The sequence below is a fragment of the Heloderma suspectum genome, chromosome 15 (assembly GCF_057233095.1).
Source record: "Heloderma suspectum isolate Gila_16-S chromosome 15, 16-S_ref, whole genome shotgun sequence".
Lineage (NCBI taxonomy): Eukaryota > Metazoa > Chordata > Lepidosauria > Squamata > Helodermatidae > Heloderma > Heloderma suspectum.
The window spans coordinates 1,940,477-2,082,888 of NC_139472.1; the positions used below are offsets into that span (position 1 = coordinate 1,940,477).

General features: G+C 49.3%; 1 protein-coding gene across 1 annotated transcript; it reads left to right on the forward strand.

The window, feature by feature from the left end:
• Positions 1-12,266: 12,266 nt before the first annotated feature.
• Positions 12,267-121,602, forward strand: ARHGEF10L (Rho guanine nucleotide exchange factor 10 like). The gene is made up of 28 exons (XM_084822337.1): positions 12,267-12,522; positions 24,572-24,668; positions 28,336-28,617; positions 29,661-29,688; positions 36,867-36,958; positions 37,232-37,315; positions 39,339-39,508; positions 40,639-40,755; positions 42,238-42,340; positions 53,737-53,843; positions 56,586-56,663; positions 58,439-58,618; positions 59,823-59,939; positions 60,719-60,811; positions 61,570-61,743; positions 64,824-64,969; positions 67,229-67,413; positions 68,237-68,352; positions 69,117-69,244; positions 69,743-69,843; positions 75,222-75,343; positions 79,437-79,523; positions 82,654-82,874; positions 83,837-83,991; positions 92,623-92,768; positions 106,029-106,203; positions 118,396-118,518; positions 120,463-121,602. The coding sequence occupies exons 2-28, from the start codon at positions 24,632-24,634 to the stop codon at positions 120,993-120,995; spliced, it is 3,900 nt and encodes a 1,299-aa protein (XP_084678463.1). The 5' UTR covers positions 12,267-12,522; positions 24,572-24,631; the 3' UTR covers positions 120,996-121,602.
• Positions 121,603-142,412: the final 20,810 nt, after the last annotated feature.

A 142,412-nucleotide genomic window follows, 5' to 3' on the forward strand; every position in this document is an offset into this window, starting at 1 on the left:
CTTATTCTTTTTTCTTGGTCAGTTGGCTCTCTAGATGTTGTTGGACTACAAATCCCATCACCCTTGACCATTGTCCTGGCTGGCTGGGGCTGATAGGAGCTGGAGTCGACAAGATGGTTGAGCCTCTTTTGCCAGGATATCTAAAAAGACCCTCCATGTTCAGATGCTGTCTACTTCTGTGCACCAGTTGCTGGATGCCCACAGCAGTGGAGGCCACCATTTCTCAGCTGTGGGGTCTGCACAGAAGCATTTTGCTGTCCGCTGTGGGAAGCAAGACGCTGTAAAAGATGGACCTTTGGTCTGATCCGGTGGAATCTCACAACACAGCTTTATTACATTTTCTATGTTTATTCTGCACACCATTCCTGAGTATTTATATAAGACTTAAAAGTACTTAACGTTCCTGGAATCTCCAGCTAAAAAGATCTCAGCAACACTGGGCTAGGCCAGCGTCAAGAGTCGGCATGGTGGGGCGCCTGCCAAGGGCCTGCACCCCAGCAGCGGCCCACTGACCAGAGCCCCCTGGAGTTGCTCCTCCTCTTCTCTGTTGCAACCGGCTTGTTCACCTGCCTCTTGCTCTGGCCCAGGCAACGGTGAGGGGGAGGAGGAGGAGATGCCATGGCCTCCTTGCTCCCTGGCTCTCTGCCTGCCAAGCAAGCAAGTGGGAGCAAGGATGAGAAAGAGGATGAGGAGCAATTGCAGCTGGTGACTGTGGTGGTGAGAAGGTGGGTCACTGAGAGAGGGGGCCCGTTGAGGGCGCCTTGCCCAAAGTCCCTCGAAAACCTAAACCCAACACTGTTAATTGCCATTCTTCCTTGGCTGCAATCCTCTTAAGGGTGGACAAATCCATCCATTTCAGTTTCTAGGCATAGAGATGAAAGCTGCCGCTGGGTAGTGTCTGCAGATTGAGCTGCTGCTAAAGGCACAGGCACACAGCTTGGTAAAATGAAGTTGACAATGCGAGATTTCCCAGCCTCTTTAAGAAGGTTCTTGTTGCACTCTCCACCTTACACTTCACCCTGGAAACTCCTTATTTATGAACACCTGGTGCGACAGAGGGGTGTGTGTGTGTCCTAATAAATGACAGAATCTGGGTACTGTTGTTATCTTACATAATGCGGGAGGGAAACTTCTATGGGGTGTTGGTTTAAAAGGGTGTGAAGCTTGCTTTTCTGAGTTCTACAATGGACTTTCCCCCCCTTTTCTTTATGTTTTTCTTGGGGGCAGGGGGTTGAGCAAAAGAATTCTGTGCTGATTTATACTCTCAAGTGGTCTCCTTTTGCTTTTAAACCGAGCATGTGGTATTTCTATATTTATTAACATTTATATAACCCCTTATCTGCTGAAAAGCCATCAAGGCAGTGTACACCAAATTAAAACAATGAAACCTTGCTAGGACTTTGAATTAGGCAGCACAGCCAATAAAGCAGGGGTGTGGAACTTCTTTCAGCCTGATGGCCAAATTCCAGTTTGGACAAACTTTTTTTGTGGGGGGCACATTCCAGTGGTGGATGGGCCTGAAGGAAAAGGGGGTGAGGCTGAAGGCAAAAGGGCAGGGCTGAAACACCAAAAACACCAGCATATTTGAGCTTAACATGCTTCCTGGCAGTAACTAAGCCCAAGGAGTGGCATTTCAGCATTTTAGAGTTCCCATAAACCTGGGAACTACAGACCAGTCAGTCTGACATCAATCCCTGGGAAAATTCTGGAGCAGATCATAAAGCAATCCATCTGGAAGCACCTTGACAACAATGCCGTGATTACTCGAAGCCAACATGGATTTGTCAAAAACAAGTCCTGCCAGACAAATCTGATCTCATTTTTTGATCAAGTCACCTCCCTTGTAGACCGTGGGAATGCTGTAGACATCATATACCTCGACTTCAGCAAAGCTTTCGACAAAGTGCCCCATGATATCCTGATGAGCAAACTAGCTCGAAGTGGGCTAGATGAAACAACGATCCGGTGGATCCACAGTTGGCTACAGAATCGGACTCAAAGAGTGCTTATCAATGGGACCTTCTCAAGCTGGGGAGAGGTAACGAGTGGGGTACCGCAGGGCTCAGTCCTGGGCCCAGTGCTCTTCAACATTTTTATTAATGACTTGGAGGAGGAGGTGCAGGGAATGCTGATCAAATTTGCAGATGACACAAAATTGGGAGGGATAGCTAATACTTTGGAAGACAGAAACAGAATTCAAAGTGATCTGGATAGACTGGAGTGCTGGGCAGAAAACAACAGAATGGCATTTAATAGGGACAAATGCCAAGTTCTGCACCTAGGAAAAAGAAACCAAATGCACAGTTACAAGATGGGGGATACGTGGCTCAACCACACTACGAGCGAGAAGGATCTTGGAATTGTCGTCGATCACAAGCTGAATATGAGCCAACAATGTGATGTGGCTGCAAAAAAGGCAAATGCTGTTTTGGGCTGCATTCATAGAAGCATCGCTTCCAAATCCCGGGAAGTACTAGTTCCCCTCTACTCAGCACTGGTTAGGCCTCATCTGGAGTACTGTGTCCAGTTCTGGGCACCACACTTTAAGAAGGATGCAGACAAGCTGGAGAGGGTTCAAAGGAGGGCAACAAAGATGATCAGGGGACTGGAAACAAAGCCCTATGAAGAGAGACTGAAAGAACTGGGCATGTTTAGCCTTGAGAAGAGAAGACTGAGGGGAGATATGATAGCACTCTTCAAGTACTTGAAAGGTTGTCACAGAGAAGAAGGCCAGGATCTCTTCTTGATCATCCCAGAGTGCAGGACACGGAATAATGGGCTCAAGTTACAGGAAGCCAGATTCCGACTGAACATCAAGAAAAACTTCCTGAGTGTCAGAGCAATACGGCAATGGAACCAATTACCTGGGGAGGTGGTGGGCTCTCCCACACTGGAGGCCTTCAAGACGAGGCTGGACAGCCATTTGTCAGGGATGCTCTGACTTGGATTCCTGCATTGAGCAGGGGGTTGGACTCGATGGCCTTGTAGGCCCCTTCCAACCCTACTATTCTATGATTCTATGATTCTAGAGTGTGGAAAAAACTGCTCCAAAGCCAGGAATCCACCAAATCATCGGTAGGAAGGGGGTGGGACCAGGGGAATGGGGTGTGCCCATCTGGAGAACCCCAGGGGGCCAAATTTGGCCTTCATAAGGGTCAGATTTGACCTGTGGGCTTAAGGTTCTCCACTAATGCATTAAAGCAACCTGTATGTTGTAGGCTTGTAAGGAGTCACTTAATCATAGAATCATAGAATAGTAGGGTTGGAAGGGGCCTATAAGGCCCTCGAGACCAACCCCCTGCTCAGTGCAGGAATCCAAGTCAGAGCATCCCTGGCAGATGGCTGTCCAGCCTCGTCTTGAATGCCTCCAGTGTGGGAGAGCCCACCACCTCCCCAGGTAATTGGTTCCATTGTTGTATTGCTTTGACAGTCAGGAAGTTTCTCCTGATGTTCAGCCGGAATCTGGCTTCCTGTCACTTGAGCCCATGATTCCGTGTCCTGCACTCTGGGATGATGGAGAAGAGATCCTGGCCTTCACCCTAATCCATCACCCAGGGTGTCTGGTACTGGGAGTCACTTCCCAGGTAAGGAAGCTTTTCTAGGCTGCAAGTGATGAGCTCAGGTAGAAATTCGAGCCATGGGGCTAGTCTTTTTATTCTTTTATTCTTTTTTGCAGAAGTCCTGTTTTGTGGACTTCTCTGCAAATGCTTGTCCTGTGCACAGGCATGAATCGTGGGCATGCACCCAGCGAGGCCTTCCCTTGCATTTACTCCTGCTGTTTGATGTTTTAATGTCGCAGTGACCTTTTGGTGAGGCAATAACCCAGCTCGATTGACCACATGCTGGAAAAAGTCTCAGCGTTCATTTGAGAAAAACAAAAGGCAGAAACAAACCAGAAGTTTCTGGACCTTACGGCTACAAAGACAGGCTTGAGGATATGTATGCCGGGGTGGGGAACTTCTTGAATTCCCTTTTGGAGAAGCTCTCGGGGCCACATTCCAGTGGTGGGTGTGGCCAATGGCAAAAGGGGCGGAGACAGAAATACCAGCATATTGTAGCTTCAAACTCTTCCTGCGGGTAACTCTGGCTTAGGAGGGGAATTTCAACCTTTTAGAAGGGGTGGGGGGAAACGCTTCACAAAAGCTGGGAAAACACAAAACAGTTGGGGGCAGAGACAATATTCAGGGCCAAAGAAGAAGTCAGAACCAAAGGATGCTGAAACACTGCTCAAGAAGATCTTGTCACTCCGGCAGGAAGTCCTTTTATACTCCTTCCTGGAGGAGGATCCAATAGCCAGCCTGAGTGGGCAGAGCCAGTCCAGGCTGCTGAAAAGACAGCCGCCTGCAGTTTAGTGGTTCGCTTCATGGGGCAGCCACACATAGATCAAGCAGCTCCTGACACACAGCTAGGGCTGGCGCCAGGGTTTGGCATGGCTGGGCAATTGCCAAGGGCCCACATCCCAGCAGGGGCCCCTTGACCTGTGCCTCCTCTTCCCTATTGCAACCTGCTGGTTCACCTGCCTCTGGCCTAGACAATGGTGGTAGTGAGAAGGAGGAGCAGCAGATGCCGTGGCCTCTTTGCTCCCTGGCTCTTTGCCTGTGCAGGGAACAAGTGGTAACCAGGAGGAGGAAAAGGAGGAGTAGCAAGCGCAGCTGTTGACACTGGTGGCGAGAAGGGAGATTCACTGAAGCCCCTGGAGGGGGTCTTGCCCAAGGACCCTCCAAAACCTGGAGCCAGCACTGCTCCTCGACTGCTAATGTAGATGCCTTGCAAGGGGGATCTGAGCAATTCCTAGAGGAAGGGAATTCTGTTAACAGCGATCAGCGCTAGTAGCTAAATGGAGCCTCCACCTATAGTTGCAATGTATCTCTGAGTTCCAGTCGCTGGGTGGTGGAATAATGACAGTGAAGGGTTGTTTCTTTCCTGTATTACTTAAGGCTTTCTGGAGGCATCTGGCTAGAGCAAGCCTCTGCAATCTGGCATGCTTCAGATGTGTTGGAATGCAACTCCCATCATCCCCAGGGGATTGATGGGGGTTGTAGCCCAACACATCTGGAAGATGCTGAGGTGGGGAAGGCAGGTTTAGAGCCACATACGAACCCGACTGCATGGAAAATATCTGGGAGCCTTGGGCTTGCTCTTGGACCTGACGAGAAAGCGAGTTCAACGTGAGTTCAAGGAAAGTCCCTTTCGACTCTTCTTTCGAGCACAGGAGCGCCGACCGGTTAGAACCAGGCGTGTTGCTGCAAACGCCAACCATCCCCGAGGTCCCTCCGTGATCTGGAAGGGGCTGTTGGTCCCGCTCACCCGGTTCCTTCCTCCTCCCTAACCTGTTGATGGTGAAATCACTTATAGCTGTTGACAGTCTAGTGCTGTGGAATTTTTAAAGAGCTGATTGTGATGAGCCTCTCGGTGGAGCCTTTGGTGTTGTCCCTGTAAAGGGGGGGAAGGAGAAAAGAAAGGTGTGCCGCTGAGATTTCATAGGGCGGGTGGGTGAGAACATAAGCAGCGATGGCCCACTGATTAGTATCATAGAACCAAAGAGGTAGAAGAGACCTTGGAGATCATCTCGCTCAAGGCACTGCAGGGTGCAGCTGGAGCGTCCCTCACAGGTGGCCGTCCGGCCTTTGCTTAGGTAACACCAGCGAAGGAGAACCTGCCACCTCCCAAGGCCCAGTCTGTTGCACTGCTGAACAGCCCTCCCTGTTAGGACGTTTCTCCTAATGTTTACTGAAATCTGCTTCCCTGCAGTTTCCACCTGTTGGCTCTAGTCTTGCCCTCGGGAGCGCGTTCTGCATGGCAGCCTTTTGGGTATCAGAAGACGGCTGTTACCTCCCCCCTTAATCCTCTCAGCTTTTTCAGCCATTCCTCATAGGACTTTTTTCCAGACCCCCTCACTATCCTGGGCGCTCTTCTCTGGATGCACTCCAGCTTGTCAATGAGTTTTTCTACATTCAGCTTTTAACCTGCACCTGTATCTAGGCTTCTGCTTCCACATTCTTTGCAGGATTAAGCTTGGCTCCTTTACACGTTTTCCCCCCCAAGGGTTTTTTTTTCTCTGCCTTTCTATAAGGTCCATTCTACAACCACTAGGTGGAGCTGTGGTAGAGTGGAATTATGCAATTACACGAGATTTATATGGCGTTATAGAGGCCATTCAGAAAAAATACCATACTTTCCTTGTTAAGACCTCCCCTCCCCGTGCAATAATGGTTGCAAAGCATGGGAGAAGCCCTTGGAGGATGATGACAACGTGTAAAGGACCTGCAAACTACTGTAAGCAATCATGAGCGCACAATAAAAGCCTTGTGTAGAAAGGCTCAATGTCCTCCTTAAAATGGGGCTCCCAGAATGGGACACAGTACTCCAAATGTGGCCTAACACAGAACAGAGGGGAATTATTACTTCCCATGACCTGGACATGATGCTTCTGTTAATACAGTCCAAGACTGCATTTGCTTTCTTAGCTGCCACATCTCTGCATTAGCTCCTTGTAGTGTTGTCGGAAACCCAAGTCCACCACCTCAATCTTCTCTGTGCTTCTGCGTCCCAATGACATGGTTTCCATATTCTTATTCTCCCCCACTTTTCTTCCAATTGGATAGCCATGTAAGTTTGTTGCAGGAAAAACAATAAAGAGTCTTCTGTGCAGAAAAAACCCAGAGTCTTCTGTAGCACTGTAAAATCCAACAGGTGTTCTTTTTTTGTGGGGGGAATAGCAAGCTGCCTTATGCTGTCAGACCATGCTGGCTAGGGATACTAGGAGGTGTAGTCCCAACACATCCAGAGGGTGTCAGGTTGGAGAAAGCTGATCTACCTCTTGCTAAGACCTCTGCAGTGAAAAAGCCTGCTCTGTTCACACAGAGTGTTTTGATGTGGTTGAGCCAAGATGACTTTTGTGGCATGGCGACCTCTCCAGTTCTGGAAAATTCTTATGGGCATATCTTCAATGCAGCATCCTTTTTCTTCATAGTGAGCATTGTCACAATTTTGCCATTCTAAAACAGTTCTTGCATCAATTGGTGGGGAATAAATGAGTAAAAATCAAAATGGTGAGGCTTATTTTATTTATTGATTTGATTTGGACCCCACCTTTCTACCCACAAAAATGGCACTTAAAAGCACAAATATCTATCTATCTATCTATCTATCTATCTATCTATCTATCTATCTATCTATCTATCTATCTATCATCTATCGATCGTATGGCACATTTACATCGCATTACAATAAAAACATAGAGCATAATAAATATGAAATGTAAAATATAAAATATAGACAGGAATATTACAAACGTATGCCTAGGTTACAGATATAGTTTTTTACTTCAGTTGTCACAGCCAGGAAATCAGCAGTCTCCACTGTAGGCTCGGTTTGGACACTCTGTCACTATATGTTGGATAGTTTGTTTTTCAGCCCCACAATCACAATCTGATGATGTTGTTTTGCCGCATTTATAAAGGGAATCTGCACATCTGCCATGACCTGTGCGAATTTGGTTCAAGGTTGTCCATATCGCATGGGGCTGGTCAAATCCAGGTGGTTTTTCCAAGATGCAGGGCAAGCTTTGGCATTGTGGAGGGCAATTTCCTAGCCAATGTTGTTTCCATGTGTTGTGGATATTGAAATCATCTTCTAGAAGAGCTTTAGCAGTAGAAATGGCTGGATGTCTCGATCTTAACCTGTTTCGCTCCAAGTAGGTTACGTCATTTAATATTGGTAGCTGGAGATTGTCAATAATCTTCCGGTATTCTTGGGAGAATTATCAACAACCTCTGATATGCAGACGACACCACCCTAATGGCAGAAAGCGAAGAGGATCTCAAGAGCCTCTTGTTGAGGGTCAAAGAAGAGAGTGCAAAAGCTGGTTTGAAACTCAACATTAAAAAAACTAAGATCATGGCATCTGGCCCCATCACTTCCTGGCATATAGAAGGGGAAGAAATGGAAGCAGTGGCAGATTTTACTTTCTTGGGCTCCAAGATCACCACAGATGGTGACTGTGGCCATGAAATTAAAAGAAGCTTGCTCCTTGGGAGGAAAGCTATGGCAAACCTAGACAGTATAGTAAGAAGCAGAGACATCACCTTGCCGACAAAGGTCCGTCTAATCAAAGCTATGGTTTTCCCAGTAGTAATCTATGACTGTGAGAGCTGGACTATAAGGAAGGCTGAGCGCCGAAGAATTGATGCTTTCGAACTGTGGTGCTGGAGAAGACTCTTACGAGTCCCCTGGACGGCAAGGAGGTCAAATCAGTCCATCCTAAAGGAAATCAACCCTGAGTGCTCATTGGAAGGACAGATCCTGAAGTTGAAGCTCAAATATTTTGGCCACCTAATGCGAAGAGAAAACTCTCTGGAAAAGACCCTGATGCTGGGAAAGACTGAAGGCAAAAGGAGAAGGGGACGGCAGAGGATGAGATGGCTAGATAGCATCACTGATGCAACGAATATGAACTTGAGCATGCTCCGGGAGAGAGCGCAGGACAGGAAGGCCTGGCGTGCTATGGTCCATGGGGTCACGAAGAGTCGGACATGACTGAACGACTGAACAACAACAACAGTTCTTGAAGAAGGGCACTCTTTCGTCTTGCATCCGGAGGCGGTATATGGCTCAAAACAGGCAGCCAGTATGTGGGAGCAGATCGTATTGTCCCACTATAACTTGATAAACACAGTAATAAAACAAATACATTAAATTACAATTAAAAACACAACAATAACAGAGAAAACCAGCATCCAACCCAGCAGACTCGCTTAGACAGCAAAGCTCTGCTTGAATAAAAACGTTTTTGCCTGCTGGCAGAAGAGCAGCACAGAGGGAGCCAATCTATCCTCTCCTCACAGGGAGTTCCACAGCCAGGGAGCAGCCACTGAGAAGGCCCTCTCTGTGGTCACCACCAAACGTGCCTCTGAAGATGGCGGTCTTGAATGAAGGGCCTCACTCAAAGATCTTAAGAACTTTTCTTAAGGGCCTTTTCTGTGGTGGCCCCCACTCTGTGGAACTCCCTTCCTAGGGAACTCCGTCATGCCCCCTCTTTAATGAGCTTCCGTCGTGCATTAAAAACGTTGTTGTTCAGGCAGGCATTTGGGGTGGGTTAGGGTATTTTAGAAAATGTTTTTATTGTTTTAAACTGTTTTTATTGTATGTTGTACATCGCCCAGAGTGGCTGGGTGACCAGCCAGATGGGCGATTAATAAATTTAATAAAAAATAAAACAAATAAATAAACTGGGCAGGCTCGTATGGGAGAATGTGGTCTTTCAGGTTGCCTGGTCTCAAACCAGCACTTTGAATTCTGCTTAAATGCATACAGGGACAGGGAGTAGCTAGGTAATTTTAGACTCCAGACTTAATGGTCTTATGGGGTTCCCCTTTAAATGCCCGTTTATTACTTGAGTTGTGAAGCACACAACTCACATTTCTCTCCTCCCCCGACCACCATCCCATGTTTTACGACTGCTTCTACATTCCCGATATGTTAGAACAGCAACAACTAAACGGCGTGCCAAGGTGGATTTTACAAATAATGATGATACTTTGGGCATGTGCAGTTTTGCATTTTAAACTCACCTGAATCACAGCACCATCATGGCTACAGGAATTAAGTGGACTTTGCTTCTACTGCCCTCCCCACCTGCCACTTTCTGGGCAGTTATTTGGCCACCCCCCAGGGCTGCAGGGCCCGGGACTTTGGGCCAAGATCTGATGCCAGCTGCCCCACAGCGCGCGTGTGTCGGAGAAGAGATTCTGACTTTTATCAGCCTAAACTCTCTTGGATAACCCCTTTTACTTCTCCCTTAACTACCCCCGCTGTCACCTAAAAGGGACACCAAAGCCATTTGTGCTTATTCCATTAAAAAAAAAATCCTCCCCATCCACAACACTTTGACATTCTCAATTGCTGAACCCAAACTTTCAGTAATGTGTAATCCACTTCTTGGTTGCCCAGGTCTGCTATCTCCTAAAAGAAGCCTCTCAAATCCCCATTGATCCCCCAGTCAACAGATTATAAGCAAAATCAAATCAAATCAAATCAATATATATATATATATATCACAGCCCTCTTGATGTTAGTACTCAGGATGCAGGATGGCAGCTTTTATAGATAATCTGATCACACCTGCTTTTAAAGATGATATGACATGAGAAGGAAGGAAACAGTTTCAGTTTGTCAAGAGAAGCTTAAGATGGTACTTGGTGGTGCTGAAAGATAAGGGAAGGAAGCAATTGATTGGTGGTGGTGGGGGAATCAGAGAGGGGCTGTGTCTGTCAAAGAGATTTCTCCCGCCTTCCGACTGTACCGAAATGACTGTCAAGGGTATTCTCAAACACTTTCTTCTTGGAATTAGTCCTGGATAATCCAGCTCCTAGCCCCACAGGTTCTCTTGCCCCCCCCCCCCCGTCCCCTGCACCACACATGTACGCAGGAATGCTAGCTCTCAATTGTTTGATAGCCCAAGGGTCTGACGCAGTAAGGGAGCGTCCTGTGTTCCTATTTAAATCAGCCCTATAGTCAGAACCATGAGGACTAGAAATGGCTTCCTGTCGTGTCCCTTTATGGCAGGTCCTAGGTTCCTACAATATATTGTGTGGAACCATTTCAACTGGGAGCTGTAGGACCTTTTCTCTCTAACGATGCATAAGATTGCACCCCCAGAGAAAAGTTAAACACCCCGCCTGGCTTTTAAATCTGCACAGGCCAGGCTTTGGCTGAATAAATTAATGACAGCCTGCCGCAGAAGAGACTAAAACCATGTTTGATTGGCGAGGAGGTGGCGGTGCGGAAAGCGATGTGAACAGGGGTATAATTATATTCCAAGCATGGGCCGTTTTTAATCTGCAGAACATTGGATGTGATGAGATCGGGGTGCACTGGACAACACACTGCCAGGGAGCTCTGGCTATTGGGTGGTATAGAAATGTAATCAATCAATCAATCAATCAATCAGACTTGCAGCTTCGTTTTATGAAACTGCAAACTCTCACACACTTAGGAGCAAATGCCCCCTTTGTCTGGGACCCTCCCCCAACATTTTGTGAGAATTTGCACTATGCTTTTCTTTCTTTCTTTCTTTCTTTCCAGATCATATTAATTTGTCGCTTTAAAAGCCAGGCATTTAATTTATTTATTTTAGAAGATTTATATACTGCTTCCAATTTTAAATCCTGGAGAGCTTCACAACATATTACAAAACAATACATCATTAAAACTATAACAGCATTTAGATCAGTTGATCGTTGGGAAAAACCAGAGTATAGCAGTAGTTTTTTAGCAATCGTTGAAAGTACACTATTGTCGGTGAAATAAATCCATTTTTCCCCCCAGCACTTATTCCCTGCTCTTCAGCCAAGCAAAGGCTTCTGGAGCAGTTTACAAAGATCAGTCATGAGACAGTCCCTGCCCACGGGCTTTCCAACGAAAAGACACGACGCAAGAGGAAAAGGGATTGGGAGGGAGGAGGAAAAAAGCAGCAGCAAAAACTCGGGCACCAGTTCCTGGTTGCAGAGTTCTCACAGGTGTTGTTCCCGGCGGGGAAGGGCGAAACAAGCCCCCTGCAGTGGTGCCTTCTTTGGCCAACTGGCTGGTCTCCCCTTTCCTACGACGTTCTTCCCGGGAGACGGGGGGGGGGGGTGTCGCTTCGTAGAGGCCCTGGCTGCTCAGGCGCATGGGTGAGGCTGGAGTCCGCCGTTCCAGGGAGCGGCCGGTGGGGTCTGTGCGATCCTTCTGGCAGGAAGGGGTGCGCGGGCTCCCTGCAGCCCCTTCCTTCCTTCCTCGCAGATCCGAGCCATTCGCCACGTGAAAGGCCAGGCTCTGAACAGGCCGCCCGAGCTATTCACGCGCCAAGCGCGGCGGGCGCAGGTCTCCCGTCGGCGCGCGGCCGGCTCGGCCCGGCATGCCGACTCGCCTCGAAGCCGGGCCGACCGAGGGTGGCGGCGCCCGGGCTGCCGGGGCACCGTGATTTCCCCGCCCTGCTGCGGCCGATGGGGCCGCAGGGCGGCCCAGTTCTTCGGGAAGGCGGCGAGCGCGGGCGGAGGGAGGCCGGGGCTGGGCAGACCTCTCCGCCGCTTGGCCTGCGACGCGCGCGGGCGCTGCTCGGCGCGGCCCCGCTCCCTCCTCCTGCATATTCATGCCGGCGGGGGCGCGGCTGCCATTGGGTGCCTGCGAGGCCCGGGGCGCCACGGCCAGCTGTGCGCGCCGGCTGCTCCGGCCGACCGAGGCGGGGCGGATGGGAGGAGGCGGCGAGCAGCGCCCGGGGCCGCGCCGCGCCGCTCTCTGCGCCCGGCGAGCGAGGAGCCCGAGGGGCGCTCGGCGCAGCGCCAGCAGGCCTGGGGCCTGCCCGCGGACCATGGGAGGCAGGCCGGGCGCGGGAGGACAGGCGTAACGGGGCGCTCCCCGCGCGCGCGAGGGCGGCGAGCGGGGGGAGGCGCCGGGCTTCTGAGCCGGCCGGGGAGCCGCCTGCCGGGTCGCTGCCTGCTCCTTTGTAGCGCCACGACGAAGGCCCGAGCGGCGAGGCGGAGGGTAAGCGGACCGGCGCCCCCCGCCCCGCCGAACTCCTTTCGGGGCTCGCCCGGGGTGGGGCCACGTCACGGCGGAGGCGCGCCTGCCCGAGAATTTGCCCGGCTGGCGCGCCCCCCCGCCCCCCGCTCCCCCCCCAGCGCGCCTCAGCAATAATCCCCGGTTCTGGGGCGGGGGGCACGAGGACGGCCGAAAGGCGTTCTGCGCGTGGAAGAGGATCTGCACGTAGGGCGTGCTGACACGATGGCACGGTGTCCTAAGGTTCTAGGGCTCGTTTGGGTATACGATAGCATAAAAAGTGAATGCCAGAAACAACAACAACAACAACAAATGCCAGCTCAGGAGAGCCCTTTTTCTGTATGCGCAAGAGACCGGAGCGCAGCTGTGCACTGCATAATGCCCCCCAGAAAGCCAGCTGGAAGTGGGTGACCTTAAAGAGGGCAGCAGACGTGACAGGGAGGCTGTTTATATATAACCACCCTGGGGTGTAAATAAATCCCATCTTGGAATCGTGGGGGAAGGGAAGAGGAAAAGGAGGAACGAAGGGGGGGAGGAAAAGTGCACCGATTCGTTGGCAGGGGGGTGATGCTAGTGCCCCAGGCACAATTTGTTTGGTGTCTGTAGATGTGGAGAGGAGGGCTTTTTTGGGGGGCTGGGGGAGAGCGAGAATACTGAAGGCAAAATAAGAAGACACCTGTAACAACATTCAGAGCAGGAGCTGTGATAATGTGTTGCAGCAGAAGCAACAAAGAATCTTTAATAAGTTTGTTATGAAATAAGGCTTTCAGGATTAGAGTCCACTTCATCAGATTCGTGAAGTGTTATTCTCAGCTTGTATACACGCAGATGGTATTTTTGCATTTGCTTTGCTATTTGACCCCATTGTTTATATTCTTTTTTTCTCTACCTCTGTGTGCGTGTGTAAACACCCCCCCCCCCCCGGAAGAAAGAATGTAAGCGATGAGGTTAAAATGGCAAGAAAATGCAAAAAGTACCATCTGTGACAATCCAATTAGTGGTTACATGTATGCAAAATAAGAAAAGTGACCCTTCACAACAGAACTAATTGGTGATAACATAATCATCACAGCGTTGCTAAATATATGAACAGCTGTAGTAGGACAGGAAACCACTGTCTCTATTCAAGCCCTAAAGGATAGAATCAAACTTTCTCCTTGGTTCCAATTCAGCTATTTCATGCTGGACTACCCCTTGGAAATTCGTCAGCAGGGCACCTTTTATTTGTTGTGGCAGAAGCTTCTGTGGACTAGATTATTTCATGAGAGGCATGAAGTTGTACCTTCAGTTGGCACATAGCTATAAGGGGAAAAATGTAAAACAGTGGGGCCAGATGGCTGTGAAATGCAAACAGTACTTTGGGGATGCTCTCCCAAATACACCTTTCTAGAAATATTCCTGAAAGGGATCTGATTCCCTTTCTTGCTCCTGCAATCTGTAAAAGGGCTGCAGTCCTAGACACACTTACCTGGAAGTAAGTCTCATTGAACTCAGCGGGACCTACTTCTCAGCAGACATGCATGGGTTTGCACTGGTACATCAATTCATGGAAACCCATGAAACTAGCTGAAACTACCACTTCCAGAGTGGGACAAGCTCCCATCCAAGAGCTCAACTGACTTGTCCCATTCTAGAAGCGGTAGTTCCAGTTCCACCAACGGATCGGATACTGCCCTTTGTGATGCTACAGTTGTTTTAATTCTACAGGACTGCACTTCTTCCTTGGGGTCTCTAGAAGCTAAATCCCTGTGAGTTGGGGCAGCGGCTGCATCTTGGCTTTAATGCAGCTGTGTAAATAAGCCCACAAATTTACTAGCCTGTAATTTTTTTTTACCATCCTGTTGGGGAATCACAGAGGAGGGGCTGAGAGGTCCATCCTTCATGCTGTATTTCTGTGGTGGGCCCGGCGAAGGGGGCTTCCTTCCTTTAACAGCCTGCTATGCTGGGCTCAGAGGAAAGAAGGAGTGCTCTGTCTGTCCTTCCTTCCCGAGCCCACTCACTCACCTGCATGCAGTTCCTGGCCGCCTGTGGCGATCAGGTGAGTGTTTTAAGTACAGATCTGCTTTAAGAAGCATGTATGTAAGTATGTGCATATGAACACATGACAGTGGGCTTTCTAGTGATTCCCCCCCCTCCAGTTCTGGAATCCTCTTCCAAGGGAAGCTTACCTGGTGCCTACAATACTATCTTTTTTGGTGCCAGGCTAAGACTTCCCTGTTCTTCCAGCCTATTAAAGTCTCTTAGGCTGCAATCCTATGTACACTAAGCTGGGAGGAAGCCCCATTGATCATAGCGGGACTTACCTCTGAGTAATAAGAGATATATACAATTATTGCTGTTGCTGCTGTTAACATTGTTGCTGGCTTTATTGTTGGCTTTTATTGTTGTTTTTTATTGTTTTTATGTTTTTATCACTTTTAATATTTCAACGGTTTTTATGTATTTTATTGCTGTGAGCCCCCTTGGGAGGGCTTCTGTCTGGAAAGGCGGCCAATAAATATTCTAAATAAATGAATAAGGCGTAGGATTGTGCTGTCCATGGTTTTAAAAGCCTTTTAGGGTGCAAAGCTATGCATGTTTAGACAAAACAATGGTCCTACAACTCCCAGCATTCCCCGGGCAGCGCGATGCCCTTAAAGTCTTTTGGGGAGCAATTCTGTCAAGATCGATGGGCACCTCCAACCCCGGGGGTGACTACCTATCCAGTGCAGGGTGGGAAGAGTGGTGAGGAGCGGATCTCCTCCTTGCGCCCCCCTCACTTTTGCGGAAAGACAGCTGATTTTAGCTGTCTAGCCACAGGACCTCGGAGCGTGGGAAGCAGCAGCTGGACGACACAGGGGATGTGTTATACTGGATTTCCAACTTCCCTGCCCCGGCCTGCGCCCGGGAACACCCCATTTTTGCTGCTCCGCACTGCTTTTATGATTGTGTAGCGTGGGGCCAATCTGTGCTGCCTATGAGGCGGCGCGGGGGTGGGGTGGGGGTTGGTTCTCTGGGAACCGACCATGGAGCGCGGGCTCTGAGGTTGGTTCCCGGGAACTGACCTATCCTATGGCCATCTAGCCGCTGACTAGCGGCCACAGGATTGCATCCTTGAAGTCGTTGTCTTTTAAAATCTTTTAGCATTTTTCTGTTTTATAATTTTATAAAGTAATAATAGCTGAAAATAATAATAATGCCTGATAGCTTATTCCTGATATTGAATTTTTTCTGTGTTGACCTGTTTATTTTTTTAATTTTGTGGATTTTATTGTGATTTTATTTATATTATTATGATAGTTTAAATTGCAAAACACCTGGAGAATTTTATTTATTAATTAAATGTAATAAGTAAACAAACAGACAAACTCTGGGGAATCTGCTCTTTCACACCCCTGCTGCCATGGAGGTATGTTTTGAACTGTTGATTACAGACTGTTTTGTCAAGCAGAACTTTAGCCAAAAGAACCATCACACCCTTTGCTTGAAATCTGTGAAGGAAATGCAGTTGTGGAGTAAACACAGGCATATAGTACATGGAAGGTAGCCTTCAGCAGTGTAATCGTGGCTTGGAAACTGGGGTGGTGTTGAGGTGTAATAACTAGAGACGTATGGATTTTTTGAAATCCCTTTTGTCTGTGTTTGGCGGATTGTCAGACATCTTTCATTTCATTGTCCACTCATTGATGGGATGAGATTTTTTTAAAACCAGAATTTGTTCGACTTGTCCTAAGGTGCATTAGCGCAAGTGTGCATCAACTCAAGTGTGCAATAGGACTAATGCATACTTGTGCTAATGCACATTGGTGCTAATGTAAACTAGCAAAACTCCTTCCCAAAGTGAAAAACCAGTATGCAAGTCTGTGGAACTGATGTAACTCAGAAAAAGCCGGTCCACTTTGAAATCCACAGGCTGGATTCATAGAAATGCAAGCGCATTTGAAATCATTGCATTTTTCTTTGGCATCCCTAGTTACTAGCATGCATGCCTTTTCATCTGTGAACGCTGGAGGTTATGCAAAGGCCACAATCCCATCCATACTTCTTGGGAGAAAGCACCTCTTAAGCTTGCACAGAACTGGGCTGCATGCTCCATTGAATAAGTGAGAAACTGAGTGACCAACTCAAGGTCACAGAGTCAGTCCACAGAAAAGGGGATTTCAACACTCATTACTGGGTGGGTGGGGAATGCACTTTGCATATACTCAGAAGCGCTGTACTGCTCATTTTAGAAAACAAGTGGAGCTCAGCAGCTTGGTTTGATCTTTGAGACATGTGTAAAGCGACTTAATAGAGCAACTTCCATGCCTGAGGGATGGTCTTTGGGGAACGAGGATAGTCAATGTACATGCAAAGGGAGCAATTTCCATGACGAGAGACCCAGTGCAGTAAGGCCCCCAAGGCCCACTGTTCGCTGTCCTCTGAGACTGGAGATCAGAGCAGGGATCCTCCGGCAGGCCACTCTCCTTCCCACGGGGATGGTGCCCACTGGGTCGCTTTGCCTGCGAAGTGTGAAGCCAAGGACTTGGCCAGCCCTGGAAGGAATAGGGAAATGATGTTGGTGGCTGTGGCCACACCCATTGATGTCATCTGGCCCACTGATGCCATCCAGCTGCCCACCCAAATATATTCCTGAACTCCTGGCTTATGTACCACTTGTGGGTTTCCTATAGGGGCATCTGGTTGGCCACTGTGGGAACAGAAAGCTGGACTGGATAAGCCTTTTGATCTCATCTTATGGCTCTTGGGTGAGGGATTCAGGAAGGGGCCGTAGCTCAGTGGTAGAGCCCCTGCAGGTTCAATCCCCAGCATCTCCAGGTATCAAGAGGCAGGATCACCGCCTTAACTGATTGGCTATGCTCTTAGGGGAGAGGCTGTAGCTCAGTGGTAGAACACATGTTTTACATTAAAAAGGTCCCAGGTTTGATCCCTGGTTCTTTAGGTCAGACTGGGAAAACTCCCGCCTGAAACCCAGAGAGCCGCTGCCGGTCCATGTTGACAATACTGGGCTACGTGAACCGTCCAAAAAGAGGAAAGGCATCACCAAGAAAGAGGACATGTATTTGCATAAAACTTGCTGGAGCGACAGCCTAGCTCAGTATAAGGCAGCTTCCTTTGGAGTTACCTTCTCCTTGAACGTTTTTCCGTATGGGCAAAATGCACTTTGTGGAGGCACAGCATGAAAAAATTAAGAAATATATATATTATAAAAATGCCAGCAGCAGGGACAAAAGAGAGGAAGAGGAAGACAGGGCTTCTGAGGTTAGCTATCTGTGGAGGGCGGGAAGGTCTGACAGGATCACTAATTTGTCAGAGCTTGCCCAGGGAAAGAGCTTGCACATCTGGGGATCTGTTGGAAAGACAAATGACCTTCCGTTTCTGTTTAACCTTTGCAACCAGAAACGCTTGTGTGTGCGCAGTTCTGATGCTGAGGATTAAAACTGTCCAGGAAATGTATCCCCCCGCCGGGCCACACACACTTTCTGGCCTGTAAGTGAAACTTGTAATCCTAGACCTGCGGGAGTGAGCTGTCCTTAACAGCCAGAGTGGCAGATTGAGATCCATACATGCTCAGAGGCATTCTTTGCCTCTTTGATGATGCTGTGATTCAGCCCAGACTTCAGCTTTGGGCTGGGTTACCCTTTTCTCCTTCCGATCAGAGGTCCGCATCATAATGGTTTCACTGAACGACTTCCCGTAATGATGCTCATGCAGTGGAGAGTAGAAGAAGCCGGCGTGTCAGGGCTGTGCATTTTCGAGCTGTGACATCTGTGGGAGAAAGAGGAGGTGATGAAAAAGCTTATTCAGTGGTTTGTGCAGAGGTGGTTCGGGAAAGCCCCAGGGCTGGAAGGCAAGCAGAGCTTTTGCCAGAACAGCCTGGAGTCATATGGACGTAAGAAGAGGCCTGCCAGATCACACCAAAGTTCGATCTAGTCCAGGCATGCTGTTCTCACAGTGGCCAACCAGATGCCCTTGAGTGCAATGGTGCTCTCCTGTTTTCCTTCCCTGTCTTCTGGAAAGCAGGGGTACGCTTCTCTGAACACAGAAGTTCTACCTAGCTGTCTTTTGTGTGTCTTTTTTAAAAAAGTAAAGCATTTTCAACCCTGCTCTTCAGCCAAAAAAGGCTCCAGGGCAGCTTACCAAGATTAAGGAAAAGACAGACCCTGCCCTCAAGCTTGTACTCGAAAAGACACAACACCATCTGAAAGATATGACACAAGAGGAAAAGGGACTGGGAGGGAGGAGGAAAAACACCCAGCAGCAGCATACTTTGTCACTAATTCCTAAATATAAAGTTCTTATAAGCAGGGAGGGCCACCCCAAGACATTTGGACCATGTGGTGTAGTGCTGGGAGTGTTGGACTGGGAGCCAGGAGATCCGGGTTCTAGTCCCCACTCGGCCATGGAAGCTCACTGGGTGACTCTGGGCCAGTCACAGACTCTCAGCCCAACCTGCCTCACAGGGTTGTTGTTGTTGTGAGGATAAAATGGATAGGAGGAGGATAATGTAAACTGCCTTGGGTTTCTTGCAAGAGGAAAAAAGGCGGGATATAAATGCAAGAAAATAAACAAACAAACAAATTTGGTTGCCTGAGCGAGAGCAGCAAATCCCCCCCCCTTCCCCATCAAACAAGGTGCATTGACTGGCCAAGTTATTTTGGCAGCTGAAGGAGAAAATCCCACCAGTGCCTCCCTCCCTCCCTGGCAGTAAGTAAGTAAATAAGTGAGTGAGTAAGGAAGTAAATCAAATCACTATCAATTACTCCCTGCACCTGCTCCTTCTCTGGCTCATGGATGGGCCCACGTTGGTCTCCCCCTCGCCAAGACCTCCTTCCTGGGAAGCAGGTAGGAGCATTTAGAAATGGAAGAACTGCTTTGCCGAGTCAGAGCAATGAAGGTCCTTCTAGTCCCAGCATCCTGCTTCTGACAGTGGACAGCCAGAGTCCTCCGAGAAGCCTGCGAGCAGCGCTTACAAGCCACAGCCTTGCCCATTGCCTCTCCCCAGCACCTGCTACCCAAAGAGAGACTACCTCTGAAAGGTTCCACTCTGAATTATCACACAGTTGTTACTTGTTATGGCTTGATGGGCTTCCTGGAGGCATTTCACCACCCCTGTGACAAACAGGATGTTGAATGAAAAGGTCTGATCCAGCAGGGCTCTCCGTATATCCTTAAATTTCAGTCCAACTTCCTCATTTCGTTTTCCAGTCTGTTTGGGTGAGGATGACATAATCCTAAGGATTGAGCCATTTTGGACTCGGCTCTCCAGGAAAATAACTTTCAAATTTGAGAAAGGATTGGTCACGGACATTCCTGGCTCCCACATGTGTTTGGTTTTTCAGCTCCTCCTGTAGCAACAATTTGGATGCAGTCCGAAGTTTCTTTGGGAGGGTTCTCTGTGGCCCCTGATGATCCAAGCCACACCCCAAATGAAAGGGGCGTCTCTCCATCCAGATTGCTGTAGCACAGGCAAAACAGGACATGCTAGAGATCGGGACTTCATGGTATTGGACCTCAAAGTTCGGCCCCTCCCCTTCTGTAACTGTACATGCGTTTTTGTGCGCCATTTTGCCTAAAATGCACATTTTTTTTTGCAAGCCATCTCCTGAATATAATGCATTTTGAACATTATATTTGCTCATTCCCTCCCCAACATACAGATTTTTATATGCATTTTTTGACTGGAGAACTCCATTGCAAAGTTTGGCGAAGTGCGAATTTAGCAGAAGAACTGAGTTTTGGTTCAGGCATAGGTTCGAAAGTTCAAAACTAGATAAGTTCGTATTCAAATGCGAACCAACTGCTCTCCGATCCACATTTTGTAGCCTGGGCTATTTCTAACAGAGGATTAATTGGAGGGACAGGAGGGGGCATTTGAAGCTATTCTGACTCACTTGCTGGCTGATCCCAGGCAATCTTTTAAAAGATTTTTGCACAACGGTCTTGTGTTTGGAAGCAGAAATGCTTTCCCAGTTGTTCCCAACTCCCTCCTTCTGCTCTTCAAAAGCAGTGGAGGTCCTTCCGAGGGTGTCTCATCTCAGTCACTAAAATTATTACAGGAAATGGACAGGAAACCCCCTTGCATTCTTTTTAGATAGCTTCTCACCAATTACTTTGGTTTCACATTAGCTGATGGAACACAGTTTTCTGACCGACTCCAGGGTTTTATAAGGCGTAACCTTGAACGTTTGACTCAGAATTATAGGTAACCTTACATAGTCAGGCCACTGGTGCCTCTAACGCAGGATGCCGGAGATCGAATCTGGGACCTAATGCCTGCAAACCACTGAGTTACGTCCCCTCCAAAATATTTAAGTGCTGGATGTGTTGGAGAAGTCAATTGGGAACCTAAAAAGTTGACTCATCCTGAGTCTTATACTTGCATTTAGCCCAGTATTGTCGATGCTGACTGGCAGCAGTGTCTCTCCAGGGTTTCAGGCTGGAGTTTTCCCAGCCTTACCTGGAGATGCTGCCAAGGACTGAACTCCTGCATGCAAAGAAGGTGCTATACCACTGAGCTGCAACCCTTCCCCTAAAAATAAAGGGGTGACTTAATAAATAATTCCCCTCATGAATAAAGGGGTGACTTAAATAGGAACACAGGAAGCTGACTTACACCAGCTTAGGGTGACCCTGTGCCCTGCTTTACAGAGGGTAGTCCTCTATTCAAAGGGTTGTCAGTCCTCTCTTTGAAGGGCTGTCCAGTCCAAGTCTGGTATAAAGAGAAACAACCATTGAACGGAATTGCTAAAGGGCCTTGAAGTTGCTCTTAGCAGTTTAGCACCGGGACAGCCCGGCTGAGCAAGGCACACAGGTCAGCTGGTCACCATCTGCCTTACAATGGTTAGATGTATTGTATTTCTATCTAAATTATGTTAATTATTGCTAAATCCACATCTCTCTCTCTCTCTAGCATATGCAGATTTTATGCAAATGCATGCCCTCTTTGTGGGCAATGCATTTCCTTCTTCTGGGTGGTCTTTTGAGCCCAGTATTGTCGACACCGACTGGCAGCCATGGCCCTACAGGGTTTCAGGTAGGATTTTTTCCAGCCCTATCTAGAGATGCTGCCGGGGATCGAACCCGAGACCTTCTGCATGCCAGGCATGTGGATTACTCTTGAGTGATGGCTTCTGCCCCATTTAGCTTGTTTGATGCTAAATGAAGAACATAAGAGCCTTGCTGGATCAGACCAAGGGTCCATCTATTATAGCATTCGGTTCACACAGTGGCCAACCAGCTGTCGACCAGGAACCCGCAAACAGGCATAAGTGCAACAGCACCCTTCCACCCATGTTCCCCAGCAACTGGTGTACACAGGCATCTGCCTCTGATGCTGGAGGTAAAAGGTGGGTGAACATTAAACAGATTACTGCTGAATCAGCAACTGTACTTTACTTATGGTCTGGTAGCATGGAATAATCCGGCGTGAGCATTTTCAAATGTAAAATGCTACACATGTATAGCATTTGCACCTCCATCATAACAGCGCGCCACAGTTGAATGTGCTGTCAACCCAAGGACAATAATTCGAGCTAAATCCTGCAACCAGCCTCTCCTAGTCATTGGCTGACCCTCTTTGTGATGTCAGGGCATGTTCACGGATGTTGTAATGACTCAGGAAGAGGGAGGACTCCCAGTGACAGAACGTAGACAATTACACTCTGTCTGGAGTGAAAAGGCTCTTTGGCTGGAAGAAAAACCTCACACAGGTCCTAGAGTTTCCAGGGCAAGCCATGTCATTTTGCCGCAAACGGAGGCAATGCATACGTTGGAATCAGTTGCTGACTCTGCTGTTGGATGTCCCGCAGCTATGAAAGCTTGGAAGCCCACGTAGTCCTTGACAGCCACCATATGGTTGCCACCTGACCAGTTTTCTCTGGAGCTACTTAACGTGTTTTTTTCCTCCCTTTAACCACCATCTGGCCTCTGAAAATCATGGAAGAAAATTAGCCTGACTAAATCCCCTCCCCTGGCTTTCAAAAATAAATGGTGGAAATTGCTAATTGCGCTAGAATTTTTTAATTTTATTTTAAAGAGCGAGAGAAAGATCTGCTTGTCGCTTCGGGGCAAATGAGTTAATACTGTTACAAACTCTGATAGCTGTATGAGAATACCGCTTCTTTATGCGTTGGCTGGACTATGCCATGTGCCGGCACCGGGGAGCTTGGGGAAAGGGATTTCTTCTCCATTCCCCCAATGTTCATGTGATAGGGCTAACAGAAGAAAGAGGGTGAGGCTCGCGGGTCAGGATTAACCACATTTTTAAAATTGTCTGCATCAATCTCCATGGGCATCTCTACACCAGCCTAAAATCCTGCATTTAAAATGGGGCTTTCTGCTTCCATTTTAAATGCAAGATCACAACGACTCCCTTTTTCACGTGCTTCCTTTCCCCCTCCTTCTCCCCATATCTGAGTCTTCCATTCTCTTTCATTCATCTCGCTCCTCTTCTTGCCACTTTTCCTCATTTCATGGAGGGAACTCAAGTGGAGCACAACGGGGTGATTTGGTAGCTCATTATCTGCGATCTATTTAAAAACAGAACAAAGGGCATTTAGTGCAGGAGACGCCCTGGAGGGTCACAGCATCATCTGAAGAGCCCGCAAACATCCATGAAGGAGCAATCCACAATCTCAGTTGCAGGATAAAAGCTCCATGTGAAGAAAGCCCATGACTAAGATTTATGTAGAAACCTCCTGTTGCCTTTACATCCAACTAGGAACTGCGGATCAGAAGATGGCTTCAACTTGCCATAGGCCATCTAGTGAGTTAATGGCTGAATTAGAGGCTTCCCAGCTCACAGTTTATTTGGTAAACACCTTGCTAGCCTTTTCTGGCCCATTAGAGAGCCTTTCCTACTTCTTCCTCTGGGGCAATCCGGACCTGCCTCAATGAGGGATAGAATGCTGGCCAAGTTGATACATCTGACAGTTTGGTGGGTGAGTCTTGCTCAGGGGTGTAATTGGTTGGTGCTGTGGACAATATTCTTTTCTTTTTAGATTTCAGGGGCTTTACAGAAACCTATCAAGGGGTGATGGACAGGTTCTGGGGTCTTCTATGACAGTGATCCTCCACTGGTGGTGCATGTACCAGTGGTGGGACACAGAAGGTGTCGAGATGGGAGACGGGGTTTTCATAACAATTACTAAGAATTTGCGCTCTCTCAGTTCTCACATCCACCTGCAAGTATGGTGTGCTGACCCTGCCCGCCATGGATTATTCATCTGTAACCTTATGGCATGCTAGTAGTAACCTTTTAAGCTACTAATGGAATTATTTTTGTTTGATTGTGCTTTAGGGATAGCGATAAACTTTATTCCCAATAATCCTACTGCCATTTTTTATTTATTATCTTCATATTTTATGGATATCGTAGCAGTAAAATTCATACTCAACAGTCTTGTTTCAATTTTCAGCTACTAATGGAATTATTTTTGTTTGTGTTTTGAAGCCATAGCAATAAAATTTACTCCCAACAGTACTACTGCAATTTTGTAATGTCCTTAACACTTAACATAAATGATGAATATAAGGACAGAATGCCTGTAAACATATACATGTCCTCAGAAAAGGTGGGATATTTTTTCTGCCATGGTGGGACCTAGGTTCTTTGATAGAGTGATTGGTGGGTTATAAGATACAGAAGGATGTTCTATGACATATCCAAGCACTGCTGTAGGAAGACAGGATGGGGTTTTTCTCTATTTCCTAGTTTTTGTTTGAAAGGTGAGGTAAGTTGCTAGCCCTCATGACCAGAGAGAAAAATGGAAAAGGGCTAGAAGGCCTTGCACTGTCTGAATGTGTTCTGTAGCTATGTTTGGAATGCGGCTGGAAATTACATAGATCAAGCCAGCTAATTCAGCACGCGCATTTGGCATAATTCCTTGAAGTGCGGCTTTGGACACAATGCAGAATTCGGGCCCTGGAATTAGGTGTGGGCTCTGAGGATGGTACTAGATGGAGAAAGCATTAGGGGAAAGATCCCAGGGGGAATTGCTTCCTGGAAAACCATCATCCCTCCTGAACAAATTTCATCTCCCTTTCTCCTTAGGAAAACAGCTGAGAAGGAGCCAGGAGAGAAATAACAGAACAGTGTGTGTGAGAGAAAACGATGGCCTCTTCCCAACCACCCCCAGGTTCTTCACTAGGTACCATCTCCCTGCCTAATACAGACAGCTTCTTTCCTTCTTCTTTCTCTTTTTTTTAAATCAGGGAAGCAGAAGTTTATTTTTATTTATTTATTTATATATTTATATTTATACAATATTTATATACTGCTCCACATCAGAAGATTTCGGAGCGGTGAACAACACGGTAAAGAATAAAGCAGCAGGTTAAAGGAGTTAAAACATTGTTTCAGTTGGCTAGGTATCATCACAAGGTCCCGAACCTTCCTCACAACGCCAAATATACCTGGTTGTTTCTGCAAGAGTTTCAAGAAACTCAGCTTTCATATAAATATAGAACACGTTTCTAGACCACATTGTTGCTGCCGAAAAAATTTGAATTTAGAATGGGTTTGAGTGCATTTTTTAAGAATCGGCACAGGGCCCCAAATGTGTCTTTGGACTGCTGTAGCCTTCTCCGTAGAATTCTGAGAAAAATCAGCTTTCTTGTAAATATCAAGCAACTTTCTGAGTCCTCATCAGTGCCGAGGGAAAAAAAAAGTACTTGCAAGTTTTGCTGAAACTTTAGAATGTAGAGGGGGTGGGGTTTGGATGAGTCTACCAGGGCAAAGGATGTTTTCATTCAGCATATTTCTGTATCCCTCAGCTTCTGTGTCTATGGCCTTTCACTCTGTTTCTCCATGACTTAATGATCAATTTCTAAAAAGAGCCTGGAGCTGGAGTTTTGACTTGGGTCTCAACCCCCTCATACCAGAAGGCATGCAATTCCGGGCACGCTCAGTGGTCTTTATTTCCTCTTCATGTGTCCCAGGACTGAGATGTCATTCCAGTTATCTTTTACCCAAGCACTCCCTAAACATAACGGAATGCATAATACAACATTTTGCAAACTCTGAGGTGGGTGGAGGAGACAGCTGAGGGCTTATCCTTGCAAGAAAGCTTTGTAAGTTGGCCACGATCAGCTTTGCAAAGGTCACCATTCCCCTCTCTTGCCTTCCTTGGATCTCCGCTTTGAGCTGCCATCCATTCTGCTTGACAAAGTGTCCTGTGAGACCCGAAAGCTTGCATGCATGCACACCAAGGGTGTTGAACCTCTTTCAGCCGGAGGGCCGAATTCCATTATGGAAAAGCTCTTGGGGGCTGCATTCCAGTGGTGGGCGGGGCCAAAGGCAAATGAGCAGGGCCAAATATGAGAGCCAGTATGGTGTAGTGGTTAGACCGTTGGACTGGGACTAGAGAGATACGAGTTCTAGTCCCCAATTGGCCATGAAGCTCACTGGGTGACTTTGGGCCAGACAGCCTGGCCTACTTTACAGGGTTGTTTTGAGGATAAAATGGAGAGGAGGAGAATTATGTATGCCACCTTGGGTTTTAAGGAGGAAAAAAGGCGGGATATAAATGTAATAAATAAATAAGCCCCAAACACCAGCATATTTGAGCTTAAACCCCTTTCTACCAGTAGCTAAGCTTTAGGAGAGGCATTTAATGGGGGGAAAAATTGTACAAAAGCTAGGAAACAACCAAACAATCCGGGGAAAAGGGGAGGGGCCAGGGGAAGGGGGCATCGCCATTTGGGGAACCCCAAAAGGCTGGATGGGAAACCCAGGAGTGCCAGATTTGGTTCTGCAGTCCTGATCTGTACCAACTGCAATGGCTCCAATGAAAGAGTGGCTTGATTGCTGCACTGAGCAGGGGGTTGGACTCGATGGCCTTGCAGGCCCCTTCCAACCCCACTATTCTACGAGTCTATGATTGCCTCTTTTTTGGGCTAATATTGTGACAACTCTCAGAAAGTTGTTTTTCCTCCACAACGTTTAATCCAGATGACCGATTTTGCCTCTTTGGGGCGATTAGCAGGCCCACGGAGAGCCACCTTTTCCAATGCCACGTTGTCATTAGCCTGCAGGTGGCTCTTATGTTTATGCCACAGGATCAACCCCCGGCTTTTTTTGGCAGCTGGTCACAGCAAGGCATGGAGGGCGTGCTAAACCGGGAGCAGGCAGAAACTAGATACTGTGTGGCCGAGGTTCGTAGCCGCCCGTGTTCCAAACTGACCTGGAGAGAGGAACTGGGCAGGCAGGCTGGGGATCATAGCTACGCCTGTGTGCGCTGTGCTTTCGGAGCGGCCAGCCTTTTTCTTCCAGTCTTGCTCCTGCGTGTTTAACAACACCTAACCCAAAAGTCAACAATAGCACCCTGGAATAAACACACCCACACCCACCAACACACCCGTACCACACAAAATTAGAAATAGAAGAACATAAGGTATTATTATAATCGTCGCTATTATTAGTAGTATTATTTAGATTTCTTAGATGCCTTTCTCAAGACAGTCAAGGCAATTTGCAACAAAATTAAACATACAAAATTTAAAGCAGCTTAGGGTGCAATCCTATGCATGTTTAGACAGAAAAAAGTCCTAAAACTACCAGCATGCACCAGCCAGTGCTGGCTAATGCATGCTGGAAGTGGTAGGCCTTTTTTTCTGTCTAAATATGCATAGGATTGCACCCTTAAAGGATTATCCACTAAAATACAACCACCCTATAAAACAACTAAAACATCAGACAACCATTAACAATTCAACTGCATTAAATAGCTCGAACGTTGGCAGAAAGTAGATCTCTAGATGTTTTGGACTTCAGCTGTCAGCATTCCTGACCTTTGGCCATGCTGGCAGAGGCTTCTGGGAGGTGAAGTCTCAAAACATTTGGAGATCTACCTTCTGCCCACCCCTGAAATATGCCACCAAATGCCTGGGAATAATTTCTCGAGTCTGACCAAAATTCCTTCGTCTCTCTCTTTCTTTTCTTGTATTTATTTTTACTCCCCTACCCAGCCTTTTTGCACTAGAAGCCTGGTTCAGCTAACAATGAAAGGGTGGAATTACAATAAAATGCAGTCTAATAAAAGCCTTGAAAAGGAGGCGCAGGAGATGCCACAGCCTTCCTGCTCCCTGGCTCTCTGCCTGTCAAGCAAGCAAGTGGGAGCAATCAAGGACAGCGTCAAGGGTAGGCATGGCTGGGCACTGGCTAAGAGCCCACACCCCAGCAGGGGCCCTCTGACAAGAGCCCCTTGGACTGCCTTCTCCGCCTCTCCCCCATTGCAACCGGCTTGCTCACCTGCCTCTCACTCTGGCCCAGGCGGTGGTGGTGGTGGTGGTGGTGGTGGTGAGGAGGAGCAGGAGATGCTGCGGCCTCCTTGCTCCCTGGCTCTGTGCCTGCCAAGCAAGCGGGAGCGAGGAGGAGGAAGAGCAGCTGGTGACCATAAGAAGGGAGACTCACTGAGGGAGGGGGCCCAGGGAGGGTGTCTTGCCCAAGGGCCTTCCAAAACCTGGAGCCCACATTGTCTCCATTTAAAAGGGTGTCAAACGGCAGGTGATGGGACTGAGACCCTGGAGAGGGCTGCTGCCGCCAATCCATGTTGCCAGTACTAGGCTAGATGGACCAAAGGTCTCACTCACTGTAAGCCGGCGAGCTTCTTAGGTTCAAGAGTTGTTCTGCAGCCGTCCCCAAACTGACGCCCTCCAGATGTTTCACACAGCTACTCCCAGCATTCCTGACTCTTGGCTGTGCCAGCTGGGGCTGCTGGGAATTGAACTCCCAAACATCTGGCTGGGAAGGCTGCCGCGGCAGTGAATTCCTGTCCCGCCGCCGTGACTCGCCGCCGTCTTCTCGCCTCCGTGCAGGAGATGAGGCCGCGCCGGGCGCTCAGGAGACCTCGACGGATGGGGATGACGATCCAGGGGAAGCCTTTGATTTCGAAGACAGCGAGGAAGAGGGTGGAGGCGGGCTGGTGGTGAGCCACGCCCGGATGGAGCTCGGCACCAGGGGGGCGCTGCAAGATCCTCTTCCGAGACGGCGGTCCAGCGTCAGCGAGGACCTGGAGCCCTTGGATGACTGGGAGGCTGAAGAGGCGCTGCTCGAGGGGCGGGTCCCGCTGACCCAATCCGACTCCAGCACGACTCTTGGTAAGAGCAGCCCGCTCGCGTGTCTACATGAGATGCTTAAACCAGCTTCACACCTGTTCCAATCACGATCAGCTTTTTCCGCGATTCTCCTCTTTCCTTTCCTCCAGGCTGTTACTAAGCCTGAATGCTTTCAGTGGATCAGTACATCTAGAATTATGCTCGAGCTCCAGCCTTCCCCAACCTGATGGGATAGACCTCAACTCCCATAACTGTATTTTACTTTATTTTATTGATTGATTGCATTTGTAATGCATCCAATAACTCATGTTCTCTGGGTGGATCACAAACTGTTAAAAAACTAACATCCCATAGAACAGTTAAAAAAACAAAATACAACACAAATATTTTCAAAGAACAGAATACAATATAATGTAAATGGTTTTGTAAATAGTTTTGTACTTTCTGTAATGAATTTTTAATTGTGCTGAACTGCCCAGAGAGCTTTGGGCATGGGGTGGCATAGAAATATAATAAATGAAATGAAATTATGCAAAACAACGAAGCACAGGAATGGATAAAACAGCCATAATAACCCAGAACAAAGTCTCTAAATGTCTGGGAGAAAAGAAAGGTTTTTGCCTGGTGCCAATAAGATAACAATGGAGGTGCCAGGAGAACCTCTTTGGGGAGTTTATTCCGTACGTGTGGTGCCACCACTGAGAAGGCTCTCTCTCTCTGGTAGCCCCCTGCCCAGCATCCTTTGGTAGGGTTATCTGGAGGAGGGCCTCTGAAGATGACCTGAGCAAGTACATGCTGGAGGAGACATGCCTGTAGCTTCTTTATTTACTACATTTCTGAACTGCCTGATAGTCAAAGCTCTTCTTCGCAAATGTTTAAACCCCCAAACACAACATGATAAAACTGCTGGAATGGGTTTGTTGACATGGATCAACACCACTGCCTGCATTTCTTGACCCTCCTTGGGACTGTGGCTCTGGGGAACTGTCAGGATGAGTGCCTGCACTTTGAAATTGACCACTCTGCCATGGATGGATGGGGTTGTCAGTTGCCAGCTGACCGGCTTCTTCTTTTTTCCCCGGCAGATCACCTTGGCCTGCAGACCCAGTCAGAGTAAGTGTCTCTAGGGTTTCCTTTAATGCATGCCATACTGATCCTTAAAATGAGGAAAAGGGAGCTGAAGTTGAGGGCTGGTGGTGGGAGAAACACTCACCCTCCCTTTGCCCTGCCTCCTTTGCTTTACAGGGTGTGTGGAAGTGGAAGCCACGCCCGATCCGTGGCTGAATGGGTGTGACTGCATATTAGTTCTGCCCCTTTGGTTTCTTTGAGTTGTGTTTTCTCCCTCCCTCCCATAACTGGTGTAAGGTCTGCTTCATGGTGGAGCGAGCAGACTTGAACCCAAGTTTTGCTAGGCTGGTGCTCCAACTACTCCAGAGTCATTTTTTGCCTTGGATGTGATTTATTCCTTTGGTTTGATTTCTCTCCCACCCTTCTGTCAAAAGAAAAGAAAATCCAGATTAAAAATGACATCCCAATGGAAACATAGCAATAAAAACAAATAAATTAAAAACATAATTCAAGACACAATAATTGCAAGACAGAAGGCAGAGGCTACAGTGGCTGTTCTCTGAGTGCAGGGATGTAATTTTAGACCCTGGACTTCGGGTGCAGTCCTATGCACGTTTAGACAGTAAAAAGTCCTGCAGTTCCCAGCATGCCATGCTGGATGGGGGATCTTGGAGCTGCTGGACTTTTTCTGTCTAAACAAGCATAGGATTGTACCCTAATTGGCCTTATGAAGATCCCTTTTATGGTTTTACATAGATCCCTTTTAGATGGCCGTAGCTGTTGCATCAGTTGTGAATCGCACAATTAGCATTTCTCTCCCCACACCACCTTCCAATCGCCCTCCAATGCCTTAAAACTGCTTCTGCACTCCCAATATGTTAGAACAACAGAACAGAACTGCTTGCCAGTCTTGATTTTTTTAAAATAAAATTTCCGAGCATACGGAAATGCAGCTTTGCATTTTGAACTCGCTCCAATCGTAGCACCATCACGGCTGCGGGAATTAAACAGGGTTTGCTTCTGCACCTGCCACTCCCCGGGGAGTCATTGGGGCCCCCCAGGCTGTAGTGCCTGGGACGTCAGCCCCGAGGTCCGACCCTACCTGCACCACTGCATGTGTGTGGCTGAGGAGAGACTTTGGCTTTTCCAAAAAATGAAACTGTCTGGGATAAACCCTTTTAGTTCTCCAGGAATGACACCAGCTGCCACCTATAGAAGGTGCAGCAAAGAGTTTTCAGCCATTTGCACTTACTTCATTTACAGGTCCAGCTGTAGCTGCACCACTGGCTATTTTATTTATTACATTTCTGTTCCACCCAAGAGCCGAAGCTCTCCGGGCTGTTCTCTCCCAACATTTCTGTGTTGTTCTAGCAAGCGGCCACTGGAGGGTTAACCAGCAGGTAGCTGCCGCAGCCTCCCCCTCCCCCTCCCCCTCCCGCTCCTCTTCTCCCCTTCTGGGTGTAAGCAGCTGTCCCCCCCCCCCAGATGATAAGTAAGGGAGCTTTTGGGAGGCAGCCAGAGAAGCAGCCGGTCTTGAATGCAGAGTGCCCCCCCCCACGTTTGTATGGACTGGTCTGGCAGCTTAGCTTACAGGTGCTCAAACATTGTTTTCCTCTCCAGGTAAGGGCGGGATGGGCTTGTTAGTAGGTTGAGCCCTTCCCTGCCTCTGTCTAGGAAACCTAGCAATGTCCACCCCTCTGTTGCTGTTTTTTTTTTTAACAATGCAGCAGCAGAGCTTTCTTTTTTTAGTGCTGATTTTCTTTGTGGTTGCAAAATCCTTTGCTTCAGGATATAGGGCGATATCTTTAGGGTGGCTAAAGCAGGCTTCCCACAGCTGGTGCCCTCTGGGTGGGTTGGACTGCAGGTCTCATCATCCCCAGCTGACAGGGCCACTGGCCGTCTCCAGTGGCCATGCCAGCTGGGGATGATGGGAGTTGTAGTACAACCTATCTGGAAGACCCCAGCCTGGGGAATGCCGGGCTAAAGCCATCCCTGAAAATAATTATCTGGGGTGCACCTCAGGCCTTGTGTGACTAAGGGTATGATCCTATGCAGGTTTAGATGGAGAAGAGTCCAACAGCCCCCAGCATGGGGAATGCTGTGAGTTGTAGGACTTTTCTCTATCTAAACCTGCATAGGATCGCACCCTAAGTTGTTCTTTGTTTTTTGCTGTTTTAATCTACTGACTGCTTACTATCAGCCTCTCTGCCTAACTACAGCTCAGTGGCTGTCATGCCCGGCTGGAGAAATCCTCTGAGGAGGAGCTAAAGATCCCAGACAGCACCATGGAGCCACCCATGTCAGGAGACATGGGGGAGCCTGGGCCCTCGGGGAGATCACCGCTACTCCAAGAGCATTGCCACCTCAAGAAGCAGGCCAACAGAGCTCCTCTGAGAAGCTCGATTACAAAGGACTCCTCAGGAGCAAGGCCCTCCTCCTGAGTAGGGCTTTTGCTAGAGGGCCTGTAATGCACTGCAGCTGAGCTCTGGGTGAGGCTCAGGAAGCTCTGGCTATATAAGCCTTCAGTCTGAGCCTAGCCAGTGCTGGAATAACATCATTCTGTCAGCTCCTGTGCCCTGTTTTCTGGACTTTGCCTTGGAATTGAATGCCTGTGCTACTCAGTCTTGGACTCCTGTTTGACTCTTCTTCTGGACTGTGTATGGTTGCTGCTTAACTGTGCTTTGACCTTTGCTTGTTTCTGGCCCCCTCCTGCCTTTGCCTGGTCCCATCCTGGCCTGGAAATTTCGTGCATGACCATTTGTCTGCTTTCTTGCTTTGCCTTCTGGGTTGCCCCATAATTTGCTCGAATGCTGAGTCTGATTTGGCCATAGCAGGACCGTGGCTGCTTGAGCACGTGTGATTTTTTTGTATGCAAACAGTCCCCTGTTCAGTCTCTCTAGAAATGTAAAGGCCTGGGGAAAATGTGAAAAATGGGGTGGGGGGGAGGAGAGAAAAAAAATCCCCCTGATTTTCCAAATATTGCTGGGGGGGAAAACTTTTATTTCATTTTTTGGATGACTTTCCCCCCACTTCCCCCCTGCACTTTCACATCCCTAAGGGTGCAATCCTGTACATGTAGGACTTTTTAATCTAAACAACTCCCAGCATCCCCTAGCAAGCTCAGTAAGTAGAAAAAAAGTCCTACAACTCCCAGCATTGCCCAGCCAGCATGCTGGGAGTTGTAGGACTTTTTTTTCTGTCTAAACAGGCATAGGATTGCACCCTAAATCTCTCTGGTTAAAAAGACTGAGTGGGGCTGAAAGAGATCTCCATCCCAAGATGCTGGAGAATCTGTTCTAGTCCGCACTAGGTTAGATGAGTTTGATCCAGTATAACAGAAGAGAGCTTTTCCCAGGGAAGGCTGATAGTTGATGTGTAACTGCGACAGCCACACGTTCTTCCCCTGCATACTCTCCTACCTCCGTTTCCTTTCCTTGACAGTTCTCTGTCTCCAGATTGTAAGGACTTTGGGGCAGGGACTTCTATTCTGGTTCTTCATAAAAGGCCATTTACAGAATGGCACATGTACATGAATAAGAACAATACTGGGGCCTCCCCCCACCCCAAATCAGTCAATCCCTGAGTACACTTGATCTTCATGGGGCTCTTTTGGGGTTCCCCCAAGATTATTTTCTGCAAACTCTCACCTGTGGGTGGTGCTGTTTTGTCTACGTAGGCAATGCTGCACTGCCCTGAAGATTGGAAGTAGTATATATACTAGCCTTCCCTAACCTGGGCCCCTCCGGATGTGTTGGACCACAACTCCCATCAATCCCACCCAGCATGACCATTGGCTGATGGGAGTTGTAGTCCAACACATCTGGAGAGCCCCAGGTAATATACAATAAAGCTCAGGAGGTGGAGCACAGCGTCCACATTCAGAAGATCCCAGGATTGAAACATTGGTATCTGCAGGACCTCAGTGAGGCCAGGGCTGGGAGAGACCGCCTCCTCTGCCAGAGACCCTGAGGGGAGCCTGTCCCAGTTGGTGTGGACAGCAGTGGGGCTAGTCCAGGGCTGTTGAACTCCTTTCAGCCTGAGGGCCAAATCCCACTTCTGAGAAGCTCTCAGGGCCTCATGCCAGTTGTGGGTGGAGCCAAAGGCAAAAGGGGCCTCATGTACTGTATCTTAACCAAGGAGGCCACAGGGAGATGGCAGAATCAGAATACCTGCCCCCCCCCCCCGGTAATTTTCCTCACTCCTTTACCGTGTCCTCCCCACTTGGCTCACGTCCTTAATCCGCCAGGAGTGTTGGGGATGTTTAGCCACAAGCTGCTGTGTTTGGCTTGCAAACATTGTCAGGGTACAGATGCCAATTAAACTTTTCCACAGAAATATAAATTTTCCCCTTGACGTGGTTTCAACTGTTTTGAAGCCCAAGTTATTGTGCAGATCTGGAGTAGGGCTAAGCCACCTCTGCCCTTTCTGCAGATTTTTAGGAAAAGTTGCAAAACATTGGGGTTTGGGGGAAAATATAAACTTTCTAGTTGTTTAATCAGTATGTTATTTAGATACTTCCACGTTGACTCCACTTAAGGTTGTCTTTGCCATTTCTCTTCTGTGACTGTTGTAGTTTTATGGTGTTTGGGTTCCGGACTGGTTTTCAGCCTAAATATTTACAGAATTGTTGCATATATGGGCTGAAACAGACACGATGTGGAGTCAGTGATCAGATCTTCTGGTGTGTGTGTGTCTGTGTGTGTGATTTTGTGCTTCAAAACAGCTGCCTGGGTGTGGGGTGGCAAATTGGGGTGGGGCAGAAACCCAGGAGGGCTGGGTATTATTTAACTCAGTCTTCCCCTGGTGTTCTCCAGACGATGACAGCGCCCAGCATTCCTGGCCATTGGCTATGCTGGCTGATGCATGCTGAATTCCTCCTGCGATTTTCCCAATTTAAATTCTCCCCTCTCTGTCTTGAAAGCTACCGTTGGCCCCACATGGGGAAACAAACCCAGACACTACAGAGATGCCTGTCTTTTCTCCACCGTGGGATTAATAGTAGGGGCTATTTAGAACAGGGAAACCTCACAGGGTGAGTGAGTGGGGGGTTAAGCTTGTCCCAAAGCCCGGCGCTTAATCCTGCAGCCCTTACTACTGTTGTTCATTGCTTATTGAAAAGTTCTTCGAGATCAGCCCTGTATTCACGAGGACTGGAATCCTACTTTATTTTCGGGGCTACAGCTCGGTGGTAGAGCACACATTTTGCCCGCAGAAGGTTCCAGGTTCAGTCCCCAGTATCTCCAGGTAGGGCTGGGAAAGAATCCTGCCTGCAACCCTGGAGAGCCGCTGCTGCGGGTCAGCGTCGACAATGCTGGGCGGGGTGGGCCAAGGGGAGTCTGGCTGCGGCTTCCGACGTTGCAGATCCGGGAGACAAAAAACGAGCTCCGGCATCGGGGCGGGCGCTTCCAGGAGAGGGGAGGATCCCCCGTGGGAATGCTGGGAGGGGAAAGGGAGGAAAAGCCCCCCCGCCCCAGCCCCAGCCCCAGCCCCAGCGTGTACCGGGGAGACGGACCGAGTACCGCGACGGGATGGGGATGGCGATGGCGATGACGGCAGCCCAAGGCTGCCCCTCAGCGGCGGCCGGAGGCCAAACACGCTGGGCGGCTCCGCGCGACGGCTGTGGCCGCGGTGACTTCGTTCGGCGCGGCAGGCGGGGAGGCGCCGTGGGGCTGCGCCGCCCGTCGTCCCTGGCCTGCAGCGGGCTGGCGGGGCGGCCGGGCGCCCCCCGCGGCATGCGCCGGCCTCCTGTCCCCCCAGCACTGCTCGCCCTTCCCTCTGGCAGGGGGAGGCTCTCCTCGAGCCTTCCCCGGAGCGCGCCAGGACGGCGGGGCGGGGGCGGCAGGAGCATCGGTCGCGCCCCCGCCGGCGCCCTCTTGCCCCGGGGGCGCGAGGCGCTGGGGACGCTCCTGGCCGGTGCGGGTGCGCCGGCGCCGGCCTAGGTTTGGGGGCCCGCGGGCACGGCCCCCTCCCGGCCGCCGCCCGGCCGCCGCCCAGCCAGGCCCGCGCTCCTGCGCCGAAGTCGCGCGCCGCGCCTCCCGCGGGCTGCAGCGACCGCGCCGGCCGTGCCGCGAGGCGGCCCTGAGCTGCGTCTCCTTGTCCTCGCCCGCCGCGGCCGCAGTTCCGTGTGAGTCCGGTGGAAAGGCGCTCTGGACGCGAACGGACCACGGGGGGGGGGGGGCTGGGCCGCCCGTGTTTCAGTTAAATCATGCAGCCCCCCGCTTTGCAGAAGGCCCCGGCCGCATCTCCAGCAGCATCTCGAGCTAGGGCTGGGTGGGAGCCCTGCCTGGCACCCTGGGCAGCGCTGCTGCCAGTCGGCGCCATCCAGCCCCGCAGCCTGGGCCCTCTGGGTGTGTTGGATGACAGCTCCCGTCGTTCCCAGCCAGCCTGGCCAATGGGCAGCAATGCTGGGAGTTGTAGTCCAAAAGATATCTGGACGCTGCACCAGGTTGGGAAGGGCTGGCATAGACTCAGGGGTGGGTGGAAGGTAGATCCCCAGCTGTTTTAGACTTCAGCTCCCAGGTGCCCCTGCCAGCATGGCCAATGGTCAGGAATGCTGGGTGCTGGAAGTCCCAAACATCTGGGGATCTATTTTCTGCCCACTCTTGGTGTAGACAATATGAGCTAGGTAAACCAAGGGTCTGGAGCGGTAGGAGGCGTCTTCCTATGTTCCTGTTTGAGTCAGCCCTTTATTCAGAACCATGAGGACTAGAAACTTATTTTGACTTTTAGAGGAAGGGCTGGGAAGGGCCCCCTCTATGAAACCCTGGAGAGCCACTGCTGCTCAGACAATACTGAGCTAGAGAGGCCAGCAGTAGGCAGCTTCCTGTGTTTGTAGTTTAAGAAACACAATTTCAGTGAAATGACTATAAGGGCCCATGTGTCAATCATCCCCATGCCTTTGTGTTCATTAGCCAGAAAGCTGGAGGGAGGGAGCAGCTTTCCTTTTTTGCTCTGCACTGTCTGTCTGCCTCTGTTAGGAGGTGCTAGAAAGTGGGTTCCTTCCAGGTACAAAGTTCATGAAGTCCCACTTTTGCACCAAGCAATGCATGAAGGGGCAAAAGGGTAAGGGGTTTGGGGTGGGGGCAGATAACTCACAGCCATGGACATAAATGGATGCTCTTTTGTGGGCTGTGTTTGAATCTCCTTTTGGAGAGCAGGATACCTGGGGAGGGGAAACAGGCTGGGGAACTGGCGCATTTTCATGGCTGCTCTCCTGCTTTCAGGTTACTGGGAGTTGTCAGCAATGGCGACGTGGTGGGGACCTCACAGCCTGGGACACGGATTTACAGTTGGAAAAGGAAGAGTTTCCGGCGAGGTATGGTGTTGAGACACGCCCTGTCTGTTGGGACTTGGTTGGCAGGGGAGGGATACTTTGCTCTGGATCGTTTTCCATAAAGGGGTGTGTGTGTATGTGTGTGTGCGTGCGCGCGTTCCAACAAGCCAAGGTTCTAGTCCTCATGGTGGCTTTGCTGTAGTTCATCAGCCAACCAAGGTGATTCTTGGCCACTTCAGGTGGTGGAATTCGTCCTGGTTTCCTCCCGTTCATCTCAAATTCAGCTCCCTCCCCCTTGTGTTGCTTTTGTTCCAGGTGGTCAATGTAATGCTCCCGCTGCAGAGGAGGATGTGATCTATGATGATGTCCCTTATGAAAATGTGGAACTGGATCAGCGTGGTACGGCACCTCCCACAATGCCTCTCTCATGATGCTAGGTGTTACCTCTTGTTATCGGGGTCCTCTTTACTCAAGTCTCTCCTTTATCATAGTCTCTCCTTTATCATAGTCTCTCTTTCCTTTTCATTGTCCTTTCCTATCCTTCGGCATTCTCCCCTTTTTACCACAGCTGTCATGGTAACATTCCCCCAGTCCAAAATGCTCCCGTCTTTTAAATTTGCAAACAGAAAGTCATATAATAAATTGGTACAGGTAGAGATGGGTGACCAGAAACCTTAATATTTTGAAGAAGACACACCTTCCTCAACCTAGTGCTCTCAAGGTGTGTTCGACTACAACTCCCATCATGGGGACAATGGGATTTGTAGTCCGACACCTCTGGATGGCATGAGGTGGGGGAAGCCATTTATATGTCCTCCTTACTGAGTCAAGTTTGTAGAACATAATTGGCTCTGGTTACACTTTGGTAGCTATTACGGAGTGGAACAGGTTTTGATGTGCTCCATCCAATCAACTCTAAACTCTAATTTGAAAAATCAGTAAATAAAGACAGAAAAATAGGTTAATTTCATAATTTTAAGAGGTGATGGAGAGCCATATCTGAATCCCAGGGGCTTGGTTATCAATAGTTAACCAATGATAATAAACAGATTCTTTTTTTTCTTTGGCCATAACTGCTGATCTGTGGTCCATTCCCAGATCATTATTTTTTAGGTCCAAGTTGTGTGAACAGAAATGAAAGTGAGTAGTACTTACACCCACAGACAGAGAGATTGATATAGTCATAGACCCCTGACACAATACAACTGGGATTTGAGACCCCAGTTAGCAGAAAATATATCAGCTGGTTCTTACACTCACAATGGTATGGAATGGCACTCTGAATATGAATCAGATGACTTTTATCTGTTTTGTTTTTCTGGCAATGTGCAGCAATGAAAGGGCTTTCGGATTGCATTGGGGGCATGCCAACAACCAGAACTGACCTGTGTGTTGAAATGGTGCCAGTCGTTTTTCTTTTCCCTCACAAGCAACGCCAGGGCTGAAAGGATGGCTCAAACCTCCCTCAGGGTGCTCCCACAAACTAGCCATTTTCTCTGCAGTTTCTGTCTTTTGTTTGCTCCGCTTTCATGGAAAATAGGATGATGTTGCTAGATCATTGCATTCCAGCCATTCTCTCTGTTGTCTTACTGTGTTTTTCAGACCTGATTTGTGGCTTTTTCTTTCCTTTCTTTTCTAGCAGTAAAATGCAATCACAATGCTACCCTGTCCAATGTGGACTGGCAAACTACGTTTGAGGATTTTAAGGGCTACTGTACCTTTAATCAAAGGAGTCCTGTTTGCAGGTTCAGTCTGTTTTGTTGCTTCCTGTTCAGAGTTGCTGCTGCTGCTGCTGGGATTAGTGTTGCATTACCCCCTAGTTTTAGTTGACTGTTTTCCACATGGGGAGTGGAGATGGGGCTTTAAATCACTGGTTTCCTGAAGAGGAATCATTACAGAAAGATCTTAGCCATGGGAATAATATGGCACTGAATTATGCTTTGTGGAACCTGTTTTAATTCAGTTCCAGCTAACGATGGCAAAACAAATAGCTACATCGGGGCTGTTGAACCTCTTTCAACTTGAGGACTGAATTCCATTTTGGATAAGCTTACCCATTTTGGATAAGTGTTCTGGTAGTGGGTGGGGCTGAAGGCTGAATTTGCCCCCCCCCCCCGGGCTGAGCTTATGCACCCCTGTGCTAAAGAGCTCTCTTGCAGAAGTAACCATGTACAATTATCTGCATTTTCCTGCCCTAATTCTACCTCATTTTCCATTCATTCTGTGTCGTCTTTCCTCCTCCTTTAGGGGCTAGCTTCCTATTTCTTTGCAGTCTCTTACCATATTCTAGTACTGAATGTTTCCTTTCCCCTTCCCTCTTGGAATGCTCTCATTTAGAGCACCGAAATCCAGCCATCTCCATCATTTTGCATTTGCCGATCCTTCGCTAAGCACCGCCGTCTCCTTCTCTCCATTCTTCTAGATTCGGAGCAAAGCCTGATTTACGAAGACGTCCATCGCGACAAGGAACCACCAGAGGCCGAGGATTTAGGCTGGAGCTCCAGTGAGTTTGAAAGCTACAGCGAGGACTCGGCGGGAGAGAACAAGCCGGAGACGGAACCTGCAAAGCCGAAAGTTTCCTTCCAGCCAAAGGTAACAGGAAAGACAGAGAAGTCAGTAGCCTGTAGATGACATGGTCCAGAAGGGGCAAAAGTTAAGCTGTGAAGCATGGTGTAGGTATCCTCAAGTCATGGAGTGATTAGGAGACCTTTACGTTATCTCTGGTCCTGGGGTCTCCAGTGTGGTGCACAGAGGGGCCAATGTGTCTGCGGACGCCTCTCTCAGAGTTCGCCAGACTCCCTGCCCCTCCTGATTTTTATATTTAGAGATTTTTAAGATTATGTTTTCAAAAAATTGAGTGGCCTGCTGCAAAGAGTCGTTCTGCCCACTAGCCCCATCTTTATTTGGGTTCAGGGGAGTGTTTTTGGAGGTCAGTTCCCACCTTGGCCTTCTACCTGGGTTGTTCCGTGAGTGACATTTCTTTTAGCCTCACCAGTTTGCCTTCTGGGAAATGGGCATTTTGTGACTGGCCATGCCCACTGTGGCAGCCATTTTATGAATGGGCAAGCCCCACCCCATGGCAGCCATTTTGTGAGAGCACCCATGATGCTCTCTCAAAATTCCTTATGTGCCCACCAACTCAAAAAGAATTGGGACCCATGATATTGAGAGGTGCAAATGTAGCAGAAATTGCTATAACTTAAATGGTATTTGCATTTCAATGTGAATGGCCTAGCTCCCCCATGGCAGCCATTTTGTGAGAACACCCATGACACTCTCAAAATTCCAAATATGCCAAAGGTTCGGGACCCCTGCTCTACACCCTTGAGGGCTAGAAGAAGGAGAGAGAAAATGGGTGAGTCATGGGGTGTCCACTGCATTTAGCAATATGAAGTCGAATATCTGCCTCTATTTTTCTTGGCTGTACTTTGATCCTAACTCAGATAAGGGTCAGGGGGTGGGAGCTGTTAAGACCAGGAGACCGGTCTAAATCCTCCCCTTTTTGGGACCCCAAAAGGCTGCGACAGGGATGCTTCCGGCTAGCACCTGTTCTAACACCACTGCTAACCCGTGCGGGATTTGCTGGTGCATTGGGTCTTGCCTCCGCCCGGGCCTTCGCTTGGATTGTCTGCTGCTTACCTAGATCTCTCTGCCTCTCCCCTCCTCAACCTCCTCCCGCTTCTTCCTCTCTCTTATGTTGGCGCCGGCTTTGGGGGTGGAAGCTTTCTCCCGACCTTCATAGGCTAAAGGAGAGATACACCAGGACTAAGAGGGACATTCTGGCTTTGAAAGTCGGGGGGAGAGAGATGCAGGAGCTGAAGCAAAGATACGATTGTAAGGTACCGTCCTCCTTCCTCCTCCAGACCTTGGGTGTTTATATCCCTTCTGCTGCTGTCTGTTTCCAGGTCGCAAAATCTGCTCTCCATTTCAGCCAGTTTTTTTGCCTGCTGCTTGGTATTCTCTGCTTTGCGGGAGTTAACCCAGTGTAAAAAATAACCATGATGGCATACCTTCAACCTTGCAGTTTGCTGTAGTTGCACCTGTTATTTTTCCTCCTTTCGCACGAGGGGAGGGTCGTTGAGTAATGTGGGAAGCAGGCAGGGATTGAAACTGTTCCTGTTTCCCTCCCACCCCCAACCACCATGAAGGATATGGTAGCATTGGAGAAGGCACGGAAATGGGAGATTAAAATGATGTATAGAAAAGAAGGTTGGAGTGTCTTTCTTACAGGCAGCAGGAGGCAATTCTCCAATAAAGTAAGGGTGTTGAATCTCCGGCCCATGGGCCAAATCTGGCCCACCCGTGGCCGAATCCTGCCTTTCAGCATCCTCCAAATGGCCCCAGCCCCTTTCTCTTGGCCACTGATAGTTTAGTGGCTTCCTGACTTTTACGCAGTTCTTTTTTCCATTCCAAGAGGTTGACATGCCTGTCCTTGGTTACTGGCGGTAAGAGTGTTGAGCTGAAACCGGTTTGCGTTTTTGCTTTTTGGCGCCACCCCCTTTTGTCTTCAGCTCTGCCCACCACTGGAATGCAGCCCCCCAAAGCTTGTCTGAAATGGAATTTAGCCCTTGGGCAGAAAGAGATTCAACACCCCTGCGGTCAAGTTAATGCTTTACAAATACTTGACCAATATTTGGCCAATCCGTCAACTGAATTTTGTAGGCTGGCCAAATGTCCACCTCTGTTGTGGGCTGAGCTTAGAACCAACGTATCTGTGGGACTGTGGTTTTTCCAGGTGGTGAGGGCCTTTTTTGTGATGGGGCCCCTCCGTGGTATATTCTCTTCCAGGCAATTTGCTATAATTTTGGTGCCAGACAACAATCTTTTTTATCTCCCAGGCATTTTAGCATTGCTTACATTTAATGTCTTTAATGCATTCTTTTAAACCGCATTGAGGTTTTTATGGGTTGCGGTTTTTACCCCATGCTGTTGTTTTGTTTGTGTTTGTGTAACTTTTTCATTTTGTAAGTCTCCCTGGGAGGCTATTGAAGGGCGGGGAATACGTTTTAGCTATCATAAACCAATTGGAACGTTTGAGGACACATGTCCGCGTAAAGAGACAAGACAGCTATTTTTATGAGGACCTCACCAGGGGATCTTCCTTCTGCACAGCTCTTATTGAACTGAACTTCCTTGGCCTCAGACGCTAGCCTTTCCCAAAATGTTTTCTCCAAGTGTAAAAGGTGGGAGCATTTGTCATTAAAAGAGAATGGTTTCCTTGACCGCTCCCTTAATGCTATGGCAGCAAGAGTTTGCGAGGAGGTACAGATCTGCTGATTTCTTCCCTTTCCCCACCTCGGTGCCTTCCTGATTCCACGCAGATGACACAGCTGATGAAGGCGGCCAAGAGCGGCACGAAAGATGGCTTGGAGAAAACCAAGATTGCCGTCATGCGGACATTTTTGCATAAGAAAGAAGTCCCAGGTAACATCCTTTATTGGGCATTGTGTTCCTGATGTGCTGGGTGCATGTTGTCCATGGCTACAGAAGAATGGATGACTGGCATAGGTCACAGGTTTTTCTTTTCCAGACATGAAAAGCCTTAACTGAGATCTGGGCCTCAACTGGAGGTAGCCCAGCACCCTTTTAAGGGGTGCTGGAGAAATCTGTAGCAGATTCGAATCAGTTTAGATTTCTATGAATCCGACTACGGCTTTTTCTGAGTCACATGGATTCTGCGGATGTGCAGACTGGCTTTTCACTTTGGGGTTGGATTTGCGCTAATTCACATGAACTGATATGTATTGGCACATGCGTGCATTAGTGGCACTGTGAATTAGTGCAAGTGGGATGCCATTGTGGTAAAAAAAAATTGGATTCAGTTAATGAGTAGATGACGAAAGGAATGAAGCCTGACAAACGCAGATGGAATACATTTAACAAAATACATACATCTCTACCTACAGTGTCCTACTAGATGCCCCCAGGTAGCCCACAAGCAGAGCACGAAGTCAATAGTTGGTGCTTGTTGCCTGGCCCCCAGCAAGTGGTGTTCAGAGGTAGACTGACTCTGGTCTACTTAGCTGTCATAACCAGTGTGGTGTTGTGGTTAGAGTACTGGATTAGGACTGGAGAGGTCTGGGTTTGAGTCCCTCCTCGGCCATGAAGCTCACTTGGGTGACTTTGGGCCAGTTACTGACTTTGAGCCTCACCTACCCCACAGGCTTGCCGTGAGGATAAAACAGGGAGAAGGACGACCACGTATGCCGCTTGGGCTCCTCAGAGGAAACGTGGGATATAAATGTCACAAAGAAATAAACAAATGAATAAATAATGTTTCCTTTCTGTAGATCTTTTCTGTAACCCCCCCCCCCCAACTCTCTTAGCTAGTGACGATGGCCCCATCTTGGGGTGGCACGCCACCATAAATTAATTCGGCGCTGTGTATAGAAGGATGTTCTCTCCCCAACCCTGTCCTGAACTGATGGCCCATCCATTTCAGTTAAGAAATGCTGTTGCTCCCAGAATGGGCTAGCTAGCCCTCCAAGTGGGCTTCTTCTCTCTGATCCCTGGGCCCTTTCTGTAGTGGCTGGCTCCGAAACTCCTCCGTTGAGTCACTAGTTAAAATGTCATCATGACAGCTTTGCTTATGTCATTGGCGAAACTCTGATGAATAGCCGGGGCAGACGAGGACTTTGTTTCCAAATGACTAAGTTTCGTTTTTGGCTCCCTCTGGGTATTATGCATTTTGCAATCCATGGTGTGGCTGTTTCCACATTGATCTCCAGCACATCAAAATATGCTGCCCCGATGAGGGATGTATGGATTTTATAAAATCTGTTCTGTTTGCGTTTCACGGATTGTCAGGTGCTTTTTCTTCCGTCGTCCGCTCATTGACAGAATCAGATTTTTTTCCAGTTTCCCAAATTTGCACTTGCAAAAATGCACCCCCCCCATGCTTATGGGGGCTTTATTTAGATTTCACCAGAGGGAAAGCCAGCACAATTAATTTCTCATCCACATCATCTCAAATCAAATAAATTCTTCAGTTAATTTGCACCAGATCCAGATTGTCCCAAACCAATGGGAAAAGCCCTCCCCCCCAAGTTGCAGCCCCCCTTGAAAATTGCCCCCTGTATGTCAATTAAGCTGAGGGGAAAAAAACTTCCACTGGCACCAATGGGCACTCGGGGCTCTGGGGAATAGACTCGAGGCCCTGGGAAGCAGATTCAGGGCATGGCCCCAGGTGCCCCGGCATAGCAATGCCCCAGGCTGCAGTTACAAAGGCATTTTTAGGTTGACTTCCTAAATGTCTTGGGGTAATATCTGATGTTAACCTATGTAGAGTAGACCTGTTGAAATGAATGAGACTTAAGCTAGTCACGATTAACTTAAGGTCCCATTCATTTTGATGGGCTTACTCTATGTAGGACTGACATTGGATGCTACTCTTAGAATTGAGGTGGTCCATTGATAGTGTGTTAAATTTGCAAAGCAAAAATGCATAATCAAGACTCATTGGGGATAATGGGAGTTGTAGGCCAACACATCTGGAGGGCACTGGGTTGGGTAAGGCTGCTCAGGACCTTTTAACAAGGCATAACCAATCAGTGATGCTGTCTACGCCCCCTTGCTTACAAGCATAAGAACTGCCTTGCAGGATCAGACAAGGTCTGCTTAGTCCTGCATTCTAATCCCAGCAACCAGCAGGCACTACACTAGGAACTGGCTGGAGCTTCAACAGTGGCCTGGTGTCTATTTCCTGCCCACCTCTGCCTCTACGCTAGCTTAGTTTGTGACTTTGGTGGCTTCTTTTCCCTCTTTGTATGGCATGTGGCTTGGCTCCCTTGTTCGAGTAATTTCCTGCTGTTTTCGCTGGATCCCAATGAAGTGGGCCGATTAGCATGCATGGAGACACGGTAGATGGGTCGCTCTGTATTTTGGGGTCTGTGTGTCATTGTTGCTGTGTTCATTGTTGTTGAGTTTTGCCTATTTTCTTGGTCAAGAAGCGATGAATATCTATGTACCAATCTGTTAGATATCCTGCTTTGTATCCCATAATGAAATTGTGATGATTGAAACAGGCACAGTTTTAAAACCCGTAATAAATGAAGGGGCAAATGCAATATTCAGAACCCATTTAGAGTGCATAGGAGCAACATCAGCATGTCCCTCTTCCACAGAGGTCCTCTGAGGCCAGTAGAGGAGGCCTTTTCTCTGTGTCCTCCTCCTTTTGGGGAGTGACATCAACATGGACTCAGAGCACGGCCTTCTTGGTAACTGCACCGAATCTTTGGAATTCCCTGCCAAGAGATTCCTGCCCTAATTCCAGGGGTGCAGAACCTCAGACCCAGGGGGCATGTCTGGCACTCCAGGGGTCCCAATTCAGCCCACATGGCCACAGCCCCTTTCCCCAAAGCACTGATGGTTTGGTGGTTTCCTGGCATTTATGCTGTTTTCCTCCCCATTCTGAAAAGTTAAAAGGCCTCTCTGAAGGTTTAGTTAGTGGCCGTAACAGCTTTAAGCTAGAGTACATTGGTATTATTGGAATTTTTGCCCCGCCCCTTTTTCCTCTGGCCTCACCCAACACTGGAATATGGCCCCCGAGAGCTTATCCAAAACGGGGTTTGGACCTCGGGCAGAAAGAGGTTCTGCACCTCTGGTTTTAAGTCTGGCTGTTTGAGAGAGCACCCCTGTGCGTCAGTTAGCTGGATTTGTTTCCATCTTCCTGCTGCTTCGGAATGCATGATATCTTAGGTTTGAATTGCCCGGTGGTGCCGTCAGGGTAGGACACTGGCGCACATGTCCAAGGCCCCGCTCAGCAGAAGGAACAGGAGAGTCCCCAAACACAGCACAGCTGCGTACAGCATTGTGAAGTAAAGTGGAGGAGCACACAGGTGTTGTGCGGTGTAGTGGTTAGTGTGTTGGACTGGGACTCGGGAGACCCAGGTTCTAGTCTCCACTTGGCCGGGAAGCTCACTGGGTGACTTTGGGTCAGGCAGTGGCTCTCAGCCTAGCCTGCCTCACAGGGTTGTTGTGAGGATAAAATGGAGAGGAGGAGGGTTATGTAAGCTGCCTTGGGTTCCTTGGAGGAATTTTAATTTTTTATCCTCCTTGGAGGATGTAAATATAACAAATCCAAACCCAATCTAAAGAGGATCCCTCGTAAGATCATGAAGTCCAAAGCCTAAAACTGCGTAATTGCACCATTGGTTCACATAATTTTTTTTTAGGTATATTGTTTTTGTTATATTCTTTTGTGCCTCTCTCCCTCTCCCTCTCGCTCTCTCTCTCTCTCTCCCTCCCTCTCGCTCTCTCTCTCTCTCCCCCCCTCTCTCTCTCTCTCCCTCTCTCTCTCTCTCTCAGTATATTTTGAATCGAAAAGCAGTTCATGCACTCGAGCCATGCCCTAAGCAACCAGGTCACATCACGCGCACCTCCTCCGACGTTTGCTGGTGTAAACGTGCCCGTGCTCATTTCCGGAAAGCAGCTGCGTGTGCGCGTGGGTCAGGGCGGCTGGTTTCCAAGGAGCGAGATGTGAAAGGGCAGTCTCACTTTTCTCTTTCTCTTGTCTTTCCGGCTTACACACAGACGCACACACGAATGCACACGCGTGGAGAGCTGGAAAGTCCTTTCCCATCCGCCGTGCCGAGATGATCAGCCAGGCACTCATGTCTGCACAGACCACTTCCCTCTTTTTTTTCCCTTGGATGATTACAAAACCTCACTGAGGCTGACTGCAAAATCTGCTTACACAGAGGAAACAAACAGCAGGAACAAGCTGGACTTATCTTTATTTCAAGTTCCTTCCCTAGCTTTTCTGATTTTTAAATAATTTTTACTTTATTTATTACATTTATGTTCCATTTCTTTTTTCCTCTTGCAAGGAACTTGAGGCAGCTTACCGGTGGTCCTCTTCCTCTCTGTTTTATCCTCACAACAACCCTGTGAGGGAGGTTAGGCTGAGAATCAGTGACTGGCCCAAAGTCCCCCAGTGAGGTTCATGGCTGAGGGGGGACAAGAACCTGGATCTCCAGAGTCCCAGTCCAGTGCTCTAACCACTGTGCCACACTGGCGCTCTCTGTAATAATAATAATAATAATAAAAAATAATATTTAAATAGCAATTAGGACAATGATAGAGCCAGTGCTGTGCCATCATCCACAGGGGTAGGTAACCTGGCCTCTGGATGTTTTGGACTAGAGCTCCCATCAGTTCCAGCTAGCATGGATGATGGGACTTGTAGTCCAAAACATCTGGAGGGCACTGGGTTGCTGACTCCTGAAGCGGTATCCTCAGGATTTGGAGGTGAAGGTTCCTTTTGCCTTTTGGGGGTGGGTGGGGGCAAAACTGGCTTTTGGGCCATTCATTATCACCCTGCTACTCCTGGGAGTGCTTTTGTGAAGAGATGCGGAAGGCAGCAGCATCCACCCGTCAGGGGAGGAGAGTCACAGCTGTTTCCTTGTAACGCTTCCCCTGTTGTAGGGGATGGAGAGGCTTGCGGGAGTGTGCCAGAGGATGGACAGAAGCGCTCTCTATCCTGGACTGGGGAGCTCTCCAAGCCTCACAAGCTGTTCGTGGAGAGAGGTACGGATCTAGCCCTGGCCTGGCCTGGCCTGGCCTGGCCTGGATCCTGTCTCAATGGGTCAGATTGAGATGACATCGCATGGCTTGCTGTGGAGTTTACGTGTTAACTAAGCGAGTGATGCTGGGACTGAGGCCTACCTGGAATCCGTGCGCTTTGCACATGGTCAGGGTGCTGCTCTTTCTCCAGTCTGCCAGGGGGAGATGTTATTGTTGGCTGGGAAATCAGGAAGTCTTGCACGCACGGATGTGTGCACACACGCACAGACAGAGCCCACACGGATGGCAACTGATGGTGTAGAGAACATACACTCAGTGCATCCTCAGAGGCCCTCTTCCCCTTTAGCATGCCTTGAGGTTTAGAGGGAAAAAATCCACGGTGGCTCGGATTCTCAAGTTGTACTGCCAGATCCACGGCCTCCTTTGGTGGGGGGAAAGGGAATTCCTTATATGCTCAGTGGCACTTCCCTCTCCAGGAAGCATATGCAGAGTGGCAGGGGAGGAAAAAGCACGCACCCAGGAAGCTCAACTGCCCTAGCTCAAAATGCAAGGAAAGCAACCGTGGGGGCTCAGTGGCATAGCAAAAGGCACTCTGCGCATGCTCAAAATAGTGTTTTGTGGGGCAGGGAGGAGATCAGCCCCCCAGTCCCTTTCCTAGGCATGGTAGTTGTGGCGGAGAGTGCCTCTGAGCGCATGCAGAGTGTTTTTTCTCGCCATGGTGAAACCCCTGGCAAATCCACGCGCATCAGGAGAGGTGGGTGTTTTGTTCTGTTTCGTTTGGAGAGCACGGCTTCCTGTCAAGTCTGAGCCCCAGCACCTCTTGATTTACACATTAGACAATGGAGAGCGAGCTTGGCTCCTTGCTGCCACACATAGATTTGGTCGCATCCTGCGGCCGTGCTGTAACGCAGGGCAGAGCACTTTGCATTAGCTGTGCTGCTCTCGTGCAGCGGCCTTGTTTTGTGTGTGCCGTGTCCAGCGCTGCCCGATTGTGTGGCCCGGAGCCTGCTGCTGCTCTGTGCTCTCCCGCCATTGAAATGTAGATTGCAAGTCCCTTGGGGCAGGGGACTGCTTGTTCGTTTGCTCATTGTTGCTTGATGCTGTTGTCCAGTGGCAAGGATTTGCAGAGTGGCTTTTGAAAGACGCGAAGGAGGGGTTATAAGGAGCGGCCGAGTCAGACCCTGGGTTCCTCTAGCACCGACTGGCAGCAGCAGCCCTCCTGGGTGCCAGGCGGGTCTTTCCCCCCGGCCCTAGCTGGGGATGCCTGGGATCGAACCGGGGACCTTCCGCCTGCAAAGCGGGGGCTCTGCCGCTGGGCCACGGCCCGTCTCTGTTTTGGCTTGCGTTGCTCCGAACGTCTTTGAGTTAATTTTGAAAGATGAGAATCCACACACCCTCCGCTCGCCCCGTTATGTTGGTGGTTCTGCATTACTTTCATTCCCAAAAGAAAGAAAATGAAATCTTTTGGACAAATTTCCATTTAAGCGTCCCTTTGTGTCTTGGAAGAATAACGCCTAGCGTTCGCTTGATAACTCGCGTCTTCCATTGGAAATGGGCACCGTTTCAAGTGTGTAAATGGATTTTGCCATGGATGGGGCTCGGGTACGTTGACTGCGGTGGGGAGGCGTCTGCGAACAAAGTTCGTGTGCTTGCCCTTCAGGCTCATTGCTTTGTTGTTGTTACGTTTTCCCCACATAAGCGTAAGAAGGGCCCTGCGGGATCAGACCAAGGGTCCACCTAGTCGTGCGTTCTGTTCACATAGTGCCCCGCCAGATGCCCTGATGGGAAGCCCACCAGCAGGACATGAGTGCAACAGCACCCTCCCGCTCATGTTCCCCAGTATACTGCCTCCAATGCTGGAGTTCAGCAACAGAAAGCGGCTCTCCCCCTCCCCAAATTTCTCTCTCAAATCTTTCCCTCAGCCCAGTTTTTCTCTGCCTCCCTCAAGCTGTTTCCGTTCTAGTCCCCGCTCCCCGTATGACTGCTGCCCAAGTGAGCCAAGCAGCTGTTCCAAAATTAGGGAAGGAAAAAGGTCACCCTCTCCAGTCTATTCTTGTCACCCTCTGATCTCCACCCCTCTCTGGGTTGCTGACACACTCCACTCCCCCCACCCCTCCTCTGCCAGCACGGACCCTGCACCACTGACTAGGCGGCTGCGTGACGCAGGGTCTCTTTTGTGTGTGGGGGGCAGGCATGTGGCCCGAGTCCTGGGAGCTTGATGCACACGTGGGGATGGCGCTGGCGTGAGCCTTGAGAAAGAGGAACTTTGGGGATAGCCAGCAGTGGGGGCTGACTTGGAGGGCTTGCCAAGAGAGACGCACCCGGGGTTACGATGTGGCGGAAGCGGCACCGGCTTGACAGGGACTATGTTGTAGTCCGCTTCTCCTCTTCCTCCTCTTCATCTGCCTCAGGTAAGCCCGTGCGCGGTTTGCATGGGTCTGTTTTGTGTCTGGTTTCGTGTGTCAGTGTGTGTGTGTTTTTCCTCATTTTTCCCCCTCAGCAAAGAGCAAAGCTTCGATTCCATCTGAAACCAAGTTATCCCCTCCTGGCACCACCTGGCACCTCCTAGAAACCTCTTGCTTTTGGGGCATCCTGGCTGGAGTTGGGCCCATGTCACTTCCCCTAGAGGTGACTCAGTGGGTGGGGTGGGGGGTTGCTTGCAGTCAGGGTCTGGCGTTTGGGGCGGGGAAAAATTCCCCTCCTCCAGGCCTGGGATGGCCACGTGTCATTTTGAGCTCCCCTCTGCCCCCCAGGAATTGTGTGCAGCTTGGCTCATTTCCTTGAGCCGCCTGCCCTCTGGCGCACCAGTATGCTTTGGATAGGGGTGATATTAGAGGTGGGGAGGGTGGGTGGACCCTCCAGTTGGGGAGGATTTGGGGGGTGGGCTGCTCATCCTTTCCACAGTATGTGTCTATGAAATGAACGTTCGGGGCTGTCGGACCAAATGCATTTTGAGCTTCTTGCACATCCAGGAACGCTGGCAAAAGCGAGATGCATAAGACAGACTGCTGCCATGCTGAGTCAGAAGCTTTGCTGATCTCAGCTGCTACAGTCTGCTCTGAATGCTGGTCTGTGGCAGAGGCCTCTCTCCTCCCAGCCTTGCTGCCAGGGGCCCTTTTTAACTGGCAATATTATGGTGCATAATTGACATGTGGAACTCACCACTGCAAGGTGTGGCGGGGTGGCCACTCCCGTGGATATCTTTGAAAGGGGAGTAGGCAAATGTGTGGAGGACGGGTGAACGGACAGCTATTGATTGTGATTACTAAATGGCGCTGCCCCTGAAATACCTGTTGTTGTTGTAGCGGTGGTGGTGGTGGTGTGTATGTGTGTGTGTGTGTGAGTAATGGGCTGAAAGCTCTCCATGCCCAGCTTGTGGCATTTTCCTGTTGGGGCATCCTGTTGGCCGCTGTGGGAAATAAGATTTTGGACTAGGCCATGGGTGTTGAACTTTTTTCAACCCGTGCTCAACAGTTGGGGGGCCACTGCTGAGAAGGCCCTTTCCCTTGTCATCTTCCGAAACTCCCTTGGAGGAGGCACACAGAGGAGGGCCTGAGATGTTCATTAGAGGTAGGTTCGTACCAGGAGAGGTGCTCTGTCAGGTACTGCGGTCCTGACCCATGTAAGGCTTAACAGGTAAAAACAGTACCTTGAATCGGGCCCAGAAATGTACAGGCAGCTGGCACGAGCAAGCCAGGATTGGTGTGCTATGCTCAGACATTCTGGTCCCCATGGTCAGTCTGATGGCTGCATTTTGCCATGAGTTGAAGCTTCTGAACAGTCTCCAAGGGCATCCCATGTAGAACACATTGCAGTAATTTAAGCTGAAGGTTACTGGAGCATAGGCTACTGAGTTGAACCTCTCTGGGCAGTGGTAGTGTACCCCTGAGTTGCTAATGTAGGAATGTCATTGCCTCTCTGACCTCATGCACCAGGGCACTTTATTATTTTATTTATTTCATTTCATTTCTATACTACCCAATAGCCGAAGCTCTCTGGGCAGTTCACAAAAGTTAAAACTCTTCCTATGTTCTTATACCTTCTGTGTGCAAAGTATGTGCTCTACCACATGTTTTGTATGCAGGAGCAGTACAACCTCCTCCTGCATTTTAAAGGCATTTTTTTATGCCTCTCAGCCAAAAACTCTCCCACAGCAGTTTAAATATAATAAAGGAAATAACAGTTTCTGCTTGCAGGCTTGCAATCCACGAAGACATGACACACAAGGACAAAGGGAGGGGGAGGGAAGAGGAAAAAATTAGGTCTTTCAGCAGGGCTGTTTTAATCGCCCTGCTTCCCCTCTCCTCTCCCTCAGTATAGCCTTATGGAATGGCTTTTTATCCCCCCCTCCCCGCCAGCTGTACTTCCAAGCAAGTTATGTTTTTAATTTTGCTTAGATGTTCCTGCAGCACTCAAGCTCTGATCCCAACTCCTTGGTGTGGGTGTCTGTTTTAAGGAGCAGCAGGCTGCAGGAACTCCGCAGCAAAGGATGTGCAATCTGCACATGTTCACAGGAATTGCCCCCCGAGCTCTAGCAGTAAAAACAGCTTCTGGAGTGGAGCCTGGATGGATCGATGGCTCTGGGGCCATATGAACGGTCTCTCCCTGGGATGGTGATTTGGGCAAAGGCATAGTCTGGCCAAGGTTGCCAGGAGGATAAAAATGAGATGGGTGACAGAAGCAGGCTGCTACCCTCGGGAAGAATGCAGCGCAAAGGGGTTGTGATGGTATTACTGGGGAATTTTATCTGGGGGCGGAGAAGTGTGTCTCTTGTTGCGAAGATGATACGCTGAAGCTGATAACGGCCATAATAGAAGGATGTCAGGAATGAAGGGACGGTACCTCTGCTGTGATGTTTGGCTGTGCCTGAAAAGCATCTTGGAAGTTTGGACTCGTAGGGATTAATAGTAATAGTAATAATAATAATAATAATCATAATAATAAAAAAATAAGAAGGCACCTGTCAATTTACTTCAGGGCTTTGCTTTCTTTGAGCTTTTTTTTGCACAGTTAATCGCTCTCTGGGAGGCGGAGTTGCTGGGCCACAAATGCAGGGGGTTGAAGGTGACATTCTTTGAAAAATGGAGCTCTGCAGTGTTGACGTGTGGGATTTGCAGTTGCCCCTTTTCTCCCTTGCCCAGAATCCCCTTTGTTCCTTCCTTATTGCTCGCTTCTGACACCTTGGTGAGCTTGTCTTCTCCCTCCCCATTCCCCCTGAGACCTCTTTCTCCCTGGGCTTTCCCACCTGCCTCTTTTCCCTTTCCTTCCTCCTGTGCTCTCCATTCTTCTTTCTCTGGGGTCCTTTCTCAGCCCACTGATCGCCTCCTTTCCTCTCCTTCCCCTTTTTGGCCCTCGTTCAGGCCAGGGGTGGGATCACAGTCCGGCTCTCCTGGGTTCCCCACATGGCCACGCCCCCTTCCCCCATCCACCAATTGTTGGGTGGCTTCCTGGCTTTTCTGCAGCCCGTTCTCCCCTTCTAAAAAGTTGGAATGTCTCTCCTCAGGCTTGGCTAGTGGCAATGAGAGCTTTAAGCTAAAATAGGCTGGCTTTTGGCCACACCCCCTTTTCCTTTGGCCCCGCCCACCACTGGAATGCGGCCCCCAAGAGCTTCTCCAAAATGGAATCTGGCCCTCTGGTTGAGAGCGGTTCTGCATCTCTGCTTTAGGCACACCTGTCCCAGCGTCCTTGCTGTGTGGTCTTTTCTGTTCATAGGCATTGACTTTTCCCTCAGTCAAAACACTTCCTTCTTCCCTCGCAGTGATCATGCCCCACAATTCCAGCCTCAACAGACCCTTCCCTCTGTAGGTTGTGAACATGTTTTGTGGCATCCTAGGACTTCATTCTAGGACTCTAGTCTAGGACGCCTAGGCTAGAGGAGCATGTGAAGATGGTACACAGTTTTTGGATATATGCTAATTCCTGAGCTCTTTAAAGGGGCTTGATATATTTCCACAAGGACTAGAAGCTTTTATTTGTTTTTTTAAAAAAGGGGGTTGATATATTTCCATGAGGACTAGAAGCTTTTACATTTCTTCTTTAAAGCTGTGTTTTGATATAGGCAGCTGCGATTTTAACAGAACACCCACATTGGTGGCCCGGCAACTCTGAATCTTTGTGCGAAGTGGTGCATGACTTGCATGTCCCTGGGGGAACTTCCCTAGCAGTGGACGATTCAATGTGTTCGTTGTGGCCGTGTTCTACCTGGCAATGATCATTTTCTTCCAGGGCACCACTCCCAGGTTGGGGGAGTAGCTCTGGGAGTCACCTGTGCCTATGTTATCTGTGTTATTTCCCAGGCGATTCTGAAGAGGAAGACATGGGATTCTTGGAGGTCCCGGTGACGGATATGAAACCCCTGCTCCCCGAGCTGGGACCGATGCCCGAAGGATTAAGCCCTCAGCAGGTTTGTGTTGCTGGGACATGACTCAGAAACTTTTGGGCAGCTTTGAGAGAGGGGAGGTGGCACCTTTGGCTGCTCTGGTTGGGCAGGATACGCTCCTGTTTTTGTGGGGAGACACTGGGAGGGGATGCAGCAAGTAATTCAATGGCAGGGGCCACGTTTTTGCATGCAGAGGACTCCAGGAGCAAGAAATCCCCCTCCTAAGGTTGAGTGACTGACAGCAGGAGCTTTAAGCTAAAACAGATTGTTGTGTGTGTGTGTGTGTTTTTTTTTTGTATTTTTGGCCCTGCCGCCACTGCCAAAAAAAGAGAGAGAGGTTTCCCCACCCCTGAGGTAGCAGGTGATGGGAAGGAAGCCCTGTGCCTGAGAGACTCTGGAGAACTACAGCCAGTCAGAGGGCTAGATGGAGAAATAGTCTGACCTGGTATAAAGCAGCTTCCGATGAAAGCTTACTGTTATGCCATGGACTGGTGTTGCAAAGACAGTAGCAGGCGGCAGCACAATCTCCCTAGCTTTGCAATACTGATTTAACACTTGCGGTGAGAGAGCGAGAGAACCCTGGTCCTGTTTGAGCCCTGAATGGGTAGAATCAAACTACCTGATACGTTCTAGTTAGGCCGTGTTAAGAATGGGTGAGGGTCGGAGTGGCACGGAGCGTGTCCAGCCCACAGGGGTAAGCAGTTCTGTGCAATGCAGAAAGCTTACATGCTCTTAAACGTGAAAGAGCCCGGAGTTAAAAGTGACGCCCTTCTTTATTTTCGGTCTCTCCTCTGTTTAACATCACTGGACGGTGTTGTCATTTTCTGTCTCTCCTCTTCATGCTGCTGGAAGAGTGAGCATGGAGGAGAGCGGGCGCCTCGTTCTAAAATTGTCTTGTGGTAGCAACAGGGAAGGATTGTTGACCTAGGTGGGGCCAAAGCTGAGCTCGTACCACAGCAGGGGGAGTGTAATGGGAGCATCCAGTGGTGGTAAGAACAGCTCTCTAGGACTGAGCAAACAGATAGCTTAACGCAGACTTCTCCATCTGGTGTCTCCCAGATGTTTGGGACTACAAATCCCAGAATTCCTGACCATTAGCCATCTGGTCTGAAGCTGATGGGAGCTGGAACTCCCAAAATATCCAGATAGAGATGGCTGGTTTAACCTGATCTTTTCAAATATGATAGGAAGCGAAGGCCTGAGATTTTCTCCCCCCCCCCAATACCCCCGTGGCCTGAAGTAGTTAAATTGGGTACGAGTCAACAACTGGGTGCAGCTGTGTCAGGAAAACCCCTCGAGAGATCTATATTTTGGGGTACAGATTAATCCGAGTAATTAAGAGATTTCGTTTTCAGCCAGATCGCTGCCCTGGAATATTGTTTTCTCACGCACTTGGAAAATGTGAGATAATGCCTATTGTCATGCATGCTAACACGAAGAGTGCATGTTCTCAGAGGCACTCTTCCGTAATAATACGGATATATTACTTGAGTTCCTCAGTATACAGATTCTGATACTGAAGGATATATATAGCCATCATGACTAGTAGTCACAGATAGCGTTATGCACCACGGCAGGATCAGACCACGATAGCACAGGGAAATGGGCCAGAGTGGCCCTTTACCACATCTTGTGGCAATGAGTTCCAGAAGTTGTGCATTGTATGCATGGCAAAACTCTTCCTTTTTTAAAAATCCATTCTGTAGTTCAAGATGGCCTGGGCCGTTGACCTGTTTGGTCTCTGCATAAGTTGGCTACTTACTTATTGTCAAAAAGAGGAAATGCATTTGCCCCAAAAGAGGATGAAGAGGGCAAAGATTTGCGTGTGCTTATGTGAAGAGGCAAATTCAGAAATAGTTTCTGCAATTGAAATAGAAATGCAGTGCATCTCCACATAGTGGGGAAGACTCAGCACGGGTGAACTGGCGACATTCGAGTTTTTGAGGTTTGCGTTCCTGATAAAAAATGCACATTTCCCACACAGGCTAAAGTGTGACAATGTGGACTTTGGGGGGATTTGTGTGTGTGCGTGCATGCATGCACTTTCGAATGCGGATGCAAGTTTGAGAAAGTGTGAATGCTTCCAGAGAATTGCGTTCCTGCTCATGTTCTCACTCAGGGTTTCAAGCAGGACAGGTTTGCTGGATTTGTGAACAGGAATGAAATTCTCGTATGACCGTAAGGTATGCTCAGGCTGCTGGCCAGGTGGTAACTGTGGATGAACAAGTTCATGGCCTCCTCTACTCTCCCATCTGAGGGTTCTTTCTGTTTAAACAGGCTTTGGACTGGACAGCCCTCAACACCTTATTTATTTATTGCATTTCTGTACCGCCCAGTAGCTTTCTCCGGTGTACAGCACTGTTTACCTCTGCGTGCCAGACGCACTCTTTGCTGCTCCAAACCTCACCCATTCTTAACCCAGCTGAACTAGAATTGATCAGCAAGTTAGATTCCACTCATTGGGAGCTTAAACAGGACAAGGGTTCTCTCTCCCACTGGATGGTTCAGAACAATTATAGTCCTTCAAATAAAGGACAACCCTCTGATAGCCCTTCAAACAGAAGATGGGGGTTGGGCTCAGTGGCCCTTCCAACCCTACTATTCTATGATTCTATGGTCCTCTGTAAAATAGGACACATGGTCACCCAGTTTCTGCACACCATTGTTACTTTGGTCTTTTCCCCCACCTCCTTTGCTAGGAGGTTCCCCCATCCCTGCTCCCTGCTTAAGTCTGTGCCCACTTCCTTCCCCATCTCTCTCACGCAGGTTGTCCGGCGTCACATCCTGGGCTCCATCGTGCAGAGCGAGAGGAGCTACGTGGACTCCTTGAGGCGGATCTTGCAGGTAAGAAGTCGTCTGCTGCTCAGGCGGAAGGTGCTAAACTGGCCCACTCACCTGCCCCAATCCAAGGAAGTGGCTTCTGGTGCCATTTCACCAAGATGGCAAAACCAAGTCCTATGAGGAGTGGTTGGAACAGCTGGATCGGGTTATATGGTTGGAAGAGAGAGGGTTAAGGGGAGACGTGATAGCGGCCTTCATGTTTCTGAAGGATGGTCACACAGAAGATGGAGCGGATTGGTTCATTGTTGCTCCAGAGAGCAGGACTAGAACCAGACTAGAAGAAAGGAAGTACCTATTTGCATAGCACAACTTGCTAGCGCAAGATGTAGTGATGGCCAGCCACTTGGATGGCTTCAAAAGGAGATTAGACAACTTCATAGTGGATAAGGTAATCAATGGCTACTGGTCAGGATGGATATATTTTTCTTCCAGTATCAGAGGCAGTATACTAGGGAACACGAGCAGGAGGCTGCTATTGTGCTCACGTCCTAATTGTGGGGTTCCTGCAGGCAGCAGGCAGCCACTACTGTGGGAGCAGGATGCTGGATTAAACCCCACCAGGAGAGGCCTTTTCGGTAGTGGCCCCCCAATTGTGGAACAATCTTCCTGGTGTGGTTTTTCTGATCCCATCTTTGTGGTCTCTTTGGTGGCAGCTGAAGGAAGACCATTTTCATTCACCTAGTCCTCTTCAGCAGTTCATATTTTATGGCAGCTTGCCCCAAACTCTTGTTGCCCAAAACATCTGGAGGGCAACTCCCATAATCTTTGGCTATTGACCATTCTGGTGGGGGCTGATGGGAGTTGTAGTCCAAGACAGCTGGAGGGCACCAGTTTAAGGGAGGTTGTTTTTTTGCTTTGGTTCTGTTGTAAATTTGTGTCTATGCTGTTTTGAATAACGTTTAATTGTTTTATATTGTATCGTGTTGTATTTTGTGAGCAGCCCAGAGAATGTGTGTTGTGGGACAGCTGTGTAAGCCATTTATGGAGCAGCTGTTTAGTGTATATCTTGAGTATTTATTTATTTATTTAAACACAAGCTATGTACTAAATAAATAACCTAGGTTTGACATCTCTTTTGTTTATCTATTGGAGTAATTTGAGACAAGACAGAAACGTTCACGTTCATGTCTTATTTTGCAACAAAACGTGAACTGCGTTTCTTCCTTCTTGCTGAACTAATCTGAAAAAGCCAATAAAAACATTACAAGTGCCATAATGGTCAATCCAGTCGGGACTTATTGATTTAAATTTGATGAAGTTACAGGAGAAAAGAATGCAGAAACCCCTATAACTCCTTTCACAATGTGCATTAATGCTATGTCATGCATAAGGTTTCTATACAACTTAGAGTAGACCCACTGAAATGAAGGAGACTTAAGTTAGACCCTGGGTTGTATCCAATCTTAGTCCTATTTAGGGTAGACCTACTTAGAGCAGAACCATTGACTGAAGTCCCATTCATTTCTGCTCTGAGTAGGATGAACTTTGGATACAGCCCCTAAGTCTGGCAAATAAACAAAGCAAAACCTCTGTTATACATTTCTGGTTCCGAGCAGTGATATGGTCATCAGCCACATGTGAAAACAAAGGTGCCCAAATGTCTGTTAATGGTTTTCTCTTGATAATTCCTCAGGCTTTTAACCTGCTTGATAAGATTTTGCATGCTGGTGAACCTGCCCTGCATAGTCCAGCTGAGACAGCAACGGGAGTAGGAAGTAGAGGACTGCATTAACTGATCTTTTTTAACAGCCGTATCTCTCCCATTCTGCCACCGACAGGATTACAGAAACCCTCTGGTGGAGACGGAACCGAAGGTCCTCAGTGCCAGGAAATGCCAGGGGGTGTTCTTCCGGGTCAAGGAGATCCTCCAGTGCCATTCCATGTTCCAAATCGCCTTGTCTTCGCGCGTGGCGGAGTGGGACACCGCAGAGAAGATTGGTGACCTCTTTGTGGCCTCGGTGGGTGTTTGCAGGATGGCACTGCGGACTCGCCAGCTGCGTGTCTGAAACAAAATGGCGGCTCTGCCAGGAGGATGAAGTTCCCTCACCTCTCAGGCCTGGCCTCCTTCCACTACCCAGTGCCTTTGGGATGTTTTTGACTTCAAGCCCCATTAATTCCCGCCAGCGTGGCCAATGGACAAGAATGCTGGGAGCTGTAGTCCTAAACCTCTCAAAGGCATCAGGTTGTGGGAAGGCTGAAATATGGATAGCATCCCTGAGTACTTCATATTTCTTGAAAGAAAAGGCATAGAAATGCAGATGCAACGTGGGATGGGGAAAGGTATCTTTTCTGGTTGAACCTCTGTGGTCCAGAAGGACTAGAATGCAGCTGTAATGATAGTGGGATATGGACGATAAACCCCAGGGTTAGGACTGGCATAAAACATGATCTGCAGAGTCCAGCCAACCATTTCTCCAGCAGTCTCAGGTCTTTTTCAGTCCCAACAGCCCTAGGGCACATCCACAAATGACCAGTCTCTAAGAAAGGATTGACTAGTCCTTGAACAAGGGAATGTCTCTAAATTATATACGACCGCTGCTACAGGTGTCTTTGAAATTCAGCCGAGCGGTGAGGGCCTCCTTGGTCTCTGACCAAGGATGTTGCTTGTGAAGAGGAACTGAGTATCACTTGGCCCCAAACCTGTAGGAATGTCTCTCCCGGTAAGAGCCTACTTGTACAGTACTATCTTCACCTGAGGCCTTCCTCCAAGTGCCTCCTCTGAGGAAGTTTCGGAGGAAGGCAACCAGCGAGTGGGCCTTCTTGGTGGTGGCCCGCCAACACTCTCCCTAGTGACCTCCATCTGGTGCCATTGTTGTTATTTTGGGGCACCAGGTTATGAGTTTTCTCTACTCCCAGGCACTAGACAGCATATGATAAGATTTTTAACAGGTCCCGGGATTTTTCTTGTTGACTGTGCAAAATTGTTTTACATTTTTTGTATGCAAACAGTTTTATATTACATTACTGTATTATATTTTTAGGGTTCTAATCTTTGTAAACCACTTAAGGAGCTTTGGATGTTGTGCTGTATAGGAATGTAATAAATGAAATGAATGGCCAACCCCCAGTTCCATAAATACCTCCTTCCTCACTTTACTTCTAGGGAGGATGTAAGCAGTCCTTGGGGCCTAACTCTTTCCCCTCTGTCTTCCCTCCCCAAAGTTTTCCAAGTCGATGGTGTTGGATGTGTACAGCGAATACGTCAACAACTTCACCAGTGCCATGTCCTTGATCAAGAAGGCCTGCCTTACCAAACCCGCCTTCCTGGAATTCCTCAAGGTCAGAAGAGGAGTCGTACAATGTTGAATGGTGGAGGCGAGGGTGGGAAGCCCGTAACGGGGCTAGTCCAACATTTGAGAATGTGAGCACCCCATCCAGAACGTCGGAGAGACCAACATGGCTCGGAGGCGTGCTCTGGGATATGTCACTGGCAGGGCTGGGCAAGTTACTTTCTCCTGGCATCAGTTCCCCAATCTGTAAAATGGGCTTGTTAACGACCTACCGCAGAGGGTGTATTGTGTGGTGGTAGATATGATAGGCTCTGCAGAGCATTTTGCATGCCAATTCTATGTCGGCACAGTGATGGATTGCCATCCCATGAAGCTGACTGGAGGGAGATTCAGAACACATAGGAGGAAGGACTTGTTCACACAGTGCATAGTTCAACTATGGAATTTGCTACCACAAGATGTAGTGATGGCCACCAACTGGGACGGTTTTAAATGGGGTTATACAAACTCCTGGAGGAGAAGGCTATCAGTGGCTACTAGGCTTGAGGGCTCTGTGCTACCTCCAGGACCAGAGGCAGTGAGCCTCTGTACACCAGTTTCTGGGGAACATGGGTGGGAGGGTGCTGTTGCACTTGTGTCCTGCTTGTGGGCTTCCTGGTCGACAGCTGGTTGGCTGCTGTGTGAACAGAATGGTGGATTAGATGGACCCTGGGTCTCATCCAGCAGCATGGCTCTTTTGTTCTTCTTGAGGCTGGTGGTCTAAAGACAGTCACATGTCTGAGGTGAGAGGATGGAAATGTTAATGGTGGGTCTCTCTCCTCTTGGCAGAAGAGACAGATGGCCAGTCTGGACCGAGTGACCCTCTATGGGTTGATGGTGAAACCTATCCAGAGGTTCCCACAATTCATCCTTCTGTTGCAGGTACCATTTTTAGTTGCCCGTCTTGTGATTTTCTGGGAGAGCATCTTGTGGTTGGGGAAGCCAAAGAAGACGGATAAAGAGAGGGATAGAGGTGAAGGCCTGGGTTTCAAAAAAAATCAGGAGAAATTGGTTCAGTACACATTTTAACGTGAGCTTACCCAGTTTGGAGTTTGGAACTAATGCGTGGGCCAAAACTTAGTTATCCTTTGAAATTCACGCTTCTCCAAATTTTACAATCGAGTTCTCCAGTTGAAAAATGGATACAGAAATGAGTCTATGGCGGGGAAGTGTGTGCAAAATTTGTATGTTTAAAAGAAGTCCCAAAATGTATTATGTTAGGAAAATTGTTTGCCTAAAATGTGTAAATTAGGCCAAATTGCATACAAAAATGCATGCATTGGGTGAAATGCACACACAAACGCATACGTGTTTTCCTGTAGACTTTAAATATATGTAACATATATGATTTAAGGAAGACCTGAACGTAAGGTTGGAATAATTCTCAAAGTTCACGGTGAACTGAGCATAAGGCTGTGGGTGTGAGAAACAGAGTGCGACCAAAATGGATCTGTCCATCTGTCTGTCTACTAGCAGATGTGCTGAGAACATGGGTGGGGTGAAACTGGGCACATGACACCATTGGGGCCTGTGGGATGGCTCCTAGCTGGCAACATCATAGTTGGGGGTGTAGGGAGGGTGATCTCTCTACACCCCCAAGAATTCTTGTTATTCTCCTCTTATTTGTTTGCGTTTTCCAGGACATGCTCAAGAACACCCCGAAAGGCCACGCTGACCGGCTTTCTCTCCAGCTTGCCCTGACTGAGCTGGAGACCTTGGCAGAGAAACTCAATGAGCAGAAGCGATTGGCCGACCAGGTGGTTGAGATCCAGCAGCTCACCAAGAGCGTCAGTGACCGGAGCAGCCTCAACAAAGTACGTGGACTGTTCTAACACAGGGCGGCATGCGGAAGCAGGTGGTCCCCTTCGCGCTCTTGCTACTCATTTGTGAGGGGCACTCACTTGCGGCAGGAGCAATGGCGTTGTGGCGGCAGGGCTCTCAGGGAGCAGCGCCTGGACTATTTTAGTAGCAGGGATGCTGACGTCATCTGCCAGCCCCCGCCGGCTTCCCTGCTCCCTCAGAGCTTCGCTGCAATCCTCACAGTAGCTGGGGGGAGATGGATTTCCCCAGCCGAAATATATCGTTGTGAGCTATCCCTGTTGTAATGCAAAGAACTTTTGGGTGGTCTGGTCTTGAGTGGGCAGTGAAGACCATCAGCCTTACAAAAGACCTGCTCCTGGTGGAGATGAAAACTGCTACACCTGGCTGCCTTTGAAATAAACTGTTCCTCCCTGGTGCTGGGAAAAGAAACTCCTGGAGAATCTTGATCTGTTTGAGGGCAGGCTGTGTGTCCCTCTTTCCCTTTCTTATGCAGTCTCCCAAATCTCCAGCGGTGGTCTAACAGGCTAACCACTGAACTGACTTTTGCCAGCTCACCATATGACTGTCAGTGGGGGTTATGCTTTGCGCTCCTGCTGCAGCAGTCAGGGTTTGCGCGCGCGTGCATGTGTGAATACACACACATATATTGCTCACACACATGCATATAGATCAGGGATGTACAAGAATGCAGTTTCTGTTCACAAATCATGCAGACACGTCCCATTTGCCATCCCAAACGAGAATGTGAGAAGGAGCGCTTTAAACAAAGAAACATTTGCAAATTCCCCAATTTGCAATCGCATTTGATTTTTTTTTTAAATGTGCACTTTGAAATGCACATTTTCTTAAATATGCATTTTATGCTTTAGCCAATGGGGGGAAAGTGCACACTTCTGAAAAATACGCACAGAAATACGCAATTTTCCTGTTCAAACAAGCCAGAAACCAGGTTGAAAACTAAAGTGGGAGCAAGCCGAAATAAACTTTGAAGTGGCTTTTGGAGAATTTAGGGAAGTTTAAAAATGGCTGGTTCTCACATAGAATCTTAGGGTTGGAAGGGGCCTACGAGACCATAGAGTCCAACCCCCTGGTCAGTGCAGGAAGCCTGTTTGCCAGGCAGTCTCCCATCCAAGTCTTCCTGGCCTGTAGAAGGGGAAGAAATGGAAGCAGTGACAGATTTTATTTTCTTGGTCTCCAAGATCACCGCAGACGGCGACTGTAGCCATGAAATTAAAAGACGCTTGCTCCTTGGGAGGAAAGCTATGGCAAACCGAGACAGCATAGTAAGAAGCAGAGACATCACCTTGCCGACAAAGGTCCACATAATGAAAGCTATGGTTTTCCCAGTAGCGACGTATGGCTGTGAGAGCTGGACTATGAGGAAGGCTGAGCGCCGAAGAATTGATGCTTTCGAACTGTGGTGCTGGAGAAGACTCCTATGAGTCCCCTGGACTGCAAGGAGGTCAAATCAGTCCATCCTAAAGGAAATCAACCCTGAGTGCTCCTTGGAAGGACAGATAATGAAGCTGAAGCTCAAATATTTTGGCCACCTAAAGCGAAGAGAAAACTTGCTGGAAAAGACCCTGATGCTGGGAAAGACTGAAGGCAAAAGGAGAAGGGGACGGCAGAGGATGAGATGGCTAGATAGCATCAGCGATGCAATGAATATGGACTTGAGCACGCTCCGGGAGAGAGCACAGGACAGGAAGGCCTGGCGTGCTCTGGTCCATGGGGTCACAAAGAATCAGACACGACTTAACGAATGAACAGCAACAACTCCCATCCAAGTACTAACCAGGGCTGACCCTGCTTAGCTTCGAGATCAGGCAAGATCAGGCTTTGTAGACCTCTACCATCCGTAATGTAGATACAGATGAACACAGCTACCTGGATTTTTGGACTCTCCTTGGGGGTAGAGGGAAGCTAACCTCCTCGCTTAGGCACGCGCACGTGTATTTTAAAAGTTTGTTTCACTTTTTAGGTCTGAAATGGAACGGACCAGTAGATGAGTTTTATAGTCCCTGTGGTTGTCGTATCAACTTTGGGATGGGCAAAAGTGGGTTGGTAGACCTGGCCTGGAATAATGTGGAGATTGGAATTTAGTTATCTACTGGCTTTCACATGTCCTGAATATTCTGATGCAGCTCTAAACTCATAATCAAAATTCAGAATGCATTTTTTTTAAATGAATTTTTCGGGAGAAAATACATTTAGAAATTGGTATTTTGAGAGAAAACACATTTTAAAGAGATGTATTTTGATGGGAATTGTCAGGCAGGTTTAAGAAAGAATAATCAGGTTAATGTGGAAATGGGACGGAATGGACTTATGAGTGGGTGCATACAAAAGTGACATGGGCCAGAAATAGACCTGTTCTTACAACAAGCCCTCCTGACCTCAGAACTGATTTGCTCATTTTATTATATCAGAGAGCTGAAAGACCTCCTTGTTTGCATAGTTGGGAACAGTTATTTTGGGGGCAACAGCCTTTTTGAATCCATATTGTCTGTCTTAATCAGCCTTCTGCAAGCTGATGCCCTCCAAATGTGTATTTTGGACTACAGCTCCCATAATCCCATAGCCAGCTGCTGAAATTTGGCCGCAATTTGGAGGTGGTGTTGGGGGGGGCACAAAAAGGGTCTGGGGGGCACATGTTATGTATTGCCTTCTCTTGCTCTAGGACAACCTCCCCTTCAACAGAGGGTTCTGTACCTGCTTCTTACTACTATTTCCTCGATATTCCTGTCTTCTGCACTCTGCATTTTCTCTTTTGCTTTCTTTCCCATGTTCTCCTTTTCTTTCTCCCATCATCTCCCTCCTTTCTCTTTTGCCCCTTTCCTGTTCAAAAACAGCCCATAAATTGTTGTGGCCTCACCGGTGTGACCCCCTCTTAGCTCCAGATGCAGCCCATTTTCTCTGTTTGAAGATCAGTGGTTTAAGCCAGTTCTGCACCAAAGAGGGGTGTGTGGTTGTCATTTTCTGGCAGCATCATCCAGTAGATCATTTCTTTCTCACTTTGCTATATTTTTCTCCCTTTCTTCTCTGTCCCCCAACCCCCCAAATCTTTCTACAGTTATTAAATTCAGGTCAGCGACAGCTTTTGCTTTGCGAGACCCTGACGGAGACCGTTTACGGCGACCGGGGTCAACTCATCAAGTCGAAGGAGCGGAAAGTGTTCCTGTTGAACGACATGCTCGTGTGCGCCAATATCAATTTCAAGTGCGTGCCTCGAATCTTCGTGCATGCACCTCTGTCTGTCAGGGTGGGGGGCAGAAAGAAGGATGCCACCCCAGTGGTCGGTGGAACAAACACAGAAATGGGGGGGAAACGCAAAGTCTGAGCAACTTAGGTGTAACACGCTGTTTTGGTGTGCTTCTTTAAAAAGGATGCTGCCAGTTTCAGCACCTACAAATATGCTCTCCCCCAGGAATTAATGGCAGACGTTGCTTTGATTACACCTTGCCATAAGGTGTGAGAAATCTTCCTTGTAACTCTGGAATGTTTGCATGTGAGACAAAGGTGGAAAATGTTGCCCTCCTTTTCTCAGTCCCGAAGTCGGATTGGCTGACCTTCACGCAGTGCATGATGGGAGGGAGGGAGTACGTAAAGCCTCAACCAAGAATATCAATAAAAGTAAGAATTGGTTAATCTGCTTTAGTCTCTCGCTTGCTCCAAGCACCAACTGGATTGTTTTTCTGGCTTTTTTTAAACATAACGTAAGAAGAGCCCTGCTGGATCAGACCAAAGGTCCATCTGGTCCAGCATTTTGTTCACATAGTTCCCCAGTTGGACACCCACAAGCAGGACACAAGTACAACAGCACCTCCCGCCCATGTTCCCCAGCAACTGGCATACATAGGCACACTGCCTCTGACACCGTAGGTAGCATAGAACCATCAGGACTAGTAGCCATGGGTAGCCAATGGTCCCATTGGCGTCTGGTATTATGAGAGAGGGAGAAAAGTGACAGCTTTCTCTGTCCACTTTCTCCACACCATGCATAATTTTGTACCCCTCTATCATGTCTCCTCCTCACTCGCATTTTCTCTGTGCTCAACGGTCCCAGGTGTTGCAACCTTTCCTCATAGGGGAGTTGCTCCAGCCTCTTGATAGGCACAGTCCTATGCTCGTTTAGACAGAATGAAGTCCTACAACTCCCAGCATTCCCCAGCCAGCACTTTTTCCAGCTCTACAACATCGTTTCTTAGGGGCCATGACCAGAACTGTGCACAGTCTTCCAAGTGTGGCACCATAGATTTGTATAAGGGCAGTAGGGTATTGGCAGTTTTATTTTTGGACCCTGTCCTAATCATGGGCAATTTAATCCCTTTCCAACAAAGAACCTGCCTTTTTCATAGCAGCTGCATGCTGGGTTAACATCTTCATTGAGCAGCCCTCTACAACCCTGAGCTCTTTTTCTTGGAAGTTGGGTCCGAGGTTTTCGAAACCACGCCCTTCCACCTCCAGTGCTGTGGCAGCGGCTACACTTTGCTTGGCATCTCATTAGACATGCCTAACCTGGCAGCGTGGAAACGAGTTGGGATGAGCTCAGATGTTCCCAGGGGCTCCGAGAATTCAGTAATGATGCTTGTTTTAATATTTCTCTCTTGCAGGCCCATTAACACCAGGTAGGCCGAGGGTGTGTGACGATGTGGTGTTTGCTTTGCCCTTTCGGGTGTGCGGGTGCCGAGGTGACGGATTTGCATGCTTGTAGCGGGTCACGATGGGCTTGCGATTGCTTCTGCCTGCTTAGCTTTGGGGGCGGGCTTTAGCTCGAAGCATCTGCAGCGCTTGCGATGATTTGTGATAGCACCCGTCAGCAATCACAGTGTGGTGGTGGTGGTGTGTGTGTGTTTTAGTAATTCTGGCACATCGAGGATTTTCCAGCTTTCGGCCTTCATTTTCGGCCCTTTTTGCATCAGCCTGTCAACTCAGGGATGTCTGCCACAGAACCCCCCAAACTGCGTGAAGGAGCATTTGAGGAACGTTCAGTGCAATTTCAGATCTGATGGAGCAGTGCCTGGATTAGATGAGCCTCACTGGCTAGACCCCTTCAGCTGACCCAACCTCCTTTTCTCCAACTGCTGTTCATTTGGTGGTTTCCCAGGTTTTGTCCTGTTTTTCCCCCATTTTAGAAAGTCGAAATGCGTCTCCGAAGGCTTAGTTAGGAAAAGTTAAAATAGGTGGGTATTTTTGTCCCCAGTGCTTTTGTCTTTGGCGCTGCCCACACAGGAATGCGGCCCCCAAGAACTTCTTTGAAATGCAGTTCAGCCTCGGGCTGAGAGAGGTTCGACACCCCTGCCGCTCTACGCTTCTGAAGCACTGTAGAGAAATCCCAGCGTGCGGGAACTCTGGGCGGTTTCGCAGCCCACTGACTGTGCCTTGTTGCGGTGGAGTTGTGTCCTGCGGTGTTCAGGGAAGAGATGGCGCTCCCTCCCCACCGCTCTCTTTTTGTCTAAGGCTTTTTCCTTCTTTCAGGGGGCAACTCGAAATCAGCAGCCTTGTCCCGCTGGGGCCCAAGTACATCGTGAAGTGGAACGCCGCCCTCCCGCAGGTCCAAGTGGTGGAAGTCGGGCAGGAGAGCAGCGCCCACGACAAGGACAGCCTTGTCATCCAGAACGTCGGATCCAAGAAGCACATGCCAAGCAGCCAGTCCTCACACAGTGCGTGCCTCTCCCTTCCCTTAGCCCACCCCCTTGCTCCGAATTAAGGTGAAGGGGAGGAAGCCAGGGCTTGCGGTGGGTGGGTGGGACGGGTGGACTGACAGCTCTAGTCTCATTCTCACTCCTCCAAACCATGGACTGCAGGATTGTTCCCACGTTGATATGCATTACCAATTTTTCATGCTCCTCCTCCTCCTCCTCCTCCTCCTCCTCCTCCTCCTCCTCCTTCTTCTTCTTCTTCTTCTTCTTATTATTATTATTATTATTAATAAATCGTTCACACTTAAATGTTTTATCAGACCCGTTTTAGGTCATTTAGATGCAATGTGCAAAATGGAACATGTAGCAACTCTGGAATGTCTACGATCATTCCCTCGGATAGTGAACTGACGCTCATTCTATTGCTACTGAGTGTGCACAGTCCTCATTGGGGGGTTTTTTTCCTCAGGGAGGGAGGTGCCCCCTTAGGTTTTTTTTTTTTAATAAAATGTTTGTATTTCTGCAAATGTCAGGGTTTCCCTAAGCATGTGAATACCTCCCTCTTGTGACTCAGTGGCCTCGTTTTTGGGATCTGTTCCTGTTGGCACTCACCACCCGAGTTTGCTCTTAGAGGGAGTGATGATTTAAAACAAACAGGTTTTGTGGGTATCTGAAGTGCAATGAAAAAGCTGTTTACCAGAGAAAAGGGTAGGATAAGGGTATGGGGTCACTCTGTGGGTTATGATAATCTTTGTCATGGCACTTAAAAGAAAAGTATTCTCTGTCTCTAGCTAAGGGCAGAACCTGATGATCAAAGTAAAGAGTCCTTTTCCTCCTCTGTCAGATAAAGTTTACTTGGGCCCACCTCGTCTGTTCCAGGAGCTCCAAGACCTGCAGAAGGATCTGGCTGTAGTGGAACAGATAACTCTGCTTATCAGCACTCTCCACGGCACGTACCAGGTGAGTCCAGTTCATGGTGGGCTGCGATTCTCAAGAACTACGATCCCTCCAGCCCCTCTCTTGGCTTTTAGAAAGGGTGTGAAGATGGGTCTTTTCACTGTAACCTTTCAAATTATGTATTTTTTTTAATGTTTTAAGGCAGGGGAGTTGAACCTCTTTCAGTCTGAGGGCTGCATTGCCTTTTGGAGAAGCTCTCAGGGGGAGGGAGCATAGTCCAGTAGTGGGCGGGGCCATAGGCAAAAGGGGCGGGCCCCGAAATACCTGCCTGTTTTAGCTGAAAGCTCTTCCTTCTTTTTAGAATGGGGCGGGGGCAGGGGGAACGCACAAAACCCGGGAAACCATCAAATGATCAGTGGTTGGTGGAAAGGGGTTTGGGCCGTCTGTGGAATGTAGAAACAGGTTGGGACCTGTGTTCAGGTTTTATCGTTTTAAGTGGCTGTACACCACCTTGAAGGCTTTTTAGCAAATTAGGTGGTATATAAATGTTAACAGTAAATGGTGTAGCACATGAGACTCAAAGAACTTAACTGGGCGTACGAAGCCCAAGGATTATGGGTGGTGGAAGAGGTGACGGTGCTCTTACAAAAGCGTTGGCAGATACAGACTAATCAGCAACGTTCCGCCAAGAGCGCCCCCAGATTCCCAGCTCGCACCCTAAACCGAGCGCGGACAAGTCTACAGGAAACTAGCGCCTGTAACTGGAAGCATCGTTTGTGTCCCTTGAGAGGACGGCTTGGCTTGAACGTCCCCGCTCTTGCTTCTAGAACCTGAACATGACTGTTGCACAGGACTGGTGCTTAGCTCTGCAGAGGCTGATGAGGGTGAAAGAGGAGGAAATCCATTCTGCCAACAAATGCCGCCTCCGTCTCTTACTTCCAGGGAAGCCAGACAAGTACGTGGTCTGGTTTTTTAAAAATGGCTCTTGGCGTGGTTTGCAGGTACGAGAGAAGACTTGCAGTGCTGGTTCCAAGTTTGGGGGCTACCTTGGGATGGAATTGCTCGGGAGAATCTAAACAAATTCTCCCAACCCAGCCTTCCCTGACTTGGCACCCTATAGGTGTGTCAGACTCCAGGTCCCATCATCCACAGCCAGCAGGGACCAGGCTGGGGAAGGCTGTGTCCTGACCCACATGCGACAGATCGTGCTTCAAGCTCTTCCTGCCAAACCCTAAGCCTGAGGAGAGGTGTTTCAACCTTTTAGGGTGGGGAAAATCTGCCCAAAAGTTCGGAAGCCACCAGTTGATTGGCGGTCAGGGAAGGGGGCGTGGCCATCCGGGGAACCCAGGCAGGCTGGATGGTGACCCAGAGCAGACCGGATTTGGCCCACGGGCCTGAGGTTATGCGCCTGCGTTCTTAACCCTTTGTCCTCCTGCCTTGTTCCTCAACTCAGGTCTGGCCGCCCCGTCAGTGTCATGGTGGTCTTCATCACTCCGAACCCCCTCAGCAAAATCTCCTGGGTGAACCGCTTGCACTTGGCCAAAGTGGCTCTCCGTGAGTAACCTCCTTTGCTCAAACTGGATCTCCCAGTGTTTACGACAGAATGTGCAAGCTTTCAAGTAACACAGGATGCTTCTTCAAGTGGGACGTTTAAGAAAAATAAATTAAGGAGAGAGATCTTTGAATGAACCAGGGGTGGGGCACCTGTGACCCTCCAGATCTTAGATTACAACCCCCAACACATGCTAACTGTGCAGTGTGAAGAAATCCTTCCTCTTGTTGCCTCTTATTTGCTTGCCTTCACCCTCTTTGCTGCTTGCATCCACTCATTTATTTATTCATTTCTTTACTTTGTTTATATCCTGTCTTTCCACCCCAAAATGGTGCTTACAGCAACTAGCAATAATAGGACAAAACAAAAACTTCATTAAAACCCTAATTGAAAGCAAATTCAGAGCACAGTTAAAAGCGCAACAAGAGAAGTATGTAGGGATGTGTGAGAATTTCGTTTCAGTTCGCAAATCGCTTAAAAATGCCCCGTACACGATCCCGAATGCGAACATGACCAGGAGTGCGTGTTCTCAGAAATGGTTGGCAAATTCCCAAGCTTGTGTTCATGCTTGCAAAATGTCTGCTTGCAAAATGTGCAGCTTTTCCCATTTGAACGAACTGAAAAACAGGTTTGCAAACGACGGGAACAAGCCAAGCCAAGCTTCGAAGTAAAGGCATGCCCAGTTCTCCGTTCTCCAGTCCTTCAAAATAAGCAGCACCCAACCAATTCCCCAAACCCTCCCACCCCAAACTAGCACCCTGCTCTTCCCTTTCCAACATCTTTAGGAATTCCAGCTTCGCTTTCATCTCACTCTGTCGTACAGCGCACGTCTGGCTCCGGCATCAGCCTTCTGGGTGAGCCCCGCCTCTCCTGCTCTCAATTAGCTGTCTTTTGGTTTGCGTTTTTAATTCTTTCTGTAATTAAGGAGCCAAGCCACTGGTCCCGGAGGCCCCCCAGCGAAGGCGAGAAATAAATTACTCCCGTTCTCCTGTTCAATGGCAGGAGTTTAATCTGAATTTTCAGGAAGGATACAGATAGAAGCTTGACTGTTAGGTTTCTGACTGGCCTTTGCAAAGCTTTTCATATGTCAGTCCTAAAATTGCAGAGTCGGAAGGGGTTAACGCACCACTTCCCCAAACCGCTGCCCTCCAGATGTGTTGGACTACAATTCCCATAATCCCCAGTTAGCCTGGCCAGTGACACTGAATTCACGTTGACATTCATGTCCTGCCTGGTGGCTTCCAATTGACATCAAGGGATAGGAGAACCGGGGTTCCAGTTTGCCGGAATTCTCCAACTTTTGCTCCAAAGCTCAGTTCGCCTCATTTCCATTCCCAGTTGCGACGTGTTTTTCAGCTCCTTTGAACAGGAATGGTGGGCATTTCAAATAGGGAAAGTGCACTTTCTCCTTACTGAATAAAGCTCAAAAATACATATTTTTGGTTGTTGAAAATGCACATCTTTTAAAAAATACACGTTTCCCAAACATAATCCTAAGTTGGGAATGTGTGAATCTTTTTTTTTTTTTTAAAGCACTCCTGATCGTGTTCACGCTTGGGGTTGTGAATGGGGCAGGTTCGGATGATACGCAAACTGAAATGAAGTTCTCATACATCCGTATCGGCTCCTGCCTGGCATCCGTGGGAAGCAGAAAGATGGATCTGGTGGGCCTCTGGTCAGATGCAGCAGGGCTCTGTCTGATATTCTAACCAGAGGATGGATCTGGCTTTTCCTGGGTTGGAATCACCACTATAAGTAGTCCACTGAGCCACAGCGGTGGGCCTGTCAAGCCCAGTATTGTCTGTTCCAGGGATGAGGAACCTTTGGCCTGTGGAAGTTCAGCATCTGGCCCAGGGTGCCTCGTGTTCCTTCAGGGGCAGCATTTGGCCTCCAAGCCTGTACCCTGGAGGAATCCCCCCTGGAGGGACCCCCGTGTTAAGTCTCTTTTGTGCTGGGGCGGGCTGTGATGCCAGTGGCTGTGGCCACGTGCACTGATGTCATCTGGCCCATGGAGGGCCTGGTTGGTAGGGGGCAATTTGGCTGCCCTGCTTGAAGTGATTCTGCACTTCAGGTCTACCCTGACTGGTAGTGCTTCTCCAGGGCTCTTTCCAAGCTCTGTCACTGGAGATCTTTTTAACTGGAGATGCCAGGGACTCAATTTGGGGGATCCTGAGGACACCCCCTTACCTGCCAGAGTTCAGCCAGGCCCAGGACTTCTGCACGCTACTTCTTGTTGAGGTGGTGGTAAGCAAGCTCCGTTCTCTCTGCTGCTGTGTGCAAATGGCCCCTTGCAGTTTCTCGCAGAGTTTGTGAGCAGAGAAACTGGGGAGGAGTGGGGGTAACCATTTCCCCAAATTCCTCCAGGGGGAGGAGCAATTCGCTGCCGGTGCCTTGTGGGCAGGGCTCACCGTTAGCGCTGGCAATAGCGCAGCTTCTTTCTTTTTTGCAGAGTCTGTGTGTCTTTGGCTGCTGGTTCAAGTGGTGATGGCAGCAGGATGGCAGCATTTTGCATCCCCCACAATGCAACAGGCCTCATGTTGTTCTGGGGCATTGTGGGGGGAAAATGGCAGCCATCACAAAAAGATTGTGGAGAATAGTCTAAGCTGTGCCGGCTCCAGGGTTTGGAGGGCCCTTGAGCAAGGCACCTTCCATGGGCCACCAGTGATGGGACCTTCTCACCAGCATTGTCTCCTCCTCCTCATGGCCACCACTTGCTTACTTGACAGGCAGAGAGAGCCAGTGAGCAAGGAGGCAGCCACATCTCCTGCTCCTCCTCCTCCCCACCACCGTTGTTGGGGCCAGAGTGAGAAGCAGGTGAAGAAACAGGTTGCAATGGGGAAGAGGAGGAGCAAGTCCAGGGGGCTCTTATCTGTGGGCCCCTGCTGGGGTGAGGGCCCTTGGCAAGTGCCCAGCCATGCCTACCTTCAGCACCATCCCCGAATCTAAGACAATTCTGCAAAGTAGCCTCCTCCTTTTAGAGAGATGAGGAGAAGAAACATCTCGGAACAAATGCCTTCTGAGAAATTTCAGCTTAGCTCGAGTTATTTTGGAGAACCTCATTAACCATCCTTGTTCCTGGCTCAAGCTGGCTGTTACAGGGATGAAAGCTCTCCGTTAATCGTCTTAAATGGAGCAAGTCCCGTCTGGAAGTTTTAGCGGGAGGGGGAGATTAAAAAAAACACCCAACTGAAAAGGAGCAACCCCACAATGTCATTGCTCAGGGTTGCTGTGCTGAGCATCCCCTGTCCTTTAAAGTTGTCATCGACCAGAGGAAAGTGAAAAGGCCCTTGGTTCTTGGGTGTCCCCAACCTTCCTTTTTCATTCCAGCTTCCCGGCTTGCTAGGTTTGAGCTCCCTCGAGACGCTTCTAGTTCCTTCTTATCTCCCTTTTCTATTTGATTCCAGCTGGTGCTGCAGCAAGAAAGCTTCTCTTTCTCTCATTTTTAAATGGAAGGGGGGGGGATTCATTTGAAATCTTATTTGAATTCCCGACTTCCCCCAGGCACCGATGACTTGATTTTCTTGTTTTTTGTTTTTTTTAAAGCAAAACAGTTTGTTGGCCTATTTTAATCCAAGGCGCCTGCAGGAAAATAACTGCAGCCGCCACTTAAAAATAAGATGCATTAAAAGCTGTAATGTGGAGGAGACTTTTTTTAAAAGAAGTTTTGTTTTATTATTGCTTTGTTCCTTCTCCCTGTATGGCTGTTGACGGTGGTTCTTTCGGTCTGGGGACAGAATGGCTTGCGTGTGCTATTTTGACGGAGAGGAGGGGGGAATCCGAGAGCTTATTTATCTGCTTTGTGTACAAATAAGCACTCATCCAAGTGGAAACCGCTAATCCTTTAAAAGCAGTATTATTCCCCTCCCCTCCCCAAAAGCTCTTATCACGCTCCTTCTTACCAGCCTCTACCAGCTGCAAAGACGCTCTCTCTTTATATGCTGGCTCTACCCAAGGAGGCGAATGGTTTCTCACCCACCCCTCACCAGAGCAATTGTGGGGTGTCTGGCAGCTAGCAGCTGCCAGCGATCAAAAGCTATCGACGAGCATTTCCAGAAAACTCCTTAGCTAAATGAACAAGCCTAGAGGTGGTTATGTTTTTCGCTCGATACGACACGAGAGCACTCCAGTTAGCATATCACAAGTCTCAGGATGAAACTTTTTGAGGTTAACGATGTGCATTTTGCCAGCGGAGGAGGCAACAGAGAGGAAGGTAGAGGAAAGATAGAGGAAAAGTTCATAGGGGCTGCGCAAACTCCCAAACTGTGATGCAGTGGTGCACTCTGCTACTGAAGAACCACTGAAAACATGTGGTGTAGCGACGAGAGTGTTGGACTGGGAGCCAGGAGATCCGGGTTCTAATCCCCACTCAGCCATAGAAATTCACTGGGTGACTTTGGGCCAGTCACAGACTCTCAGCCCAGCGTACCTCACAGGGTTGTTGTTGTGAGGCTAAAATGGAGAGGAGGAAGATTATGCATGCCGCCTTGGGTTCCTTAAGGAGGAAAAAAGGCAGGATATAAATGTAATAAATAAATAAACAATAAACAAGTAAATGCCATCTCACGTGGACCCCAGGTTGGCCTTGCGCAGAATGCCGTTTCGGTTGGGCTGCCCTCCTGCAGGTGGGCTGCTCTGCCGTGTTTCCGAAATTTAGTTAAGACCTTTTTCTGTGGTGTTTCCAACGCTGAGTCTGCAAACGTGTTTCCCACCCTGCTGCCACTTCCTCTGCTTTTTTATTGGTTTTGTTTTTATTCGCTTTTATTATAATTTCGTTTCAGTTTGTAAATCACTTCAAAATGCCCCATTTGCAATCCTGAATGTGAACTTGAACAGGAGCGCCTGTTCTCCGAAATGGTTTGCGAATTCCCAAACTTGCATTTGCACTTGCAAAGCGTGTGCTTGAAAAATGTGCAACTTCGTGAAAATGCACAACTTCTTCAAAATGAGCAAATTTTGAAAAATGCGCAACTTTCTCAAATGAGCAAATTTTGAAAATTGCACAACTTTCCCAAAATGTGTCTTGAGTCTGCTAACATGCCCCCCCACTTCCTCTGCTTACTTACTGATTTTGCTTTCATTCAGTGTTTTAAAAAGTATACCTACTACTCTGAAACCTATAGTGAAACAAGGTATTAAGAAATTGTAAATAAAAATAAACTTCCTCTCCCCTCCAACACATTTTGAGACAATACAATCCAGTCTTCCCCAACCGGGCAGCCTCTAGATGTGCTGGACTACAACTCCCATCGTTCCCAGAAATCAGGATGATGTGACTTGTAGTCCAACAGCCAGAGGGCTCGGGTTGGAAAAGGCTGCCACAGACTGTTTACATTGGCTCTCAAATTCCCCACCCTCTTTTTTCCCTCTCTTTTCGCTGAAGGAGAGGAGAACCAGCCAGGATGGCTGTGTCCTGAAGAGGATAAGAAGAGCAAAGCTCCCTTTTGGTGCCCGCTTTTGGTTTGCCGCCTCCCTGCCTTCTCCTCCAGGGCTGTTGACCTGCAGGTAAGAAACCGCTGAAAGCTTTCTTTTCCTGCTCTCTGTCAGGAATTGGATCGTTCTTCCCCTTCACAATCCACACCACAAAGAGACAAAGCTTCAGGCTAATATGGCTTCATTTTGCTAGAGACTAGCCTTTCTACAAATGCAGATTCCAGGAAGCTCTCAGACTGCCTCAGGCCTTAAACAACTAATCTGCGATATCTAAATGGAGAAGACAGACCAGGGGGTAGTGAAGTTGCTGACAGCTTGCTCGTGAGCCTGACGGCCAGACTTGCTTCACAGTGATGCCCCTCCCTTAAGGTGGATCCCTCCTATGATGGCTTCCACGTGTGGCTATCCTGGCTGAGCGTCTGAGCCCCGCCCCTAACTTTTCCCACCTAGCTTTGTGACTTGCCTTAGCGCCTCTCAAGTCACGCCCCTCTTCCTCCTCCTGCTGGGAAACTTGAGTTCCGATGGTGGAGGGAAGGGACAAGGACTCAGCCTGGGCCATCTGTTTGTCAAGGCCTTTGGAGGAATCTCTCCCAGCATCTAGGTGCTTTAGGCTCTGATCTAGCAGTTCTAACTCTGACCTAGAATTGGAGCTGTCAGACATCTCAAGGGGCTTGGACTCGTCCCTGACACTCTCCTCCACTCATCCTGCGTTTGCACAGGGCCCAAGGCAGCATGAAAGGCAGAGGTAGGGTCTGAGCTCCCAAACCCCTCTTTTGAATACAGATAAAGATGGCGCTGGAGGGTGACTCTTCGCTTTGCAGCAATCTAGCCTCCCAGTTAAAAAAGTATAATATGAAAACACATAAGGAAAAATCAGTCAAAATGGGGAGGGGCAGGGAGCCCAGGGTGGTGCCAAGGGAGGTGTCCGAGGGCACATTGGTGCCACTGCTCCATATTGGAGACTTCAGGGTTACATCATTGGTATTAGTTGACAATGGCCTATTCAGACAAGCCCAGAAAGCTTTTTAAGCAGGGACACCACAGGCCAGGGAGCCCAGCAGGCGGCGATGTGCAGCCAAATTTCACATCTTGATTTGAACTTGCCAGCCGTGGGGCTGCGGGTCTTCCATCTGCATCTGATTCTTTTCTGTCAGCATCCTCCAAGCAAGAACTTTTGACCCTCTCTGCGAGAACTCTCAGTATGTGTCCGCTAGTGACAGCAACTTTGCAGCACTGCTGAGAGGGAAACACCCAGCACGGCTCTCCCTGGACTGCTATTAGCGTGCTGCTTCAGGTGGCCTGCATGTGGTCAATAGCCCAGGAGTGCCGCAGTGCTTTAGGGACAGGAGGCCAGTAGACAGGAAGAGTCAATCTGAGGCCCTCGTTAGCACGCGAACTGCAGGAATCGATGTCACTCTCCAAAGGAAGGGCAGCATGTCTGCCTTTCAAAGCGTTCCCAGAAAGCACGGGTGCTGCTCCAGGGGTTGTTTCCACAACTGTTCTAGCAGCTTGGAGGCAGATTGTGCTCCGGTCGCTCTCCGTGAAGCCCTCTTGTGGCTGTGGCTGGCCAGGGGGCACAACCGCTCCTCCTTGTCTCTGAAACACTGACGGTTTTTCTGGAACTCTCCAAAATCCCTTGTTCTTCTCTTTGCTCAAGGTTTATTTTTGGGGGGTGGGGGGAGAGCAGTCATTGGCTCTCCCTGGGATGCCAGAACTGTGCACTAAAAAAGTTGTGGAGGAACAATGAAACTTGATAGTATGTCTGAGCATGCACAGAGTGCTTTCCTTTCACCATTGCATATCCACAACCAATCCCTGTCCACCTGGATGTAGAAGGGGAGGTCTTCCAAGGAAAATTCCACGTTACTTGTTCGTTTACTTATTCCATTTGTATACCACCCAACTGGCACATGCCGTCAAGGTGGTTCGTGATTATAAAACCAAACAACAACAAAGTAACAAATACATGTATCAAAATAATGCCGTATTAAATATTAAAAGCATTAAAATATGGAAAACATTGAGGGAGCCAGCAGTAAAATTAAAAACCAGAGCAACAGATTAAATGACCACTTTAGGAGGGCAGTCTTAAGCTGGCATCTAAATGTATACAATGAAGATGCCCTGTGGATCTCCCTGGGAAAGGCATTCTACAAACGGGGGGGCCACAACAAAGAAGGCTCTTTCAGGGATCGACATCTGTCACACCATTGTGGATGGTGGCACCCAGAGAACAGCCTTTAAGGGTGATCTTCACAATCAGGCAAGTGTTCCCCCCAAATCAACCATCAGCATTCTTGGGAAGTGGGAGGGTGGGTTGACACTCTCTCTCTCCATGCCCCTCTAGTGTCCCTCTGTGTTTTGCATCATGCAGGGGGGCCTTTTTGGTTTGGATTTCCTGTGCCCCGGAAGATGGTAGGGTTGTCCCCTCTTTCATTTCCTAGTGGCCATATGGGGGGAAAAGTCCAGTGTGGCAGAGTTACTCGGGGGAAGCGAGACCTGTCTTGAAGCTGGATCCATGTCTTGGGCATTGTGGTGCAGCGGGCTGTGTTTGGGGGTCTGATCAAACCCAGGTTTGAATTCCCCCTTGCCCAGTGTTTGCAGAGTGGCTCTCTTGGAGTACAATCCAAATCTCCCCAGCAGAAATTCACCCAAGCAAACTCCAGAAGCCTCACCACCTGCGGGGCGTTAAAAAGCCACTGAGTTTGACGATAAAACATGCCGATGCTTTTGGTAGTCTTGCTGTATTGGCCACGCCCCTTTGGCCTCCGTCCCCACATGCCACGAGGGTGTGGCCCCTGAGAGCTTCTCCGAAATGGAATGTGGCCCTTGGATTGGAAAAGGTTCGACACCCCTGCAACAAACTGCTCCCTGGACTTGAAAATCGCTGGCTTCCCATCTCCCGGACAATAGAGGGCTTCTGAATGTCGCCTTAAAAAAAAAAATCCAATTAGCAGCAGTAACAGATGCACCGCTTTTTGGGCCACCGGCTGTGTCCTGCTCGTTCCTGCCTCTGGCTCCAGAGGCACAGCCCGTGTCGACGGAGGGCTGCGTGTGTGTTCCCTCCCAAAGGCTTGGCTGCCGTTTTGTCTAATTAGACCAAATGACGGCGAGATCTCCTCTGGGGGATGTCAGAGTCTCCCCCCTCCTCTTGCTTTGCGAAAGCTCTACTCCCCAACCCCCGCCAGCCGGGCTGCGGATTTTGCTCTTTGGTTTATTCCCCACCCCCCACCCCAAAAGATGATAAAAGGAAGCAGCTGGAACAAGGCAAGTTCTTTATTCATATATATCATGATTAATCTACAAAGCTCCTTTGACTTCGTAATATCCTTCCCCCAGAGGATATTGGAATGGCTTTGGTGGGGTTTTTTACTGTGTCCTTTGGCTTCAAAGGTTTGCCTCAGTTTCACCTCTGGTGAAAGGGAACAGCACTGCTGGGGTTTATTTTTGGGAAGGCATGGGACATTTTGGATCCTCATCTGTTCAGTTCTCTCTCTGTTGCCTTTCCAAGCTACTGTGAGGCATGAGAGAGAACCCACCCCCAGCCGCCCCTGGCCTGCCCCCGGCAAAGCTTAGAGTGTTATCGCTGCAATCTGTTCAGGGTCCCTGATTTCAAAGCCCTGCAAGATCAGTCCAGAGGTCCATCTCGGCCAGGTTTCAACCTCCCACAGCAGCCAACCAGATGCCTTTAGGAAGCCCACGAGCAAGACATGAGGGCCGTAGCTCTCTCCTGCTCTGGCTCTCTAGTCACTGCCACTCAGAGATACAAGTCAGGCCTGCAATGGAGTGCTTGTGGTCAGGGTTGCCAGCGCTCTCCATGCCTGGGATCTCTGCTGTGGTCCCGTGGACGCTTCTCTCGGCTCCTGCCAGACTCCCTGTCTCTCCTGGTTTTTAGTTTATTTCTTAAACATAAAATTACTTTTGACTGGGAGGCTTGCAGGCTGCAAAGCAAAGTTATGCCCTCCAACAGCATCTTTATTTGGTTTCCAAATAAAGTTTTGGATGTTTTGGTTCCAAAGAGTGGTTTTGTGTTTGTATGATTATTAATGTTAACAACAATAACAGAACAGATTAGACACCTTTCTCTATAAAAAGACCACTGTTCTTCTGTTTGTACTTCTGACTTTTTCCTCTTTATTTCTTCTTTATTTAATCCCATGTTCAGCTGGGAGCGGCTGTCCACACTCCGGTCCATTCCTCCCTGCTGGGTTTCTCTGCCATCAGCACGTCCCTACCACAAGGCTATCTTTGGGTGAGTTTCTACCAAAATGACCCCTAAGTTCTGCACGAACTGCCCCATTTGCCGTGCCGTCACACTGCCTGGTGTTCAGGCAGTGGCCGTGGGCTTTGCATTGATTCTGGCTTAGTTCCCAGGGGTATTAAGAGCTGATGCCATCCGAGCCAAACTCTGAATCCAAACTCTGAATCTTTTATCCCAGCTCCTCCACTGTCAACCAACTTGGGAAAAAATGGTGTGGCAAAGATCACCTCAGCCTGGTTCATGCACCACGCTAACCAGTGGTATTGGTTGTTGAATTCTGGGTTCTTGTGATGTGTGAATGTGGCCATGGTAACAAACAATGGTTTGTTAACCATGAACAACCCAGGAAGAGAACCCATGGTTTGTTGTTCGGGTTGTGAGCTCTGGGTGGTTTGTTGTTCGGGTTGTGAGCTCTGGGTGGTTTAAATCATGGATTGGCATTACGTGCAAGCCCAGAACTGTGGGTTGTTCACGGGTTGTCTCGCCAGACTACAGAGGAGGCGAGCAAGAGCAGCCCAAAGAAGCAGCTGCTGTCCATGCCAGTACTACAGCAACAAAGGCATTTGGGATGCAGCGAGGGTGGGGGCAAAGGAGGAGGGAAACAAAGAACCCAGAAAACGAACCATGGTTTGAGAAAACGAACCATGGTTTGAGAAAACGAACCATGGTTTGAGAAAACGAACCATGGTTTGAGAAAACGTCTGGAAGACAAACAAACTGGGTAGAGCAACAAGCCATGGGTTAAATAAACCATGGGTTAGGTTATGAGTGAACCAGTATCTGCCTTTCCCATTGTTTATGGCAGCTTTCCTCAATCTGGTCTCCTCAACCTGGACTTCAGTTCCCATCAGCCCCAGTGAGCATATGGCTGATGGCCATGAATCCCAGGGGTTGTTGTCCAAAACATTGGGAGGCACCAGGTTGGGGAAAAGGCTGGTGTATGGGGCTGTGGTGTACAGTGTGATGAGAATGTCAACTCAGTGTGCAGGTGCTGTTAAAAAGGCAAGTTCAAGGTTGGGCATAATTAGGAAAGGAATTGAAAATAAAACTGCCAAGATCGTACTGCCTATATACACATTGGTGGTGTGGCCACACTTGGAATACTGCGTATAGTTCTGGTTGCCTCACCTGAAACAAGATATTGTAGAGTTGGAAAATGTTCAGAAAAGGGCAACTAAAATGTTGAAGGGGCTGGAGCAACTCCCTGATGAGAAAACGTTACAGTGTTTGGGACTGTTTAGCTTAGAGAATTGCCGAGTGAGGGGAGACGTGATAGAGGTGTACACATTTATTCCTGGTGTGGAGGAAGTGGAGAGGGAGACATTTTTCTCCCTCTCTCATAATACTGGACTGCGGCGGGGTCCTCCCATGAAGCTGAATGGGGGGAGATTCTGGACAGATAAAAGGAGGGACTTCTTCATGTGGCGCAGAGTTAAACTCTGGAATTTGTTACCACACGATGTCGTGATGGCCACCAATGTGGATGGCTTTAAAAGGTGATTGGACAAATTCATGGAGGAGAAGGCTATCCATGGCTCCTCGTCCTGATGGCTAAATGCTACCTCCGCTATCGGAAACAGTATACTGGGGAACATGAGTGGGAGGGTGCTATTGCTCTCCTCTCCTGCTCGTGGGTTTCCCACTGGGGCATCTGGTTGGCTGCTGTGGGAAACAGGATGCTGGATTGGAGAGGCCTTTGGTCTGATCCAGGCCGTGCCCGGTTGTGCTGTCTGGGGGCAACGGTAGCTGTAGTCTGACGCATCTGGCAGGTGCCAGGTTGGGGAAGGCTTGGCTTGATCCAGCGGGCAGCCTGCTGTCCTTATCTCGGTCTCAGATCCCCACCTGTTGGATGGCAATGACCAGGACCCACAGAGGTCTATCTCACTAGCTGCACTCAAGGAGCTAAATCCTCCCAGCAAGCGGACTGGATTACGCTGTGTCTTACACAAAGCTGGAAGGCTGGAAACAGATAAGGAAGCTGATGGTGGTTTATGGGAGGTTTTGCTCCATGAGACACATACACACAGCTTTTGCTCTGTTGTTGCCTGTGGTCAAACCGGTTTGGAAGGTCTTTGGAAAGATCCAGAGGCCCTGTTTGAGCAGAGGCGAAGATGAGAGGAGTGGATGCCCCTTTCCAACAACTCTCTGGAATAGCGTAGCTTTCCCCCTCCGGCCTTAGTTCTCCTTTAGGTGAATCTTGCAGCAGTCCCCTGTAGAATGCGTGCGTGTCTCCTGGGAACATAACTGCATGACCCTGAGCTGAATGAATGATTATTTATGTATTTATGTATGTATTTATGTATGTATTTATTTAATGAATAGCATTTTTTTTAATGCTGCTCTTCAACCCCCCCCCCCCTGCTCCCAGAGCGGCTTACAAAAAGATTAATCAGGAAAGAGTCCCCACCCTCAGGCTGACAATCTAAAAGACATGACACAAGAGGAAAAGGGATTGGGAAGGAGGAGGAAGACTAAAGCAAAACTCAGACACCAGTTCTCACAGTTCTGGAAGGGCACCTAGTTGGGGAAGGCCCCTGCAAAGGTATTCAGATTCGGGAGAAGATAACTCCAAATCTATGCAAGCCAGTTTGAGTCAGAGCCCCCAGATTTTGTTGCGATGGCTTGTTAAATAAGCAGGGAGAGACGCTAGAACGGGGGTGGGGAACCTCTTCCAGCTCATGGGGGCCGCATTCCAGTGGTGGGTGGGCCAAAGGCAAAGTGGCTTTGCTGAAGGAAAGAAGGGGTGGGCCAAAATGTCCCCCCCTCCCCCGCAATACAAAAAATACAAGCATATTATAGCTTCAAGCTCTTACTGCGGTTTATTAAGTCTTGGGAGAGGAATTTTAAACTTTCAGGATGGGGAAGAAACTACAAAAGCCAGAAAACCACCAAACAGTTGGTGGTCAGGGGAAAAGGGGGTGGGGCCAGGGAAGGGCTGTGGCCTTCTGAGGAGCTCCAGAGGGCCAGATTTGGCCCCCAGGAGGATTGGATTTGGCTCCCGGGCCTGAGGTTCCACACCCCTGCGCTAGAATAATGTAGAAAAATGAGTTAAATGAGAGCCTCTTCTTTACCCAGGGGGTGGTTTAATGGTGTTCTTTCCTGTCTCCCTTGGCTCACCCAGGTTGGGGGAGGCCAGGAGGGGGCCGGGGGCCAAGTGGAGATCTTCTCTCTGAACCGTTCAGTGCCTCGGACGGTCAAGTCCTTCCCTGTGGCCTCCCAAGTCCTCTGTTCAGAATACATTCCTGAGAGGGCCGAGGAGGAAAAAATGGAAGACGCGCAGGTGGCCGCCGACCAGCCTTTTCTGGCACAGCCCGTCATCTGCCTCGGCCTACAGGATGGCAGGTGAGGAAGTGTGGTGTGTCTCTGCGTGTGTGTCGTTGTGTAGTTGTGTGCACAAATTACTGTTAAATGTCCTTTTGCCCTAAAACAGGTGCTGACTTTTCCTTAGAGCTCAGGGGTACTGAGCCTCAGATCTGGGGTCCTAACTCGGCCCTCCAGAGTTCCCCAGAAGGCCACACACCCTTTCTCCCAAACACTGATGGTTTGCTGGTTTCCTGGCTTTTGTGTGTTTCCCCCCATTCTAAAAGGTTGAAATGCCTCTCCTAAGGCTCAGTGACTGGCAGGAAGCGCTTTGAGCTACAGTATGCTGATTTTTTGGTATTTTTGGCCCCAACCCTTTGCCTTTGGCCCCGCCCACCGCTGGGATGCGGCCCCTGAGAGTGTCTCCAAAATGGAATTTGGCCCTTGGGCTGAAAGAGTTTCAACACCCCCATTGTAGGTAATTCCCATTTTTAATTTATGGGTAATGGCCCATTTATCTTACCTCTTCAATAGAATTGGTCTCAACTCTGTCTACTTGATTTTTGACGTTCTTATTTTGAATGTACAATGGAGCATTTTGAGCTAGTGTGATATGTGTGATTGAAGTGCTTTCCCGTTAAAGATGCAAGTAAAAACCACTTTCCTGCTAAAGAGGCAAGTATGCAGCACTTTCCTGCCAAAGAGGCAAGCTGTACTCTCTCCCTGCTCCAGAGCCTTGCTCACTAATTTCAGATGTGCTGGTTTCACTTGCACAGAGGGAGGTTTGGGAGTGGGGCGGCAGTCTGTGTGTGCTCAGAGGCACTGTCCTATCTACTGATCTTGGGTACTGAAAGCAAGTTTCACGGGTTAGAGACTTAAACCCCTAATTTGCCACTAGGGGTCACCCATTCTATTCTAGTGTTGCTGGTATTCTAGTTTTGTTCACTTTTCTCCCTGTGCTTTTAATGCTGTGCATCTCTGACACATGCATTTTTCTTCCCCAGCATCCTGGTTTATGGAAGCGTGGACACCGGGACACAGTGTTTGCTGTCGGGCAAAAGCCCTGGACTTCAGCCGGTTCTCTGCTTGAAGCACAGTCCTGATTACCTCTTTGCCGGCCTGCAGAATGGAGCCGTCGCCGCTTACCCAAGGAGCAATGGTGAGCCTTGGCCGCTGCGGAGAAGTGGAGAGCAGAGCCTTGACTCAGTCCTTTCTCACTGGTGCTTTTTCTCCCCATAGATCTTGAACTCTCCCAGGGGCGGGGCGGGGTGGGGGAGGGCTTTTCTCTCTCGTGGGTTCTCCGAGTGCCTGCTAGGAACATGGGAAGCTGTCTTCTCCTGCGTCACACATCAAGCCCAGTACTGTCGACACTGACTGGCAGCGGCAAGGGCTGTATGAGAATTTAATTTCAGTTTGCAAATCAGTCAAAAATGCCCCATTCGCAATCCTGAATGCAAACACAAATGGGGGCATCGGTTACCCAAAACCATTCGTGGATTCCCGAACTTGTGTTCAAAATGTGTGCAAAATCTGCACTCGACAAATGCAAAGCTTTCCCAAAATGCGCAACTTCCTCAAAATGCACAACTGTTCCTATTCGAACAAACCAAAAAACAGGGTGCAAAAGGAGAACAGGAGCAAGCCACACCGAGCTTTGAAGTAAAGTTGGAGAATTTCAGCGCACTTGAGCATCCCTGTTTCTCCCATCCCTAGCGGTGGCTCTCCAAAGTTTCAGGCGGGATTTTTCTCCCAGTCTACTTGGAGATATTGGGGATTGAAGCTGGGGGCCTTCTGTGTACAAAGCAGGGGCTCTGCTACTGAGCTAGACCCCCCCCCCATTTGAACATAGGTTTTAACGGCAGCCCCCTCTCTGCCTTGCAAAGCCCTGAAACATCCTAGCAGAATTTCATGGCGGTGTGATGTTTGGTAGCAGCATCAAACTTTAGAAGCCAAGTGTTGCATCGATCAGCTTTCCGTTTCAAAACTGTATCTGTTGGGGGATGCATTTGCAAACAACAACAACGCCAAATACAAAACCCAACAAACTAGGAACCTAGGGAGTTGTCTTGTAGCAGTTTAGGGAGGGGACGTAGCTTGGTAGTAGAGCACATACTTCGCTTGCGGAAGGTCCCCGGTTCGATCCCCGGCAGCATCTCCAAGTAGGGAAAGAAAAACTCCTGCCTGAAACCCTGGAGAGCTGCTGCCAGTCAGTGTCGACAATACTGGGCTAGATGGACCAAGTATCTGACCCCAGTATAAGGCCCCCTCTGATATTCTTGTTGATCCACCAACGCTGGTACTGTCTACCCTGACTGGTAGTAGGTTTCTGGGTTCCCAGGTACAGAACGGCCTTTTTCTTCCCTGCTACCTGATCCTTCTACCCCGAGCTGCCAGTGATCGAATGTGGAACCTTCCACATGTGAGGCATGCGCTCCAGCCCAGGATGATGGCTCCTCTCTGAATTCAGTGATTGCAATGAGGTTTTGGAGATATTTGACCTTATTATGTCTTGTGTCTTACACCTTGCATTCCCCCTCCCCTAATGGTTTTCTAAATCCAGTGGCATCCATAACTGGAAGTATTGCAAAAGAAACTACACATGCTTGAGGTTCCACCCTTGCTTGTCCCCGCCCCCCAAGTCCTTTTCTTTTCTGTTCTCAATACAGCTACTGGTATGTGTTGGCCATGATTCAGGGAAATTTCAAGAGAGCCCTACGAAAGCTTCCTGACTGCCCCTACTCCAAGAAATCCACCTAAGTCAGCCTCCCCCAGCCTGTTATTTATTTATTCATTCATTCATTCATTCATTCATTCATTCATTCATTTCATTTCTATACCGCCCAACAGCCGAAGCTGTCTGGGCGGCTCACAAAAATTAAAACCAAACAACACACAATAAAACAATTTAAAATATATAGAACATTAAAACCACAATATAACAATACAACCACAATAAAACCTAGCAGCAGTGCAGGAGTTTAAAATACAGATTTAAAACAGCAAAGCTAAAAATTTAGAAAGCTAAAATGCCTGGGAAAATAAAAAGGTCTTCACCTGGAGCCGAAAGGGATACAATGTAGGTGCCAGGCGAACCTCACTAGGGAGCTCATTCCAGAGCCGGGGTGCCACAGCAGAAAAAGCCCTCCTCCTAGTAGCCACCTGCCTCACTTCCTTTGCCAGGGGCTAATGGAGGAGGGCCACTGATGATGATCTTAAGGTCCGGGCAGGCACATATGGGAGGAGGCGATCCTTCAGGTAACCTGGCCCCAAGCCATTAAGGGCTTTGAATGTTAACACCAGCACTTTGAATCGGGCCCGGAAATGGACTGGCAGCCAGTGCAGCTGGAAAAGTACTGGCGTAATATGAGCTCGCAGGCCAGTCCCTGTTAACAATCTTGCTGCCCTAGTTTGGACCAGCTGAAGTTTCCGGACCGTTTTCAAAGGCAGCCCCACATATAACACATTGCAGTAATCCAGACGAGAAGTTATCAGAGCATGGATAACTGTAGCTAGGCTATCTCTGTCCAGATAAGGGCGTAGTTGGTATACCAGCCTAAGCTGATAAAAAGTGCTCCGTGCCACTGAGTTCACCTGTGCCTCAAGTGACTGTTCTGGATCCAAGAGCACCCCCAAACTACGAACCTGATCCTTTAGGGGGAGTGCAACCCCCTCCAGAACAGGTTGAACATCACCTAGCCGGGCAGATGAACCACCCACTAACAGTACCTCCATCTTGTCTGGATTGAGTTTCAGTTTATTGGCCCTCATCCAGTCCGTTCCTGTGCCCAGGCACTGATTCAGAACAGCCACTGTCTCACCTGGTTTTGATGAGAAAGAGAGGTAGAGCTGGGTGTCATCCGCATATTGATGGCACCTCAGCCCACACCTCCGGATAACCTCCCCCAGCGGTTTCATGTAGATGTTAAACAGCATGGGGGATAAAATAGAGCCCTGTGGAACCCCATGGCACAATTGCCACGGCACAGAGCAATAATCCCCCAGCACCACCTTCTGGAATCGGCCATCCAAGTAGGAGCGGAACCACTGTAGTGCAGTGCCTCCAACTCCCAACCCAGACAACCTATACAGAAGGATACCATGGTCGATGGTATCGAAAGCCACTGAGAGGTCCAGGAGAATCAACAGGGTCGCACTCCCCCTGTCCCTCTCCCGGCAGAGGTCATCCCACAGGGCGACCAAGGCAGTTTCCGTTCCAAAACCAGGCCTGAAGCCTGATTGAAATGGATCTAGATAATCCGTTTCATTCAACAGTGCCTGGAGCTGTCCTGCAACCACCCGCTCAAGCACCTTGCCCAGGAAGGGGATGTTGGCCACTGTCCTATAATTGTTAATATCCTCTGGGTCCAGGTTAGGCTTTTTCAGGAGTGGTCTAATTACCGCCTCTTTTAAACCTCTGTTACCCTCTAGATGTATTAGACTACAACTCCCGTAATCCCACATCCAGCAGAACAAAGGACCCTCATTGGGGTCAGCTCAATTCAATTCCAGGAGACATGTGGGCTTCACAAATGTCACCTGTGTCACCTGAGCATACATGCGTGTGTGTGTGTGTGTGAGGTAGGAGGGTCCCCTTTGGTTCGGTCCGTGCCCACAGTTACTTCTGCTTGCCAGACCCTGACTTTGGGATTGTGGGACTTCTTGTCCAACACATCTGGAGGGAAGCAGGTTGGGGAAGTCTGGCCTAAATAATGAAATGGCTTTGTGTGTTCCTCACTCTCTGAGGTTCCCCTAGAGGGGAAGGTTTCATCCACCCTTTGTTTTCAAATGCCTTTAATTAATTTAAAATCTATTTTAATTTCCTGCTTGTTGCAGCTGGGGAAGAAGAGGGGTGGGGGGAAAATTGCTTTCCATACCTTCTTCTCCCCCCCCCAAAAAACCACCACTTCATGCTAATTGGCTTTCAAAATGCAGTGCCTGGATTGCAGGTCCCGAGACAGAAACCCCAATTTGAAAGCTCTATAATTTCCTATTGATCGGCTGTCAGTTCTCTCTGGCAGCAGGGACAGCGGCCGTTTTACTGCCACTGAAGCCTGTCGGCTGTGCTTTAATTCGCCTTCCCCTGTAAATTTTGGATGAACAAAAAGACCCTCGTTCGGGTCAGCTTGATTCAATTTCGGGCGACGTGTCGGACATCACAAACATGTACCAATGTTATCTGAGCGTACCAGCGCCTGCCTGTGTGCGCACGTGCGTGTATTGTGAGGTTACGTGTGTGGAAATGGTTACTCCTGTTTGCCAGATGCTTGCAAGTGGCCTTGATTTCTATTCTCAAGTTCAAGTGAGGTTGTGGCAGGGGGGTTTTCCGTTTAAGTGACGTGTTTATCTCCCTGTTCTGAGACTGGAAAGGGCCCAGAAGAGAGAGCCACTCAGAAAAAGGGTGACCCCACAGGACCAAGGGGGTGGGGCACTTTCCTGTAAGCAGTGGGCGCTTTTCAGCTTAGACAAAAAGTGACCAAAAGGGGACATGATGAAAGTTCATTACATTCTGTATTGATTGAAGGGAGCAGATAGAGAGAAGTGTTTCTTCCTCTATCACAATGCTAAAAATGGGCATAGTAGGAAACTGCCATATACCAAGTTTGCTTGCTTGAGAGGCAGAGATCCATGGAGCAAGGAGGCTGTGGCATCTCCTGCTCCTCACCACCACCATTATCTGGGCCAGAGCGAGAGGCAGGGGAACATGCAGTATGCAGTGGGGAAGAGGAGGAGCAACTCCACAGGGCTCTTGTCAGTGGGCCCCTGCTGGGGTGTGGGCCTTGGCATGTGCCTGGTCATGCCACCCCTTGACACCGCCCCTGTGGTGTTTGATCCCCTCCCTGTTCACGCTTCCCTTTTTCTTCTTGGATGGGGTGGAGTTCGTTCCTGTTCCTAACCAGGCATGCATTAATCTCTTGTTTCTTCCTCCCCTCCTCAGTTCTCCATAACATTTTTACCCTGTGATTTGTCTCCCTCCTTCTCCACGTTCCATTAACCACCCACAATCTGCGACTCGTTGCCCCGTGTTCCGGGGTTATAAACGGATGTTTAAGTAGAGATTCCAAACTCCACTTGGCACTGCGTGGCTTTTTATTAATTAGCTTTTGATAAGCTGTTTATAGCTTTTAATTAAAGTGTGTGTGTCAGGGGGGCGGGGGGAGGCGAAGCGAAGTGTCGGGGGGCGGGGGGAGGAGAGAGAGGCCCCTATCTCCCCAGCAGATGTGGGCGCAGTTAAGCTGCCGCTCACATCTGTGAGGGGCAAGGTTGACGCAAACGCTATTGTGGAAAGATCTCTGTTGGTGGTGCACCTGGATTGTGCTAGCAGCAAAAGCTGGTTTTTCCTCCACTTCTTTTAAAAAAAGAGAAATTAGACAGGAAAATGTTTTGACGTTTTACATGTTGTTCAAAGCATTCTATGGGTATAATCCAATGTTAAGTCCTTCTTAGAATAGACCCATTGAAATGAATGGGACTTAAGTTAGTCATGACTAACTTCAGTCCCATTCATTTCGATGGGTCTGCTCTAAGTAGGACTTATTTTGAGTTTTACGCTATGTTTTGGGGTGAGACCAAAATATTGATCAATCTCCTGGAATGCAAAAAAGGCCAGGGGGAACCGCAGTGGGTTCAAATGAGTTTGGATTTCTATGAATCCGACACATGGATTCTGCCGTGGACCAGGTTTTTCCGAATCACACAGATTCCATGAACTTGCAGACCAGTTTTTTTTAAACATATTTTTGTATGAGTGTTGCCGGAAACTACACTAACGTATGCCATTTGTTTCCAGAATAAGACACAGCATTCTACACACCTCTGAGCTCTCTTCAAGCTCTGCTGTGTAGCAATTTAGTTTTTGTGTGCTCTGCTCATTGATTGTGGGCTGAGCTAAGAAAAACATGCAAAATGTTACATGTCCCTGAAAGTTCCGTTAATTGCGACAGACTTTTCTGAAGTGGGGGGAAATCTGAATCTGTCAATGAGCAGATGGTGGAATGAAAGACACCTGACAACCCATGAAACAGAGACGGAACGGATTTAACAAAATCCATACATCCCTGGTGAACCACCCCTGGTCTAATGAATAATAAAAGATGTGTCACATGCTAAGATCACCCTGGACAAGAGTAGTGACGTGCAAGTTCACTCTAGTGTTGCAAAAAGTACCACACTGGAAAATGCCACGAGAACGCCATTAAATGCCCTGTGTGTTTTCCTTGTCACGCCCTTCTTCACTGATCATGTGGGAGCTGCAGCATGCTAACCGTTGCCAGTCCTCCGCCTCCTTGCATCTAGGCCCTTCGCAGTTGAGCCAGTGACTCCTGGTTAGTGTTTCGAGTTCAAACTTCTGTTTACTGACTTCTGCTTTTCAGACCTTTGTGGCGTGCCGGGCAGGGTCCCGCCAGCTTTCTTTTCGCGGCCTGTGCTAAGTGGGCGTCACTTGCTGGCAGAGCACAGGGGAATCCTGGGGGTGGGAGAGATCAGCCCCTTCCTGCAGCGGCTTTTTTGCAGGGGACTTTGGCTCCATGAAAGTGGGAGTGAGTTAAGCCTCTTCCGCCTCGGACGAGGGGGAAGGGCTGAATGCGTGCACCTTATTTCCCTAAGGCCTCCTGTGCCCATCTGCCTGCATTCCAATATCCCAATTGCTGCTTTGCTTTTAAAGCAGTCATAGGGGGTGGGTTGTAGAAAAGAGCCTGCATGTATCTGCTTCTCCTTGATAACATGCAGGGTGAATGCTGCCCATAAGGGAAGGGCTTTCGCTTCATGGCAGAACTGCTTTCCAGGCAGGAGGTCCCAGGTTCGATCCCTGGCATCTCCCAGGCAGGAGCTGGTAAAGAACCTAGGCAGCATCAAGGGAAGAAATCAAGGGAGGCTGAAAGCTCCAATACACAGGAGCCAAGGAGGAAAGTCTCCCCGTTTTGATCCCCACTCTCAACGCATGGTCAGGGCTGGCATCAAGGGTCGGCATGGCCAGGCACCTGCCCAGGGCCCACACCCCAGCAGGGGCCCAGTGACAAGAGTCCCCTGGAGTTGCTCCTCCTTTACCACATTGCAACCCTGCTCCTGCCTCTCGCCCTGGCCCAGGCCATGGCGGCGGTGAGAAGGAGGAGCAGGAGATGCCGCGGCCTCCTTGCTCCCTGGCTCTCTGCCTGCCAAGCAAGTGGGCGGGCAAGCGGCGGCCATGATGAGGAAGAGGGGGAGGAGCAAGAGCAGCTGGTGACCATGGTGATGAGAAGGTGGATTCCCTGCGGAGGGGGCCCTGGAGGGTGTGCTGCCCGAGGGCCCTCAAAACCTGGAGCTGGCCCTGCTGGGAGCCAATCTTGGCTGTTGAGGTGGAGTTGACTTGGGTGCTTCACCTGCCTGTCTTAGTGGTGGTCCAAAGTCATGGGTGGTCTCTGACCCAGGGACTGGCCAGGCTCACGTCTGCCCAGCTTCAGCGATATCGGGCCTTTTTTTTGCTCCATCTCCTGTCCTTCTTGCCCTAAATTTGCAATTACGATGCTGCCCAAAATAGAACATAAGAATATTGGAAGCTGCCCTAGACCGAGTCCGACCCATCTAACCCCCCGTTGTTGGCACTGACTGGCGGCAGTGGCTCTCTGGGGTTTCGGGGAGGAGTTTCTCCTTCCCTCCCCGGATGCGCCAGGGATCAGACCTGGGACCGGCTGCATGCGAAGCAGGGGCTCCGCCGCTGAGCCGTGGCTGCTCCAGTGTTAGCGCTGCGTCTGTCCGGAGCAGTCACGCCCAGCGAAGAAAGTTTGGGTGTCTGTGTGTGGGAATGCTAGGAACGGAAGGGAGCCGTTGGGCGCATGACTGGCCGTGCTGCCAGAACGTCTGTGCGTCGGGCCCGGCTGACCCTGCTCCCGGCCTCGGCGGGGATGGCTGCCAGCCTGCTAATGAGGAGAAGCTAATTGTCCCCCTGCGGCGCCATGTGGCAGCGTGGCCGAGGGAGCTCTGGCTTTGCCTCTCTGCCCCAAGCGCCGTGGCTCGGGTACGTCTGTTCCAGCTCTCCCTTTAGCTTTTTTGAGCCCTTCGGGGACCGGGCGGTCTTTTCTGCAGGGATTTTCAGGTGCTGGAGCGTCCAAATGCAAAGGAAGGCGCAGTTGCCCATATGCTGAACCAGCCGTACGATGTTTTTGATCCTCTGCCGCAGCCCCCGCCAGCCTGGCGGCCTCAACGCATACTAGACTACAACACCTGTCTTCCCCCAGCCAGCAGGGCCATTGACATTGCTCTCTCACCTGTTGTCCTGATGTGGCCATTGGCCATGCTGGCTGGGAATGATGGGGGTTGCAGTCCCAACACATTGGGAGGGCATCTGGGGAACCTCCCCAGGGGGCAAGATTTGGCCCCCGGGTGGGCAGGATTTGGCCCATAAGCCTGAGGTTCTGTGCCCTTGTTTTCTAGGAATTTAGGAAGAAGCCTTATCACTGGCCAGGCTAGTTATCCAGCTAGCCTGGTATTGATGAGCAGGGAAGGACTTTCCCATTGCTTGCGGCCCGATTTTCTTTTTTTAACTAGAGTTGCTGGGATTTAACCTGGGACCTTTGGCAGGCAAAGGAGGGGATCTGCCCCTGTGCCACGGCCCCTCCTCACACTCTCTATGCTACCAGGCCAAACCGAGCCAGCGTCTGACTTCCACGAAATCTGTTGCATTCGAGCGCCTCGTTGCTCTCCCCCCCCCCAACCCGCCACAACGTAGACCTAGATTTCCGGTGCTGTTATGCCTCCTGCCCCCCTTCTGGCAGGTGTGTGTATCTAATTCTGTGTTCCCCCCTTTTCCTCACTCCAGGGAGGCTCTGGGACCTGGAAGCTGAGCCCACCTGCCTGACGGTGGGGCTGGCACCAGTGCGGACCCTGCTGACCTTGGAAGATGCCCTGTGGGCCAGTTGCGGCAACCAAGTCACCGTCTTCGATGCTGCTAGCCTGAAGGCACAGGTAGGCACGATTCTGATTGCATGGTTAGACCGCTGCAGTGCGCTTTAGGAGGGTCTGCCCTTGCGTTCCGTTCTAGTGCAGCATGCTGCAGCTGGGATGCTTGGTGGAGCACCCAGCTGTATACATATTGCCAGGTCTGGAGCCAAGGATAGGCATGGTTGGGCATCTGCTGAGGGCCCACACCCCAGCAGGGGCCCACTGACAAGAGCCCCCTGGACTTGCTTCTCCTCTTCCCCCTTGCAACCAGCTTGTTCACCTGCCTCTTGCTCTGGCCCAGGAGATGGAGGTGGTGAGAGGGAGGAGCAGGAGATGCCTCGTCCTGCTTGCTCCCTGGCTCCTTGCCTGTCTAGCAAGCAAGTGCGAGCCATGATGAGGAAGAGGAGGAAGAGGAGCAAGAGCAGCTGGTGACTGTGGTGGTGAGAAGGCAGACTCCTGGAGGGAGGGGACCTTGCCCCAGGGCCCTCCAAAACCTGGAGCTGGTATAGCATATCACTCCTGCGTTAAAGCATTGCACTGGCTGCCTATTCACCACCAAGCCAAGTTCAAGGTTCTGCTGTTGATATACAAAGCCCTAAATAAGTCAGGACCAGAATATCGAGCAGGCTGCCTTCCCCTATATACGCTCAGCTGACCCCTGAGATCTTCTAAGGAAGCCTTCTTGGTCATTCTGCAGCTAATACAATGTTGCCAGCTCATAGCTTGTAAGTGGGGCTTTCTTGGTGGTGGTACCCACCCTCTGCAACATTCCCTCCACTGTACTTGGAGAGGCAGAAAGCATGGCAAGCTTCAGTTGCCTCTTGAAAACATACTCCTTTACCCCAGCATTCCCCTATTACGACACTGCCCTGTTTTATTGTTGTCTTTGCTGTAATTTTTTTTGATTATTCATTATTTTATGTTTTATATTGTAATATATGTGCATTTGACTGTGAATTGCTTAGAGAAAGAAAATATCCAGAATATTACAAAAAGTTAAAAAAATTAGACATAAATCAAGAAAATGACAAAATTCGGAACTAACAAAATAAATGTATGATGCAATTCGCAGATACTAATTTTATAGAAGCGTCCGTTAAGCTAACCAAAAATGAAACATACAAGGCTAAAATCAAGAGTTTAAAAGATCATTTTTCGCTGATACAACATGTTTCATATACCTAATGAAATCTGGTGTGAACTGGACATAATGCCCTTAGGAAAGTGGTGATCCTTTTCAAGACCTTTATGTTGTTGTAAAACCGGAAGTCCATCTTCTGGCAAACTGACCTTACTTTGGTTCTCATTTTGCCTCATACATGCATATTTCTGTGCATTTTTGCTTATGATACACTTTTCTGGGCAAGCAACCTTTCCTCATATAATGCATTTGTAGTGTTATTTTCACAAATACACACATTTTTGTATGCATTTTTTTGACATGAAAACTCACAAAATTCAGAGAAGTGCGGATTTTGAAGGATAACTGAATTTTGCTTCGTGCAGTGGTTTGAAAGTGTGAATTTAGTTACATTCACGTGATAATGCGAAGTGAAGCGTTTTCTCCCCCATCCTTAGGACTGAGCGAGAGAGATCAGTGCTCACTGGACTGACCACTGTGTGGTGCTGTTATGGCACGCAAACAAACCCCAGTGACAGAATTGTACAGAATTGGGCATTTGTTGGGCTTCCACCAAAGAACTAACTTACTTCCTTCCTTCCTTCCTTCCTTCCTTCCTTCCTTCCTTCCCTCCCTCCCTCCCTCCCTCCTTCCTTCCTTCCTTCCTTCCTTCCTTCCTTCCTTCCTTCCTTCTCTAGGCTCCCTTTTTGTAACAGAATCAGCAACTAGGAGTGTGTGCATACAAGCAAAACTTGAGTTCTTCAAAGTTCTCCGAATTCCACCTAGAAGCTGGTTCTCTGTCATGTCCATATCAGTTTGTGATCTTTGTTTTTTCTCTCTCTTGGCACAAAGTTTTGTGCATATTTTTGTACGCATTTTTCCAAATGTACACATCAATTGTGTGCATCTTTGAAATGTATGCATTCTTCTCCCATTGCTTAATGCGTGTTCTGCGCATTTTTCAGAAGTGTGAATTTTTTAATGTGCATTTTTCAAACGTGCGCATGCCATCGAAAGCATTGTTGGGGGGTGTGTCACATCGCAAGCTTGGAAATTTACAGACATTGACTGCAGATTGCGTTTGAGTCTGTGTTTGGTCTGGAAGGGGTGTGCCGGGTAAATCCTGATCAAAAATGAACTGAACTGAATTTCTCATACATCCCTTTCAGCAACCACCCCAGAGGAGTGTGTGCACACATGCTGTTCTTTGCAAATTCCTCAGTTCACAGGCCCTGCACCTTCCTCCCTGCCTGAGCATCGCCTCTCTATTATTCATGAGGTGAACATGCTGATCACAGTGAGGTTGGCTGAGCTGTGCCAGCGTGTGACTTCAGAGGTCAGTTGCTGGATTGTAAAACTAAGCCGAACTGAACTTTATGTTGGTGCAGCTATGCCGCTGTCATTGTATTGGAGGCACAATGCAATGGAGGCTATTGCCACAGAGGCTATTGCCACTTGCTGGCTCAGATTTAAACTCCGGAGGGGGGGCGTTGTCCTTTAGCCTCAAGGGGTCCGTCTGTAAAATGGGAATAATTCCCACTTGTACCGCGAGGCAGCCAGGAGGGACACAGTGAAAGGGATGCTTTAGTGTGGCATGTTTTTAAGGCAGAGGTGTCAAACTTTTTTTAGCCTGTGGGCTGAATTGAATTTCGGAGAAGTTCTCGGCTGCATTCCAGTGTTGGATGGGGCCAAGAGCAAGGGAGGCGTGGCCAAAGGCAAGAGGGGGCGGGGTGAAAACACCAGCAGTGCCAGCATGTTTTTGCTTAAAGCTCTTACTGCCTGGAGCTTTAGGAGATGAGCCCTGGATATCGAAGGGACTGCCTATCTCTCTATGAACTTGCCTGTTTATTAAGATCTGCAGGCGAGTACCTTTTAAGGATGCCATTACCCTCAGAGGCCTGGTTCTCAGGCATGCATGAAAGGGCTTTCTCCTGTGTCCTCCCGCCCAAGTGTGCTCCCTCAAGAACTACAATTGGCCCCCTTTCTCTTGGCCTTCAGAAACAGTGTGAAGATGCATCTTATTAATTTAGCCTTTTAAAATTAATTTTAATTTTAGCTGGCTGAACATCAGGAAAAACGTCCTGACTGTCAGAGCAATGCAACAATGGAAACAGTTCCCTAGAGAGGTGGTGGGCTCGCCCACACTGGGGCCATTCAAGATGAGGCTGGACAGCCACCTGTCAGGGATGCTCTGACTTGGATTCCTGCACTGAGCAGAGGGTTGGACTCGATGGCCTCGTAGGCCCCTTCTAGCCCTACTACTATTCTATGATTCTATGAAAATGTATAGTTTTGATTTTATTACTGGTGTTTTTTTTTTCTGCTGTTGTTACTTTTATCGTTTTAAGGTATTATTGTGTTAAATCATTGCACACTGCCTTGATGGGTTTTCAGCAGAGAAAGTGGTATGTGAACGCGAGTAATAACTGGGAAGAAATTGTGCAGAAGCCAGGAAACCACCAAATGCTTCACAGCTGGGGAAAGGGGGTGGGGGGCGCCATCATTGGGGAACCCTGGTGGGGGGGGTATGAGCATCACATGACAGCAGCTTCGTAACATGTACAAGCATGGATGCATGAGATGCTGCGGGCCGGCACTCCTCCTGTGCGCGACGAACCAGCGCCAAGTTTCCCTGTTGCTTGCAGGCAGGGGTCTGTGTTTTGCTAAGGAGGGCAGCATCTTTAGGAGTGGGTGGGGGCCCCCGTAGCAAAGCGGGCCTTCTCCGTGCTCGGAGATGGCCTGACCTAGATTTCTCTCTGCCCACCATGCAGCCGACCTCCAACTCGTTATTTCACCAGGCAATCGTAGCCCAATCTTCCACTTGAAGTTGCCACCGGGGGATCTGATTTGCCTGGGGCTTTTTAGGAGCAAATGGCTCCCGCTTGCTTTTCCTGAATGGCGCTGTTCTTTGTTCTTGTGAGCCCGCATGTCGTCAAAAGTGATGACTCTGCATTTTTTTTCCTGCTGACTCAGTCCCCCGAGAAGTTGGCCTTGTTCTTTACGCCCATTAGCTTTGGGGGAGCATTTAGGGTCATAGGGACTTTTAAGAGCTAGGATCAGCAGAGAGGAAAGCAGATTTTTTTAAAAAATTGCGTACATTGGGGCTAGTCTGGGCCTTCTATTTCTATTATTTATTTCCAGTATTTATATACCGCTCCATATCTAGAACAGATTTTGGAGCGGTGAACATGAGAAATAAAACAGTGAAAGAATAAAAAGATGAAAACACCAGATTAAAATTATACTTGTTTAAAAACACAACGCTATTATTTATTTGCAATATTTATATTGTATTGCATTGTGCGGGGAACTTGGGGTTGTTGACGGGGAAGGAATCTGTAATGTAAGACCTGAACTTTTGGGGGGCTGCTCATTGGCTGTTTGAGCATCACACTGCTCAATCAGAGGGTCCTCAGGAATGCAGTTTTCAGAATCCTAGATTTGCACTTCATGGTTGAGTGAGGACTTGAACCCGGGTCTCCCAGTCCAGCACTCTAACCATTACACCACAGTGGCCTCACTGCCTTTCCCCTGACCACTGATGGTTGAAATGCCTCCCCGAAGGTTTACCGGCAGAGCTTGAAGCGAAAATGTGCTGGTATTTCTGTCCCCGCCCCTTCTTCCTTTGGCCACGCCCAATGCCGGAATGCGGCCCCCAGAAGCGCCTCTGAGATGGAATTTGGCCCTTGGTCTGAAAGAGTTTGGGCGCTCTCTGCAAGAGCACATGGCACAGGTGCCCCCTCCCTTGTGTGCTTCTTGCATCAGCGGCCCAGATGACATGGAGGAGGCCGGAGGAGCACAGGCAACCACGGCAGTCTTCCCATCCGAGGCGATGCGCCATCCACATTTAAGGCCGTGGCTGCTTCCTGCTGCCTGGGATTCAGCTGGATGCCTGGCCGCTTGCGCCACGTGCAAATGGTGCTTTTCAGGACTGCACAAAGAGCAGGCCAGCGGAATGCAGAGCCTGCTGGGGTTGACTGGTTTCTTCTGTTTATTTATTTAAAGTATTTTTTGCCTGCTCCTTGGCCAAAAAATGGCTCCCGGAGCTGCTGACAGATGATCTGTGAAAAGAAGATGGTCCCGGTCCGCGGGCTCACAGTCTAAAAAGACACAACACACAAGGAAAAGGGGATGGGGAGGAAAGAGGAAAAATTTAAGTCACCTTCCAGCTGGGCTGGTGGAGTGGCTCTGCTTTTCCCTGCCATCTCCCCCAGTGCAGCCTGCTGGGATGGCTGCTGGTGACATCCGGCCAGAGTCATGGTCTTAGGTAGGGGTGTGCGTGTGTGTGAGTCAGAAGCGGACTTGGGAGTCCCTGATCCTCAGAGAGGTGGGTGGCTGACATGTGAGGCGGTCCGATGATTAAAGATCACTTTGCCTATTAGATGCCTGGCTTTGAACCAACATCTCCATTAATCAGCCAGCTGAGATTATGTAGAGTGACTTACCCTAGAACCTTACGGAAGTGCTTTATCAGAATCCTTTGCAAAGCTTATCGGGTCGTGCATGTGTGTAGATTGCTTAATCTAAATGCCAGGTCTCAGTACCTGCCATATGGAAAGGGGAAGGTTCCTCTGAGCATCTACGGAGTACATTTCTTGGACCTCTCAGTAATCATAGCTGGGGTGGGTGGCACCAAACCACCAGTGTGGAGTTTTAGGTAAACTTGCCTCAGTTTCCCCACCTGTAACATAGAGGCCTTGCTTGGGATGTGACTGCAAGCAGTTGCCGAATGCCTGTTAAGCCATGGGGTGTCGAACTTCTTTCAGCCCATGGGCCAAATTCCAGTTTGGAGACGCTCTCCGGGGGAGGGGGCATATTCCGTTGGTGGGTGTAGCCATAGGCAAAAAGGATGTGGTCCAAAATACTAGCATATTTTAGCTTGAAGCCCTTCCTGCCAGCAACTGAGCTTCAGGAGAGGCATTTCCTGGCTGGGTGACCGGCCAGATGGGCGATTAAGAAATTTAATAAATAAAAATAAAACAATAAATAAATGTCAAGCTTTTAGAATGGGGGAAAAACGGCAAAAGCCGGGAATCCCCCAAATGATGGGTGGTTGGGGCAGAGAGGGCGTGGCCATCTGGCAAACCCCGGAGGGCCAGATATGCCCTCCTGGCTAAGCCAGTCTTAGTTTTTTGATTGGGTTAAGTGATAGGGGTGCTGGCTATTTTAAGGGAGTTGTCCCCCCCGCCCTTTCACTTCAACTTTCTGGGATTGATTTCCTGCAGCCTAAGACAGGTGCGCGTGCGTGCGTATGTTTTTTTTCCCCTCTTCCTGTTTTAAAGCAGATTAAGAACTGGGAAGGAGAGGTTATGTAACACACCCAGGAAGGGCAGAGCAGATGTCTCAAAGGATTGCTGAGGCAGCTCCACCACAGCAAACCCTGGAATATTGATGGATAAAGGCAAGGGGGCTGAAACTGTATGCTCATGCATGCGCAGGTAACACACATGCATAGCATCCATTCTGGGGCCTGGAGAAGCTGTGAAAAGCAGCAGGATCTGGGCTCTCCAATGTTCTTCTAAGCACCTCAGCCACTGACTTGTCCATGCAGCCTCGGGCAATTCAGTTTCCCCACCTGTAAAATGGGAACAACGCAGGCCTGTCCTGGATGCTAAAGGGCTTTGCAAATGGAGAACATGATACACAGTGAGAGACAGCAGCAGCAGAGAGAAATAAAGGACAGTTTTGCAGCCAAGAATCAGTGCTTACATCAAAGGTGCAGAATCTCAGGTGCCCAGTAAAGGCTTTCATATAAAATATGCTTGCATTTTTGGTATGTTGGTCGTGTCCATTTTTTGCTTTCACCTTGCCCACATTTTTTGGTTGTGCCCAGTTTTTTTTGGTGCCCATTTTTGGTCGTGCTCACCTTTTTGTGCCTATTTTTTGGGTAGTGCCCCACTTTTTTTTAACCTTGCCCACATTTTTTTGGTCGGGCCCTTCACCTTGCCCATACTTTTTGGTTGTGCCCATTTTTTGCCTTCACCTTGCCACACATTTTTTGCCTTCACCTTGCCCACCACTGGAATGTGGCTGCTGAGAGCATCTCCAAAATGGAATTTGGACTTCAGGATGAAAAAGGTTCAACCCTGCAACCCCCCCACCCCCCTCCACTCACATCTTTGCCTCTCTGTCTTACCTGCAGTTTCCTTCCAGCGGGGAACGCTCCAATTACATGTATCTTGACTCACATCCACGCGCACATGCATTTCTCAGTGGATTTGGAAACCTGGTCAGGTTCCATGCAGGTGTTGGTATCAGAGAAAGAGGGCGAGAGAGATTGTCGCAGCGATGGGACATCGATTCCTAGACCCGGGCAGAAGAAATAAACTCCGAGACAGTATAAACAGGAATATCGATAGTCATTTTCCTAGCTTAAGAGGCAACAACTCAAAAACGCAATTGGAGGAGAAAAAGCGGGTCGTTTCTTCCAAACGGGGAAAGGAATAATGGGAAGCTATTTTCCATTATTTGAAAGAGCGTTATTATGGTAAACAAGAGTAGGGCAATGCCATGTCCACACATGTCGGCTGTAGGCTTGTTTCTGAGGTTTGTTGCTGTACCTCCAGAACAAATCATGGAAGCCAGTGTGGTGTGCTGGGTAGGATCGGACTAAGGCTCAGGGGCTCCTGGTTCAAATCCTCGTTCAGCTGTGAGGCTCTCACTCTCTCAGCCTAACCTACCTCACAAAGTTGTGGAGAGGATCAAACTCCTTCCACCCTTTCCCAATTTTCTTTTCCAAGCAACGTGTAACCTGCCATGGCTCCTGAACATGCGCAGTCTTCACTAGTCCATTTTTGGGCTTCCTCCTCCTCCTCCTCCTCTATTTACAGCATTTTAACCCCACTCTTCAGCCAAAAAACCCCAAAAGCTGCCAGAGTGGCTTAAGAAAATTAATAATAAGACAGCCCCCGCCCTGAGGCTTACAATCTCAAATGCACGACACAAAAGGAAAAGGGTTTGGGAGGGAGGAGGAAAAAAGCACCAGTTTTAATTTCAAAAGTTTTTATGGGTGTTCTTTCTGGCAAGGAAGGGTGAAACAAGATTCCTGCAGCTGTTGCTTCTTGGGCTGATGTGTAGGGTGAGGCTGGTCTCCCCTTTGCCGTGATCTTTATCCAGGGAGGCAGGGGTGTGGCCTCCCAGTGACCCTTGGCTCTCTGGCCGATGGATGAGGCCATAGTCTGCAGTGCTAGGGAACTGTCAGTTGGAGCTGTATGTATGTAACTATGCGTGTGCATATGTATGTATGTTTTTTGTTCTCCTGTGCGTGCATATCCCTTCCATTCATTTCTCAGCGGCCCCATTTTAGCACCATTTCTGTCAGCACGCAACACCTGATTTAGCTATTAGAAGGGTGGTGGAGGTGATGATGATGATAAAATCCAGGTGATCGTTGTCGAAGTGCTAAATGTGCAGATCCCAACATCCTGTGACAGTTAGAGAGAGAGTGTGGCATGATTGGGGCGGGGTGCCCCTTCCTTCTGTGCATGAAGCCCCCTGCCCAGATCAGCGCTGAGTTTTCAGAATGGCAGGCACAAGCCTGCTAAATCCAGAAGGCCTCTTCCCCAACCTTTGATGTTCGTGGCCACTCAGCAGCCCAAAAATGTACTTTGCACATGCTCTGAAGCACCCTCCATTGGATGATTCCCAGTTTGGTGGGTGCTAAGGCCAGGTCCTAGCACTGAAAATAGGTTCTGGAGCTAAGCTGACTGTGCAGATCTCCAGAAAAGTCCTGTGTATGCTCCGAGCATTCTGTATTTACCCAGGATGCTCCTTTTCCCAGGTAAAACCCTGCCCCTTTCTTTGTTGGGCAAATTGCTTTCCTTTTTGCCTCCCACCAGTTGGCCTTCTGGGAAATGGGTGTTTTGTGACCAGCCATCATGGCTGCCATTTTGGGAATGGGCAAGCCCCACCCCCATGGCTGCCATTTTGTGAGAGTGCCGTCAACACTCTCAAAATTCCAAATCTGCCCACCAAGCCAAAAGGTTGGGGACCCTTGAACAAGGCCTTTGTTTTTACCCTAGTGTGCATGGCTAGCTTTTGGTGTGTGAGAATCCCCCCTGTTTGATTTACCAGTTCTCCTGTCTCCATTTCCCCCCGCGTGTAGCATGTTGGCACTGGCTCGGCACTGGCTCTGCCTTGGCACCTTCTGTCAGGTGAAGTTTGATGTCTCGTCAATACTAATACGACTTTTTATGCCTCCCCTGCTGCCCGGTGGGATTTATAGGAGCTTGGATTTTTATATAGACATTTCGAGGTACATAAATGCCTCTGTTGCCGCTGTGGGTAGGTTTGTGTCAGCGTTTTCAATATAATATTCTGGATTTTATAATGCAGGCAATAAAGAGATGGCTGCTCCAAGCCGTGATGTTGCGTTCAGGAGCTTGGTCCAAGGGTGGTGGTGGAGGGAAGAAATACTGTATTTTTTATTTGCAGGAAGAGGAGAATTAGTTGGCTGGGTGGTGTTATACACACCTGGCAGGGGTCGGGGGGAGGCTCAAGATTTGAACTCGTAGCCCCCAATAGTACTTGGTGTGCAAGGAGAGGCAGCACCCAGCATGGTGCTGAGCACCCAGGTCCATGTGTTGATAAAGGCAGCAATGGTGGTGTGGAACCAGGGTTCGCAGGGACACGGCGCTGGTACTTTTTTCTTTGCAGGGCGCTGCCATAAACTGCCACCTCCCTAGGAATTCCTTGTTCCCTCCTAAGTTTGATGCCTTCCTCACAGTAGCTGGGGGAGGGGATGGATTTTCCCAGCCAACTATATCTTGTTCCCTGTTGCGATGCAAAATACGTTGCAGTGGCTTGGTCCTGAACGGTCAACTCAGACTCATGGGCTTCCCAGCCTGCTCCTGGTGGAGATGAAAATGGCTAGAATGGGTTTGTTGACATGGATCAACACCATCTCTGGACTCTCCTTGGAGTGTGTGGCAATGAGGACGTCATGAGGAGTGCCTGCCACTACAGGAGAGCAGACGAGCTCCTGACTAATGGCTTCCCTCAGCATCATGGCCTGGGTTTAGGAGGACTTCACCCGCTGACAGTGGCCAGCGAGAAGCCCCATGGCTGTGCTAGCGAGATCCTTCTCTTGCTGATCCCCCAGAACTGGAGTCGGCCTCTGAGAACCAAAGCCGTGCTTATGATGAGGGGGAGAGCTGAGGAGGCCGAGGCAGGGACTGAGTGAGGGAAGCCGGGGCGGGGGGCTTCCTCCGTGGCTGAGCACACGCCTTACATGCAGGAAGTCCCGGGTTCGATTCCCGGCACCTCATGCTAACAGGGCTGCTCATCAGGGTGGACCAGCTTTCCCAACCCGTGGCCCTCCAAGTGCTGTGGACTGCGGCTCCCAGCATTCCTGACTGTCGGCCAGGCTGTCTGTGGCTGATGGGAGTTGCAGTACAACACCGCTGAGGATTGGGCAAGGCTGTTTTAGAGTGTGTACATTGTTGTTGTACTTGTATAATATTTATGTCATTGTTTACTTTCAACCTTTGCGGTAAGCTTGATATCCAAGATATCAGTCAGGCAAGCAAACATATGGTTGTTGTAAGGATGTTTCACAGGAGTGAGGGGCTGTGGCTTAGTGGCAGAGCCCTTGCATTGCATGCAGAGGGGCCTAGGTTCGATCCCCAGCATCTCCAGGTAGGGCTGGGGAGGAGTCCTGCCTGAAATTCTGGAGAGCCATGGCTGCCAGTCAGTGTTGACAATACCGGGCTAGATCTGGGGTGTTGAACCTCTTTTAGCCTGACAGCTCTCAGTGGCCACATTCTGGTGGTGGACGTGGTCAAAGGCAAAAAGGGCGGGGCCAAAATACCAAAAACACGAGCATATTTTATCTTAAAGCTCTTGGTAATTACGGCCAATAATTCAGCCTTTGGAGAGGCATTTCAGCCGTTCAGGATGGAGAAAAACCGCACCAACGCTGGGAAGTCATGAAAGGATTGGCAGAAAGAGGGCATGGCCAGGGGAAGGCGGTGTGGCCATCTGGAGAACACCAGCGGGCTGGATTTGGCTCCAAGCCTGGGGTTCTGCAGTCCTGGGCTCGATGGACTGATGATCTGACTCCGTGCAAGGCACCTTCCGACGTTGCTAATCTTGCGGAGTGGGATTGCCACACCCACATATCCACCCTTGCTGACTCTCGCCCCAGCCCGTCAGTCAAAAGCACAGGATCTGCGTGCAGCACGAGAGCGAGAGGACCAGGCCTTCAGGGTTAATGGGAGACTGATCCCTCTCTCAGGGCCATGCGTGCGGATGTTGCTTTGGCCTTGAGCTGGCTAGTTTTGGCAGGCCGCTTCCCTGCCGTGCTCCGGGAACCTGTAGCAAGTGACAGCAGAAGATGCGAATCCACTGAGATGCTCAGGTGAGACTCCCTCCCTCTCCTTTCCTTCCTTGTCCACCCCCAGGACTGGCAACCTTGAGCTTGTCCTTGATTTGCACCACCTAGCTACTCTCCAAACCACTGTCGCCTCTTCCACTTGCCAGCTCCATGTGACTTCTCCTTTTTCCCCAGCCAGCCTTGTCCGCATCCCTCCGGGGAGAGTCTATAATGCAGCAGAAAGGTCAGAGAGAGAGAAAGAGAGAGAGAGAAGAAGGAGAAGAAAGGAAGATAACGGGCTCCTGCACAAGAGAAGGCTGTAGAGGGGTATTTCCTTGTGATAAGCTTTCAGGCTGAGATTCTCTCTCTCCCCGCCCCCTGAGGTTTTGTGGTTCTTTTCTAACAAGACGGGTGTTGGGGTGTAACCCTGTGTCCCCTGATCTGGGATGTTTTTACCCCTGGCTTAGCAGTAGTGGGCAGGGGGGAAAGGAGGAACTGTGATCACCATGGGGTTCAGAAGAGGGAGGACAGGAAGCGGAAAAGGAAGGAGACCAGGGGTAGAGGACAGGAAGCAGAGCTGCAAAACATCTGGTTTGCAGGCCCAGGGTTCCAGGTGTGGTGCTCAGCATCTCCAGTTCGGAGGGTCTTGGGTTGGGGAGCAAATGGTGGGGTAGAGTCTGGCTGGGGCTGATGGCAGCTGTGTTCTGGCACATTTGGAGGGTACCAGGCTGGAGAACGCTGCTCTGACAGGCAGGCCCCATCGCCCTTGTTACTCAGTTTCCTGTTAGGAATTCTCTTCTTTTTTGAATACGTGTGGGACCTGGCTCCGCTTCTTCTGATTCATGGGACGGCATTTTCCCGTCACACCTTCTGCACCTCCCCCCACCACGCGACGTTTGGAGGCTGGCTTCTCTCTCCACCCTGTGAGATATCCTCACAACTTAAAAAAGCACCCGTGACTAGGGAATCGGCACAACTCGAGCTCACCAAAGTTCTCTGAAATCTGCCTCGAAGCTCACTCCAGCTCAAGCCCATATCAGGTTGTGGGCTGTGTTTTTGCTTTTTGCATGAAAATCCGTGCGTATTCTGTGTGAATTTTCCCGAGTGCCCACGTCCGTTGTGGGGGTGTCCTGGCTGTGCAAGAGCCCTCCTTCTTGGAGACGCTCGTTCAGCCTTTGCTCTCCGCTCATTCTGTTGCCAAGTTCAACCTGTTCTAGTCTGAGAGAACTTTTTAATGAGGGTCCGTCTGCTGCTCTTTAATTAGCTGTTTGGATTAAGCTATTATAATATGTGGTTAGCATACCTTTATTCTTTATCTGCATTGCATTTCATATTTATTTATGTTAGCCGGTTTGTCGACTGTACCACATAAAGTACAGGATAGAAATATTGTTAATAATGAATTATAATTGCCCATGAGCCTGTTCTTAATTTTTCAGCAGATTATTGTTTTGCAAAAATTGCAAATTCGTGTTATCCTCATCTGGTTTGTGATTTGTTTAATAGCATTCTCAGTTCTAGAGGTGTTTAGAGAAATGGGTTTTCACCCCTGTAAGATTTGGAAACCAAGATTTGACCCGTCAGTCGTATTTAGTTATTTAGGATGAGCGAGGATGTTTAGTGCCTGGGTGTTGAACCTCAGGCCTGTGGGCCAAGTCTGGCCAGCTGGGGGTCCCTGGAGGGCCACACCCCCTTTCCCCAGCCCCACCCCCTTTGCCTTTGGCCCTGCCTGCCACTGGTATGCGGCCCCCAAGAGCTTCTCCAGAATGGCTGAAAGAGGATCAACACCCTTTGTTTAGTGTCTCTAGTCAGCTTCTGCTCAGCCCGCCTTTTCCTTTCTCTCCTCCTGCAGCAAACATTTGAGGGGCATCCAGAGGTGGATGCGGGCGTAACACACATGATCAAGGCAGGCAGTGGTGTCTGGATGGCCTTTTCCTCGGGCTCTTCCATTCGCCTCTTCCACACGGAGACCCTGGAGCTCTTGCAGGAGATCAACGTGGCCACACGGACCGCTTTCGCCCTGCCAGGTAAGCAGGAGTTGTGAAAACACCTTCGGCTGTTGGGCGGTATAATAATGTAATAAAGACAGACATACAAAAACAAAACATCTTGGCCAGGATGGTTTAAACAGGGGAATTGCTGTGTGACAGGTGCACTCCTCAGCGGCCTCTTGTTGGAAAGGAGCTGCCCGTACCACATGGAGCATGTCTATACCGTAAGGAGCGTGTGCTGGTAGTAATTTCATTGCAACAACTGTCTGCAAAGGCGGCCTTCTTTGGTGGCATTGATGTGATGCTGTCCTTTGCAGCAGGACTGGAGAACCTTAGGCCCAGGGGACACAAATCCAGCCCACCTGTCATCCCAGTCCAGCCCTCTGAGGAACGCTTCCTTCCCCTGGCAACAGCCCCTTTCCCACTGACCACCGTTCATTTGCTGGTCCGCCGGGTCTTGCACAGTTTCTTCCCCACCCTAAAAGGCAGAAATGCCTCTTCTGTGGCTACCTGCTGGCGGTAAGAGCTTTAGGGTGCAGTCCTGTGCTTGTTTAGAGAGGAAAAAGTCCTACAACTCCTAGCATTCCCCAGCCAGCAGTGCAAAAAGAAGAGAGGCAGACACAGGAAAAAGGGAACAGGGCGGAAGCTCACTCCAGAGCTGTTGATTGGCCATTCCTCAGCTACACCGTCTCTCTTGCTGCCAGCCAACCCCATGGTTCTGGTCTCCATCCAGCAGCCAGGATTCTTTGAAGAGCAGAAATGGCCGATTCAAGCCATCTTCATTAATCTTTCCATTTCCCACTCACCCCCCCCCCCTTAGATCTCTCCTCCATCTGAAGGAGGGAGCAATTCTGTAATTAGTAGTTAAATGTGTTACTTGTGTAAAGTGTTCTGTGGTTTTTTATTTTAAAAAAAGGGACACATTCAAAAAATTTATCGCTGCTTCTCCATTTCCCTGGTGTGTGTCTTTTCCTTTGGTATTAATGCACTTTTGAACTTAAGCTCTCTCTCATCCTTTTAAACCAGACAGGCCATGAATAAAGCCTCCTGCAAGAAAGGCCCAGCTTTTAAAAATTTGTGTATTTGCAGATATATTGCTCAGGCCAGGGTGACATCGCAGCATTTAAGCCTCGGCGATGAAATATTTATTTGGCATTAGACACCTACCCTCCTCTTCTTTATATTTGAAGAAGGAGAGGAAAAAAAGGTGTTTTACTTGAAAAGCTTGATCGTTTTTGCTAAAATCAGGTTGTAAGAAATATTTCTTACTTTGCTATCATTCTTCCAAAAAGCTCAGGATGGCGTATATGGGTTCCTCCCCTTCCTTTATCCTCACATCAGCCCTAGAAGGTAGGCAGGGAGTGAATCTGTGGCTCAGAGTTGCTTGGCAAAAGCAATGTTTTGGTGCCCAAAGCAGAAAACCTGTTCCACCCTCAGCAGTAAAACACTAGGCCTGCAACCTGAGGAGAGCAATCTTATGTTCCCCAGTATTCTGCCTCTGATTCTGGAGGTAAAATATAGCCATCATGAATAGTAGCCACTGATAACCTTACTTCCAACACTGCTTCCGTTTCTGCAAAGGACAGCATGCTTTTTCAAAGGGGGTGTCTTAAAGACAAAGGGTGTGTATGTGTTTTCTTCCCAACTTGTTCTGTTCTTATGCAAATATATGCAGGTTTAATCAATGGAAATGTATGCTTAATCAACGAAGGTTCCTTAATTGGGTACCAGCCCTAGTAAAAATATAATACTTATTTTAAATCATTAGCAGTCTGCTGTCCTTTTAATGGCACCCCACAATCTGTTACCTGAGAAAGACCTCTGACCCTGGCTAACTATATACCTGGACGTGCCCATGGCCAAGCGGGGATTTGAACCATGGTCTCCACGGTCCAAGCCCCAACTCTCTAACTCAGGGCTGGGCAACTTTCAGAGGTCCAGGGGCCATTTTTGTCGCTGGATCGCCCCCGCCCCCCAGGCTACACATCTCCCCTCCCTGTGGCACTGAAATATATATATTAGATATGGCATCTGGAGCAGCTACGGAGCACTAGAAGGGTCAAAATTAGTAAGACGGTAAAAAAAGGGGGGGTCAATATGGCCACCCTGGACACCATTTTTTTCCGTGGGTGGGAGCATGGAGGGGCTTCATTTGGTCTGTAGGCTACATGTTGCACATCCCTGCTTTAACCGCTGCAGGGTTAGTGGTTGACTTGGGTTGTTCTTTGGGTACACCTGAAAAGGAGAAGCAGGGAGCGACATGACCAAGGTCAAAAGTAATGTCAGTGGCACAGATGATATATTTTGTTTCTTCTCTGCCTCCCATGAAGCTCATTATTAAAATGCATTCTACATGATTAACTGACCTGTTGATTAGGCTGAACGTTTCTGCATAGTCCTGGGAGGGCAGGTGCTTGAACATAGCCTCTGGTACGTGCAGGATTAAGCCCGGGGAGCAAAACCTCTTTCAGCCCGAGGGTGGAATTCCATTTTGGAGAAGCCCTCGGAGGCCACATTCCAGTGGTGGGCTGTGCCAAAGGAAAAAGAGGAGGGGCAAAGTACCACCATGTTGTAATTAAAGCGCTTACTGCCAGTAGCGAAGCCTTAGTTGCTTGGATGGTGGCATAGGGCCAAAGCCTGACCCTGCACACAGTGATGGCTGGGCATGGCTGGTGGCCACAGATGAATGGAGGTGGAGAGTGGTACATTCCATTGTCACTCAGTGGCAGGGCCCCTGCCTTGCATGCAGAAGGTCCCGAGTTCGATCCTGGCTTCTCCATGTAGGGCTGGAAAAACTCCTGCCTGAGACGCCGGAAAGCCACCGCTGCCAGTCAGTGTCGACAAGACTGGGCTTGATGGTCAGACTCAGTATAAGGCACCTTCCAGTGTTGCTATGGTCCACCTAGCAAGAGGCTCCCCGGAATTGTGTTGATCCCACTCTGCCTTGTTGTTGCTGCTTCATTCGGAACGTCTTTCTCTCTTTTCTCTTGCCCTCCGCTCTCTTGCTCCCACCGTGTCTTACTGACTATTTCGACTCCTTTCTCTCCCCCCACCCCCACCCCTCTCCTGGTCTTTCAGGAGCTAATTTGCCATTAAAATGCACCACCACATCAGAAGGGCATAATGGGAAGAGAGGGAGGCTTGAGGGGAACCCTAACTGGTCTCGTCAAGGTGGGATTCCTTGGGGAGAGCGGATCATCTGAGTGGGAAGGGAGTCTTGTCCCTACGGAGTTATTCTCTGTGACTTGAAAGCGGGTCGAGCCATTGTCTGCACCAGTGCAAGTACTGCCCCCCAGTCTTTGACCCAAACATAGGGATGTCCAAATCAGCCAAACTCGAGCAGGCTGAAGTTCTCTGAATTCCATTTCAAAGCTCATTTCAACTTGAGTCCGTATCAGGTTGCGAGCTTTGTTTTTTTCTTTTTGCATGAAAACCCGTGTGTATTTTTGTGCGTATTTCCCCAAATGAATGCATCAGTTGTGTGCTTCTTTGAAATGTATGCATTCTTCTCCCATTGATTAAAGCATATTCAGGTGCATTTTTCAAAAGTATGCATTTTTATCTACATTTTTCAAATGAACGCATGCCATCGAATGCATTTTTTGGGTCTGGGAATCACATTGCAAGCTCGAAAATGTACAGACTTTGACCTCAGATTCCGTGTCCAAATCCGTGTTCCATCTGGAAGGTGCAAACTGGGTAAAACCAGATCAAAACCGAACTGAAACAAATTTCTCATGCATCCCTAGCCAAACAAATTTTGCAGGCAGGTTCCTTACATTCATTTTTATGATAACATTTTGAAGATATAGTTGTTGGAGCTATAAACGGTGTTTGTACTTAAAAAACAAAACAAAAAAGCCTTTTCCATTAAACAAGGAAAGGTCTCCAGTTTTCATTAAAGCAGTTCCATTGGTGTCCGCTTTCGTAGTGAGTCAATTTAGCCAAAATACTGTCTCCACGGATGACTGTATTTTTCCTGTTTTCCCCTCATGGGTCCTTCCTCCCCGAGCTACGTCATACCTTTGCTGCAGTAATCGCAGAAGATAGCAGTCCTTGATAATTTCCAATTAACTTCTTTGTATAAATCAATTAAAAAAACACCCCATGCTGGCTGAGGATTGTGGAAGTAATTGTCCAACACATCTGAAGGGCTCCAGGTGGGGAAAGCTAATACATCTTCCGTCCCCTCGGCTCAGGTAGTGCTGTTGAGGGTTGGTGATCTTTTACACTTCAAGAGCCTTGAGTTGAGCACGGAAGCAGGTACTACACGGTTTAGAGGCTTTTGCGGTGGTGGTGTGGTTAGTTTTGAAGTCCCCATAGAACATTGTGAAAGTCCCCATAGAAGTGTCCCTATGGAGAGTCCAAAATTGCAGGCTGTGGTGTTGATTCCCATCAACAAACCAGTTCTAGCACTTTTTATCTCCACCAGGAAGCAGGTCTTTTGGGCCTGAACTGCCCATTCAAGAGCAAACCACTTCAGAATAGTTTGCATGACAGCAGGGAACACAGAATCATAGAATAGTAGGGTTGGAAGGGGCCTACAAGGCCATCGAGTCCAACCCCCTGCTCAATGCAGGAATCCAAGTCAGAGCATCCCTGACAGATGGCTGTCCAGCCTCGTCTTGAACGCCTCCAGTGTGGGAGAGCCCACCACCTCCCCAGGGAATTGGTTCCATTGTTGTATTGCTCTTACAGTCAGGAAGTTTTTCCTGATGTTCAGCCGGAATCTGGCTTCCTGTAACTTGACCCCATTATTCCGTGTCCTGCACTCTGGGATGATCAAGAAGAGATCCTGGCCTTCTTCTCTGTGACAACCTTTCAAGTCCTTGAAGAGCGCTATCCTATCTCCCCTCAGTCTTCTCTTCTCAAGGCTAAACATGCCCAGTTCTTTCAGTCTCTCTTCATAGGGCTTTGTTTCCAGTCCCCTGATCATCTTTGTTGCCCTCCTCTGAACCCTCTCCAGTTTGTCTGCATCCTCCTTAAAGTGTGGTGCCCAGAACTGGACACAGTACTCCAGATGAGGCCTAACCAGTGCTGAGTAGAGGGGAACTAGTACTTCCCGGGATTTGGAAGCGATGCTTCTATGAATGCAGCCCAAAAGAGCATTGGCCTTTTTTGCAGCCACATCACATTGTTGGCTCATATTCAGCTTGTGATCGACAACAATTCCAAGATCCTTCTTGCTTGTAGTGTTGTTGAGCCACGTATCCCCCATCTTGTAACTGTGCATTCGGTTTCTTTTTCCTAGGTGCAGAACTTGGCATTGATCCCTATTAAATGTCATTTTGTTGTTTTCTGCCCAGCGCTCCAGTTTATCCAGATCACTTTGAATTTTGTTTCTGTCTTCCAAAGTATTAGCTATCCCGCCCAATTTTGTGTCATCTGCAAATCTGATCAGCATTCCCTGCACCTCCTCCTCCAAGTCATTCATAACAATGTTGAAGAGCACTGGGCCCAGGACTGAGCCCTGCAGTACCCCACTCGTTACCTCTCCCCAGTTTGAGAAGGTCCCATTGATAAGCACTCTTTGAGTCCGATTCTGTAGCCAACTGTGGATCCACCGGATCGTTGTTTCATCTAGCCCACTTTGAGCTAGTTTGCTCATCAGGATATCATGGGGCACTTTGTCGAAAGCTTTGCCGAAGTCGAGGTATATGATGTCTACAAGGGAGGTGACTTGATCAAAGAATGAGATCAGATTTGTCTGGCAGGACTTGTTTTTGACAAATCCATGTTGGCTTCGAGTAATCACTGCATTGTTGTCAAGGTGCTTCCAGATGGATTGCTTGATCATCTGCTCCAGAATTTTCCCAGGGACTGATGTCAGACTGACTGGTCTGTAATTCCCAGGTTCCTCCTTTTTACCCTTTTTGAAGATAGGGCGCAACGTTAGCCCTCCCCCATCTGGCACTTCCCCCGTCCTCCATGATTTCTCAAAGAGAATAGACAGCGGTTCTGAGAGTTCTTCTGCCAGTTCCTTTATTACTCTAGGATGCAGCTCATCTGGCCCTGGAGATTTGAACTCATTCAAAGTCATGAGGTTTTCCTTGACCATATGCCTGTCGATCTCAAGCTGCAATCCTGCCCCTTCAGCCTGTACTTCGCCTTTGCCAGGGGGGTGATAGACCCTCTTTTGGGAGAAGACTGAGCCAGAGTAGGAACTGAGCACTTCTGCCTTTTCTTTGTCATCTGTTATCGTTTTGCCATCCTTATTTAATAGCTGAACCACCATTTCTTTCCTCTGCCTTTTACTATGCACGTAGCTGAAGAAAGCCTTTTTGTTGCTTTTAGCATCCCTCGCTAACCTCAGCTCGTTCTCAGCTTTAGCCTTTGACGCCATCCCTGCAGTTCTGTGCTCCCTGCCTGTACTCTTCCTTTGTTGCTTGGTCTTCTTTCCACTTCCTATATGTGTCCTTTTTTGTTTTCAGGTCATCCCTAAGCTTTTTGTGAAGCCACATTGGCTTCTTCTGTTGTCTTCCACCTTTTCTTCTTGTTGGAATTGTTTGTGATTGTGCCTTGAGAATTTCCTTTTTTAAAAGCTCCCACCCATCTTGGACTCCTTTTCTCATTAGCGTCGCTTGACATGGGATCTTACTGATCATTGTTCTGAGTTTATTAAAATCAGCTTTCCTAAAATCCAGGGTGCACATTTGACTACACTCAGCTTTTGCTTCCCTTAGAACCAAGAACTCAAATACAACATGGTCGCTTTCCCCCAGAGTTCCTGTAACTGCTACTTTTTCCACTAAGTCATCTCTGTTGGTTAGGATCAAGTCAAGGATAGCCGATCCTCTAGTTCCTTCCTCTACTTTCTGTAGGAGGAAGTTATCCGCCACACAAGTCAGGAATTTCCTGGAGGGGCCATGTTTTGCAGAATTTGTCTCCCAACAAATATCGGGGAAATTGAAGTCCCCCGTTACTACTACATCATGCTTCCTTAAAACATTGGCTATTTGCTTATATAGGAACAATATATTGTTGCTGAGAAAATTCATTCCTCCCCCAGCTACTGTGAGGATTGCAGCTAAGCTCAGAGGGAGCAGGGAAGGTGGAGGGGCGTGGCAGATTTCGTCATGCCAAAGATGGAGAAGACATGCTCTTTGTTGCTAGTTATTGGGAGCCTCTGATGCTTGAGGTAGTATATTGACATCCTGGGTAGTTACCACATCAGCAGTAGTGCAGTGGTAAACGTTGAAGTACAGCTGCTCATTATGACATTTCCCGTAGCCATGCCCCCAAGGAAAGGGCTGGATGCGCCCAATCTTGTCTGATCTCAGAAGCTAAGCAGGGTCAGCCCTGGTTAGTACTTGGATGGGAGACCGCCTGGGAATCAGGCTTCCTGCATCGAGCAGGGGGTTGGACTCTATGGTCTCGGAGGTCCCTTCCCACCCTATGATTCTGTTATTCTATGATTGTCCAAACATGCAGGCAGCTGTGTCGATCCATAGCAACAAAGCAGTTCTAGCAGTTTTCATCTCCTTAGGAGCTGGTCTTTTGTGAAGCTAATGGGTCTCACTCCTCCTACTGTGAGGATTGCAGCTATGCTCCGAGGGAACAGGGAAGTCTGAGGGGGGCGGCAGATGTCCCTGCTAATAAAAAAAGTCCCTGAGCTACATACCCATGAGCCTTGCCTCCACTATGCCACTGGCCTTTTGGCTTTTGACTAGTAAACACATTAGCGGTACATCTTGTCTGCTCAACACCTGGCTTCAATTTAAGCCCTCTCCAGGTCCAGCTTCCAGCAAATGAAAATTCCCTTTTTAAAACAACAACTCACCCAGCTACACAGAATATTTTTGAGTAGACATTTTCAGTGCTAAAAAATATCTCTGTTCCCCACCCTCAGGTAGTATTTTTATTGTATTGTGCAAAATTTCCTAAGTTCCTACTGTGGTTTACAACAATTAAAATAACAAAGAAAAATGACAAATCAAGAATGTAGTACAAACTGAAAAGTGTTGCAATAACAAAATGTTCTGTGGAAAGACACATGCACACCCCACTTTAAAATCATGCCTTTTACACTCCATTTTGCTCCCATTCACTGCCCCCTGTCAGCAGTTTTTTTTGACACAACAACAACAACAACAAGGAAAAAGATGGTGGCTCTTTTTATTGCCTGCTTGATCCAGCCAGTCAGGGATCCTGTAGTCAGCATCACAACATCATGATATCATATCGCAAATGAATTTGGCTTTGTGAAGATGTCAGTTACAGCTCCCATAAGCTGCCGCCAGCATGGCCGGTGGTCAGGAATGCTGGGGGTGGAAGACCGAAACATCTAGAAATCTACTTTCTGCCCACCCCTGAGTTACAGCACCTCTTTCAGGTGGGGATGTCAGAGAAAATCTGCAGTGGATTCAAATGAGTTTGGACATCTACAAATCGTATCGATACTGCAGTAGGCCAGCTCTTTTGAGCTGCACAGATTCTGTGGACCAGTTTTGGGGAGGATTTGCTCAACGTTGCACTTATGCCAGCGAGCACTGGTGCAAGTGGGATGAAATTCTTGAAATCCCTAAAAAAAACCCCAAAAAACGATTCTGTCAATGAGCAGACAATGGAATGAAAGGTGCCTGCAATTTCCAAAACACAGATGGAACAGGTTGAACAAAATCCATACATCCCTACATTCCCGACAAGGGAATTTCATCCTGGTCCCAACTAGATATAATATCCAATTGGATATTTGAGAGTGCACCTTCTCCCCAGGCACTGAGGTCATTGGATGAGATGTGGTGGTGGTTCTGCGTGGTTCTGGAGTCTGTTTAAAAGCTATTCCGAATGGACTCTAATATACTGGGTCCCTCTCTGTAGAACTCCCTGTCAGTTGCTGTGTCTGCTGAAGACATTTTTTTTTACTTTATAGAAGCTTTTCTTGAATGACCACCCATGGTTTTATTGGCATAACTTGATTTTAAATAATTTGTATAATTTTGTATTTTGATTCTTTATTCCTTTTTTTTTAACCACTTACAGCTCATGAACCTTTTTTTTTTTAATAGATAGAGAGCAGTTTATTTTCATTGTAAATCTACAAAGAAATCTATGGATAGATATAAATGCCTGTTTACAGCTCTCCGCTTTGCTCTGGCACTGTGAAGTGGATCTCCTCTCCTACCGTTTCCCTCCCTTCTCCTTCTGTGTCTTGTCATCTTAGTTCGTGCACCTGAGGGAAGAACCTGTTTCATTTTTGTTAAATTGATGGGGGCTGCTTTGGGTGATGATATTAGTCTGAAAAGCAGGATAAAAATGATAATTAATACTTAAAACTGGGCACAGATAGGTCTTCTCTGGATTAGCCTGGCCTCCTCCGTGGTATACTCTTTTCCCTGCCAAGGACGTTTTCCCCTGTCCTTCACCTCTGCCTGTGCCAAAGGGAAATGTCTGTGCTCATCTGTCTGCCTGGTTTCCTTTCCCCTGTTTTGCCAACACTCTTGCTAAAGCAGGAAGACAGGATCAGGCAGGGAGAGGTAATCTGTCCAGACACGGAAAACATGTTAATTCAGAGCAGCGAGTTGCCCGTTTTCTTGCCCATGGGGAAGCAAAACCCCCAGGAGGTTCTCCTCGTTCGGAGAGGCCGGGGTGCCCATGCATGCAGAAGTTCCAAACTGGAAACTTCGGAAATGGAATTGCCGGCTTAGAGGGGCGGGTGCCTCTGGGGCTAGGTGCTTCTCCCACAAACTGCCTGCAAGAACCTAAATTTAACTTGTGCTGTCCCCTCGAGGTGAGGGAAGTCATTGACTCACAGAGTTTGGAAGGGACAATTGGAGGTCATTTAGTTCCCAGAAACCCCACCCCAACCCTCCCCCACCATCTCATAGGCAGTGTGGTTTGTCCCTGGCTCCCCGCTCGGGAGAGCAGCGCAGAGCAGGGGAAGAGGGGGCATTCCTGGGGGCGGGGAGGGGCAGGGGCAGCAGAAGCGCCAGTACGATGCTTTCTATGCACCATCTGGCCTCCCCACCCCTCTCTGAGCTGCTCCAGCTAGACGGCCGAAGTCGGCTGTCTAGCTGCAAATGTAGGGTGGCCAGAGTGCAGAGGAGAAGATCCCCTCCACGGTCCGCCCACCTCACACTGGATAGTCGGTTGCTGCTGGGTTCGGAGGCGGCTAACTCTCCTCATAGGACTGCGCCCTGAAAAGCTTTTATTGTGCAAGCCACAACCAGATGGCGTATGGCAACCCCAGCTGAGTTCTCTGTTCAGCATTGCACAGTACTAATGAGACTGCAAGAAGCTGGGCTTGCTTAGTGCCTGATTGGAGAAAGGTGCATCAATATGAAACCCGAGTGGCTCTCTCAGCCCTGCCCTCAGGGAGGGTCTTCCCCGAGAGACCTCTTTTGAGGGGCCAGCCTTTGAGAATGCCTCACTGTCTGACGTTGCTCCTTCCTCCTCACCTGACATCTGATTCTGGGGTCTTTCGCTCCCAACTCCTCCCCCACTACAAGATCTGGCATTCCCACAGGTGGGGAGGTCTCTGGCTGGCTGTGACCCAACTGCCCTGCCTCTTGCGACTGTGATAGCTTCCCTTTCCCCTCCTCCTGTTCGGGCCCCAAGTCTGCTCCCACGCCCTCTTGAGGTGCTTCTGCAGACATGCTGGGCCCAATCCTTGAGGTGCTTCTGCAGACATGCTGGGCCCAATCCTTGAGGTGCTTCTGCAGACATGCTGGGCCCAATCCTTACCAGAGTGGCACCTCAACCTTTTGGAAGGTTGCTGGAAAACGGCAAAAGCGGGGAGACCAGTGCATGGTCAGCGGTCGGGGGAAAGGGGGTGAGGCCAGGGGAAGAGGGATTTGGCCCCACTGAGGGCCTGATGCTTTGCATTCCTGATCTAGTCTGTCCCCCTGCTCAATGCAGGCTCCGCACTGCAGGGGGCATCTGCAGCATCCTGGACAAGTGGCCCTCTAGCCTCTGCTTGAACGCCTCCAGCAAAGGGGAAGCCTCCAGCTCACCCTTGCTGTTTGAGGGCGCTTCTCCTAAGGTTTAACCAAAATCTACATCCTTGATGCTTCCACCCATTGCTTCTAGTCAAGGCTGGCTCCAGTGCCTGCTGAGAGCTCCTGGAAAAGCCAGCCTCCGTGGATCCCCTCCCTCAATGAGTTTACCTTCCAGTGGGGAGGCGAATTCACTCCGGGTTTCAGTCAGAACCAGTCAGAACTCTGAAGGAGCTCTCCAAAGTGCCAAACCCTATCGCCAAAATGGGTTAAGCACCTTGGATACCTCCTTTAGACTTCTGGCTGAAACCCCGAGCAGATTCTCTGCCCCACTGAAATAGCAGCCACCAGCCTCTGTTGTAATATTCTCACCGCCATGGGCACCAGCTGCCCTTGCTCCTCCTCCTCTCTCTCACCATTGCTGCCACTTGCTTGCTAGACAGGCAGGGAGCCAGGGGGCAAGGAGGCCGCGGCGTCTCCCGCTCCTCCTCCTCACCAGCACCGTCGCCTGGGCCAGAGTGAGGGGCAGGGGAACAAGCTGGTTGCAACGGGGAAGAGGACAAGCAAGTCCAGGGGGCTCTGGTCAGTGGGCCCCTGCTGGGCTGCAGGCCCTCAGCAAGTGCCCGACCATGCCGATGCCTGGTGGTGGCCCTGGTTCTAATCCTGCCCTCTGGAGCAGCGGGGAACAACAACTGGGAAATGTGGGTAGTGTCTCTTTGGAACTGCAGTTAGTTGGGCCAGTTTGTGGATTTTCCAGAAACGTTGGCTTTTGGGGGGAAGGTTCTGCAATTGGTGCAAATTTATGGACAATTTGTGCAAAATTGCAGCTGAATTTGCATGGATTATGCAAACTACAACCAAATTTGTGTAATTTAGGCGAATTCGGCCATAATTTGTGCAAATTGCTCAAATTCACGTAAATCACAGAACCTTCGAAAACGTGCAAAGAAGTGCCCACAATTCGGGGGACGGCCTGCGGCTCAGCTCCCAGATGCAAAGCAAATTGTGCATGCCGCAGAGCTCCATTGGGCCAGAAACGGATCATGTTTCCCAGCGATGGATGTCCCAACTTCCTTTTGGCACCTGTGGCTTGGACCCCTGGCTCGGGGGATCCAGAGCTGCTCCCTTCCTGCCGTGTGCTTGCTTTGCAGCCTGGGTGGCCGCCTGTGGTCAGAAAAGTGCGGGGGTGGAGATCAGGGGCTGGCCTTTGGGACCGAGGCTCGGAATAGGCATGCCTAAAACAGATGGTGCCTTCCAATTCTGCAGCTCAGCAACCCTCTCTTTCTTTTGACAGGCCAGAGGAACGTCCTTGTCACCAGCCTTCTGATCTGCCAGGGCCTTCTGTGGGTTGGCACCGACCAAGGCATTTTGGTCCTCTTGCCTGTGCCCAGACTGGAAGGCATCCCCAAAATCACAGGTGAGTCTCCTGCTGCTCCAGCATTCGACTTTTCAAGGGTACAGGTGGGCCATGGCTCACTGGCAGAACACCTGCTTTGCATGCAGAAACTCCCAGGTTCAGCCCTTGACATCTCCAGGTAGCAAGATGCGGGATCACTGACAGGTTATGCCTTAACTGGCTGGCTGTGCTTTGCGGGGAGAGGCTGTAGCTCAGTGATAGAGCACAATTTTTACATTAAATGGTTCTGGTTACAGTGTTAAGCATCTCCAGGCAAGGTTGGAGAAATTCCTGCCTGAAACCCTGGAGACCCACTGCTGCCAGTCAGTGTCAAAACTACCGGGCTAGATGGAGTAAGGGTCTGACTTGGTAGAATGCCGCTTCCTCTGTTCCTTGGTGGCAGATGCAAACTACAAAACGAAAAGAAACAGAGATGGATTTCTAAGAGACCGGGACTGCTTAAAATAACTAAACCAACATATTGTGCTCATTGTTTCTGCATACGAGTGCCAAGCTTTTAGATTATTGGAAAGTATGGATTCAAACTGATGATTTGAAAACAAAAAACAAAAAACCAAGGAGGGACACCATCCAGCTTAGCTGATTGACTGAATATTTGTTTGTTTCTGTTTTATTTTGGGCTGTCGTTACTTCTATCTGTGGACTATTTGTTTTCACGGATTGATATAGGGAAGCGGCTGTAGCTCAGTGGTGGAGCCCCCGCTTTGCATGCAGAGGGCCCCAGGTTCGAGTCTCAGCATCTCCAGGCAGGGCTGAGAAAAAGACTCCTGCCTGAATCCCTGAAGAGCTGCTGCTGCCAGTCAGTGTTGTCAACACTGGGCTAGATGGACCCAAGGTCTGGCCTCAAGATAAGGCAGCTTCCTGTGTTCCCATGCTCCCTTGTCTCACAGAATGTTTTGGCTTCCTTGTTGCTTTATCCCACAAGGCCCAGCAAATGGTGCACTAACTCCGGGGTGTGCATCATGCGGGCCAGAAGATGATTGGGGCCTGTGTGGCTTTTTTTGCAGCTCCTGCTGGTCCCCTTGCCGCTGCCCCCTGCCGTGCTCCCTGTCCCTGGGGTGCTTCTCTTCTCCCTGGTGGTAGTGCAGTTCTGTAGAGAAACAGTGACTCTGCCGGGAACGAAGACGTGTGCTGCTTCCCCAATGTCTTGTTTCCCAGGGGCATCTCTGGGAATCCGGCTGAGTGGCCACTTCGTAAGACGCAGCCCTGTTAGAGAGTTTGCTACAATATGGTGGGTGGCTACTAAGGAGGGTTGCCCCCTTCTTTGAAGCGGGCAACCCTTTTATGGGATTCCTTCCCCAGAGAGGCTCGCCTGCTACCTACATTGGAGTTTTTCCGGTGTCTGGGGAAGAGCTTTTTATTCTCCCAGGTTTTTTAGTTCTTCAGCTTTGTCTTAAAATGTGTTCTTGTGTTTTTAGATCTTTCCCTGCCGGTGGTTCTTACTCTGCTTTTTAGATGTTGGTTTGATTTCGGTTTGAGCTTTTAAAGGTTTAAGATGATGGCTGATCATGCATTTCATGGTTTTAATGTTTGTCGGCTGCCTACAGAGCTTTGGGTATTGGCTAGGGATGTACAGATTTAGTTAAATCCATTCCCTCTGTCTTTAGTGGATTGTCAGGTGTCTTTCGCTCCATTGTCCACTCCTTGACGGAATTGGGTTTTTTTTAACCAGAATTTCATTCTACTTGTACTAATTTGCATTAGCCCCAATTAATGTGCATTAGCACATTTGTGCACTTGCACATTCGTGCTAATGAGCACTTGCACCAGTGTGCTAATGCGCATTAGCTCAGAAATCCGAATGCATTTGAATCCGTTGAGGATTTCTCCAACATCCTTCCTATTGTTCGGTACAGAAATGGAGTAGCTAAAGACATGAATCAGGTGCAGCTGAGTTCCTTGTTAATAAAAAAGCATTTTTGCATCCCTCTCTCTATTGCTCAGGGAAAGGCATGGTCTCCCTCAATGGCCACTGTGGCCCTGTGGAATTCCTGGCCGTGGCCCTCAGCACCCTGGCGCCAGATATCCTGAAGAGTGACAAAGAGGGAGATCCGTCGACGGAGCCTCTGCCCGCTGCTGATGAGAAGCACGAGGGCCGGCCTTCAGAAATGACCACCCAGGAGAGCCCACCGACGCGGGAAATGAGGAAAAAGGGCATTCTCTTGCAGTACCGCCTCCGATCCACTTCCCACCTCCCTGGGCAGCTGCTGTCCATGCGGGAGGCCCCCTCCGCTGCTGGCGGGAATGCTCCGGAGCACACGGAGGAGGACGGCTCCATCTATGAAATGGCTGATGATCCTGACGTCTGGGTGCGTAGCCGGCCATGCTCCCGGGATGCTCACCGCAAGGAGATCGCCTCCTTGGCCGTCATCTCCGGAGGGAGAGGCTACCGGAACTTCAGCCCTACCGGCAAATTGCCAGCCAGCGGTGAGGCGGACAGCACGTTGCTCATGTGGCAGGTCCCGCTGATGCTATAACGGCCACCTCCCTCCGGACTGCTCTTCTTCCTGTTACGCCTCACTTCAGAGCGGCTGTGCCTTCATGCAGTGGTGGATTGGGGCTGCCTGGAACGTTAGCTGCATTCTTGTCCCTTGTCATCTGAGATCACTGTGGGAGAGTGACTTGCCTTGGTCTGTCTAAAGAGGAATCCAGGCTTTTAACTCCCTCTCCTTCCTCCCTTTCAAACTCTTTCTCTCTCTCTCTCTCAGACGTGTTCGCAGCATGCTCTTTGACTCCTTTTCAGATTTCAGGATCTTTTTTTCCTTTTGTTTTGTCTTTATTCCTCCTTTTCCCTTGAGAAATGAGCTTGTGTGTGTTTTTTTTAAACACTTTCCAGATGGCATAGGAACCAGCATGCTCCCTGCAGGTTATGGAGTCGCCGGATTCTTCCCCACCCCTGAAATGATCATTTCCCCACCAGAAAGAGGCATGAGGGTTTGTGTATCGACGTGTGAATATAATATATAAAGATATAAATATATATATTATACATAGATAACATTAAAAACCCTGTATATTATTACATTGTATAAATAAAATCTGTATATATCGGGTGCATCTTCAGATGCGGAAATAAAGGTGGTTAAAAAAGAACAGCTTCCACATCTCCTTGACAGCTGTTGTGGCTGTTCCCACCGGTCTCGGATTAGAATCTTGCAAGGTAAGCACAGACTTTGGTCATATTATTAGATGCAGGGAAAAGTTTCCAAGCAAAAGAGGTGTACATGTGGCTGCCAGCCACTCTTGCAGGAGAAGACGTGAGCTGGAAGAGATGGAGCGCTCATCCTGTGGGATCCATCGGTTGTTGGGAGCTTCCTTTATTTATTTGAAATATTTTTCTTCTTCTACCTCAGAGGTACAAAGAGTGACAGAGTGGTTAATTTTGACGTGCACGCTCTCATCGTGTATCTATGGCTTTTTGATTTGTCGTTCAAATGTATATACTGCTTTCCACAAAGGTATCAAAGTGGCAGGATCAAATACAATGGCATCCAAACAATAAATACAGGAATAGAAGCCACACGATACCCAGTGATCAGCACTAAAACCGCACACACTGCCGTGTGCTACAAGCCAGCTGGCTGGGGCACACTTCAGGGAAAGAGATGGGTCTTGAGGAGACATCCGAGCATCAGAGTTGTGTGGGTCTGTCTAATGTCAATGGGTAAAGCGTTCCAGAGGGTGAGTGCTGTGGCGGTAAACGCCCCACTGCAGCTGCTCCACAGGCAAAACTCTGGCGCACGCGGCACCCCCCGAATGCTCCCTCTGGTGATCGCAGGGACACAGGTGGTGAGGCGCTCCCTGAGGCAGTACCAGGAACGCAGCTGCGCAGCTGCGGCTAGTGCGCCAAATGCACCCATTCCTGGAGAATATGCACCTGGCTACTGCCATGCATGCCTCGGTTACATCCCATTTGGATGACTGTAACGCGCTTTACATGGGGCTGCCTTCGAAAACTGTTCAGAAATGTTAGTTGGACCAGAGTGCTGTGACCAGACTGTTGACTGTGGCTGGTTACAGGTAGCATGGGACTGTTTTGTTACAACAGCATCGCTGACTTCTGTCTCCAGGCACAATTCAAAGTGCTGGTTATGAGCTGTAGAGCCCTATATTGCTTGGGACCAGGTTACCTGAATGAGTGCCTTCTCCCATTTGAGCCTGCTTGAGATCATTGGGAGAGGCCCTTCCGTTGAGACCGCTGGCTTCAGAGGCGTGTGTGGTGGCGATGCGAGAGAGGGCCTTCTTGGTGGCCGCTCCCAGGCTGTGGAAGTTCCTCCCAAGGGAGGCTAGGTTCGCTCCCCGTGTTGTCCTTCCGGCAGGCAAAGACCTCTTTATTCAAGCAGGCCTTTGGCGTGTAAGCGGGTCTGTTGAGCTGGATGCTGTTTTTACTCTGTTGTTGTGTTATTTATTGTTTTAGCTGTGTTTTAATGTATTTGCTTATTGCTGTTTTGATCAGTGATTGTAAGCTGCCTTGAGCACTATTTTTGCAGGGTACAAATCGAATACATAAGTAGGTTAGCCATCCTGAGAGTCCCCATAACTGTGAGCCCCAAGGAGAGGCCAAGAACGCAGGCTGTGAGCAACTAGGATGCCCCCCCTCCAGCCCTCCACAGACCTCAAGATGCCATGTGTCAGGCTGGAAACTGAGCCGATAGAACCCCAGAGCAGTTCTGATTCTGAGGAGGATCAGCAATCCATGGGAGAGGAGCCCGCTCATCCCTCACAGGCACAGCAGCTGGCAGAGATTCCTCCTGTTGGCATTCCTGAGAGAGATAGTGACCCGGGCAGTGAGAGAGTGCGGGAGGGGGGCTTGCTAGACGCTCGACGCAGACGCAGGGAGCGACGAGCAATGGAGGGCGCAGAAAGGAGGCGTAGCGCCCGTTTGGCGCGCAAGCAACGGCCGCGTCCCGTGGACCCAAGGGAAAGAGGGAGGATCTCTCCCTAGCCCATAAGTTCAGGGTCTTCAAGTGATTCTCCTTCAAACGGGGAGCAACTGCCTTCTCGGCACATAGGCTACTCTGCTGTTCATTGCTTAGTCGCTGGTGATTGGCATCTGAAAGAGACATTAAGTTGTAAAAGGATTAAAGCCTTGAAAAGAATCCTTTCGTCTGTGTCTTGAGTTGGCTATTGGAGTCTACTGAGAGAGGCTGCCAGGGCGCTCCTGACACCATGCCAGCTGACATCAAAGGGTTGGGGCCATGGCTCCCGACGTCATGTGGTCCCCAGCTGGCACCCTGGGCTGATGAATCCCGAGGAACTGACCGTGCTACACGGGGGCCTGTTCCTATTGGAGAAGGCCTGTGCGTCGTGAAGCATCCTCGCCTGCACGGCTCCTCCCAGTGAGGAGAGGACACGGAGCAGGGCTGTCGAAGGGCAAGCGAAGCCATGCTTAGGGGCGGGAGGGGCCCTCCGAAGGTAACCAACCCTCTGCAGGCCAGAGGCTCCCTGCCCTTGATCCATATTGACAGACCGGGGGTACAGGAAAATTTGACACTGGGAGGTGGAGTGGACCTAGCAAAACATCCAGGGATGAGTAAGAGAGGACAGGGCTGAGAGCGGATGAATTTGGGCATGAGCAAGCGAGAATGGGCGATCCTGGGAGAAAACCCGGGCGACAGTCGGACCAAGGCTGGCGTTCCTGTTCTGGCAAGTGTGAGGGCATGTTTTTCTTATCAGCCAGTTAAATCCACCCCAAATCCAATCTCTTGATAACTCCAATTTCATTTTCGCCTTTCAATTATATTCTCGGCCACTCAACCTTGAAATGGGCCATCTCGGCTGCCGCTGTCGGAGAAGGCCCCATTACGAGTTGAACACGATTTCCTTAGCTTATTTTTTTCCTAATTAGATGTTAAATGCATGTAGCGTTTCCCCCGTCTTCCTTTCTTTTTCTTTATACCCCCCATTTCTGCTGCAGATTAAGTTGTCTTACATCAACTCCCCCCCCCCCCCGATGTGTCTCATTGTTTTGACTTGCCAATTGGGTTCTTTTCGTGAGAGAGAAAGAGAGGGTCGGGGGAAGCATTAAAACATCAACGTTACTCTCTTCAAGTCCTCCTTTGTTCAATTAATTTGCATCAACCACATGTCATGACGAAATCCTTCGAAAGAGGCAACTATTTCAATATGCGACATGAAAATTCATTGAAATATCAATACAATTACATCTCTTAGTTCCAGGGTAAGGAATAATAATAAAGTCTTTCAGCCACTTATTGCTAAGTGTTTCCAGTGTTTAAAATAGGGGTGGGGAACTCTTGGCTCCTGGGACAACCCCCCGAGGCTGGGAGAGGCCCCCTTCCCCCAACGCCCTACCCCTTCCCCTGAAGCCCTGTCTCCTGATGTCATCAGACTCCTCTCTTCGTGCAGAGAGATGTGCAGAGCGGTCGGTCTGTACCTCGCCCTGCGCGGAGGAAGGGCCTGCCTTCCCCTCCTCAGCTACAGAGCCAGCCTTTCCCTAGTGCTGAGCGTTGGGTGTAGCCTAGGAGAGACGGGGATGGCCTGGGAGAGAATCTGGCAGGTTGGACTGGGAACCCACGCAGGCCGGATCCGGCTCGTGGGCCGGAAGATCCCCATCCCTGGTCTAAAACTCCAACTGCACAAGAACATAAAAAAGCCCTGCTGGATCAGACTAAACGTCCATCTAGTTAGGGGATGTCAAACTTCTTTCTGCCTGGGGACCAAATTCAATTTTGGAGAGGCTCGTGTGTGGGGGGGCGCTTTCCTGGTGTGGGCGGGGCCAAAGGGGTGGTGTCAAAACACTGGCCTATTCTAGCTTCAAGCTCTTCCTGCCGGTCTCTGAAGCTTAGGAGAAGCTTGTCAGCCTTTTAAAATGGGGGGAAACTGCAAAAGCCCAGGAACCACCAAATGATCAGTGGTGGGGGAAGGGTGTGGTGCGTGGCTGCTCTTGGAACTGGGGCTGAGGCCTGACACGCCTGATCCGGTGGCGGCTGGTGGCTCTGATTGCGGTGGGACTGTGCATCCATTCCGGGTTTCAGTCAGAACAAGCCAGGACTCTAAAGGAGCTATCCAGATTGCTGAAATGTATCCCCGAAATGGGCTAAGCACCTTGGATAGCTCCTTCCGGGTTCTGACTGAAACCTGCAATTGATTTAGCTCCACCAAAATTGGCACCACCAGTCTCCACTGCCCTAATCTCGTTTAGCCAGTTGCTTCCAACAGTGGTCAGCCAGATACTCTATGCAGGGCACAAACGCCCTCTATTGTTTGTCCTCGGCACCTGGGACTCAGGAAGATTACTTCTAAGCATGGAGTTTCGATTTAGCTATTGTGTCTCCTCCACACGTGTCTTGCTCTCATCCTCTTTTGAGGGTTCAGCATGACCCCAGTGGCTGCTTGGGGCATCCATATGTTTAGTGGCACCAACAATATAGGGTGAGAGCCGAGAGGTGCGTGCCCGCCATCATTCGCAAAGCCCTGCATGATCGGAAAGCAGCACCTTGGCATTCGTCGGGATGTGAAATGGGATCTTTTGGACTGAGGTCTTGGGGTTAAGTATAAAAGAACTAACTGATTGGGTCAGAGCAGCTGTCTGCAATCGTGTGCCCTCCAGATGACTTCCATCATTCCCTTGACTGGGGATGACTGAAGTTGTAGTCCAACACATTGGGGGGCAGCAGGTTGCTAGAATGTAGGTAGTTGCTTCTGACTGTTTAGCAGTATTGTCCAAGGCACGTTGAAAACACTAAGTACAATGGGGAGTGGGAGATTTGGCTGTGCTGGGAACTCACAGAATGGGGGGGCTTGGGGGGAATGCTCAAATGGATCATTTGGAATGGCAAGAGGTGCCTGGGAAATTCTTTCTTTCTTTCTTTCTTTCTTTCTTTCTTTCTTTCTTTCTTTCTTTCTTTCTTTCTTTCTGCATGCTGTTCACTCTCCCTCCTCGAGCGGCATTCAGCATCCCTTTTATTTGGAGCTGTTCTTGCCCCTGGCAAGTCGTTTTCTGCCGCAAAGCACAGGGACTCTCGGCCACAAATGAGACCAGCGGGGCCTGCTCAGATCAGCGACTTCTAAAAGGCCCTTTGGCTAACTCCAGGGATGAAGGGAGTGCAAACCAACCAGCCAGCAGTCATGTCACGGCAGAGAAGAAGTGCTTCTTGTTGGTTTCTGCAAATCTTGGCTCGGTGTGTTTACGAGCAATAATGAAGGATAGTTAAATAATAGCATAGTAATAAAGTGGTGCTTTCTGCCAGAAAGATATTCAGGTCAGGATGTTTTCAGTGATGGGGTAGCTCATTCCTACACAGGTTTGGATACTCTTGAATCCCTAATACATCATCCAATGCGCCCGTTTTAATCATTTGTTTCTGCTGGCGGTGGTGTGGTGCAGGGGTGACATGGATGGTTCTGGAGTACACAGCAGGGCAGATCAATTCTCATAGGAACACCAGAACCTGCCTTATCCCAGGGCAGACTGAGACCAGCACTCCCATGGGGCTGGGAGAATCCTGCACCTCAGGCGGCAGATCCAGAGAGCAGCAAGAGAGCAGTGGTGTCACAGACCAGGACCCTGAACCCTCATCCTCAGATGATCTCAACCCCTTGTCTTCTGAAGAAGAGGCTCCAGAAGTATCAGTTCAGGGAGAGGATTCCATCACAGAAAGGCATCATGGGGCTCCCAGGACCCTAGTTCCCAGGGGTTGACTCCCCTGAAGAAGTTGCCTTGCCATCTTCAGACACTAAGAACTTGGCCATGAGGGCACATGAATGCCACAGCCACTTTCATATCATCACTGCTAAAATAGGCTGGATCCCATTAAGAGACAAAACCTCAGTTAGCATAGATGCTGAGCCAACCAGCCTCAATGCGGCCAATCTCATATTTAAGGCTCAGTCTTGATCTGCTCCTTGTTGGAGCAACAAAACTACATCCCTGTCTGGCTTCCAGTCCCATTTGGGGCTTTCCATGGTGCTTATCTCCTCCCATCATGCTTCCCTGAGGAACCAGACCCCTGCTAAATCTGACCCATAGCAAAACCCTGCAACCCAGGCTATAGTGCAAAGCGTTAACAGAATTCATGGCTGGAAATGGAACAAGCTGGCACGACAAGCTGGTCGACAGCTGGTTGGCCACTGTGTGAACAGAATGCTGGACTAGATGGACCCTTGGTCTGATCCAGCAGGGCTCTTCTGATGTTCTTATGACTCTCCAGAGTGGTGGGCTTATCTCACTCTGAGGAAGGACACCCCAGAGCAAGTCATTTAGCAGGGAGGAAGGCCATGGGGGAATGGGAGGAGGAGGAGGGTGGCAGCACATACGTGCACCTGAGATGATGGAAGCTCTTATGGTGGGAGAACTTGTGCAGGTCCTGGGTCAGACTATTTGTTCCTCTAGCCTGACATTGGTCCCTCTAGTCTTTTTTCCTGCCAGTGGCTCTCCAAAGTCTAGGACAGAGAAGGGTTTTCCCCCACCCCTACTGCCTGACCCTTCTACCTGGAGATGTCGAGGAGTGAACCTGGGCCCTTGTGCATGCAAAGCATGTGTGCTACCAGTAAGCTGATGTCCTTCCTTCCCTAATCCATACACTAGAAAAAAAGGCCAATGCTATTTTGAGCTGCATTAATAGAAGCACAGCTTCCAAATCCCGGGAAGTACTAGTTCCCCTCTACTCAGCACTGGTTAGGCCTCATCTGGAGTACTGTGTCCAGTTCTGGGCACCACACTTTCAGAAGGATGCAGACAAACTGGAGAGGGTTCAGAGGATGATCAGGGAACTGGACACAAAGCCCTGTGAGGAGAGACTGAAAGAACTGGGCCTATTTAGCCTTGAGAAGAGAAGACTGAGGGGAGATAGGATAGCGCTCTTCAAGGACTTGAAAGGTTGTCACAGAGAGGAAGGCCAGGATCTCTTCTCAATTATCCCAGAGTGCAGGACATGGAATAATGGGCTCAAGTGACAGGAAGCCAGATTCCGGCTGAAAACCCTCCTGACTGTTAGAGCAATAGGACAATGGAACCAATTTCCTAGGGAGGCGGTGGGCTCTCCCACGCTGGAGGCGTTCAAGATGAGGCTGGACAGCCATCTGTCAGGGATGCTCTGACTTGGATTCCTGCACTGAACAGGGGGTTGGACTCAATGGCCTTGTAGGCCCCTTCCAACCCTACTATTCTATGATTCTATGACTAGAGTAACCTATGTTTACCTACATGGACATGAAGAGCCTCATCTGAGGCTCTCCCCCAGGTGACCCGGCCAAATGAGTTGAGGCAGGTGGCTATGAGAGAGAAGGCCTTTTCAGTGCTGGCATCCCATTGGTTGAAGCCCTCTCCAGATCTTTTCATTCACCCATGCATTTTAAGGACCATTCTTTTTAGTGCTTTTAGTACTTCGCTCTGCTGTTTGTTTCAGTTTGGTTTTATGTGCTGGAATGGTTTTATCCTTGGCTGCAGTTTTCCCCCCCTCTTGGTTCTGTTCTGCACTGTTTATATTACTATTTTTTTGTTTCAAACATTGGTATTTTATGTTACTGTATTAACTGACCAGAGGACTTTGGTGGTTGGGCAGTTTCAAAGGACAGTCAAACAGACAGACAGACAAATAATTAATAGAACCTGACAGTTCTTTGAGTGAGTTGAAGTCACTTTGAAATGGGGATTGCGGTATATAAGCTCATCCTGTTTTCATCTCTGCAGAAACAGGTTTCTTGTTTATATCGTTCCAAAAACCTGCTGGACCTATTTGATGGTGGAGGCAACAAAGGCCTTGTGCGGTGGAGAACCTGCCCATAAATCTATCCCAGCGTTGCCAGTCGGCATTCATTTACATGAGGTTTGTCTTTTGTGGGGTGGAGGAGCGGGCAGGGGAGATCCCTAAAAACGAGACCCTGTCCCCCCAAGCCAACAGGGGACAGCTCAGTTGGGCTTCTCCGCTTGGGTCACAGCAAAAACAGCTGTTTCGGGTCTGACTTTTTTCCTCCCCCTGCTGAGGTCGGGCGACCCTGATTATCTCTTGATCAAATTAACGCACTCCAGCGGGCGCAGCTGCCTAATGGAGACATTTGCTTGTCGCCTCGTTTTCCGCCGGCTGTCTAATAAGGTGGGATATTGGCGCTGTGGAGGAGAATGGCACCTCGCCGCAGATTGGAAACCATCCAAGCTGTGCCAGTCACATCCTTGCTTCTCTAATGAGGTTGGCCGGTGTTGCGGCGTGCAGGCGATCACAATGCGGTGGGTTCTGGAGGCAGGGAATCCCAGCTGGTTGAATGGGCCTGGGTCCCATTTCGAAAGAGCAGTGCCCATCCCTCCCCACATCCCAGACATCCCAGATGTGGGTTCTGGCCCACATGGTTTGCACGGGAGTGGCTTGTAAGTTTGCAACATCTGGCTCTGGAAGAGGGTCACCTACTCAACCAGCACCAATGATGGGTTGGGACAGGCCTGGCCAGGTCCTCCATGACAGGCTAGGACAGGTGTGTAGAGCATGGTGTGCCAGGGTTCCCCTGGTGGCCTCATCTCCTTTCCCCCAACCACCAATGGTTTGGTGGTTTCCTGTCTTTTGCATGTTGTTTCCCCTTTCTAAAAGGCTGCAATGCATCTCCGAAGTCTTAGTTAGTAGCCGTTAGAGCTGTAAGCTAAAATATGCTGTCCTTCTGGCCTCACCCCTTTTGCTTTTGGTCCCGTCCACCATTGGAATGTGGCCCCCGAGAGCTCCTCCAAAATTGCTTTTGGCCCTCCATCTGAAAGCAGTTCTGCACCCCTAAGATGCAGAATCATAAAATTGGAAGGGGGAGCCCAAGATAATCTGTTCCAATCTTCCAGACATTTGGGACTACAGCTCCAAGCATTCTTGACCATGGGACTGATGGGGGTTGAAGTCCCAAACAGCTGGGGTTGGATCCGGGATCTGCCTTCTGTGTGCTTTGGAATGAGATGCCCATCAGAGTTTGGAGAAGGTGCGTATTTGTATTTGTCAAGAGAGTGCAAAGGCTAAGAGAGATGAACTGGCAACTTCCCTGCTCTTGTTCTCTGCCCTCAGGTCTTGTTCCACACCATCCAGACCACGGGCAGGCGCCAAGCACAGGACACCCATCATTCCAAGTGCTTCGAGCCAGTTGGCTGAGCTGCCAAAGAAGGAAGAGCAGCGACACCCCCAAATGAAGGTCTCTGCTCACAAATTGGGGTCACGCCCTGTGATGGAGTTTTTACAGGGCCTTGCAGGATGGCTGGGGCGAGGTGAGAGCCCCGGGTCCTTGGGGGAGCTGGGGAAAACTTTATAGAACCATCCAGGCTGGCTTCAGTTGATGGAAAAGCTAATAGAAGGCCATAAATTGGTGTCAGCCGAGGGCCTCGGCCATCAGTCACACCTGCTAACAAGCCCATCACTCATTGCAGTGAGACTGAACTCTCTCTCCTTCTCACAGACAAATCCAACATTTAACTCCAACTGCTCACCTTGGTGGGTTTTTCTTTGCTGAAACTAATTGAGGGTGGCGGGGTTGGGTGTCAGGTGGCTTTCTAACTCCATTTTGCTTGCCCAACTTGGCTTTTTCTTTCTCCTGATGGCATGTTTGTTTGCTTGTTTTTAACATGGAAGTGTGGAAAGTCCCAAATGTGTGTGTCTTGAGCTGCAAGAAAGAAGGAAGGCAGGACTGCACGTGTGCGCACCCCGAAGAGCAGCGGAACATTGCAGAACAGCCAATTTAGTAGGATCAGCATGACTGTGATCCTTTGCCTCGTTCCTGGAGAGTAAAGCGCCGTTGGACTCAGTGGCCACAGAGGTCCAGTCTGTAAGACATGCTGAGCTTTAAAAAACATCTCAGCCAGCTGCAAGTGCAAACATTTAGCTTTTAACTGGCAATCTGTTACCATGAGAGAGAGTGAAGCAGTTGCCTCAGATGTGGGAAGGTGGCGGCGAGGTGTTGGAGGAGAGATCTATGTGCCATGCAGCCTTCCATGCGCCCCTAAGCAAGCCTGCTGCCTTCAGGTGTAGTGAAGTATGCTGTCCTGTCATCAGTGTTGAACATGAGAGCATCAGCAGAGCCCTGCTGGATCAGAGCCAGGGTCCCTCTAGTCCAGTATTCTGTTCGCACAGTGGCCAACCAGCTGTTGACCAGGAACCCACAAGCAGGCACGAGCGCAACAGCACCCTTCTGCCCACGTTCCCCAGCAACTGGTGTAGGTAGGCTCACTGCCTCTGGTCCTGGAGGTAGCACAGAGCCATCGGGATTATGAGCCATTGATAGCCTTCTCCTCCTCCAGGAATTTGTCCAACCGCCTGTGAAAGCTATCCAAATTGGCGGCCACAGACTCCATCAGAAGGGCGCCCTCTGAGTCGAAGGAGTCTGGAAAAGCCACATCCTCAGGCATGGACCGTCCCAGAGTAGCAGGTAACAAGAGCCATTCTCCACCTTGAGTGCCATTTCTTTGGTAGAAAGGCTATAAATCCAATATTCTGTCTTTCTGCAGGCAGGCAAGGACCCCTTCATTCATGTGGGCCTTTGGTGTGTCAGTGGGTCTGCGTTTGCTTCCTGTTGTTTTTATCAGTGATTGCAAGCTGCCTCGAGTGCCAGTTTTGATAGAAAGGTGGGGAACAAATCAATCAAATAAATAAATGGATAAATAAGCCTCCATCCCCTCTGAGACCGCCTGTGAGCCAGCGGCGGGGGAAGCAAGGGTTCCTGAGAAGATGACAGGGAGGAGGGAAGCGCAGCGGGAAAGGCCGTCAGAGGACTGGCCTCTTTTTGAAGGGCTCTCCAGCCCAAGTCCAGTTCCAAGAATCCCAAGGAGGGAGTGCGGGAACCTTGAGGTTTCCCATTAACACCAGCACCTGGACAGCAGACTGAGCAGCAGATACACTGGTCACAATCTTGACCACTTCAGTGGAATGTGTCCATCAGCCCAGCCTGCCTCTTCATTCTGAGGCCTGGAGGGTGGCACTGGCAAGGCAAGAGAGAGGGCATTCTCAGTGGTGGCCCCCCAGCTCTGGATTGCTTTCCTGAGGAAAGTCTGCCTGGCGCCCATATTGCTACCGTTTTGGTTTGAGGCTCAGAATTCCCTGTTCTCCCAGGCTTTTAAAGTCTTTTAAAATATTTTAGTATTTTTGGAGTGGATCCAGGATCTGCCTTCCATGAGAGGAAGGGACCTTCGGCAAGAGGAAGGCCTCTGCTCTCGGAAGGTTCTTCTGCCCAATTTTTGGGGATCCCCCCCAGATCCCCCCGTTCAGCAAGGTCTCCTGACTCTGTGTAGCATTTTCAGGGGCCGGGAGTGACTGCTGTGGGAAGTAGGCTGACGTGGATGTCGATTTTCCTCAGCGCAGTTAATCTGTGCTGGATCCAAGCCGTTGTGTTTTATTATTTTAGTTCCTGCAATATGGTTTGATCCCTTCTACCTGATGCTGGAGTTTATGCTGATGTCGGCACGTTTATTAGTTTTCCATTGCTGATTTTATTCCAATTTTAGTTGTTATGTTTAAAATTGCAACGTGGCTAGAGAAATTTAATTTGAGGCATTTAATCAAGCAATCCATCTGGGGCAGGAGGAGGAAAAAGTAGGGTGGAGGGCAGCTGTTCGTACCCTGCCTTGAACCAAGCCGCCTGATCTTTGCCTGCCGGGCACCGAGTATAAAATATATCATCCCTCACAGAGAGAAGCTGAGCTAACAAGCCTAAACCTGCAGCTGAGAGACCAGGGTGTTAAACATTCTGTGTTGATGAGGAACCTTGGTCCGGGTGGAAATCACATCCCTTGCCTTGCTGCGCTCCGTAAGGCTGCCAGCAGGCCTCACTTGGCTCTGATTGTCTGATGCTCTCCATCCCTAATCCTCCCCGAGCACGCCTTGTCCGGCAGGCGGATCCCACCTTTCGCTGGGGAGGCGTGCGCTCCCCCCTGCTGAGGTGCGCCTCGCAGCAGCTTATTATGGCTTGGGAGTCACTGTGGGAGAATGGAGGGTTGGATTTGATTCTGGCCCACCAAGCTTAGCGGATTTTTTGAGACGTGGTGGCACAAACATACTGTGCGGAATGGAGGAGAAAATCGCAAACTCCTGTTTTGGTGCAGTGACGCTGAGTCCCAAAGCCGGCCTTGGGAAGAGAACAAGTCAGCTGCCTGAGTATTCTGCAGCTGTAGGACGTGGCGTCAGCGGTAGGACAGTTAGGAGGGGAGGGAGGCCCCAGTTTAAAGCCTCTGCTTTCGGCCCCTGCTGACTTGTTTGGCACTAGCTGAATTACTGGGGTGGGCTGAAGAGCCAAGCTTGCCAACGTTTCAGGATGGCCTCCTGTTTTTTAGGAAGCTAAAGCAGGCTAAATAGCAAAAGAGGGCTCTGTTTAAGCTAAAATTGGAAGGAGACAGAGGGTAGGGCCTGTGCATTTAATTCCAGAGCCCCTCTCCCCTCCCATTCCATAATTTCAGTGCTGTTTTGGGGGACCTGCTTTAATTCTTATGAACTAAACAAGGTGGCCTTTATTACATAGGAGGGACCATTTATCATAAAGAATTTACCTCCGCAGTGACAAAATGGGAGGAGATTCTTCAATCTGACATCCCTACAAGCCTTGAATAGATTTAAATGTTCAGTCTTGTCCAATTATTATAAATAGCACCCAGGGGAGGTTGCCAACTTTCCAATCAAGGTCTGTAGCTGCGCCTTTGAAAAAAAAAAGCTCCATTTGCAGATCTCAGCAGGAGGGGAAGTGTCTTTCTCCCTGATGCCACGTGACGCTGCACCTGCAGGTCGGTGCAGATTAAGCTGCTCTTAAAGGCGCAGGTGCGGGCCGGGTTCGTTTTTTATCGAGTCACTTCCAGCCCTAATAACACCAGCTGCAAAAGTCAGGGCTGCCCCACAACTGTTCTTCTCCTCCAGATGGCTGCCACTGGGGTGATTCAGGCCGGCAGTCCTGGACCTTTAGCAGCCACGCCGAAGAGATAATTTTGGCCAGTGCAAATTCTCCCGCTTGATATTGTGGGCTCTGAGAACAGTGGGGCCAGCTGGAATTCCTTCTTTAGTTAAAGGTACAGGTGGCTTCCCCTCCTCTTCTTTGAGTACCTCTGAGCACATGCAGAGTGCCTCGCCTAGTTAACCACAGCTGTCCTTCTGCCTCTCGTCTGAGGAAGCAGGGGATGCAGGTGGCACACCGGCCCGCCCGCCCTAAATGACGGGCCGCCCCTGGAGCGTGTGGCCTCCTTCCTAGGCTGCCTCGAGTGCCGTCATTTTCCACCTTCTAAAGGAATTAAGCGATGACTGAATGCCTGCTTGCATTAGCCTAAGAGCAATTACCCTTAAGCACTCCTGTAGCGGTTTAAGCAGCAGTTCTCCGCTCGGGACTGGCCGGGGGCCAAGGCGTTGCTGAAACCCCAGGCGGGGAGGGGGGATTAAAAATGCCGTAGGAGTTATGTCTCTCTCTCTCTGCTTCTGGCTGAAGGTCGAAAGATGAATCATGCCTGGCCCAGCCTCAGAGGGCTGCCTTGTCCTTATCAGTCCTGATTCACCCCCTCCCACACCCCCCTCCCTCAAGAAACCTATTCAGGTTTGAATCTTAAAATACTGTGTGTGTTTGAGAACCGGCAGTAGTGGGGAAACAGGCAAACTGGAATTGGCCTAATTCTTACTGGCCGCCCACTTCCAAAAGCGAGCAGGGCGTCCCGGGCTTCATCACCACATGCCCGGAACCATCTACAGCAGAAGGTTCCCCTCACCCCACCGCAGCATCCCAGATGTGCAGGTGTGAGTCGTAGTTGTTCGGTGGGAAAAGCAGCTTGCACAGGCTCTGACTGCAGCCAGGAAATCAGAAGACGTTTATTTCTTGGGAGGAGAGCAATGACAAATCTTGATAAAATAGTGAAGAGCAGAGACATCACGCTGACAACAAAGGTCCGCATCGTTCAAGCAATGGTATTCCCCATAGTAACCTATGGCTGCGAGAGCTGGACCATAAGGAAGGCTGAGCGAAGGAGGATAGATGCTTTTGAACTGTGATGCTGGAGGAAAATTCTGAGAGTGCCTTGGACTGCGAGAAGATCAAACCAGTCCATCCTCCAGGAAAGAAAGCCAGACTGCTCACTTGAGGGAAGGATATGAAAGGCAAAACTGAAGTACTTTGGCCACATCATGAGAAGACAGGATACCCTGGAGAAGATGCTGATGCTAGGGGAAGTGGAAGACAAAAGGAAGAGGGGCCGACTAAGGGCAAGATGGATGGATGATATTCTGGAGGTGACGGACTCGACCTTGGGGGAGCTGGGGGTGGCGACGGCCGACAGGAAGCTCTGGCACGGGCTGGTCCATGAAGTCACGAAGAGTCGGAAGCAACGGACCGAATAAACAACAAAAAACAAAACAGGCTCAGAGGCGCCCTGCCTCATGTCGTCAGGGCTGAACTCAGGGACGGAGTGCAGCTTTCGATCCCAGCGTGGCCTTCTGGAGTTGCCCCGATGGCTACGCCCCTTCCTGTGACCACCAGTCGTTTGGTGGCTTCCCAGATTCGGCACAGCTTTAAAAGGCTGAAAATGAAATGCCTCTCCTAAGGTGTAGGCACTGGCAGTGGGGGCTGGTGGCTCCCATTTTGGTGGGGCTCCCAATCCATTCTGAGTTTTAGTCAGAAACAGCCAGAACTGGGTTCAGCACCTGGGATAGCTCCTTTAGAGTTCTGGCTGGTTCTGACTGAAACCCAGAATGGGTTCACAGCCCCACTGAAACCCAAGCCACCTGCCTCTGCTGGTTTGAAGAGGAAACATGCCGGTATTTGGGGATGTTTCAGCCCCTCCCCCTTGGCCTTAGGTTCCTCCCACCATGGAAACGCAGAGAACTTCTCTGAAATGGAATTTGGCACTGGGCTGAAAGAGGTTTGACACTCCTGGTTTAAAGGCACAGGAGCTGATTTCTTAAAAAAGAGGTGACCACCCTAGTTAATTTCCAACTATACTTCTGAAAATTTGATGTGTCACTGATAGGGCAGATAAACCAGCCGTTTTAGCTTTCCTTCAGTTTCTCGTTTTCCCAGTCCTAAGTTTGGTTCATCCGAAACATGAACTTTTAATAATAATAAATAATCCCAACATGAAAATGTATACACAAATTTGTGTGCATTTTCCCCAGTACGTGCAATTTTTAAACACCATTTTGTCTCATGGACCCATTTTTTTGCAAGCACTTTTCCTAACATCATGCATTTTTTAACATGACTTTTCATGAATATACCCACTTTAGTGTGCCCTGTCCCCTAATATACGTATATTTTGACTGGAGAACTCCATCGCAAAATGGGAAAAGAATGACTGTTGATGGGGAACAGGTATCATCAAACGCAAGAGTTAGTGACACGCCTACAAGTCCCATTTCTGATGTCACCGCCGATTGTTTTTGGCTCAAGGCTTATCTGAACGCAGTTAACCTTGACCTTTCTGCAAAAATGGCAAACGGGTTTTGTCCGTAGCCCATGAAATACAAAACCTTTTCCCCAAGGTGTTTGAACTCTAGAATCAGAGGTCGGAATTAAGATTGCCGGGAGAATTATCAACAACCTCCGATATGCAGACGATACCACCCTAATGGCAGAAAGCGAAGAGGATCTCAAGAGCCTCTTGTTGAGGGTGAAAGAGGAGAGTGCAAAAGCTGGTTTGAAACTCAACATTAAAAAAACTAAGATCATGTCATCTGGCCCCATCACTTCCTGGCATATAGAAGGGGAAGAAATGGAAGCAGTGACAGATTTTACTTTCTTGGGCTCCAAGATCACCGCAGACAGTGACTGTAGCCATGAAATTAAAAGATGCTTGCTCCTTGGGAGGAAAGCTATGGCAAACCTAGACAGCATAGTAAGAAGCAGAGACATCACCTTGCCGACAAAGGTCCGTCTAATCAAAGCTATGGTTTTCCCAGTAGCAAAGTATGGCTGTGAGAGCTGGACTATAAGGAAGGCTGAGTGCCGAAGAATTGATGCTTTCGAACTGTGGTGCTGGAGAAGACTCTTACGAGTCCCCTGGACTGCAAGGAGGTCAAATCAGTCCATCCTAAAGGAAATCAACCCTGACTGCTCATTGGAAGGACAGATACTGAAGCTGAAGCTGAAATATTTTGGCCACCTAATGCGAAGAGAAAACTCCCTGGAAAAGACCCTGATGCTGGGAAAGACTGAAGGCAAAAGGAGAAGGGGACGGCAGAGGATGAGATGGCTAGATAGCATCACGGATGCAATGAACATGAACTTGAGCACGCTCCGGGAGAGAGCGCAGGACAGGAAGGCCTGGCGTGCTATGGTCCATGGGGTCACGAAGAGTCAGACACGACTGAACGACTGAACAACAACATCCTTCCCCCTAGGCTGACTTAACTCCCAGCTTCTTTGGGGTGGGGGATATTTTCTTGTGTTCCCCCTCCCCTCCTCCTCCTCTGCTCATATTTAGGAGGCCATTAGCTTATGGAGGAGACTCCGGTATTGGAAATTAATGGACTGGCTAGCGATGCTTAATCCTTTTCTGTCGATCTTCTTTGGAGTCTTTTTAAATGAAGAGGGGATTAGGAGGGGAGAAAACAGGATGCAGATGCAGATGATGTGGAGGCAGCAAGGAGTTTTCGAGGAACAGAGGAACCTAACATCTACCAAGTCAGATAATTGATCCATCTAGCTTAGTGCTGCGTGCACGGACTGGAAGCGGCTTTCTGGCATCTCAGGCGGGGCCTTTCCCAGGTCTGCCTGGATATGCCGGGGATCAGACCTGGGGCCTTCTGCGTGCAAGGCACGTGCTCTGCCGCTGAGCTGTGGTGGTTCTCCTCAAAAATAAAGTAATATTCCAGTCCTCATGGCGCTGAAGGAAGGGCTGATTTGAATATGAATCTGCCTTCCACTGAATCAGGCCACTGACACATATAGCTCAGGGGTGCAGAACCTCACCCCCGGGATCAGATCCAGCTCTCTGGGGTTCCCCAGATGGCCATGCCCCCTTCCTCTGGCCCTACCCCTTCCCCCGAGCACTGATCCTTCGGCAGTTTCCTGGCTTTTGTACAGTTTTCACTCCATTCTAAAAGGTTGAAATGCCATTCTGAAGGCTCAGTGATTGGCAGGAACAGTTTTCAGCCACAGTAGGTTGGTATTTTTGGTTCTTTGGCCCCTCCCTTTTTGCCTTCAGCCCCACCCACCACTGGAATGCACTCCCTGAGAGCTTCTCCAAAACATATATTTTTTATTTTTTAATAGGGAAAACATTGGGCCAGTAATTTACACGAGGCAGGAACCCAAAGATAAGAGAAGGGGGTGGGGTTGCCCTTGACTACTCAGGACAGTTAAAGCATGTGGAATGTTACCTAGTTCTGAACTCAGACTAGTTTTATCACCCCCTAATACTTAACGTGTGGAAGATCTTGGAGGCGGTGACATTCCCTCGCAGTCACACTGCATCTGGGCTCTTGTAGTCTGAGGTCTCCAGAAACCAGAGTCTTTCCCCTCTGCCATGCCCAACATGGATCATGACATGATGGACGGTTGATTAAAATAGGAAGATAGGAAGCTGCCTTCTCCCGAGTCAGGCCCTGGGTCCATCTATCCCAGTATTGTCAACACTGACTGGCAGCCATGGCTCTCCAGGGTTTCAGGCAGGCTCCAATCCTTGCTCTACCTGGTTGAGTCATTCAGCCACCTTTGCTGATGTCAGAGGTGGGAAATTTGGGCCTGCCTCATTATAAAAACATTATAGCCAAAGACATGGCACATTAGACCAGTGGTACTTTCAAAACTGGAACAGCTCCGTTGGGAGGGAATGACCGAGAACAGGCAGAAGGGGATGCTTAACCTGTTTGTCGCTAGCTATTTCTCCCTTCTAATCCACTCAGGTAAACAGCCGTTCCCCTCTTTGTGGGGTTTCACGTTCATGTTTCACCTGGACTTCAGACTAGGAATGCATGATAATTTCATTTTCCCTCTCAAAACACGTGAGCAGGCCCTGTTCAAAGCTCCGAACGCGAGCACGAGCACAAGCACGCTTCTGCTGAAAATGTTTGCAAATGTCCAGACAGGTGCTTGTGTTCGATTTGGGGAACTTTCCCAGTTTGAATTTGTGCAGATTTCCCCTGCAGACTGAAAGCCCTGCTTTAGTCTATGGGGGAAAGTTGCGGAAATTTCACACTGGGTGGCTGCTCCATTTGCGCAATGTTCCTGTTTGCACAGAGTGAACAGGAATCTGGTGCAGAACGAATGGCGAGACGACGTTCAGGGAATCCCGGTGATCTCAAACTTTGCTTGTTCGCCCATCCCTACTTCAGACAGATCACCAAGCAAGAGGGCCAAACTGAGATGGCTTTAGATATGATCCAAATCCAGAATCAATTGGAGGACGTGGTTTGTACCTCACTGACAGCTCTGCACTTTGAGCTGAGTCACTCGATTTAAAGGAATCTTCATTTATTAATCATGTGGGTTTGAATGGATTCAAATCTGCGTACATTGGCATATGACTAAAAGCGATGCTTCTGAAGAAACTGGCACCCTTTCTTTGTTTTTTGGATGAAGTAATTATTTATTTGTGCCACTCTTTCAGGGAATCCCACAGATGTGAGGATTATGGTTGCTCAGGCATGGAGGCACTCTGTACATGTCCAGAAACAATGCCATTGTTGATATTTTTTTTTATATATTAGGCATGTTCCCTGGCTGAAAATGAAGCTCCCCTTGGCTGATGGATATATCTTGTTGGCCTTTATATCAACATTTCCTCCACCCTGCCCTGGGTTCCCCTTGCTGCCAATATTGCCTGGTCCAACCAGAACGAGGTCCCTTGCAGCTGCTCCTTCATTTGGTCTACCCTCTTGGGCCCGCATGTTGAAAATTCCTCCTTAAAAGAGCCTCCTGGTAGGCAGGCAATGCTCTCCACCAAGACTGATAACTCGGGAGACTCAGAAATGCCGCTTCCTCCAGCGATGTGGCATAGCGAGGGCTAAAGCATTCCTCGGTGTCAGCATTGGCTGCTTGCCTAACCTCCAGGCGGACATTTCGAGAGGCATCTGATGTCGGAAGCCTTTCACATCCCATCAGCCTCATCTCTCTGAAGGTGAGCATCTTTGGCAGGCCTGGGACGAGGCCTTGTTGGTACCTTCTTCCTGGCAAGTGCTCAAAACCTACTGTGACCCAGTTTCCTGCTGGTTGATGCTGAAGATGTCCCTCTCCTCCTGCGCCGCATTCGTTCCCTGAAGTGTTCCGGATTCAAATCTCGCTTTTGATGCTGGCTCCTTGGCCTCCTTTGTAAAAACCCACCTGTGCTCCTGCCTCCACATTTTTTCTTGGAAGCAGGTGGAAGTCATGACGCATCACCACCCTAAAATGGGTCGGATGCCCGTGGGCTTTGACAGCTTAAAAGACCAGCATTGAACCTCTTTCAGCCTGTGGTCTGAATTCAATTTTGGACAAGCTCTCGCAGACCAGACTCTAGTGATGGGCAGGACTGAATGCAAAAGGTCCAAAACACCCCAAACACCATCTTAATATTTTAGCTTCAAGCTCTTCCTTCCAGTCACTGAATCTTAGGAGAGTCCTTTCAAGCCTTGGGAATGGGCCCAAATCTGCAAAAGCTGGGAAACCATCAAACAATTAGTGGCTGGGGAAAAGTGGGCATGGCCATTTGGGGAACCCCTGAGGGCTGGGTTGGGATTCCAGGTGGATTTGGTTAGTGCCAGTGAGAGCTTTAAGCTAAAATATGCTGGTATTTTTGGCCCGTTTGCCCTGCTGACCACCAGAATGTGGCACCTGGGAGCTTCTCTGAAATGGAGTCCAGCCCTTGAGCTGAAAGTGTTTTGACACCCCTGTTTTAGGGGAAATTTCACTTTGTTCCTTATCCCTGGTTAGGCACTGTGCTGTTTTAGACTATAGCTCCCATGATCTCTGACCATGCTGGTAAGGGACTGATAGGAGTTATAGTTGGAAACGTCTGGAGGGCTAGAATCCTTCAGGGATGTACGAGTATTTATTTTCTCTTTGTAAATCATCCAAACTTGCTGTATTCACAACCCTGGATGGAAACGCAAGCAGGAGAGCGTTCCCCCCACCCAATGTCTGCACGTTCCCAAACGTGTCATCATGTTCAAAAGATGCACATGTTGAAAGGTGAATGATTAAAAGAATATGTATGCATTTTGCACTTCAGTCAATGGGGAGAAAATGCACACTTTTAAAAGATGTGCAGGGAAAGGGGCACTTTTCCCGTCAGGAATGTGCACATTTCCTGTTCAAGTGAACCAAAAAAAAAAATGGCTACAAACAAAAACGGGAGTGAGAAGAATTGAGCTTTGGAGTGAAGTTTGGAGAATTTTTGCGAGGTTGGACATGCCTGGTTCTCCCCTCCTTAGTTGGTTAAGAACTCTTTCAAATACAGGTATCTTCTTCTCGGGGTGCGTGTGCATGCGTGTGTGTGCACACGCGCTTGTGTGCATGTGTTTGGCATTCGATCCTCAGTAAAGAGCTAAGTACATTGGTGGCAATTATGGCAAACATACTTTCCGCGGGGCTGGTTGCAAAGCAGCTAGCTTGGATACACCTCTGGGTCTCCTCTGCTGTGGGGGGCTCGTGGGAGGCCCCCTGGCGTGCCACAGCACCTCTTTTGCCCACCGCCTGTTTCAGCATAATAGAAACTATTGTTCTCGGCTGGCGTGATTCACTCTGCAGCTGGGGAGTGACGGGTGGCGTGCGTAATCCGTGGAGGGGCGCCCATAATTAGCACCTTGCTCTGAGGACATGGGCCGGGTCCCCCCTGCTTATTAAGAGGGTGGGAGGGGCGGTGCAGGGCGGGCAGAGCTTTCAGATGAGTGTCTTCCATGGAATGTGTGGCGGGCACTTCTTCCATCCTGAAGAACGAGAAACCGGAACAGACTTTTCTCTAAAACCAGTTGAGAGGGAAGAAGGGCGAGTGCTTTCCTAAAATGCCATCTTGAGCCCCAAACTCTAGGCCAAAGGGAAGT

Coding starts and splice junctions, on each gene's coding strand:
- ARHGEF10L (XM_084822337.1), top strand. CDS start 24,632: ATGGCCTCTTCCCAACCACCCCCAGGTTCTTCACTAG. Junction 59,940..60,718: donor CCTTCCTGGAATTCCTCAAG/GTCAGAAGAGGA, acceptor TCCTCTTGGCAG/AAGAGACAGATGGCCAGTCT. Junction 60,812..61,569: donor AATTCATCCTTCTGTTGCAG/GTACCATTTTTA, acceptor TGCGTTTTCCAG/GACATGCTCAAGAACACCCC.